Below are 144,179 nucleotides of genomic sequence, written 5' to 3'. Positions count from 1 at the left end.
AAACACCATTGTTTTTTTGTTGCTTTCTCAAATGCTGCTGGGGTCCCATTACTACATATATAGGTTTTTCTTTCTTTAGTTAATTGCTCTAGTCTGATTATTGTTTTAGTATTATAATCTATGTAACAACATTTTATGAGTTAAGACCAAATTAAATTACATGTATTAGGCCTATAAAGAAGTAATTTGGATAGAGTAGTTAGAATTTTAAAAGGGATAGGAAAACTAGAAAAAGGAGAAAATAGTAGAAGCTTTTGTGTTTCAGAGTTTGAGGATAGTTGATAAGTGGGGTGGAAGTGGATATATAGCAAGTGGGACTAAAGCCGTAAAGTTGAGAGCCCAATACAGCAAGGATTGCATACTGTAGGGTCTGGAACCTTTGAGGCAAAGTCTCTCTCTCTCTCTCTCTCTCTCTCACTCTCCAAAAGGAAAAAGAAATATTCTATGAGGTCCACGTTTGATGCATCCATTTTTTAACTCTTCTACGTCATGCACTTAACGTTGGCATCTCTGTTCTGATGTTGGTATTGACGTTTTAACAGAGCTTTGCACTGGATAAATGGACCGGCAAGAAATGTTATATGATAGGGGCGAGAAAGCTTTCTATTGCATGGGGAGATGATCCCCACTACTGGAGGTGGATATCTCTCTCTGAATCAAGGTCTCTCTCTCTCTCTCTCTCTCTCTCTCTCTCTCTCTCCACTGAAACACACAGACATAAGCTAACATGCATCTGACACATACAGGTTCCCTAAGGTGGCAGAGCTCGTGCATGCATGTTGGCTCAAAATCCATGGAAAGATCCAGACACGGATGCTGTCCCCAGAAACAACTTATGTAGCTAAATTTGTGTACAAGTTTGCGGAGGAGGTTTTCGGTTTTGACTACCAACCAATAGACGTCTCAGTGGAATTAGTGGGAGGAGGAGGAGGAGGAGAGGGTGGTGGCGCCGGTAAAGTGCAGACTGCGTACTTGGATCCAAGTGACCGGCAGAATGCGCAGTTGGGGATGCTGAACAATGAGGGGTTATTCCGGCGGACGCTGAGGTTAAGCACCTCAATTAGGCCGCCGACGCCTGTAAGGTTGCCGCAGGAGATGTTGGAGGGTCAGCACCCTCAAGAGCGAGGCGACGGGTGGCTGGAGGTGGAGATGGGAGAGTTTTACACCGGCCGGGAAGAGGATGGGGAGGTGCAACTGAGTGTCATGGAGGTGAAATCCGGCCATTGGAAGTATGGCCTCATCATCCAAGGCATAGAGCTCAAGCCTAAGGAGGAGGCCAAAGCGACCAAGTATGTGTAAAATGTTTGAAACATTTTCTCACTGTAAATTATACAGAGATAACGTGTAACAGGAATACGTGCATGTATTCTTCTATCTGCACAAGCAAAACTAACTAAACAGATTATTCTTTTGCAATTGAACTAGTTTTAATTTTTTTTTTTTTTAAATTGGATTTCAGCTTCAAAAGGGAGCAAAGAATGAAAGAACAATGTCTGAGCTTATGGAATTCCTGTAAATAAATTTTCAATTTCTCGGTGTTTCAGTCCATCTTTGTACTTAGAGTCCTTTGAAGAGCCCAAAGTCAATCCGCTAAAACTGTGTTTGATGTCCAATGCAACAAATATTCTACGTACTTGTACTTTTGTACCTTTTTTCTGCGGAGAAAAGAACATTCAAGCACAGAGAGCTCCAAACAGTTGCGAAGTGCTCTTGAATCCAGAACCGGATAAACATTTTGCACCTGATTCAATTTTGTATCCGTTTGTCTTTTATCAGGGTAAAATACCAAAACCGCCCTTGAAGTTTTTCACAATCATAAAAATCTTTCATAGTTTCACTTTAGCAAAAACCTCCCTAGATTTTTAAAGAATTAGACAAAAAACCTCCCTTCCGTCAATGACCAAGATGAATAAAGTTAAATCGATTAATCATTTTTTCTAAACCTATTTTACCCCTATCAGCATGTTATCCCCTTTTCCTCTCCTGTCGATCTCTTTCTTCTTCAATTGGCCATACCTTCGAAACTATGTAGTCCTCCACTTTCAACATCCAAGGTTCATGTCTGAACTCGACATCCAGATCCCTACAACCTTCCATCCCTTTATAGAGGCAAATGCTGAGGACTCGGGGGCAAAGGAGTATGTGCATGTGCATATACAACAGAGAAATGGTTGGAAAATCCTAACAGTGCAAGGTTTGAAGAAGGAATTCAATTACTTCAAAATACTCAAGGATCTAAAGAAGGAATTTTGCTGCAATGGTACTATTGTCCAGGACCCAAAGGTAGGCCAAGTTATTCAACTTCAAGGTGATTAATAGAAGAATTGTGAAGAAGGAACATATCGACATTCATGGTTTTTGAGCAACAACAGACCAGTCCCTGCATTACCATACTTTACGCATGTTAGTAAAGAACTCCATTGTCCGAAGAGGAGGGATGCAACATTGATTTCACCAATCCAAACCCATTATTTATCTCTCTTTTCTTCTTCTCCCTCATCACTGTCCCTACACAGCATCAAACCGCCCCCACATAGCCCGAATCTCCACTGCGAATACAACACCACTGTCGGAACCACGATGGTTGCCATTCCCAACCAAGCATCGTCTAAAGAAGAAGACATGCCTCAAATTTGCACTTAGATCGATGGTGATGACCGTTGGCCAAATTCAAATGCCAAACAGAGAGAGAGAGAGAGGTCATGTTATGTTATGAGTTATGATCATTTTTCAATCTTCATTGCAGTTTGCAGGACAACTGATGGTTAACCTGCAACCTCCGCTTTTCCAGTATAGTAGTGTATGGTCCCTCGAATCTCAATGAAAGATTCATCAAATTCCATGTTCTATTCAGTTGGAATACGACTGGATTAATTTCATGTTCGCGGGGTTCATAGAGAGAGTTGGATTAATTTCATGCATTGGAATACACCACCGAACCGCCCCCATAGAGAGGTGGTTCCGATGGCAGTTCAATGTGTTGTGTACGGACGGTGAGGAGGGAGGAGAAGAAAAGGGAGCTGAATAATGGGTTTGGATTGGTGAAATCAATGTTGTCATCCTATTCTTCGGACGGTGTAATTCAAGGGTAAAGAGATCGACGGGAGAGGAAAGAGTATAACATGTCAGCAAGGGTATTATTTCAGGGTCCGGATATAGTATGCACACTAGGTAAGCACAATGAGTGAGCACCTAATAGCTGTGTGACACCTGTCCCAGTGAATGTGCTTTTCATCTAAACGTTTTTCTTCTATTAGAATTAATAAATAAAAAACGGAAAAAGGGGAAATCATAGAGGAGAAGAGACGTACCTAAATCAAAATTTTGGCCTAAGAACGATGTTGCAAGAGGCTTTTAATCCGATCCGATTTGGGATTTTTAGCACTCGATTGGTGATGATTTTCTTGGATTTCAGTCGGGATAGCCACCAATTCAAACAACAGAGTTCACAATACAGGAGCTCGATTGATGATTAGAATGACGGAGCAACGACAGTGGGGTGATAAGAAGGAAAGTTAGGAAAGTAAACGGTTCCGGAAGAGGTTAGGTTTTTGTTCAAATCGAATGGGGAATTTGAGAAGGATTGCATCACCGTAAGTCATCTATTCTTGTCGATGGGGAACAACGAACATGGAGAACTATGACTATGGATTGTGGAAGGAGGAAAAGGAAAGAAAAAAGAAAAGATAAGAGAAGAAAAGAATGAGGGAAAGAGATGGAGAGGATGAGAGAAGAGGGATCACTAGGGAGAAGCTCAAGGCGGCCGTTGCTGTTTCGCCTTCAGAGGGAGAAGACAATGAACAGTAGAAGAAAAAAAATAAAATAATAGATAATTCCTGTCTAACGGAAGAAAAACATTTAGATAAAAAGCACATTAGCTGGGACACTGGGACAGGTGTCACACAACTATTAGGTGCTCACTCATTGTGCTTACCTAACATGCCTACTACATTCGAACCCATTATTTCAATAAAAATAGATGCAAACTAATTTGCAAAAGGGTAAAATAGGTATTTGAAAAAATGTTTCTTCGGTTTAGTGTTTTCCGTCTTGGACATTAATGGAAGCTAGGGAGTTTTTTTTTTTATTATTTCTTTAAAATTCTAGGGGAGGTTTTTACTAAAATAAAACTATAGGGGAGATTTTTATGATTGCCAGAAACTCCAGATAGGTTTTCGTAGTTTACCCCATTTATAATATGATTTGTACTTTTACGTGATGCAAAATTTATACTTTATCTCAATTGCAGACCCTGGTGTGTAGTGCAAATTTTATATGGCAAAAACTGATGCAAAATTTGCATCACCTCTGAGTTCCCTCCTACATCAATTTTCTCTAGTATAAAGTTGGAATATTAGTATAAAGTTGGAAGATGGAACCACATCATTTTACATTTTTACTTCCTATTTTAACTCTTACAAACAAGTCAAGTAAAATAAAATCAAATATGAAGCAAAAGCAAAACCAGAGAGTTTGCATTCAACTTATTTGCACTCCCATGCATTTACACCAATACTGCAAACAAATCGAGCCCCAGAAACTGTTTTGGAAATACGTATATAGGGATTTTATCACACCATGATTAACAAAAAAAAAAAAAAAAGAACAGAATGGCATTTCTCATGCTAGCAGTTATTATTAGGATATGCATTTTCATTTTCTTTCATGTGCCTCTACTAATAAAAAATAAAGGCAAATCAAACCTACATTTGGATCCATAAGAAATATGTTGGTATAAAAATTGTAAAAGAAAACTAATTTATATAAAAAATTATTTTTCTCAAATAACTTCATAATATTTGGTTGAAATTCGATACAAGCTCAAAAAATGAGATCATGGACTAAACTACTAGATTTCAGGGTAATCTGGAGAGATTATGAAACCAAGGGTTTTTAGGATGTAATTAGGTTTTTGTAAATAGACAATTATATCCGATAGGATTTTAGAAACTAAACAAATTAAAGAACCCAAAATCTCATCCAAGAGTCAGAATAAAATGATTTACTTCAGAATATTTTGTTCTCAGTATCCACCACCACATTCAAATCATTCATAGTATATATAAGTGCAATTAAACTTTAAAATTGATAATTCTTAGGCTTCAAAGAAATTGATAATTATATTCTTTCCCCACTAAGTTGCATTCACTAATATTGGCTGTATGTTAAATCTAAATCTCAACCAATCACATTAAAATTTACTAATTAAATTTTTATTGGTTCACAAAGTATACTTCATGGTTTAAAAATATGTATTTGACATCACATTCAACCAATCACGTTATTGCATTATAGATTTTGTTACATATTTTTATATCAATTTAAATGCACAACACCCAAAACAAATACAACATTCGCATTATAGGTTATGACTTTCTTATTATAGCCACTCAATTAGATGTGATCCCCCACTGTTTTTTCCCACTTATTATGATGCAAAAGTCTTAGTACAGCCTTAAAGATTTCTGTTCTTTCCTAAGTCTTTGTATTCAATAAACTAGTATATAGAGTTATGTGTTATCACCACCTTTAATCCAACATAGTATATGTTGCCTAATTTTACTCACAGCTCAGTGGAGCTTCAAAAAGCTGGAACATGTGGACAAAGCAAAAGGCACTGGACAGTGATTTAGGGGCTCTTTCACCTTGAGAATGAGCCTTTTAGGCACAATATAGAATCAATTTCAAAGCTGTCAGTGACTCAGGCAGCACCAAAGACGGACTTTGATGATTCAGAAAGACAAAATACTTGGGCACTTTTCCACAATATCTTTCTTTCTATCTATGACTTGCCAAAGTTTGGTTGGTACAGAAGATGAGCTTGTAAATTAAAATATGTTTATGGGTCTCACACACATTTTCTAATTTGGCTTCTTTCCCACTTAACCTTTTATGGACTCACACGACACGAGAGTTAGAAACAATGATTCGCCCTTAGCCACTAAGGCTGTGTTTGCTTTGAAGGAAAAAATAGGAAAAGGAAAGGAAAGATAGGGAAACATTTAGAAAACTTGTATTGGGTTTCCTTACCTTTCCTTTCCTTTGCCCACATTTTCCTTCAACCCAAACATAGCCTAAGGAATAATAAGGACTCTTCTTTATCCATCTTTTGCTCTCTTTTTCATATAAAGAGATCCTCAGAATAAAGGAGAAAAAAAAAAAAGAGAAATTCCTTAGGAGAGAAGAAATTGGTGCTCTCTTCACATCTATAAAAGATGTCGACGACCACCAGTACAACCAGCAGAAAGAGAGAGAGTGTGAGTGCTGGCTGTAAGGTGAAGAAGATTGAGAGTGTATTTTAAAGGTATTTTTCTCTTAACAACTCTCGGTAGTCAGACTATAAGGCTCAGTTTGGAAAGAGTACAAATGCAAATATGTACATCGTTAATACATACAAAATAATATAAATTATAAGGTTTTGCACTCTACATATTTGCATTTGTACTCCTTCCAAACTCAACCTAAGGAGGTCATCTCCTGATCTGTGTCTCCTGTGAGTGTATGTATGTTTCTCTTCTTCTCCAACCAGCAGCCTATAGATCTACTTGACACTGATTATTTGGTAAATCTCCTTTCATGGGTTTCTTCCTACTAGAGAAGAAAAATCTATTCAGGGACCTCACCTGCTTACCCCTTAAGCTTTTAGGTTGAACAACTTTTTGAGAGGGTATCAAGCATGTTTGATCAAATGGTTTAGTGTTTGATCTATTTGCTTCAATTATAATTAATTAAGTTTCAATAAACAAGGAACAAGGTATGGGTGTGTGTGTGCTTATCCACACTTCAAGCTTGATGCGCTTTCGAGTGTTAGAGAATAAAAACCTATTTAACCCTATTCACAGGCTGGGGGTGCTTTGATTGTCCAAATACCATGTCTTTCCTGCATCATAAATTTTCCCTATTTGGTAAATCTATGGTCTTTTCCATATTTCTTTCGGTCTATATAGCTTGATCGATTGATTTGTTCGTGGAGGCAGTTTTGCCATGAGCAATATACATGTTGCTTTCCTAGAGAGTTCAGCTTCAATCAGGGCAAACTCTGTTCCGGCAGCGTTTACTGCCTTGCATTGAGAATATCTCCATATTTATATGCTTTATATCATGGGAAGATATTCCTAATGCAAGTTTGGGAAAAGCTGTTAGAACGGTATGGGCATAGATTTGCCCTCACTGAAGCCGGTCTCTTCTCTAGAATGCCGCTTGTATTCCATTAATGAATAGGTTTTCTAAGCTCTGCATGTGTTTGTCCCACTTTACAGGACACCCCATAATGCTGGTTGGGAGAATGAAGGCTTTAGGCTTCACAATATTTTGTATTATAATCTCTAACAACTTCATTTTATCGGTTCAGATCTATTAATTTCGAAATTATCTAATCAATTAATAAACTCAAGGGCCCATAATAGAAAAAATTCAGCCAAAATTATTCTTCAAAAACCCAATAAAGGGTTTCTAATGATGCTTGTATAAAAGCACATATTATGCACACACATAGAACATTTATGACTTGTAAGTATTAACTATATATAATAGGGAAATTGTCTAAGGGCATGTTTGTTTGCTCTAACGTCTGACATCTGAAAATGCAATAATTATATTAAGAGGTATATTGGTATTGGTGAATATTTTTTATCAGAATTCTGAATGCAGAGAATGTTGTTTTGAATTCTGAAAAATGCCAAATGGCCAATTTAACCCCATATAAGAGAATTTTTGTTTGTCTATATAATTCAATAAAGAAACAATATTAAAAATTATTATAAAGTGTCGGTAGGAGTAGTGCTGATGTGGAACACATGCAGTTGGGAGGGAGTCCGAGAAATAGTGACAATAGGTCAAGTCAGGCAATGGAAGCTAATCATGATTCCACCAAACCAAAAATTTTGGCTCGGTTTTTCAGTTTTTTGTTATTTTGGTTTTATAAAATTTTAGTTTCAGTTTTCAAGTTTGGAAAGTTGGATAACTGAAAAAAACTAAATTAACTAAACTTTATTATTATTATTATTATTATTATTATTATTATTATTATTATTATTATTACTATTATTATTATTATATATACATATAATACATATATAATATCTATAATATATAAGAAAATACATATAATGATGAAATTTGATTTTAACCGAAAATCAAGCTAAAAATTCCAGTTTTGGTTTGATTTTTCATTTAATTTTTTTTCTTATTTGGTTCAATTTTTAACTGAATAAACCATTTGCTCACCCCTAACTTACTTACGTAAGCAAGGAGGATTTTGCAGTAGTTGAGGAAAGCGAGTGATACATATAGGCTGGTGGCTATCAATGCCTCTTTCATTTGTGTTTGGATTTCCTACCCACAAGGACCCTACCCATGCTTACCCACACATCACTGAAGCTGCACATTGAGAACATCTCCCGTATCTACATATTAACATTCATGTGGAGATGTTCCCAATGTATAATTATAATGTCCTGTGGGTAGGTGTGGGCAGGATTCTTGTGGGTAAGAGATTCTAATTGCTTTCATTTCAACAATAAATGTTCGAGAAGCATGTCAAAATCTTATTTAGGATGGGTCTCTCATAGGATCAAGTGGATTACTGGGTCTAAGCCCCTAGCGACCAAGGAGACAATTTGAGGAGGATTTGGAGCATTTTGATTTGGGCCTTCTTAAAACCCTAGGAAATTAGGATTATGAAGGCAAGGTTCATCTAGAAATCCATTAGGTCATCCGAGGGGAGAATGTGCAAGAGAGTGAGGTTGTGATAGAAGAGCCAATGGTGTCAGCTAGTGGAGGAGGGGGATATGAATCAATGAATGGGGAGACTCAAGCAGGAGCTGTGAATCTGTGATCATTATTCTGCTCAAGAACACCTTAATAGTCTCTTAACCTAGGAGGGTTGTGGGACTTGCAGGTATGTTCTAAAGCCTTGAAACTATAAGACAAGGGTATGTTATCTATCTTTGCTTGGAATTTTTGGGGTGCTAGTAGAAATATTTTTATGCAAAATATGGTAAATAGAGAAAAACATAACCTTCCAATTTCATTTGTTTATCTAAAATAAAACTTATGCATTCTAAAACGGTTTCCGGTTAAAATATCGAAATGTTGTTTTGATCGGTACTGAAGAATTTTCTAGGGTCTAGCTCTTTTTTGGAAAAATAATATTGTAAAAGATATCCTAGTTGCCCCCCCCCCCCAAAAAAAAAAAAAAGATTTATTTGGTGGTAGTTAAATCATATCCAATTGATTAAGAATGACTACTTTCTTGTGTCTATGTTGAACTTGATAAAACACTAAATAGAGGTTTTTGGGGCTAATTTTATAGAAGTATTGCATTATCTCAACCTTATTGGTTGGCCTTGTCCATTTGTTGGTGATTTCAATTATGATCATTTTGTTGGTGCTGATATTGATTTTTGTTTGATCATGGTGTGCATAATTCTTTGTTAGATAAGACTATTAGACAATTTGTTCAAGACCTACAACTCTCAAAAGTTAATTTAGGCAAAGGGTGTGACTACACCTAGACTAAGGCTCGATTTGGAAAGAGTACAAATGCAAATATGTACAGTGCAAATACATATAAAATAATACAAAATATAAGGTTTTGCACTCTATATATTTGCATTTGTACTCCTTCCAAACTGAGCCTTTGGGCAAAGGGAGGTGGGTAAAGTATATAAGAAGTTAAATTAATTAAAGCTGTTGTGGGAGCATGTTGGGGATTGGATTAGAAAACACTAAAAGTCTTAATAAATAGTTCATCGATTTACAAGCCCACCCCTTTTTAGGCATTTTCAAAGTTGGTTACTTGAAGAAGTATGTGAGGATTATTAAGGCCTCGTTTGGTGCGTCTTTCTGTGCAGTCTTTCGACTGTTTATAGACCGGGAAGACTGCACCACGGTCTTTTTCCATTTGGTTCATAACAAATCTAACCGCCAAAAGTCGATGTGCCTAAAAGACATGAGAAGTCCATTTTGATATGATTTTAGGAAGATCCAATTGGAGATTTTTGTGTCTTTCTCGCTTTATTCTCATGCGGGAAGACACAGAAAGATGCATGATAGTCAAACTAGCTTTGGGCTACTCAGATCTTCATGCAAAAGCTCAATGCATCTTTTAACTGTCAGAACTACTAGAAGATCTTCCCAAAAAGGCTTGCCAAATGGCCCCTACGATCAATAAGGTACAAATTTCCTAGGTTTTGCTAGTTTTCACAATAAGTGAAAAGTGAAATTTGAGAAAAATAGACCTAAAAAGGTGGAGAAAAGAGACTTTTGGGGAAATGGACCAAAGATTAAAGTAGGTTAATAAACAATTACTAGAATTGGGTTCGTGAAACCTAAATTGGGAAGAGCAAACGTTATCCAAAGACCTTGAATATTTGTAGAGGAAATTACTATTACAAGAAATAAATTGGATGCGGAGATCTAGACAATGTTGGGTCAAGGAAGGGGATCATTTCACCACTTTGTAAATTTCAGGAGACACAGAAACCAGATTTCTTGGGTCAACGATAAAAATGGAGAGTGGATTGATGATCCAAACTATAGTTCAAACCTTTGTGAAAACTTTTGAGGAACAATTTCAATCTCGAAGAAAATCGAGTTTTAAAGGAATTTTAGGATTATTTGACTTTTCCATTTCAAACTTGAACAATGAAGGATTGATAGTTGTTCGTTCTTTAGAGGACATTGGAGAAGTAATTTTGTCTTAGGAGCTTTAAAAACTCTTGGATCTAATGGTGTCTCAACTTTAGTTTATCAAAAATTTTGGACTGTTATAGGATAGGATATTTACGAATTTATGGTGGAGTTTTTAGGAATAAACAATTCTTGGGGAGAATTAGTCATACTTTTATAACTTTGATTCCAAAGGTAAAAAATCCTAGTCAAGTTTCACATTTTAAGCCAATTAGTTTATGCAATGTTCTTTATAAAATTATTACTAAACTCTTGGCCAATAGATTAAAGCCCCTATTACATAAATGTATCTCTCCCTTTCATGGAGTCTTCACTTTTGTGAGACAACTACAAGATAATGTAGTTGTAGTGTCAACACCCAATTTTTGCTTGTTCCCTTCATCCTACCTCTTTGTACTCTCCTTTTTAACCATAAAATCTTGGAAACACAACCAAATAAAATTGAGACTTTTAAAGCCAAAATTCCCTTTTTTGACACAATCCATTAAGCAAATAAAAACCTTGAGATCAATATCAACATCCAATCAGATATGATCCACAGATTTAGGAAATTATAACTTAGTTCATCACACTAACTTTCTTTCTAACGCCCCCGATCTACGTGATATTCAAACTCCAACTCACCAAAATCAGATTCAAGACATCCATTACCTTAAGGTCATTAGGATACAATCAATTAGTGAATCCCACTACAAATCTATGATGATCAACAATAAAAAAATGCCAAAATTCCATTCTGACAACCATGCATGACTAGAGTTAGAAAACCAAGTTTAACCATTTCCTTCTCATATCAGAACCATCCACTTGACTCTGACCTTAATCTGTGCCTATCCACCAAATTTCATTCAAAACTCCTCTGTTTGACCCACCATCAAGCCTAGATCCTATTCAACAAATCTCATTGGTTAGAACTTATCATCTATTATAACAACCTTATTTGACCAATCAGACCTCACCACTATGTTCGAAGACCTAAAAAAACATCGACACATCAAATTTTATGACCAAACTCTTCCATTTGACTATTAAAAATGTGATATTTCATTTTGAGCCTTCTTATTAATTGATAAACCATTGGCTGAAACCTGGACCCAAACTAAATCTATAAATCAACACCTCTAATCAAAGATCCATCACTTCCATCAGAGTCAGGGAATTCAAAAGTGCCTACCTACCAACTTCTATTCCCAAATCCCCAATTTGACCTTTCATCAAGCAAAGATTCTATCAACAAAGACTTGATAATATCACCTCAAATCAATTCTGGATAAAGTTGGGAGTATTTTCACTAGATTTTGTTGGAAGCAATCCTTTTCCTTAGTCATTTTGTTGGAAATTGAGCATGAGCAACTCTTGTATTGGGCTACTATAGCAGCTTGGAGAGAGGGGTGTCTAACACCTTCCCTCTCCCTATCCTTAGAATCCTAAATCTCTCGGTTGTATGCATTTTCCCATGGAGAAAGAAGCCACTATCAAAGCAAATAAATCAAATTTCAAATATGAAAACGAGGGCCCATTTCCTCTAAAAAATGGGTGACAATTCCATCTTTTTGATCTGGCCATGAGCTTCCCAGAGCTTACATGTAACTTAGGAATTATGCTAGTTTATGAAGATCAGGAAATTAGGGAATGGGTTTACAGTAATTAAACTAGACATTTCTAAAGCCTATGATTCCCTAGAGTGAGATTAACTATTGTGAATTATGAAATCTTTGAATTTTTTTTTTAGGAATGGTGCTAGTTAATTTGGTTTTGCACTTTCTTAGTCTCTTTTTCAATTGTTATTAATGGTGTGCCTAAGAGTACTTTAAAGCTTCTACAAGAATCAAGCATGTGGACCTAATTTCCCCATACCTCTTTGAATTGGAATGGGGGGATTCTCTAGGATAATTGCTCGGGCTAATGACCAAGGGAAGTTATTGAGGATTAGGGTTAGTAGACAAGCCCCTAGCTACTATTTCTCATCTTCTATGTGCTAATGATGTAATTGCTTTCGATAAGGCAAATAGAGAGGAGGCTTGGGATTTTAAGGAACTTCTGGGTCAGTTTCAACTCCTTTCTGGATTACAAGTGAATTTCTAAAAATCAAGTATTTATTTTAATAAAAGGACCCTTGCTAAAAGAGCCCAAATGATCACAAGGCAGCTAAGAATGTTGGGCCTAGATTACAAGTCTAAATATCTTAGTATCCCTTTATAGGGAAAAGAGAGAAATGGATGGAAAGCTTCTCTTATGCTAGAAAAAGGTCATTATTTAATCTGTACTTCAATCTATTCTAACTTACTACATGAGTGATCAAATTTTCTAAGACAATACTAGAGGAAATGGAAGGGGTTCAAAGAAAGTTATGGTGGAATGAAAAGAAATGGAGAAGGAAATGAAATGGGCTATCTAAAGTAACATCTATAAATTAAAAGAGGCAGGTGAGCATGGGCTAGGATGTATGAACTTATTAAATATCCTAGGTTTAATAAGCATGGGCTCATACATTGATACTTCAATCTATTTTAATAAGCATGGGCTTGGATGTATGAGCATGGGCTCATACATAATGCATGGCTTGTGCGATTTGTTGCAATGTGTTTCGTTGACTAGTGATACGGAACTCCTTAATTAAAGCATATCCTAGGTTTTCAATACCATTGCTTTATTAAGCCAAGACGGCACTGTGTAAGCCTTCCAAGATGGAGTTCAGATCTGCACCCCACAACGTTCCACAACACATTCCCGCTGTGTGTTGATAATATCTTTCGATAATAATAGTAGAAATGATGATATATATATTTGGTTCTGTTTTTGTTTGCAGACTAAATATTTATTGACGGTGCCATATAGACGCTCTATCAGCAAATGCCTCATCAATTGCATTTATATCTATTAAACCTTGCAAAAGTAAACTTGATTTTTGTGTGTTTTGCCCATTTTATGAAGCTTCCTAAAATAGATAAACATTTATGGATATTTTGCTGACGTGGTATCTAATGACACCTATGTATCATAAAGACCAATAACATCTCCACCCCACAGCGAGCCACCCCATCATGCCCCACATCACATCCCGTTATATATTGGGAATATCTCCTGGTAATAATACCAATCTCAATGATGCCATCAGCAGAACATATTCCTAATACATGACGGGATATGCTGTAGGGCATGGTGGGGTGGCTCCATCATGGAATGAGATGTGAACTCCATAAATTCCCTCGTTAATTGCTTTTGTCAGTTTTGTAATCATACAAATATAAAATGTTACACTCAGAATATATTCCCAATAACGAATGTGCTGGACGTTGTGGGGCGCAGACGTTGTGGGACGAAACCGATCTCGTCGACAACAAAATTCAGCGCGTTCATGGGTGTGGTAAAAGTGTAAAAATGTAATAATTTTCCGAGCAGTTTAGTAATTTTAACCCCACCACTGATCCTTATTCCTTAACATCGAAGATTTCTTCTATTCCTGTTCCACTGTTATCCCATATATACAGAGCCAACAAATGGCGGACAATCAAAATTCAGAAGACGAGGCGAGAGAGAGAGAGAGAGGATAGAATGGAAGAAGGGAGTAGCAGCACAACAGTGGGTTTCTACGCCTTGCCGGAGGGTTGCATTTCGAATATCATTTCGCTCACGTCTCCACAGGATGCGTGCCGATCGTTGGTGGTCTCATCAGAGTTTCGATCGGCGGCAGATTCAGATGCCGTGTGGGAGAGATTTCTGCCGTCTGATTATCGAGATATCCTTTCAAGATCAGTCTCTGCAGTGGATTTCCCATCGAAGAAAGACCTCTATTTTCACCTCTGCGATCACCCCATCCTCATCGACGACGGCCAAAAGGTAAACCCCTTTTCGACTTCTTCGCTCCATGGTGAATACCAATCGCCAAACCACCTGAAATTTTTTCGCTTCTTTGTCTTTGGTTGATTTTGCGTATTTATCAGATTCGCACCGCGTGGAGAACACGCGATTTTCTGATATCTCCCCCTTCCTAATTCCAGTAATTCAAACTGAAATTTTACTTGGAACAGAGTTTCGCATTGGAAAGACGCAGTGGGAAGAAATGCTTTATGATTGCAGCCAGTGAGCTTTCCATTGTATGGGGTTCTACTCCCCAGTATTGGGCCTGGAGTTTCCACCCTGAATCCAGGTATCAATTCTCTCTCTCTCTCTCTCTCTCTCTCTCTCTCTCTCTCTCTCTGCTATGAGGCTATGAATATATATGTGAAATCTGAGTTTCAAATGGAATTTGCAGGTTCTCAGAGGTGGCTGAACTCTTGGAAGTTTGCTGGCTTGAAGTCCATGGCAAGATAGAGACAACAATGCTGTCCCTGAGAACAATTTACGGAGCTTACCTAGTTTTCAAGCTGGCGGAGAATAGAAGAGGCCTTGACATTCTCCCAGCAGAGCTGTCCGTGAGGTTTGCTGGAACTGAGGGCGGAGACGTCCGCAGTGTGTATCTGGATCCTCAATCTCCTCGCCAGCCGTATCATGGAAATAGAATGACTTTCAGCCAGCTACTCCGCCGTAGGTTCAGCCTGTTGCGACCGCCCATGTTGGAGGGTCGACAGGAGGCACAGTACCCGCAGGAGAGAGAAGATGGATGGCTGGAAATAGAGATGGGTGAGTTCTTTAACGACAGAGGAGAAGATGGGGAAGTGGAGATGAATCTCATGGAGGTGAAGGGTGGTCACTGGAAGTGTGGTCTTATTATCCAAGGAATTGAGATTAGGCCTAAACAGATTAAATAAATAAACTATATGTGCTTTTCTTTTGCTCTGATCTGTATTATATACATATACCTTTTCATTCCAAATCCAATGAATGTTACATATGGGAATTGAACAATTATTGTTTTGACAGAATCAATGTAAAACTTAGCTATATCATGTGTTTAAACAGAGTAAATAAACAAATAATATGTGCTTTCTTTTGCTCTTCTCTACTCTGTATATACTATATATCTTTTCATTCTAATGAATGTTACAGAGGGAATTGAACAAATATGTTTTGACATAATCAATGTAAATCTCAGCTATATCATGTGTGCTTGTTTTCCTTGTTCTTGATCCATTTGTGTTCTGTCGATTAAAAAATTTCCTCAAAGATTGAACGCATTAGATTGCAAGCCTGAAATCCATAAAATAGACAATGTTGATTTTTTTTTTTCATTTTAATTTTCGGGGTATCCTCTAATTTCTTGCTTGTTCCAGGAAAAAATGAATTGCTTCACCAATCATTGCCTTATTGGTCCCTGTCTCATTCCAGCAAAAATGATATATAGGTCCAGATTGGAAAAGGAATTAGCCATAGCTTGCTCATCCAAAAAAGAAAACAATAGTCACACCTTACTTCGTGTTTTCTCGTAGCAAAGAAAATACAGGGATGAGTATTAGCATATGAGGGTAACTTTTGGGCCCTAATATTAATAAAAGTAATATATTTAAAAAAATTCAAAATTAGGTTAATTTTTTAAAAATGATATTAAGGGTAAAATCACTATTTATCTTCTTCTTACAGTGGCGGTTGGCATTCCAAGGTGCCGCTTTTAGTATTCCCGGCCTCTTCACGCTGTCATCATTCCGTGGAGTAGCTACTCGAGAACCCCAGCGGTTTCTTGCCCGTCCCTGCTATGGACCGACCAATGCGACATATGGATATTTGAGCTGCTGCCCCCAACTTCATTTCCCCGCTACTGAACCCTTTTTTGGCGACGGGATGCCCTCTCGGAAGACCTCGGTGGAGGAACTACCTCTGGGCAGACCTGCGCCTACGCACCAACCCAGTTCTGCCTTTGCCGATTCTCCCTCATTCGGCGGACAATCTCCTTCTCGCTTGCCATCTCCACACTTGCACCACAAAATCGTAACAATAAACACAAGATCAAAAAAAGAAAAAGTAATGGTTCAACAAGTATACCGAAGCGACAAAAAGAACAGACTGACCACCCTACGCATCAACTCGGCGAGCATCAACATCTTAGAGTATGTCTATCTCATGAGTCATGCTTAGGCCGACGTCTCCTCCCAGGTGAGCACAGACCACTAAGGCTACGACACTTTGGTCCTCGGCAGCTGCAACACAAATGGGAAGGGGAGGCCCCCGGGACAATGCACGAAGAAGAAAGTCTCCTTCCAATGCTTCACAGAAGAGGGGGCCCCGACCAACAGCTTGATATTCTTCCTAGTCAAGAAATAATAGTAGCCCTATTGGTGATGTTTCAATTGAAGGAGGAAGCTCACCATACATAGGGTCAACTCGATGTCACAGACCGCATAATAAGACATAAGGCCAACCAAAAATTTAAAGGAGTTCGGCATCAGCTGCACTGGCAATACTCGGTACCACCCAAACACCCCGACAATCCCTTCATTCAGAGGAAATCTCCGCACGGCTTCTAAATTGTTCTCATACACGCATATCTCACCTGGTCGAGCATCCGTTGGCATTTCACCGGGCTGCGGACACCTCATCCCGAACTCCTCGGGGATGTCATACATAGCTTGGATTCTAGCCATATTCCCGGGGGTCAAAATGTAGGGGGTGGTCCCAAACCGGTGGCCAACCCGCAACGGACGCTCTACTTCTACCCTAGAGAGACCAACCTCAACCTCCTCAACCTCGGCAGCCTCAAAATCCCCAACCTCAGACTCATGATCAGAGCCACTAGAACTCGAAGAGGAACCAGAGGAGGAAGAAGAACGGGAAGATGGGGAAGACATCTTACCAGACTTGAAGCCGCGAAACCAAAAAACAAAAGCCAAGCAATGCAACAACCCTTCGCCAAGCTAATTAAGCAATCCCTCTCGCAAATGGCAAAAGAGAAATGCCCATCCACCCCTTCTTATAACCCTCAAGAGCGTGAATCGGAGCCAGATCGACGATGGGGATCAAGCGCTGCACTGACGAAGCTCGGGAACACCAATCAATGCGATTGTCACCACACACGCAAGGCCTCGGGAACTGAAGAGACAATCTTGACAAGCAACAATAGGGATATTAATTGCCCTGGTTTGCCCTAAAGCACCGGTCCAACCAACGCCGCGGATGCCCGAGGTCTACCTAGGACCACCGGTCGAATCAGCCTCTTAGGTCTTCTTAGGATGCCCAGCAGTGAACGCCGACCAAAGGAGGTCGCACTATGCCTCAACCGGGAACTCCACTCTTTGACTTTGGAACTGGGGGAGTGGTGTTCGGATTTTGAAATTTCAAGAACGAATTCCTCAGCCAAAGAACAAAGAGCCCTTCCTCGACGTAGCATTGCCGAGCATCTGAGAGGCCTCGACTTCGGAGCTCGGCACCTTCCTCGGCACAACATTGTCGCATCATAGAGGTTCTGACTTCGGAGTGCGGCACCTTCCTCGGCCCAGCATTGTCGAGCATCATAGAGGTCTCGACTTCGGAGCATGGCACCTTCCTCGGCGTAGCATTGCCGAGCATCAAAGAGGCCCTGACTTCGAAGCTTAACTTCACCTCAGCAACTAGCTGAGCTAAACGACCATGCAGCATTTCAGCCGAGGAACGAAGAGCCCTTCCTCGGCACAACACCACCAAGCATCAGGAAGATCTAGACCATGAAGGAACTCAACACCTCAGTGCCCTGCCGGGCTAAATGACCGCACAACACCTTGGCTCCAGAACTGGGGGAGTGGTGTTTGGATTCCGAAGTTAGGATTCTTGGAGTTCTGCAGCTAACGATTGAAGGACTCCACGACCACAACCCACATTGCGTGGACCCCAAATTCTGGCAAGCACCGAGGAACACCAAGTAGACCAGACGCTCAACCAAACTTCAACTAGACTTCAACTTGGAGTTCCTCAGCCAAGGAACAAAGCGTCCTGTTGCGTTACACCTCAGTCGAACACTTCATTCCTCGGCTTCAAAACTGAGGGAGTGGTGTTCAGGTCATGGCTGAGCTGGTCCTAAGAGACACGTGGCTGTCCAGCCATCGCCCGGTCATCCTGGCTACGTTGGCATAGCTTGGCCTCGACCAGGCTATGCTATTACTGTGGCCCCCATCTTATCCTCTCAACCACGTTAGCTATACATCACACGGATAAGCACAACTACAGATAAGAGGAGAGAGGAAGACAACTCCGCCGGGGAATAGGGCTCTATCCCAAGGACCTCGGTAGTTAACCTCATCCCGGCAACCCCGAAAGCCCAATCCAACTAGGACACGAATCTTCAGCTATAAAGATGTAACTCCTCGAGCTTTTGCACTATAAAGAGTAACACCCATACTGTTACTCTGCTTGGACCAACACCCTTATTGCTCGGCCCGACCATCCACTACCTTCTACTAACTTGAGCATCGGAGTGCCTACCCAGGGTTAACTCCTCGAGCTTTTTACTTCCCTTTCTTGATCACAGATCTTAAAGTGCGGCCTCGTCCTTCCACCTCGGCACCGCCCTGTTGGCAAGGATTATTTGACTGCCTTCCTCGGTTCGTGCACTACCTCGGATCGAGCACATCAAGTACAAAAAAATCAGAATTTTTGGAAAAAATACAAGCTAAGTCTTCAAATTCAAAACAACATTCTCCAAGGATTTCCATATAACACAACCATTTGAAGCAATTCTCCTAAGAAATTTGCTTTGCTCTTAATCTCCTTAGGTCTCTTAATCTCCAAGGATTGTCAGAAACAACATTCTCCAAGCAATTCTCCTAATCTCCTTGGGTTTCTTAAAAATTTGCTAGGCTCTATTTGAAAATAATGCAAATATAAATATGCACAAGAGTATAATTCATAAAAAAAAATGCACAAGGGTATAAATACAAATATGTAGAGTGCAAATCTTGTATTTTGTAATTCTAAACCTTATATTTGCACTATTCCCAAAGGCTTAGTTTGGAAGGAGTACAAATACAAATATCTAGTGCAAAACCTTGTATTTTGTATGTATTTGTAATGTCTATATTTGTATTTGCACTCTTTCCAAATTAAGCTTAATGGTAGAATGAGGGTATTTAGGGGATTGTGTGAGAAAATTTACGGAGTGCTTATAATGAGTAGGCCACCTCATCTAGACCCCTTGCATGTGAGGTAAAGTCTCAATGCCAAGAAGAAATTAGCTACTCCACTTGGAGAAGAGCTGGGCTAAAACCATAAAATTATGGCCTTTGATCCTACTTTATGACACTTCATTGAATTCAAGGTGGGGAGCCGCTTCAATACATAAAAGGTTCTGATTCATGGTTTTAGCCCTATTTTAATACTCGATTTTTGCTCAATCCCCTCTCTGACCCACTCCTCACACTCCAAATGCCTTATCAGACTTCACCAATCTCTCCAGAGCATGTCAAAACCCTAAAAGACCAAATTTCAACTCAAACAATCCTAAATTCACTATTAAAACTACAAGATTCCCTTTTGACGGCCATGAATGCACCCCATCACGACACTTATCACATGATTAGACTCCATCATATGAAACATGAAACAAAACCCATAAACATCTAATTACACCAAATTTCAGCCATAAATTCCTTGATTTGGCCATCTACCCATCAAAGATTCAACTTTAACGAACCAGATGCTATGATTAAAACCCACGATCCAAATCTCACCCTTAAATTCCTTGATTTTGCCATCTACCCATCAAAGATTCCATTTTCATGAACCAGACACTACAATTAAAACCCATAATCCAACACTGCCAAACCCATCAAAACCTCCATCAACCCCCTGATCCATGACCCATCAAATTTTAATCCCTAAAATTCTCATTTTACCCTATCATCTGAAGAGATTCCAAATTAAGTCCCCTTATTGGCCGAAATGCCCATAACCTAGATTCTTATGATTCAAACACCTTTAAATCCAGCAAACACTCTCATTAGACTCCAAATATCCTAAGATAACCTCCTATCAAATTACAAACCCAAAACCCTCATTTGCCCCTTCATTTGAAAAGATTCCGATTCAGGTCCTCTCAATACCTCTCCTAAGACCCCCAAACCCTACCAATGCCTTCCTAAAACTCTTGTTTACCACCCATCAAATTTTAGCCCTCGAAATATCCATTTTACCTCTCCATCATACAAAGATTTCATTCTAAGCCTTTTCATTGGTCAGACCACCCGTACCTCAAATTCCCTCGATTTGAACACATTTGAACCGATCAAATCTTTTCAATTCATCCAAGACATTCAAAAACCAATCCTACAAAATTTCAACTCAAACCTAAACCTTGAAATCCCTCGATCCAAAGACATCTGAATCAATCAAATCCTATAAATTTTCAATAAAAATTCCTCAGTTTACCCCTCCATCGAATAAAGATCCCATTTTGAACTTTTTTTCGTTAGTCGAAATGCTCATACCTCAAATTCCGTTGATCCAAGCACCGTTAGGCCAATTTGACCTCACCAATCAATCCAAAATGTCCAAAAACCCTACCCTATCAAATTTTATGCAAAAATAACCCTGTTTACCCCTTTTAATCTATCTAACCAAAATACCCCTAAACTTTACAAAATTATGAAATTTCCCTTTTACCCTAATATAAAACCCAATACGAGCTATTTTATGAAGAAACTTCATTGTTTCCCTTTTCATTCAAACCGAAGCACCACAGCCATTACAACTCTGACTAGTGGTGGTGCATCTCCAAAACATTCCCACCCCTAACCATTTCCTTTCTATCCTCCTTCATTGTGAGTCCAATCGGCCACTATTTGTCCAACTCATCCTTATCTCTCACGCACTCACAACTGTTATTGTTCACCATTTTCTTAGGCGAGAACAAAGTAGCTCATGATGGTGGTTTTATTCCTCCACTAGAAGATGCCATCGAAGATGTAGTTAGAGAGAGAGAATGCGAAAATACGACTTTTGTGTAGTGATCCCACAGATGATGCCAATTGATGATGCATGACCTGATGCTCCCTACTGGAAGACATCTTGAGTAGGTCGCCTAGCTGAACTGAAAAGGAAGAGATCAGAGTGTCTGGGTTGCTTTACCAGGGTGGGCACTTCGATGCTGAAGACAGCGAAGAGTTTTGAGAGAACTAAAAAGCATGAGAGCTAGAGAGCTAAATCGCGCATACCTTTTCTATGAATGGGGATGCCTTTATATAGGCTAATTGTCGTAAGGCTCATGAAGGCATCCAAGATCTCTGGCCCATCTGGTTCAGAGGTGGTTTCATGCCCAGAGATGGACTCTGCATAAGTGGGTAGTGTCTATCTCGTCGCATCTGAAGTGGGCAGGATGATAACCGGCTCTTCTGACATGGCGTTGTGATCCCGGGGAAGTCGGGAATGAAAACTCGCTCGTGGAGGTTACCCGACACATCTGGTAGGTTGCTAGCTGAACTTGGGTCAGGTCGGTGGAAGTAGGTTACCTCTTACGCTGACTTGATGTTTTGCCGAGCCATTCGTAGTCCAGCCTTTAAAGAGGTTTCAAGGTCGTTAAGGCGGGAGCAAGGTATACGAGCTGCTCCTGCGAGTTACTTACATAATGCTAAGATGTCATCTAACTGTTTTAAGGTGCCACACGTCATCATGTTATTAGGGGGCCAAATTTCGCCTCATCAATTTGGCGTAGGAGGAGGCTGGGCAAAACATCAACTAGAATCAGCAGCCTGGAGACCAGAACCAAAATCAAGTATCTGACCCACCTCGTCGTCACAATGACATGATCTAGGTTCCGGCCATGGAATCAACACGAGTTATGGCATCTGAGGCCACCAGCTCCACTAAGGAGTCCCGAAGAAGGTGTCGTAGACATATACGCTGCAATGTGGGGAGGATCTGCCTCGCTTCGAATGACGAGGAGGTAGAAAACAAAGAAGAGGAGGTAAGCTAGATCACCACCTCGTCAGCTTAGCTGGTGATCCGTGCTTTTTCACTGACCGCAGAATCCTCATGGCCCCGCAGGCTAATGTAGCTACACGGGGCTTAATGTAGCTACACAGAATAACTGACTGGTCGATCATCTCGACAACTTCCAGGCCATAATAAAGCTACACAGGGCCAACGATGCAAGCCACTACATTGCCTTCTTTTTAACCCTCCAATGCACAACTCGGATGTGGTATTCGGGATTGGCCACAGATTCGATTAAAAGTTGGAGCCAGTTTGTTGACATCTTCACCACCCATTTCACAACAAGCAAGCGGAGCTCGAAGTCGGTAACCTGTCTACTGAACATGGTCCTACAACTTGATGATAAGTTCAATCAGTTCAACCAGGAGCGACTTCAAATACCCAACTTGACTCGGTCATACAGCTCACCGCGGCAGTCAATGGCGTTCGACATCCTGACTTGTGCTAGGAGGTTGAGTTGAACCCTCCAGCCTCTATGGAGGAATTCCTCAACTAGGTCACTAAGTTCACAAACCCAAAAAGTTGCTCGGGTCTCAAGTAGAGCTGAGTGGTAAACGAAAGAGATAGAAGTAAGAGTTTGTGAGCAGCGAGCAAACGAAGGAGAGTAAGTCACCGAGGTACAACAGGTCCCCTCCTAGACGGTGTAGCAGGTCGCCACAAAGAAGCATGTCCCCTTACAAAGGCAGCAAGTCCTTAAGCCGGTGTTCTCGCACCCCTCCCATCCAAAACTGCAAGTACACTGCATTGAATGCAAAGAGGGGAGAAATCTTGATGCAAATAAAACAGGCAAGTACGTCAGAGGGCCACCCAGGATGAGAGGAGACCCTACCAATAGGAACCCGAACAAGTACTGCCACTTTTACCGGTACATCAACCATGATACAAAAAACTATCATAATCTCAAGGACGAGATCGAGAAGCTGGTCCGTCGAGGTTACCTAAAGTAGTTCATCAAGTAGGAAGATCACCACTGACCAGCCAACCAGCCCAAAGACTTACCGCAGTCGAGTAGGGATCAGACCAAGGACCCACCTCCTTGAGACCCACTACCAAGAGAGTGGTCCACTCGTGGTGTGACCAACATGATCACGAGTGGGTCCATTGTGATAGGATGCAGCACCTTAGTTGGAAAGAATTCAGTCTAGGAGCTCATGCATGAGGACGAGAATCAGCCTAAGCGCTCTCGTGTGGAGGAAGTAATCAACTTCATTAAAGATGACGCTCGTGGGATTCATTATCCGCATGATGACACCCTCAAGTTCAAGTTAGTGATAAATGACTTCGAGGCAAAGCAGATTCTGGTCGACTCTAGCAGCTTGATGGATATCATATTCCTAGAGACGCTCGAGTGAATGGAGCTAGAGAGGAAGGACTTGCCACCAAACCAAGTGCGACCTTTAGGCTTAATAAGAGTGCCAATAACAACAAACTTGCCACCGAACCAAGTGCACTTTGACCACAACTTCCTAGTGGTCATGACTCCCTCACCCTACAATGCCATCTTGGGCCAATCGATCTTGCACTCACTCAGACCCGTGGTGTCAACCTATCATCTATCGATGAAGCTCCTGACAAACTTTGGAGTGGGAGTGGTGCAAGGAGATCAACTCAAGTCACGGAAGTGTTATGTGGCCCGACTCAAAGGCAAAGGAAAGCAAGCCACCGATGTCAACTTAAAGCCACCCTCAAAGAATGGCGATGAGAGATCTCGCCCTATGGAGGATACCATCTTGGTGTCAGTCTTGGATACCGACTCCACGAAGATGGTGGAGATTGGAGCTTGCCTTATGAAACCACTATGCTCTGAACTGATAAGTTTTTTAATTAATAATTTGATGTTTTTTCTTGGTCGGCAGTAGAAATTTCTGGAATAGACCCCTCTATCATAACTCATAGGTTGAATGTCGACCCTTTAGTTAGACCATCCGGTAGAGGAAAAGGAACATTGCTTATAGTGGACGAGGAGGTAGGGAAGCTCCTTGTAGCAGACTTTCGTTAGAGAGGTCCAATACCCGAGTTGGATTGCAAACCTAGTACTCGTTAAGAAGGCCAACGACAAGTGGCACATGTCCGTCGACTATACCGACTTCAATAGAGCCTGCCAAAAGGATAACTCCCCACTCCCTATGATAAACTGCCTAGTAGACATGACCTCAAGATTCGAGTTGTTGAGCTTCACGGACGCCTACTCCGGATACAATCAAATCCAGATGGATCTAGCTGACTAGGAAAAAACTACTTTTATAATTAAAACGGGCTTGTACTATTATAAAGTTATGCCCTTTGGTTTAAAAAATGTTGGTGTGACCTACCAACTCCTTGTAAACAAAGAGTGCCAGCTCGTGTTTGACGAGTTGAAAAGATACTTAAATTCACCACCCTTGCTCACTAGGCCAGAGCCCGGAGACGAGCTAAAGCTCTACCTCTTAGCAAGTGTCAAGGCAGTCAGCTCAGTTTTAATTCGTTAGGTGGACAGGGTGCAACAACCTGTCTACTACGTAAGTAAAGTCCTGCATGCCACCAAGACGAGGTATCCAAATATCAAAAAGCTAGCCTTCTCGTTGGTTCTAGCAGCCTATAAACTATGCCCTTACTTTCAAGCACATACCATTGTGGTCCTGAACAATTGACCCCTAAGACAATTCCTTCAGAAGCCCGAGGTCTTGGGAAGGTTAACCAAATGGGCAGTTGAGCTCAGTGAGTATGACATCCGGTTTGAACCACGCCCAACGATCAAGGCCCAAGTCCTGGTAGACTTCATTGCCGAATACATATTAAGCATGCCAACCCCTAAAGTAGTCGAGCCCCCAGAGGCATCTACCAGTGTGACACCCAACCCGGATTGGGATGATGATACCTGGATCCTCCATGTGGACGGCTCATTCAACTAGTGTGGAAGCAGAGCTGGGAAAATCCTCTATGGACCTAGTGAGGTTAAGCTAGAGTACGCTCTTTGATTTGCGGTTCGAGCTTCGAACAATGAAGCTAAGTTTGAGGCGCTGATAGCCAAGCTATTGCTAGCAAAGAAGGCTGGCGCAAAACATCTCGTGGTGTGTAGCAACTCTCAACTAGTGGTGAACCAAGTGAATGGGTAGTATAAGGCTCGGGATCCCGCCATGTTGGCCTACCTGGCCAAAGTTAGAGAGCTCCTGTCTGACTTCCACTATTGGTACATCCAACAAGTTCCGAGGTTCGAGAACATCGAGGCCGATGCGCTCTCGAAGTTGGCCGGTGCAATGGACATTACAAAGAGAGCGGTCTACATTGAAGACCTGCCACGATCTAGATTGTGACTACCTACGCTATGCTAAACGACCCGATTGTTGACCCGAGCTGGATCGACCCGATTGTTGACTACCTACGCTAAACGACCGTACTAACAGAATACAACGCAAATCGGAGGGTAGAGCGGAAGTCAACTCGCTATGTTATCATTGGCATGTAGTTGTATCGCAGGTCATTTAAGTTCCCCTACTTGCACTACTTGCGACCAACAGAAGTGAACTAGGTGCTATAAGAGATCCATAAAAGTCTCTACGAAGGACACCTGTGGGGCATTGCACTGGCCTAAAAAGTACTAAGACAAGGCTACTATTGGACCACAATGAATCTGGACGTAGTGGAGTTAGTTCAAAAGTGCAATAAATGTTAGGGGTACGCTAACATACTACATCATCCCACCACCAACCTGGGGTACCTCACTAGCTCATGGCCATTTGCATAGTGTGTATAGATATCCTCGGTCCCTTCCCACCTATGACCTGGTAGAGAAGGTTCTTGGTGGATTATTTTACTAAGTGGGTGGAAGTCGAGCCATTGGTATCAATTACAGCTCGCAATGCCCAAAATTTCTTTTAGATGAACATCGTCTACAGATTTAGACTCCCTAAGGTGTTGGTATCAGACAATGGAAAGTTGTTCAAAGACATCAAATTCCAGAACTGGTGTATCGAGATGGGAATTCAACAGAACTTCACCTCTGTGCCAAAGGGAATTGCAAACGATTTCATTTTGATGACTAAACAAGATTTAGTTAATCAAGGAATTACTCAAGATTGAAATTGCACTTTGTGCCAAAGGGAATTGGAATCATTATTTCATCTTCTCATTGAGTGTCCTTTTTTCGTGGGCCATTTGCTTTGCTAGCAGCTAGTCTGATGTCTTTAGGAGAGCCATAGGATTCTCTTCTCTCCAACAATTCCTTGATTACTTATTTTCTAATGTGGTGATTGCTCCTGTTTTGGATGATATCTTAAGTTGGAGGCTTGGTGTTATAACTGGAAAGAGAGAAATGAGAAAATAAATCCCTCCCTTGTTATAATTCCTAGGAAAATTCAAAGAGCCTTGTTTGATAATTCTAGTGTTATTAGAATGTTATACTGTAATTCTTTCATGAGACAGTCTAGTTTGGAGGGTTTTGTTGATTCATATTGCAAAATCTTCCTTTGTGAACCGTGATGAGGGTGTTTTAAATGATAATTTAGGTTGTTTTTGGTTGTTGTGTTCTGAATAGTGATAACTCTTTAATTTTGGCTATATAAATAGGTATAATTTGTGTAAGTAGGCCCTTGGAAGTTGAATTAGGGGCTATTTTAAGAGGGATGATCTTGGTAGCTATGAGGGGATGGGACAATAAATATTTTTGTGTATTTAGGTTGTTTTTGGTTTGAAAAAAAATGTGGGGAAAGGAAGGGAATGGTAGGGAAACCCAGTGTTTTCAACTTGCCGTTGACCCAATTGGTTGAACTGCTCAAACCGTCACTAGATCAAGATGCCAGGTCCAGTTTAAATAAAACCTAGAGAGGGTAAAAAAACCCATTGACTTAGTCAAAACCTGTTTGACTCGTACAGTTAGAGTAACCAATTCGACCTAATGACAAGGTTTCGGGTTGCATACCAAGTGTGTATGCAAACTTCATGAGGCCATAACTTTGCACTCCAGTGTCCAATTAAGGTGATTTTTTTTTTATTTATTTTTGGTAACTTTTGAGATCTATGCATCTCAAGGTCCGTAGGCACCTAGTGCCATTAGCCTCAAGTTGCATTTTTTAATATTTTTTTTACAAATAAAAACTTAAAATTGAATTAAACAATATAAATTAAATATAAAATATTTCATATTATATATATATGTGTGTGTGTGGAGGGGGTGCATATGTATAAACATGTATTTTATCAATAATAATGTATAATTATTATTTGAATTTCTATATGGCTAATGTGGCACAGTCTAACTTGTTTGACTCAGCTGGTCGAATCGGTGACCCTCGACCTAGAGGCATAAGTGGTTCGGCCTCCAAGTTGGTTTTTAAAACACTAGGGAAACCTATACAAGATATGTTAAGGTTTCCTTGACTTTCCCTTCCTTTCCTTACGTTTTCTTCCAAATCAAACACAACCTTAGATTTAGTCCTCACAAAACCATCCTCACAAGTCACATCGTTCTCACACCCTTTTGCAGCCATGTGCATTGGGAATATCTCCAGATTTGTATTTTTTTATTCTTTTTTGGTAATTGTTCCCGTGTATTTTTTATTCATGGGAAGATATTTCCAATGCACAACTACAATGGGTTATAAGAACAGTTTTATGGAATTCAGATGGACTACCCAGAAAGAGGGCACCCCAAAAACAGCCCATAGTCACATCGGTCCATGCATTTGGATCATCTATCATATTTAGGGCAAATCTATATATATAATATAGAGAGGAAAGAAGGGAGGTGAGGGTCCTCTCACCACAGATCTTATGCTATCTCCTCCTCCTCTCCTTTCTCACACATGTGCACATTTATTTTTATATTAAATCATTAAAAACCTCATGGGTCTTTATTGTCTCTAATAAAATCCATATTTACTCTCTAATAAATCTCTCCCTCTCCTTAATGGTCAATGCTTGTAACATTTCTCCTCCCAATTAAATCCTTATTTTCCTCTTAAATATCCCTTAATCCCTTTTGACTCTTTCTAATAAAGTAGAGTGTAAATTAGATGGATCAGGTTAGATTAAGAATCAATCTAAATATAAACTTTAGCTTGGACCCAAATTTGCCCATCAATACATAGGGTGAACCAATCTAAACAAATCATTGCTCATATCTTTGAATTACCAGGTTTTTTCCTCTATTTTGCTCCTTTCCTTGGGTTCAAGTTTTTTCCTTTGTTTTTATTAATTTAATTTAATGTAGATTTGTTTAATGGATTGTTCTGGTTCAATAATAAAATATAGTAAGAACTAAATGTGAGTTTTTGGTTTTCTTTATTAGTTCAATTTTGGAATTGTATTTTTAACTTGATTATTAGTTTCATGCTAAGCACATTTTTTGGCTTTATAAGACTACACAATGGGAGGTAACCCATTGCCCCAACCCAAATCTCTACTATAACTAACTAGATAAGGTTTCATTACCAATTGGTTTATATGCTTCTCAGAACATGTAAAATATATAAAAATAAAAGTTTGAAGCTCAATAACTAAAAGGAAAAATTTTTTTTTACTATTTTACACAAAAAATATAAATACACCTGTCTTTCAAATTCAGTTTTGTGATTATTGCCTCAACGAAACCGATCTCGTCGACAACAAAAGTCAGCACGTTCATGGGTGTGGTAAAAGTGTAAAAATATTCTGAGCAGTTTAGTAATTTTAACCCCACCGCTGATCCTTATTCCTTAACATTGAAGATTTCTTCTATTCCTGTTCCACTGTTATCCCTATATACAGAGCCAACAAATGGTGGACAATCAAAATTCAGAAGACGAGGCGAGAGAGAGAGAGAGAGAGAGAATAGAATGGAAGAAGAGAGTAGCAGCACAACAGTGGGTTTCTACGCCTTGCCAGAGGGATGCATTTCGAATATCATTTCGCTCACGTCTCCACAGGATGCGTGCCGATCGTTGGTGGTCTCATCAGAGTTTCGATCGGCGGCAGATTCAGATGCCGTGTGGGAGAGATTTCTGCCGTCTGATTATCGAGATATCCTTTCAAGATCAGTCTCTGCAGTGGATTTCCCATCGAAGAAAGACCTCTATTTTCACCTCTGCGATCACCCCATCCTCATCGACGACGGCCAAAAGGTAAACCCCTTTTCGACTTCTCCGTTCCATGGTGAATACCAATCGCCAAATCACCTGAAAAATTTTCGCTTCTTTGTCTTTGGTTGATTTTGCGTATTGATCTGATTCGCACCGCGTGGGGAGCACGCGAGTTTCTGATATCTAATTCGAGTAATTCAAACTGAAATTTTACTTGGAACAGAGTTTCGCATTGGAAAGACGCAGTGGGAAGAAATGCTTTATGATTGCAGCCAATGAGCTTTTCATTGTATGGAGTTCTACTCCCCAGTATTGGACCTGGATATCCCACCCTGAATCCAGGTATCAATTCTCTCTCTCTCTCTCTCTCTCTCTCTCTCTCTCTCTCTCTCTCTCTCTCTCTGCTATGAGGCTATGAATATATGTGTAAAATCTGAGTTTCAAATGGAATTTGCAGGTTCTCAGAGGTTGCTGAACTCTTGAACGTTTGCTGGCTTGAAATCCATGGCAAGATAGAGACAAGAATGCTGTCCCCGAGAACAATTTACGGAGCTTACCTAGTTTTCAAGCTGGCGGAGAATAGAAGAGGCCTTGACATTCTCCCAGCAGAGCTGTCCGTGAGGTTTGCTGGAACTGAGGGCGGAGACATCCGCAGTGTGTATCTGGATCCTCAATCGCCTCGCCAGCGACCGCCCATGTTTCCGCCACCCATGTTGGAGGGTCGACAGGAGGCACAGTACCCGCAGGAGAGAGAAGATGGATGGCTGGAAATAGAGATGGGTGAGTTCTTTAACGACAGAGGAGAAGATGGGGAAGTGGAGATGAATCTCATGCAGGTGAAGGGTGGTCAATGGAAACGTGGTCTTATTATCCAAGGAATTGAGATTAGGCCTAAACAGATTTAAATAAACAAACAATATGTTCTTTTCTTTTGCTCTGATCTGTATTATATACATATACCTTTTCATTCCAAATCCAATGAATGTTACGTTGCATATGGGAATTGAACAATTATTGTTTTGACATAATCAATGTAAAACTTAGCTATTATCATGTGTTTTAAACAGAGTAAATAAACATATAATATGTGCTTTCTTTTGCTCTTCTCTACTCTGTATATACTTTATATCTTTTCATTCTAATGAATATTACAGAGGGGAATTGAACAAATATGTTTTGACAGAATCAATGTAAATCTCAGCTATATCATGTGTGCTTGTTTTCCTTGTTCTTGATCCATTTGTGTTCTGTGGATTCAAAAATTTCCTCAAAGATTGAACACATTGGATTGCAAGCCTGAAATCCATAAAATAGACAATGTTGATTTTTTTTTTCATTTTAATTTTCGGGGTATCCTCCAAATTCTTGCTCGTTCCAGGCAAAAATGAATTGCTTCACCAATCATTGCCTTATTGGTCCCTGTCTCATTCCAGCAAAAATGATATATAGGTCCAGATTGGAAAAGGAATTAGCCATAGCTTGCTCATCCAAAAAAGAAAAGAATAGTCACACCTTGCTTCCGAGTTTTCTCGTAGCGAACAAAACACACGGATGAATATTAGCATATAAGGGCAACTTTTGGGCCCTAATATATTTAAAAGATTTTCAAAATTAGGTTAAGTTTTTTAAAATAATCACGGTTCAACTAAGGTAAAATCACTGTTCATTCCCGGCCTCCTCAGTTATATACGCTATCATCATTCCGTTGCTCGGGAACCTCAGGGGTCTCTAGCCCGTCTTTGCTACGGACCGACCAATGCAGCATATAGATATCCGAGTTGCTGCCCCCAATTTCATTTTCCCATTGTTGAACCCTTTTTTGGCGACGGGACGTCATCTCGGAAGGACTCGGTGGAGGGACTACCTCTGGGCAGACCTGCGCCTATGCACCAACCTGGTTCTGCCTTTGCCGATTCTCCCTCATTCGGCAATCTCCTTTTCGCTTGCCATCGCCACACCTGCACCACGGAATCGTAACAATAAGCACAAGATCAAAAAAAGAAAAAGTAAGGGTTCGATAAGTATATCGAAGCGACAAAAAGAACAGACTAGCCACCCTGTGCATCAACCTAGTGAGAATCAACATCTCAGAGCATGTGTATGCTGTTACATCTATCTCATGAATCATGTTTAGGGCCGACCTCTCCTCCTAGGTGAGCACAGACGTTTGAGGCTACGACACTCTCGTCCTCGACACGAAGAAGAAAGTCTCCTTCCAATGCTTCACAGAAGAGGGGCCCCCGACCAACATCTTAATATTCTTCCTAGTCAAAAAGTAATAGTAGCCCTGCTGATGATGTTTCAATTGAAAGAGGAAGGTCATCATACCCAGGGTCAACTTGATGTCATGGACCACACAGTAAGACATAAGGCCGAACAAAAATCTAAAGGAGTTTGGCATCAGCTGCACCGGAAATACTCGGTACCACCCAAACACCTCGGCAATCCCTTCATTCAGAGGAAACCTCAGCTCGACTTCCAAACTGTCCTCGTACACACATATCTCACCTGGTCGAGCATCCGTTGGCATCTCTCCATGCTGCAGACACCTCATCCCGAACTCCTCGAGGATGTCATACATAGCTCGGATCCGAGCCATATTCTCAGGGGTCAAAACATAGGGGATGGTCCGAAACCGGTGACCAGCCCGCAAGGGGTCACCTCAAAGGCATGACTAAAAAGAGGGAAAAAGACTCACCAGCTTTTTGGGAAACAGAAATCGACCTCACCTGACCAGAATTGGGAAACAAAAATTGACCTCGCTTGATCGGATTTAGCCCACCGAACTGATTGTGACCTCCTAGCAGAATTCGCCTCCAATCACTCACCTCACTCTCGCCAGAAATCTCAGAACAGTACGAATGGGACCCCTACAGGGACCCCCCTATTTATAGCCATGGGTGCGGAAAATGAACAGATGAGGAGACATGATGACAAATCAATGGTTGAGAAGGTCACACAACTCATGGGAAAATTTGAATTTTAAAATTTGTGCACCCAACTTGCATGTCCAATTTAAAATTTGAATTTTGAATTTGCCACGAGCTAGTCCACCCTCGAGCCAAACCACCTCCGAACCAGATGGGTCGGAGATCTCGGATGCGCTTCGTGAGCCTCAAAGCAGATAGCCTATATAAAGGCACCCCCATTCACAGAAAAGGTACATGTGATTTAACTCTCACAGATCTCTAGCTTTTTCACTTTTTAGCTCTCTCAAAATTCTTCGCTGACTTAAACATCAGAGTGCCCACTCCAAGTAAAACAACTCGGACACTTAGATTTCTTTCTTTGCAACTCAACTAGATGACCTACTCAGTTTGGCATTCAAACTGTCTGCCAACATAGAACACCAGATCGCGCATCATGAGTACTATCCCTATTAATTCTTGTATTTATCTTCCTGATGTCAACGTCTAATTTCTCTTTTGATACTATTCAAATAAGTAGTAAGAATCAAGTTGATACGAATCAAATAAGAATCAAGTTGATTAACTGTTTTGTCATTTGTGTTTGGAATGAATAAACCGTTTAGTCATCTTATTTTAGCATGAACGAATTAGCATTTTGTTTTGTTTTTTTCTTTTTCTTAAGAATGCTTGTTCCGTATTGTCAATATATCTTGCCTTAAAATGTTGGATAAATTTCATCTCATGGCAAATGCAGCCTTAATCTCAGATGACTCTCCATTTCATTAATTTCCACCACTTTGCGTCCTATACTATTAAATAGTTTTCTATTAAACTAATAGCTTTCACTTTGATTCACGTGCATAATCTTCTCTTTAACTCATAGACTTCTCATGATGCATTATCATATAGGCTTCAATTTTGAGTTGTTTTTTTCTTTTTATCTTTGTTTTTTTTTTTAATCTTTTCGGTTTGTTTGTTTGATTATGATAATGCTTAACTTTAGAATCCTCATTTTAGGAAGTTAGACATTCAATTTTTCAATATCATTAAATAGTCTTCATTTTATCAATTTTAATATTTTCTATCAAGCTTTCTTTACTTCTGATCATTAGATGTTTGTCCTAACATCTCTTTTACATTGTTTCATACCATATCATTCTTAGGTCTTTAAACATCTTGCGCCTCGGTTCAATTGTTCCCTTTAAATTTTATATCTACACGACCCTCTCTTCATTATCGAATGATGCCATTTGGTAGTTTGCTACCCCATGTGGGTCCCACTTAATTGACTATGGGGGAGAGGTGACTAATTCCTTTCCTTTCCCATCCAAGTCTTAAAAACTCAAGAGTCCCATCACTCCCAATTCATTTAAAATGATGAGTGGCAAATCCAAATCAGTCCAAGTGAACTGTTTTCTTATGCTCATACCATACGTTACTCCAAATGGAGTAGTTGATTTTTGAGCACTCAATGCCTTGACTGATGTGGTGCTGCCTATAAGCATTGAGTCATTTTTCTTTACTTGGTGCATCTTCGATATCTTTGTTTAATCCTGTTGTCTCCTTCAAATTTGCTTAATTTTGTTTTGGATTCCAATTTCTCTACTTTCTATTTTCATACAATATTAAGAAATTTTTTCCTTACATTTCTTTTGCTTTTCTTTTCTTTTCATGTGTTTCACTTGAAAATCTTTTAGAATGAGATTGCTTCCTAGCTACTCTACTCTATTTGTTAGACAATGTATGCCCTTGGCTTCAATCATATTGATGTACACAAATATTTACGAATAATATAAATACATTATAGTTTTATGATCATATTTAGTATGTTTATGTGAATTACTCCTTAAATTGAACACTTACGATACTCATGTTAGTTTATAATGTTTTTAGTCGTTGGATGGACTTTAGAAGTTTATCTTGACAAAACTGACAACCATATACTATCAAATTGGGGGAACAGTTTGTCTCAGCTGATAGACTTAGACCCTAAGCATAGGTAGAGTTATGCCTTGGACCTTGGAGATAAATGGGCAAACCTAGAAAGTTGCACTTAAACCCTGATTTAATTATGATATTGCACTAGATTTTGGACCGAACTATCTTTGATGTACCAACCAGTGAGATCCATCAAGAGTCAAATATTTGAGTATGTTGGGTCAATTTAAAAAAATTACTTAAATGAATGATCATAGTAATAGAATTATCTCCTTTGTCAAACAAAATTAATATTAGGGTTTACATTCTCTTATAAAAACATAAAATGTCGATAGTAGATTTCAATTGTATTTAAAATTTGATTATGAAAATATACTTATATGTTATATTACTATTTTATAAAAATGTTTTAATATTGGAATCCATTCGAGTAAAGTGTGTGACACTGCATTTTATAGTTAGGGAATAGGTCATTTCCTGTGAACAGTGTTTTTATAATTATGGGCCGAGAGGTTAGATGTAAGAGACTATTTTAGAGCTAATTACATGATGAGCTTCATCTTACATAAGTCAATTGCCCCTTCATAGGGCGCTTGAATCCAATGATCATTTATATCTAAATGTTGGGCTCAACACCTTGAATAGTGAATTTGGCTTAGCCTCTTCTAGAGGTGGGGCCGAACACTTATAGACTTGTGTGAAACCTTTGTGAATCCCACTCCATACAATGTTCAGGCCTACATGGTCTTATAGTGTATAGAAAAGTGAGTCATTAAAGAAAATGGGCCTTAGTCCCATTACTAATATGACTAGTTAAGTTGTAATGTGACATAGGGCAAATATGGGTCATGGATATAGGTATGGAGCACCCATTCTTCTAATAATATAGAGTTTATCCAAGGATAAATCGTAATCCAAATTTGGTTTGAATTCAACTAGAGGTAGAATTAAGAGAGTGCTTTATATAACGGAAGAGAGGGATGGACAAACCATTAGGGGTATAAATGGTATCTGAGTATCCGAATTTATATAAGAGTATTATCGAGACAATTAAAGATACAAAATCCTTTTTAGAAAAATGACAAAAAAGCAAATAACAATATAACAATCAGTTGATTAACAATCTTTTCATCATCTAAGTTTTATTTTGCAAATTTGAGGAATAGTGAAAGACAAACTCGATATTTCATTTCACTTGGGATACTTTAAGACAATATGTAAATAATAAGGAAATTAGTCAATTAATAAATAATGATAGATTAAGAAATTTGTCCATTGATTTATTACCATGACCCTACTATTTCTATTAATTTATCCATTCTCTTGTTTCTATAGCCTATTTTTGTTGTACTTTCTGATTAGGCTAGCCTCTGTTTAATTTTCTGTTTTTAGTGAATTTCACTGTGGCATGGCTGAACTCACTATCATTAATTTAGGCTCACTGCATTTTTTTTTGTTCTTTTTTATGTATTATTGTTTGGCCATTCGGAACAGATTATTTTATTTTTCATGAAAATTCCATGTAACTTGAACTTTGGGTGTAGTGTCAAATTATACCTAAACTTTCAAAAATGTTAAATTGGTCCGTACCATTAATCAATTATCAATTATCTATTAAAAATGTCAACACTATCCTTCAAAACAAGATATTGTTCATTATTTTCTACACCTTCAAAACAAGATATTGTTCATTATTTTCTACCTTGAGATTAAATCGATTATCTTCAAAGAAAAAGAGAAAAAAAACATGAAATATGATAGAAGGAAAAAGCAAGAACGTATTTCAAATCTAAAGATAGAAGACAATAAACAGTGTCATCTTTTGAAAAATAGTTTTGACATTTTCAACAGATAATGACAATCGATTAACGGCAGCAGCCAACTTGACACTTTTTGAAAGTTTAGGTACTGCAGTGACACATTTGAAAGTTCAAAGTACTAACTTGACACAACCTCCAAAGTTCAGTTACTAAAGTGAAATTTCCCCTTTATTTTTATATACACTAGTACTGAATAATTGAAAGAAATAAAAAATGAAGAAAATTAATAGCAAATAAGAGAGGACATTTAACCTTATTAATCTACACGTGCTCTGATACTAACGTGGCATCCTACAACTGGGAGAGCAAGAATTTGTGCAAGACGTGAAGGGCCTCATTGAGATAAGAGTATCATCAATGTCAACTTTATGCCATCCAGTTTGGCAATTTAAGGTAAATCCACTTTTGACTTGTGTACAACTTGTAGGAAAAACAAAGGGAAATCATCAATGCGTAATTGGCATTTGGCTGGTAATGCAACCAAGAAATTATACTTTCATTTGTGAAGACAACACCATTCCTTTCAGTTATGTTTCATATAGCCAACATAAAAACAGGAAATAAGAATTAAACCAAAATTAGCTAATAAGAGAGCCATCTTAAAAGTAACTCGAGCCAGCATATGACTCAATGCTACGAAGGAGAAATTCAAAGCATGAGACTCCTGTATGTTTGCCTGTTCAAAGAGAGATCTCTATGTTTTTCCTATGGTTGTTTATAGGGAGGAAATCCTATCATCTAACGCCTCTCTTGTTCAATCCACAAGATCCAACATATGACTACAGGAACCAGCTTCCAAAGAATCAGCCGTCTCTTACTAAGAGCCTTAACACCACAAAGCTGCAATGAGAGTCAAGATCTTTTGCAAGGGGCATGTTCACACAAAATAATTCAATTCCATCCAGATAAAGAAAAATGGCAATGTAAGGAGCATAATAAAATAAAATGGGTTTCACAATTCAGTAAGAATAATTCTATAAATGATACTATAAAATGTTTTCAAGAAAGGAATCATGATACGAAACAAACAATTTCTTATGTTCATCAAACTGTTAGTATACAACCATGAGACCACACATCTCCTGCAACTTTGATTTTAATCTCAACACCATTGTATTTCTTTCACTAAATCACTCCACCATACAATGGCAAGTGAGAGAATATTTTATGCAGCCAAAGTTTGACTACAGTGGTCTAAAAAGAGTCGCATGGACAAAAAAGAAAATAAATGATAAACCTTACCAATGATGCAGTTCAGGAGAGATTTCATAGCATAATAGTGTAAGGCTTCCAAAAATCGAGAAAAGGTGGAAAATCAATTACAAAATAAAAGAAAAGGTTAATCCATTGCTAGGTGGCTTAGTATGAGGGCACTTATTTCTTCACTTATTCCCTAGATGTGTTTTTAGCCCATCTCTTCCCCATTAGATATTCTCTCTTTGGCCTTCCTCTAATGGGAGAAAAAGAAATTTATTTATTTGGGGATATGGAGGAAATAGAAGTGTATTTAATGGAAAGTTCAAGTGTCCTAGAAGACTATGCTCACAGGTTGGGGGTTATATAATGTGGCCTGCATCCTAGTAGAGTTCCTCCCAACCCCAGATTTCGTAAAAATCCCGTCTTTGCTCATGGTGTTGACAGACTTAACAGACACTTTGGTAGCAACTTTGGAGAGCTTTGGACATTTTTGAAGATGAAAATAACACAACCACCTTTTTAATCAATCCAAAAGCTAAAAATAAAACACCACAATTTAGAAAATAAAGCACCCAAGGACTTGGAAAATAAAGCTGGAATTTAGAGGTCTAATCATAATCAACCCAGAAACTGAAAATATAACTCAACAACTCAGAAAATAAAGCATATAACAACTCTAAAAATACAACCCAAATTCAAAGAATGCCAAATTATGGTCTAAGCTCAAAATAGATGCTTACTTGCATGGTCAAATTATGGTCTAAGATCATAAGAGTATATTTACTCAATAGTTCAGAACCATTGCTTAACAATGTTTTAAGTAAAGAATATGAAACATCCAAATATATAAAAGAATGCTTAGAAGCCTTAAACAATGTGTCATCAGAAACCAAACATCCAAATATATAAACACTAAGTAAAGAATTCCACACATCAAGCAGTGCTTACGAGTAAAGAGTTTTAAGTTTCATATCATTAATGATTAATTCCAAGAAAAGAATTCAAGGAAGATCTATGGATCTTTTCTTCCCTCTAATACCTCTCATAGAAGTTAGACTTAGCCACTAAAGTTGAATAGTCTTAGTACACTTGATCACAAAAGCCCCATGTTACACAAAGCAACTGAAAATAACAACTTCTCATCAATATGTCAACTGGTCTAAATAATACAAGTAGCAACGAAGGAGAATACAGGTATAGAATGCAAGATGATGTGGTTCCCCACTTCCCCCTTTATACCAAGAGGCTTGGAGTATGTAATACCTGTAGGATGTTGTCCCAAATCATGAAGACTCAACATATAGGAGATTGGCCAATTAGTTGAAGTGCTACACAAGATTCAACAACAAATTCCTATTCCAAACACAACAGAAGAGAAAAAAAAAGAGCTTGAACATTGGACAGATCTGTTGTATTCATTTCCAAGGTCAAAAATTTAATTTTTACTAAGGTATTGATGCTGATAGGACCAAAACAACAATGATCCAAGAATTGTTCAAAAGATTGTTTCATGGATAAATGATGGATAAAATTTGACATGACTGGACAGCAATTTTTAGGAAATTGGGTTCAATTTTAATTCTATGGTGGTCTCACTTAAATAATCCAGACTATTGAATATTGAAACTGGATTAACCACCAGCCTAAATATCATGTTCAAACTTAAACTTTTTTTGAAGTCAAGCTTGTTTGAGATTAATCAAAGCATATATTGGGCTCAGAGTGGGTTAGTTGTACCTTTAGAACCAACTTGAAATTGGAATGACCATAGCCTTATCCATTGAAAACAATAAAGGAAAGTGGAAAGGCTCACCTTAATATTAATAATTCACTAGAAATGCAAAATCTTCAACCTCACATAGCAACTATCTTAAATATGCAAGATGCAATTAAGGCTTGACAGATTTGCTCTTCATCCAAAAACCTGCACAGTGTTAAAAAAGTAAAAATAAATAAGAAAGAAAAGTAGCATTTGTAGCACAACTTCAACCATTAGATAAATAAGAAAAACAATGAAGCAAATTACATAAATAAGAAAAGATCCAATACAATTTGTAAGATGCTGTCATCATTAATCACTAGATTATCCAAAATTACACCAAAAAAGAAACAGATGCATTCCATATTGCCATCACACTTGGATTATGCAGGCAAAAGAGATGTTCAAATGAGGAGCAAGGGCGTAGAAAGTCCTTGGGTATGCTTCCCTAGCTATCTGACCTGGTTTGACTAACAAATAGAATAAGTGAGAAAACATAGTAAAATTGAAAGGCTAAACAGGTTACAAAAAATGAATTCCTTTCTTTTTGTGTTATTTTTAAAGAAATAATTGTTTCCTTTCCCCTCTTTAGAGTCTGCTGCTAGTGATAGCAGATATAGAGAAAATAAGAAAAAAAAAAGCTATAAAGAAAGATAAAATAAAGAACATGAGGAATAAAACCTACCCACCCCTCATCTGTTGGCGTTGATCAGTGGTTTATGATGAGAAAGAGGGCTACATTTATCTCTAATGCAAGAAATAGATAGTTGAAGAAATGACGAGGAACAAAAACATGTCAGGGAACAAGAAGGGTGACCTCCCTCGGTTCCCTAGATATTGCGATAATGGCATAAGCTTCGACAGGGCAAGAAGCATTAAGCCTCAACCAAGCATCAATGCAGCAGAGGTGAAAGAAATGTCGACAATCGGGCATCATCCTCAACATCTCTCTATCTGAATTTTTTGTAAAAGATCAGCGTTAAAGTTCTTTTTTATTATTTTCAGTCTGCTAAAAAATAGTTCTAATTATTAAAGTTTTTTTTCTTCTTCTTTCAACAAAAGAAAGATGGAAAGAGAAATCATGTCAAAGTAAAAAAATTACCCTAATGCATGCCTAGATTTAATGGTTGTGATGATATGGGTATGCAATGGATCCCGTTTCAAGCAACCCCGCTATGTCTTCAATCATCTTTCCTTGAGAGTGAAGCTCGCTCACCATTCTATCCTACAAACATTAACAGAGCAAGAACAATTAGTCTATGTTTCTCTCTGTTTTATTATTAAAGTATGAACAAAGAAAACCATAGAAAAGGAAAAGGAACAAAGAATGCCTTCCATTCACCCCCAACCACCCCCCCCCCCTTAAAAAAGAAGAAAAATCCCTCTTTGAAAGAAATAGAAGGTAAGGTGTGGAGATCTGATTCAACACTTCATTAGTCCTTCAACAAAAATGTTGAGGGAAAGAAATAGCAAAATCAAAGAAATAAATACTTTGAAACCCAGAAACACAGAACTGGTAATGGGAAATCACAAGAGTAGTAGAAAAAGATATGCACCACAAGAGCGTTCCAAGGCATGGTGGGCAAGCTGATCGAACAACTGGGTTGCACCCATCTCGTCAGAGAATCTCCAGATGCTGCCCAGGAAAACACGAGACACTTCCTATGAAAAAACCAGGTGAAGATGCCATCGTGAGCTCTTTGCATGCCAGATGCTCCCTAGAAAACACATCGTCTAACCGGCACCACTGAAATGATCAGACACATCGTCAAGCGTCCAAGACAAAGAAAAAATAGGCAAAAACTTTAGATCCCAATGAAGGCCTTGTAGCCGAACCAAATCGCTTGGACACATGCAATGAAAAAAATATAAAAAAGTATGAATACGTGAAAAAGCGTGAATTTGAATCTACAATGAAAGAATAGTAAGATTCCGTTAGACCACCCCTTTCGCTTTAATATATATACTAGCGGGGGGGAACAAAAAACAGACTGAACTATTTGGTTCTTTTAATAAAGTAACAGAATACTTTGTACTTAGATGGAATTAAATTCAATTCGAAGTTCTTGATTTGTTCCATAAAATCAAGTTTGAAGTGTAAGAGGGGCAACACAGAAAAAATGTTAAAATAGATTTTGAACCATTTTAAGCAACACTTTCCATATCAGAAAATGGTGAAGTTCAAGTACTCGGTTTGAAGAGTCTAAGTTTGAAATGTTAGATGTGATTACCCTTGAAAACCCATCATATAGATAGCTAACACTGTTTGAATATCTATAATTGTACATGCAATTAACATTGTAAGAAAATACACCCATATGTAAAGTACAAATTTACACCAAATACAAATTCTAATCCCTTCTATATGCATTCCCTGTGTGAAGCACAGGTTCAACCTCCACAAGAGCAAGATGTTATCAGACCCTGGTATCTATAACTATCTAGGCTATTCCTCCTAAACAATCAAGTCATTGTTAGTAACTATCCAAAGTACAACAATAAGCAACTGTATATATGAATAATTCAAATTTTTTATAGGTCCTAGGAAAAAAATGCATTCATTGTAGAAATCCATGATGTATAAGGTTGACATTTGTAATAATGAACCTTATCCATTTTATATGTACATAAACCTTACATATGTCATTACTCGTCTATGATTGTACTTGTTAAACAACCAAGTTAACCATTTCATTGGGTAGAAATCAATAGGTTGGTATCCTTTCCAATTTTCTTAGCAAAAACCTATGCAAAGAAGATTATGGCTGATAATAAAGTGTAAGATTTTCCTACACAATCACTTTATGCTAAAATGAAAGCCATAGAAAGAAAAATACAAATAAAGTTCATAACCCAAGAAGATCAACTAATCAAGAGATATAAGAAATACTGGAATATAGTAAAAAATTTATGGGGAGACACCACATAACACAATAAATGCCATTAGTCCTTACGAAAAATATAAATAAATGAATTTTTAATGCCTTTGAGGAGTCTAATGTTGCTAGAGGATCTTATATGAGTATGTACCTTTATTAACTAACTGTTGAAGCTTGTCTTTTTCTTCCATCAAAATTGTTCACCCTTGAATCCCAAAGGTGGGTATCAAGAGTCAAGACTATTATTCTAATTTGGGAAAAAAACATAGTAGAATTCTCTGTTTCCTTTTGCAGTTTAGATTATAGAAAATTAAGTAGAATCTCATTCTCATATTTGAATTGAACAGTTAATCATTAAAATATTATGAAAATTAAGTTAAGAAAACACAACTCTTATCGCTATTGCTTTACCCAAGATGTGCTCAAATACTTAATGAGTTTTTTTTTTTTTTTTGATAATTTGTGCTCAAATGCTCAATGAGTATGTTAGTTTACAATTGTGCTACACCCTAACTGGTTCGATAGAAACACCTCTAAACTCTCCCTTACAATGCCATCTTCTCTCCTTGGCAACAACGGTTTAATTTGAGATTATTAGCTCACTATGTCTTACTTGTCAGTTATAAGTCTTGAAATACATTTATGAGATTCAAAATTTGAATCAAAAATAGAAATTGAATATAAAACAGTATCTTTAGGCTCCCAAACATGTCATGGAAACCACAAATACAATAGTACAAATTACAAAACCAGCATTCATGTATCAAAGCACAATTATTGAGCCCTATCTTATTTGAGATGTAAATATACAAAGGCACATGTATCATATAAACAAATAAAACAATGTTTTTTCAGGAGATATCAAATGTGAGTGCAATTTTAAGATTTATTGCAAAACAATCAACAATGATCGTTTTGCAATAAATCAGGATCTTCTGCCACGCAAAACACATTTGTTAAACTATATGTTATTAGAATAAAAAACATTTTTTTGTTACATGACTTCAGTATAGAACGGGCGAAAAAGCCAATATGGAGATTTTTTGCACCGTATCAAATCAGGAATGTGACCATGATTCTGCATTTGCACTCTTTCAACTGGAGTCAGAACTTGCTCCTAATGACTTTCTGAGAAAATTTGTTAGAATATATATTTGTCTTCTTAATAATTTTGAAAATAAAATGCTCAATTTTTTTATCAATGAAAATAAAATGTTTAATTGCAATTCCTTGAAGCCTCCAAATATGAACAATCCAGAATCCCAATATAGAGATGAATTATCATTGTGAGAGAAGAACATCAGTTCTATGTTTTCTACATGTTTTAAGGATAGTTTAATGTTAATTTCATTTATTTGGGGTAATGATACGACTTCCTCTGCATATTTGCAGATTATCTAAGACAAACCTTTTAATCATAGAGATAAAAGTAACTCATAATTTTGAAGCCAGGACAAAACCTTTTTACCTGCACAAGTTTTTTGCATGCACATGCTGAAGCTAAGATCTTCCTCATTTCTCTCAACGTTGTGTCTCCTCCTTCCAATGAGTTGTACCATTGATCCTGGGCCTTCTGGTTGTGAACCATAATTTCTAATACCAATTCGTTGTGCGAACCCAGCCCAAAGCACATTTGACCTAGACGTTATAACTTACAACAAATGCAGGGAAACCAGCAGCAAACTGGTTCATGCTATCCATCTGATCAGAGTTCACAGGACCTCACTACTCATCCATTCAATGTGAGAGAGAGAGGGAGAGAGATTCGTTTATGCTCCAGTCTCCACGTTTAACTCTTGGATTGCGGTTTTTTCTTTTCTGCAACAAAAATTTCAGGGCTATGATTCGATGTTTACATTTGCAAAATTTTTATTATGAAAAAAGGTATACAATATATATATACCAGAAAAGTCCAAAAAAAAATGTCGAATACTTCAGTACCATTTGTCTCTTAACTGTACTATGACCATTAACCATCCTTCGCACGTGCCACTCCTTGAAAAGCCATGTCACGTTATGATGATGGTGCAGACCAGGAAGATGATTCCCATCTGATGGTAGTCATGATATGGAGAAAGAAAAAAGCAGAGTTTTTAGTCTGAGTAGGTTTTGTCGTATTCATCTTTAATAGCTTATCCTACGCCTACTGATAGGTCCCAGTCAAAGCTAGAGTGATAGAGTATTCTTCTTAGGGTGAGAATAAGACCACAAGATTTTATTAACTTCCAACTGCCCCATCCATGTGGTTGGATGGTGTTTAAATACAAAAATTTTTAACTACCTACCACTGAGATAGCCTCAAAGTAAGGGATTAGCCTTCTAATTACATGGCCGATCCCTATGCCATCTCATAATAACTTAACAAGAATAACAACTAACCTATTTGGCCGATTCTCATGCCATGACAAACTAACAATCAACAACTTAGCAACCTAACTTCTTGACCGATTCTTGTGGCTAGCACCCTGACCTCCTTGACCGATTCCTGTTCTACTGGGCCGTTGCATGGGCCATGCATGATGAGCTGGATTGCATGGGCCATGCATGAAGGCTTTTAGTCTATGTACTTTGGGTTGCGCGTAGGCACCCTGTTCGACCTTCACGGCCCATCATTGCCCCCATCTTGCAGATGGACCTTGTCCTCAAGGTCCAGATTTATGTATTTCTCGCGCAGCTCTTGAGAATTCTCCCATGTGGCATCTTCGTTGGGAAGGTTCTTCCAGTGGACGAGGCTTTCTTCCACGAAGGTGGATCCTTTCTTCACCCAGCGGGTATCCAGAATGGTTGCCGGTTCTGTGAAAAGTTCTCCATCCTCGTTTATGGGCGGTAACTCGATGCTAGTGGCAGTGGTTTCGCCCACCTGTCTTTTGAGTAGGGAAATGTGAAAAACTAGGTGGATGCGCAAGCCCTCAGGAAGTCAAAGTTTATAGGCCACCTTGTCGATTCGTTCTTCAATTTGGTATGGTCCATAAATAGCGACTGGCCAGCTTGTGATAGGCTCGCCCATGAATAGTCTTCTGTCAGTACGGGTGGAGTTTGAGAAAGACCAGATCGCCCACTTGGAATTCCACATCTCTTCTTTTGGAGTTAGCCATTTGGGTCATGCGGTTAATTGTTGCATGTAGGTTTATTTTGAGTTGCTGCAAAATGGCATCTCGAGAGAGCATGACTTGATCCACCTCTTCTATCGGGGATGTTCCACCTTGGTAGTTTGGAATACGAGGTGGTGGTCTTCCATAAAGGGCTTGAAAGGGCGTCATTACGATAGAGGAATGGTAGGTGGTGTTATACCGAAATTCTGCCCTTGGGAGGAAGGAGCTCCACTTCCGAGGTTGCTGGAAAACAAAGCAACAAAGATACTGCTCTAGACAATGATTGACCACTTTAGACTACCCATCAGTTTGGGGGTGATAGGCGGAGCTCATGTGCAATTTGGTACCGGACATCTTGAAGAATTCCCGCCAAAAGTGGCTGACGAAGATAGGATCTCTGTCACTAACGATCGTCTTTGGCATACTGTGGAGTTTCACAATTCCTTCTACAAACCTTTCAGCTACTAATTTCGCCGTATAGGGGTGTGGTAAGGTCAAGAAATGAGCTGATTTAGTGAGATGGTCTACTACCACGAAAATAGTGGTTCTGCCCTTGGAGGGTGGTAGACCTTCTATAAAGTCCATGGTAATGTCGTCCCATACTTGGCAGGGAACGAGTAATGGTTGTAGCAGTCCTGTAAGGGATAAAGTGTCTGCCTTATTTTTTTGACAAATGACGCAAGAGGCTATGTATTGCTGAATATCTTTATACATGGAGGGCCAATAGAACTGTTGTGCCATATGCTTGTATGTTCTTAGTACCCCCGAGTACCCCCGAGGTGGGACCGAGGAGGGATCACGACCCAGTTTTTGTAACATACCAGTCCATTCTTCCATGTGTAGGGAACTCCAAGACTCTCCGTTACAAGCTTGCCGACGTGGATCATGTAGGGGTGAGTGCTAGCTTCTTTCTTGATGGTGTCCCAAAGAGATGTTCGAGGAATATAGAGAGTATTAAGGCTAGGACTGCCTAGTACTCTAGATAGAGCATCTGCAACTGCGTTTTCCCGTCCAGACTTGTAAATGATCTCATAGTCGTACCCGAGCAGTTTGGACATCCATTTCTGTTGTTCTGGTGTCCCAATGCGTTGCTCCAAGAGATACTTGAGGTTGCGTTGATCGGTTTGGACGTAGAATTTTCGACCCAACAAGTAAGGTCACCATGTCCGTATTGCCTGAACAATGGCGAGCATCTCTTTGGCATAGGTGGACCAAGTTTGTCTGTTGACGCCCAGAGCTCGGCTCATGAATGCTATGGGTCGTCCCTGTTGCGCCAATACTGCTCCAATACCTGCCCCGGACGCATCCGACTCGATGATAAAAGGCTCATCAAAATTAAGCATTGCTAGTGTGGGGGTCGTGGTCATTGCTTTCTTTAAGGCTGTAAATGCCTCTTGTGCTTCGGTGGTCCAACGAAATTCACCCTTTTTGAGAAGAGTAGTGAGGAGTCGAGCTATGATCCCATAGTTGCGGACGAACTTCCTATAATATCCTGTAAGGCCTAAGAAGCCGCGCAAGTCAGTAATATGAGTGGGTTGAGGCCATTTAAGCATAGCTTCAATTTTCCCTTGGTCTACATTGACCCCTTGGGAAGTGACAATGTGACCCAGATACTCCACCTCTGGCTGGACGAATATACATTTACTAAACTTGATAAAAAATTGGTGATGCCTTAAAACCTCAAAAGTTGTTCTAACATGTTCAAGATGCATGCTCCAGTTGGGACTATAAATAAGAATATCATCAAAGAAAACTAGCACAAACTTTCGTAGATAGGGGCGGAAGATAATTCATAATAGCCTGAAAGGTGGAAGGTGCATTACACAGGCCAAAGGGCATAACCAATACTCATAGTGACCATTGTGTGTGCGAAATGTCGTTTTATGAATGTTCCCGTGGGTGGATCCGTACCTGATGGTATTCGGATCACAAATCAAGTTTAGTAAAGAAAGAGGCTCCATGTAGTTCATCTAGCATATCGTCAACCGTTGGAATAGGAAATCGATCCTTAATGGTCATGGCATTGAGTGCCCGGTAATCGGTACAGAAACGCCAAGTCCCATCCTTCTTTTTAACTAGCAAGACAAGGGAAGAAAAGGGACTTGTGCTAGATCGTATTAGCCCCAACCATAACAAGTCTTGTATTTGTTTTTCTATTTCAACTTTTTGGAAATAGGCATGCCTATACGGGCGGACATTGACGGGTTTCGTTCCTTCTTTGAGATTGATGTGGTGGTCGATCTCTCTCCGCGGTGGTAGTTGTGTGGGCTCTTAGTAGAGAGATCTTTAAATTCGGTCAATAGTTGCTACATATCCGGGTGTAGTTGTGGTGATACATCTTTCGTGACTACTTGGAGACAGATGGTAAATAGCGAATGTCCCTGCTTAATCCCCTTTGAGAGTGCTTTGAAGGATGCAGGCTGAATTGGTTGGTTATCGACCCCCTTCAACAGCCGGTGTTGGTTGGCCCAAGAAAACTCCATCGTCTTTTTCTTCCAATCACACGCCACTGTGCCCAATTGCTTGAGCTAATGGATTCCTAGTACCATGTCCAACCCAATCAGTAGTAAAGAATAAAGTGTTAAGGTGAACGGGATACCTTGTAGTAAGACTTGCACATTTTCGAATCTTCCTCGGCACTTAAGGGGTTCGCCATTGGCTACTTTGACATTGAAGGGCTCGGTAGTGCAGCAGTTTGACTATTCGGTCGTTGATGAAGTTATGGGTGGATCCACTATCGATAAGAACAATCAGTTCGTGGGATCCTACCTTGGCCGTGACACGCATGGTTCTAGTCGTCGACCATCCCGTAAGGGCATGGAGTGATATTTCAGGCTCCTTGCACGGGTCGGTGAATCTTTGTTCGTCATCCACTGGTTCATCGCCGGTACAGTCTCCAACGAGTAGTAGCAACTGCGACTCCTTGCATTTGTGTTCGGGCCCAAATTTCTCGTCGCAGTTGAAACATAGACCTTGAACACGCCTCCTCTGCATTTCTGTCCAAGAAAGACGTTTCAATGGTGGAGTCGTCTTCGTCTTTGTCGGGAAAGAGTCGCCGATGGTTCTGGTGGCTGAACGCAGAGTCTTCTCATGACGACGCAGCTGTTCATCCTTCATTCGCGCCAAGCTAATGGCTTCCTTCAAGGATTTCGGTTTGAACATCTGAATTCCGTCGACTATGTCCATTTTGAGACCTCCCATGAATGTGCCCACCAACACCTTTTGGGTCCATTCGTGCACCCTATTGCCCAATCTTTCGAACTCCTTCTGATATTCCCGTGGAGACCCCGTTTGTCGTATTTTTTATAACAACTCATCGAAGTCTTCGCAGTCAGTTGGGCCAAAACGAGGCCAAAGCTCTTCTACAAAAATCTTCCATGTTACCTCCTTTCCGTCTTCGTGATAGGCCCGACGTAACCATTGCCACCATTGGTTTGCCTCCCCTTCCAAATGGAATGAGGCGAGCGATACTTTTTGTGGTTCCTCGGTGTGCTGGTACTTGAAGAACTGGTCAACACGGGCGAACCATTCGGTTGGGTCATCACCAGAATACTTGGGAAACTCAAGCTTGGCTAATTTCGAGGAGAACATGGGTCATCCTCCTGTGTTGTCACGAGAAGGTCCGGGGGAGGACTGTCCACTACGACCATTAGCATGGCTCAGAGATGGTTCCTGCCGAGTCAACAAGGCTTCGGATATCCTACTAATAGCTGCCTCGAGTTGGTGTAACTTGTCATTAACACCTAACTTGAGCCTGCTCAAATTTGCTTGGAGTCCCCCGAGCCCAGCTTCCAAACTCTATTCTTTCTTTGTTAGTGGCCATGGTGCCTAGCTCTGATAACAATGATAGGTCCCAGTCAAAGCTAGAGTGATAGAGTATTCTGCTTAGGGTGAGAATAAGACCACAAGATTTTATTAACTTCCAACTGCCCCATCCATGTGATTGGATGGTGTTTAAATACAAAAAGTTTTAACTACCTACCACTGAGATAGCCTCAACGTAAGGGATTAGCCTTCTAACTACATGGCCGATCCCTATGCCATCTTATAATAACAAGTTAACAAGAATAACAACTAACCTATTTGGCCGATTCTCATGCCATGACAAACTAACAATCAACAACTTAACAACCTAACTTGTTCGATTCTTGTGGCTAGCACCCTGACCTCCTTGATCGATTCCTGCTCTACAGGGCCGTTGCATAGGCCATGCATGATGAGCTGGATTGCATGGGCCATGGATGAAGGCTTTTAGTCTATGTACTTTGGGTTGCGCGTAGGCACCCTGTTCTACCTTCGCGGCCCATCACCTACCGCACTCGAGCTCTCTTTATTGTTGTATCTGCAACCCGAACCACAAGGAAGAAGAGAAAATAAAACCAAAATGGGGAGTTATGCAACCATAACTTCCACCCTCTTCTTCTTGTCCAACTATCTATCTGTTCTGTGTTTTTTTTCATTCTCTTTTATCGATTTTGGATTTCTTGACTGGTGACGGACTGACGGTATTGTGTCTTGTTTCAGGAAGAGATGAAACCGGAGGAGAAGAAAGTAGAAGATCAGAAGAAAGGAGAAGAATGGAAGAAAACAGAACAAGAGAAGAAGGAAGAAGCCAAGCCCGATAAACCAAGTGGGGAGAAGGAGGAGAAGAAAACAGAGGAATCCAAGGATTCCAAGGGTTCAGAAGAAGCCAAGGAGAAGGAGCCCCCTCCTCCACCAGAAGAAGTCGTTCTTAGAGTCTACATGCATTGCGAGGGGTGCGCTAAGAAGGTCAAGAGAAGCTTGAGGGAGAGTTTAAGAGATCCATTTTGATTTTGTTTTGCTCTGTGAGAGGTTATTGAATGTGGGTCTCACCCTTTTATTTTTGTGAAGTTTTTTTCCAGACAGAGAGAGGAGAGAGGAGAAGACTTCACTCACTGTTCGAGTCTTCGAGGAGAGAGGGAGCATTACCCAAGAGAGTTCGAGAGACCCGAGGGCACTGCTGCTGCTGCTGAGACCCAAGAAGCTTAAGCAGGTCGGAGTCCGAGGGATTAAAGTTAAGGAACCGGGAAGAGGAAGAGGATGACGATGGAGAAGATGATGACGACGATGACGATGAGAAGCGACGACAGAAACAAGAAACCCTAGATGACAGGAACAACGCACGGAAGATGAGATTAAAAAATGAACAGAAGAAATAAGTGTATGTGAAGAAAAATCAAGAAAAGAGAAAAGAAATACCTGCGCGAAAGAGAAACAGAGCGAGGAAGCGATGGGCTTGAAGAGCAGATCGGTCGTTCAATGGACCACATATCTTCCATTGAAGGCCTTCTCATGCCGCAAACCGCTACCGGAAGAGACCAGTGAAGAAGAAGAAGAAAAGAGAGAGGGAGAAATAGAGTGGCCTTCTCTTGCCGCACACCTTCTGTCATCTAGTATGAGCGGAAAATTGACTTCAGTTCTGACATCAGGAGAGAGAGAACGCGGGGTGAGGACTGAGGAGAGAAGTGGAGAAATAGAGTGACACGTATAGAAAGAGAGGCAGAGATGAGAGGGAGAGCGGGAGGACAGAGGAAAAAGTAGACACGCGTTATGCATGCAAAATGGAGGGAGAGAGAAATGATTTTAAAGAACTTGTCTGAAATCAGGAGAGAGAAAGAACGCGAGGTAAGCACTGAGAGAAGTGGAGTAATGGAGTTACACGCGTTATCCCTCATTCACTGTTTACACGTGAATTCATTGATATAATGCTAACTAGACTAAAACAGTAAGATTCCGTTTTGTCAAAGGGAGAACGATCCTTTCGCTTTATAGAAGTTTAGAGCTTCACATGATAATCATTTTTTATTACCCTCTCTCTTCCTTTTAAAACCTCAGTGATTTGACTGACATGATAAAAAAAACATATATTTCTCACTTCGGAAAAATCAAAACTCAGTAGGTCAAGAAAACCTGCCTATCAATTAACCTAATGGCTAGATCGTTCAGCCCTTGTTCAACCATCCGTTTCTGGTCTGTGTATTCACGGCAAGTTTCTAAATCAAACCCAAATTTGGAATTGATTCTTTGCAGTTATGCATTGACAGAATTGAGATTTTCTCCTTACATACCGCTTTTCACACTCACCTCACAGTGACATCTCATCATCTCCATGAATAAAATAATAATTTATAAATATGAGAAATATTCTACATGCTGTGAGTCCATGTAAAAAGTGCTCTATGAGAAATAGATTTAGACTCACATTGGCAAAAGGCTGTGAGGATGGTGTCATTTGATCGTTTCCTATCAGGGTGGCATCAGTAAATTGCCTCTCCAAAAAAAAAAAAAAACCCACATTTGCTACAATACTGTCCTACACTTGCGCTGAAACAAGTAAATCAAAACCTTTGATTCCTCGTCATGGCCCCATCTTCAATCAAATGAATTGACTCCTTGGTGGGGTCATGCAGATGTAATACATGTAAGGCCATGATTTTCTGTTTTAATCCTGTGCTACAACAGGAAAGATCAGATCTGCGCTCCTCAGAGAAGCGTGCCTCATATCAACCTCACGGTGTATGCCAGCTGTGCATTAAAAACATCTCCAATAAATGATGTAATCATTTTTGGGAAGATGTTCCCGATGCACAAATGCGATGCACTGTGATGATGTTGTGAGGCGCGCTGTGTAAGTAGCAGATTAGATCTCACACCAGCACAGTAGCAAAAGTGAACTCAATCAAACCAATGACGTGTTTTTTATTTTTTCCATTCTATCTATATATCGATAGTTTATAGCCGCCCAAGGTCTTGTCGTTTAACAACCATTCTAAGCCACAGACGACATAGTCCAACTTCAATTTTCTGACCAAAATTTGAAGAAGAGCCTGCGACAAAGCCTTCAATTTGATATATATGAAGGGAAATCTTGGTGACAAAAAAAGAGAGGAAGAGTAACGAGAGCCAAAAATGGAGGAAGAGAGTAGTGGTTCTGATACCAGGGTGGATTTCTACGCGTTGCCAGAGGGTTGCATCTCCCACATCATTTCACTCACGTCTCCTAGAGATGCATGCCGATCGTCCGCTGTCTCGTTGGTCTTCCGATCAGTTGCAGAGTCAGACGTCGTCTGGGAGAGGTTTCTGCCGTCCGACTACAAGGAGATACTCTCTAGATCGGACTCTCCGCTCCTCTTCTCATCCAAAAAACACCTCTTTTTCCATCTCTGCCATCATCCCATTCTCATCGACAACGGCAACAAGGTAACCAACCAGGAAAAATAAAAAAGAAAAACTAGTGTTTTGGGTTTGGGGTTGATTAGAACCAACAAAAAGTGCTGTTAATCCATAGTTCTGAGTAAAAGCATGAATGATGAAACAGAGTTTTGCACTGGACAGATGCAGTGGAAAGAAATCTTTCATGATAGCAGCAAGAGAGCTTTCAATCGTATGGGGAGACGTTCCCCAGTACTGGAGGTGGAGATCTCTCCCTAATTCCAGGTCTCTCTCTCTCTCTCTCTCTGTAAATTCTTCTATTTATGGTAGAAATAGATGGATATAAGAGGTGAATTTGACAAAAGCAGGTTCTCGGAGGTGGCTGAGCTCTTGAATGTGCGATGGCTCGAAATCCATGGCAGAATGGAGAGACGAATGTTGTCTACTGCAACAAATTATGTGGCTTATCTCGTGCTCAAGTTTGTGGAGGGCGGACGCGGGCTTGACACTCAGCCGGCAGAGGCATCGGTGAGGTTCGTCGGAGGTGGGGGCGCTTGTAATGGTCCGCGCAACGTGTTTCTGAAACCCAACACATACGGGCAGCAAGAGCGGCTCGGATATCTCCGCAACATAACCCAACTTGTGTCCCGGTTGTTGCAGATAGCAGAGGGACAGTTCCCCCGGGAGCGAGAAGATGGTTGGATGGAGATTCAGATGGATGAGTTCTTTAATGGCCCGGGAGAAGATGGAGAGGTGGAGATGAGTCTAATGGAGGTGAAAGGAGGTCACTGGAAGTCCGGCATCATCATCCAAGGAATTGAACTCAGGCCCAAGCAGAGTAAATAAACCAGTGTGGTGTGCCTTTGTCACACAGATAGCTTTACTGATTACATGTGAACCTTCTAAACATTTTAAACTTTCAATGATGCTTCTGTAATGTAAACTGACAGATTGGGATTACGTTTAAGTGTGAATCAGTGTAAAAATTTCTAATATGTACTTGATTGTCCAAACAAGACAGTAAGAAATGATTTAAGCATTAATAATTCAACTGGGAGGAGTAGCCCTTGGGTTAGAGACATGTAAGTTTGGACAGCCTCTTGAAAATCAATCAGTAGTTCGTTCTCGGAAAATCTTATGTCTAAAGTCTGAAACATGAGATCGGCTTCTATCAGGGCACATCTGTGCCCACACCATTTTAATAGCCTCATTAGAAATATCACTTCATGAAATAAAGCCCACAAGTATGGAGATATTCTCAATGCGAATCAGTAAAAGCTGCCCGAATGGGCTTTGCCCCGACTGAAACCAATTCCTGAAACATCTAACATCCTGTGTTTTTACTGTACCAAGCAAGTAGATGATCATTAGGAATCATATGCTGTAACCTGATTACCTTGAAATGGGTATGTACAACCGTATCTTAATAGAAGTGCTAGTCGGTTAAAGGTGGAATAGGCATCTGGGTCAAGTCAACAAAATAAGATAAAACCTAAGCAATGCAAACATGATTTCATGCTTTTGAGTCGGAGACAATATCGCAGATTGAGCTGGGCTACCTATGAGTGAACACGGCCCACAGTGAATACTAGCATGTTCAATCGCGATAGGTAATCCATCCCCGTGTACATGATTTTATCTCCAGCCAATCCACTTTTCATATATTAGGGCATGGACAGGCCGAGACCGGATCTACTCTTCACATAGGGCGGCTCACACGCGCTTCACACACATCCTACCATGCATTGGGAACATCTCCCGTGCTTGTAAGTTATTTTTCACAGGAGATGTTCCCAATACACAGTGGATGTGCATGTGAGGCACCCAAGTGTGAGGAGCAGATCCTGTGGTTGAGATTTCCAAAGGTGGAAGGAAAAAGCCAAATCTGATCTGCCTGGAAGGGAGAAAGAAAAGTGGCAGGACCCCGCAAGGGGCTGCACTGCATATTCTTCAGACGGATTAGGCAGCCATAATTCCCTTGATTTCTTCTAGCGAAGGAGAAAGGAACAAGGTCTAAGGGAGTGTGTCTAAAGAGAAAACTATCACTGAGGAAGGAGAGGATTCAAGGGCCCTCCATCCGATATTTGGCCCGTCTTTTGTGCTCAAAATACCTATACTACCCAATTTGAAATAAGCATTTTTTTCACCAACACTAAACTGCTTATTTAATAAGCCCTTATTGATAGTCTGTTTAGAAACAATAAGCACTTCCAAACACCCCCTAATAGTTCATGTTGTGTATACTAACAAGAGAAAAAGAAATTGCAGCATAAATAAACATTAAAACTTTATCCAATTGTATAAAGTTAAGTTGCATCTTTTATATAAGTTTGTTGAACTATTTACATCGTTTGACTCCATTCTCCTAAAGAGCAAAACAAAATACAAGAACCATTTTTGGAAAAATGAAAAATGAAAGACTACAATGTAAAAACAATATCAAATTTTATCCATCCTGTATCCCAGCTATATGGTCATGGAATGGATGGATTAGATACAAGATGTAAATGGTATCTATTTTTCCAAATTCCAAATTAATCTAAGTAAGGGTGATCAAAAATTGATTCGTTTATAATTGAATTGAATATGGATCCACCATTAATTTAATTAGGGAATTTATCTAAAACTCACCATAACTTTTTAGCATTTCATATCACAATTAGTGATCATTCACAAAGTTGTCTTGTAAGCAATTAAGTAATGTATATGACCAAAATACACCCAACGGTGAATGAATTAATTTTTGGTGGTTTTGTTGATAACATGAACGTGATATGAAACGATAGAGGAAAAAGAAGGCGAATGGGTGTAAAATCATAATTTTCATGGATGGTTTATAGTTCGAAGTGCTTACAAGCCCTGTTAAAGAGTGGTCATTGCAAGCATGAACCAGGGCTTACCAGTACTGAAGTTCACATTATGGAGCTCCAGTGGAGATAAACTCTATTGTTTTGGTTATAAGTTGCAGCAGCATTGAAATAGAGGACCATTTGTCTTGGTGATGTTCGTTTACAACAACTGAATCTTTTGGATCCATTATTTAGGTTTGTGAGGCTCTTGGAGTGGACAAATTTTGGTTAATGTATGATCAATGGATGTTAATCAATAGGATGTGTAGACGTAATGAAGACAAGCATGACAAGTACTTTTTAGACTGCAGATTTGTGGTAAGCTAGTAACCATTATTGTATGGAGGGCTTGGAACTGAGGGCCTGTTCATTTCCTCTTAACTCTTATCTCTTAGGAGAAATCTTTAAACTTTAAGAGAAAAATGATTGTTCATTTCTTCTTATCTCTTATCTCTTAAAGTGCAATCATACAAATTTTTGTTTTCCAATGATACCCCCAAAAAGACAAACAAAACTCTCATGTATGGGGTCAAAATAGATATTTGACAACTTTCAGAATTCATAATTTAGAACAACATTCTCTACACTTAGAGTTCAAAGGAAAGAAAAATTCAGCAATACCAATATACCTCTTAATGTCATTATTGCACTTTCAGATGTTAGACATCAAAGCAAACGAATAGACCTTGAGTTACCTCTAAAGGATGGTAACCAAAGCCAGCAAAGGTTATTGAGTATGAGATTATTTTAATGGTATTCAGTCACTTTTAACGACTTTAAATTGCTACAAGCAAATGGCTTCTATCAAGCACAGATTGGTGGGAACTATGAAACAATTCACAGATACATGGATTGGTGCAAGAAGATTGAATTTCAGTCGAGCACAAGGGCTCTCAATCTCTTGGCAAGGGTCCTTAGTGGGTTTCAAGGAAAATCAATTCTTGATGATTGTTCCTGGCTGTGAATGAATTCTGGGTTGTTATTTTTAATTCTTTAGGGTTTTCAGCATAAAAAAGGGTTTTTTTATGGTTGCTTTCTTGAAGTCTTTACTTGTTAGTGTTCTATATAGAATGGAAAAGGCTAGAAGTGAGCTGAAGACTCAAGGGGAAGGACTTTTAGGGACTGGTAGCATGACTAAAAATTATTTTCAAGTTACCACTATTAGGTTTAATAGAACCAATTGCACAAAATGGGCCCAAACAATAATGATGGCTAATGGAGGTAGAGGTAAATTAGGCTATGTCTCTGGGGACACAAAGAAACCAACCAAGGATGACACATTACATCCCAAATGGGTTCAAGAGAATTTAGTGATGACTTAGATATGCAATTCTATACAACCTCACATCAGTCGAAACTACTTATGGGCAAAAACAACTAAGGAGATTTGGGGCAACATGAAAGAGACATACTCCCAACCCCTTAATGTTGCTAGGGCTTATAAGTTGAAGTGTGAAATGAAGCAAGGGAATAATCTCAGTTTACTTTACTACTCTGAAATCCCTATGGCATGAAATTGATCACTTGGAAACAATTGAGTAGGAAAGTCAAAGGGATGCAACAACATATAGAAAATTGATTGAAACAAATAGAGTGTTTGAGTTCCTAGCTGGTCCGAATTTAAATTTTGATATTGTAAGACAACAACTACTTACTAGGGAAAGTGTGACACTATTTCAAGCATACTCATTGGTACACAGTTAAGAGAGTAGGAGAAAAGTTATGTTATAGTTTCAGCCTATGGGGTCAACCTTAATAGCAAAAAAATCTAAGGTTGGAGGGGTGAATGAAAGGGAAATGAAGAAATGAGATAAAAGAGACAATTTTTGTGATCATTGTAACAAGCCAAAACATACAAGGGACACTTGTTGGAAGTTGCATCCCCACCTGATGCTAGTAAGACTCAGAAGCAAGAAGGGAAATTCTAATGTAGTAGTTAATACAAACAGTGCATCCACTTCCAGCACAAGGACCACATCCTTAGATGCCTTATCTATTGTTCGGGCTGCCTTGACACAATTGGAGAATGAAGTTGGTATTTCTAAATCCACATCTCAACCATCAGCTACTACATCTGCTACTCCCACTTCAACTTTTGCTCACTCAGGTATAAGAGCTACAGCATATCATACATCAGCCCTAAGTAACACTATACCTTTTTGGGTAATAGATTCAAGTGCTTATGACCAGTTTATCCACTTTGTTTATCACCTATTGTCTATCCTATGGCAAAGACAAAGTAAATATTGTTGATGGTTCCTTTGTGCCTATTTCTGACAAGGGAGACATTAGACTGTTTGATGCCTGTCCTCAGTATTGCATGTCCTTAAACTTAGTTCTAATTTGCTTTCAGTGAGTAGTATTATTAAGAACCAAAACTGCTCAATGACGTTTTTCCCTTATTGTTGTGTTTTTCAGGATCTAAAAACGAGGAAGGCGATTGGGATTGGTCATGAGATGAATAGAATTTATTTGCTTGAGCATCCATAGGGGAAGGAGAATGAAGTTGGGAGGTTATTTGTTTCTAAATCTTTGAGTCAGATTATGCTTTGGCATAACCGATTAGGTCATTTGTCTTTTAGGTCATTGAAGAGTCTGTTTCCTAATTTGTTTGAGTCAATCTAAGTGTCTAACTTGAGGTGTAAAAGCTATGAATTTGCAAAACATTGTAGATCAACTTATTCTTTGAGCAATAAAAGAAGCAATTTTCCTTTTGAAATTGTGCATATAGACATTTGGGGACCATATCATATTTTTGCTATGGGGGGTTCAGATACTTCTTATTGTTTGTTGATGATTATACTTGCTTCTCGTGGGTTTACCTTATGCACTCTCGAGATGAGGTCCTCTCTCTGACCCAGGTTTTCCATCAAATGGTATTGGCCCAATTTGGAATTAGGATCAAAATTCTCAGATCCGATAATGCCAATAGTACTTTGCAAAATCCTTAGCCTCATATCTCCTAGATCATGGAGTCATTCATTAGAGCATTTGTCCCCGTATACCTCAGTAGAATGGAGTAGACATACAAAATTCCTTCACGGGTTTTAGATATGAAAACACCATTCATCCTCCTATATTCAAACAATGATATATTCGCTATTCCCCTTAAAACTTTTGAGTGCACTTGTTTTGTTCAAACCCTTGGACCTCGTCGCTCCAAATTTGATCCCAAAGTTGTCAAATGTTTTTTCTTTGGGTATACACAAAATCAAAAGGGGTATTGCTATCATGAGCCTATTTCGGGAGGCGTTTTATGTCTATGGATGTTACATTCTTTGAGGATGTGCCCTATTATCATAGGATTTCTTCTCAGGGGGAGAGTAGTGAGAAAGCAATTTCATCCCCAAAAATTCCATTACCTATTCCAGTCATTGAGGGGGAGTGCCATGAAGAGGGTTGTTAGAAGTGTAGGGAATTAGGAGTGTATCACGCGCAATGGAAGCAGGTTGATTCCTGTCCTCAACAGTCCAAGCAGATCTCAACATCTTCTACAACTCCATATCTAGGCACTACTTCCACTATTGAGCCCACTGTTACAGATGCTTTATCTAACACTATTAAGCTTCGGCCTTCTCCTTTAGATGACCTTAATCTCCCAATTGCAATTCGTAAAGGGAAGTGTTGTTGTACATCATCCAGTTCTCATTGTATCTCCTAGTTTCTTTCTTATGATTGTCTCTCAAAATCCTATAGATCTTTCTTGGCATCGATTGCTACTATTCTTATTCGCAAAACAGTGCAAGAATCCCTATTGATACATGAGTAGAAGGAAGTAATGAAAGTAGAAATGGATGATCTTGTTAAAAATAATACATGGAAGCTAGTTGACCAGCTCGAGAAGAAGAAACATGTTGGGTGCAGATGGGTGTTTACAGTGAAATATAATGTTGATGGTTCTATAGAGAAATATAAGGCCATATTGGTTGCAAAGGGATTCACACAAACTTATAGCATAAACTATTTAAAAACCTTTGCACCAGTTGCCAAGATGAACGCTATTGGAGTCCTATTATCAATTGCTGCAAATTTCTCATGGTCACTGTTTCAGATGAATGTCAAAAATGCACTTCTCAATGGAGATTTGTAGGAGGAGGTACATGGAGTTACCCCTGGTTTTATAGTACAGAAGCAGGAAAGAAGGTGTACCAACTAAAGAAGGCTTTATATGGGCTAAAGCAATCTCCAAGAACCTAGTTTGAAAGGTTTAAACTGGCTTTGAAAAGGTTTGGTTATATGCACGCTCAATTAGATCGCACTTTCTTCTTCAAAAAGACAAACTCCTCATTGACTTCACTTGTTGTCTATGTAGACGACATTGTAGTGACAGAAAGTGATATTAGTGACATTGACTCTCTTAAACAATATCTTCACTAGGAATTTGAAGTGAAGAACTTGAGGGAATTGCATTATTTCTTGGGAAAGTATTGCTTAAGAAAGTATGTTCTTGACTTTCTTTGAAGTGATATTGTACTGACATTAACTTTCTTTGCCTCTCAAAGAAAGTATGTTCTTTACTTATTTGAAGAAACTGAAAAGTTAGGAGTAAAACCTGTTGACACACCCATCGAGTTGAACCGTCAAATAAGTGCAGAAGGTGGAAAACCTCTTGAACAAAGCTATGTATCAAAAGTTGGTTGAGAACATTCTTTATCTTTTCCTAACACGTCCAGATATTTTGTATGTTGTCAGTGTTGTTAGCCAGTACATGCATTCTCTTAAGACCACCCACCTTCTTGTGGTGGAAATGATACCCGCTTACTTGAAGAGGTGCCCGGGAAAAGGCATACTCTTCAAAAATAGTGGTCACATGAAGATAGAGGTATGTATAGATGCTGATTGGGCTAGATGTATTGATGATAGGAAATCTACCTCTGGGTGTTGTGCATTTCTAAGGGAAAACCATATTTCCTGGAGAAGCAAGAAACAAAATGTTATTACTCGCTCCAATGCTGAAGCTAAATATAGGTCAATAGCCAACGGTGTTGCAAAAGTGTTATGGTTTAGATCTTTACTTGATGAGTTGGGGGTTGAATATGAAAAACTTCTAATTGTGTATTACGATAATCAAACTGCCACTAACATTGCCTACAAACCAATACATGACAGGACTAAACATATTAAGTTGGACAAACATTTTATCCAAAAGCGAGTTGTATCTCAAGAAGTGTGTCTTCTCTATATTGCCTCAGATATACAGCTAGCTAATATCTTCACTAAAACAGTCACAAAAATCAAATTGGAAACGGATTTACGCAAGTTCAGAATGACGAATTTCTACTCCCAACTTGAGAGAGAGTGTAGAGATAGTTGATAGGTTGTTGGTGTGTATGGTCCCACACTTTATTTTTGTGTTTATTTCTTTATGTTACCTCATGACAGCTATAATAGTTGGGCCAATTGGGCCATATTTATTTGTTTTTGTTTTCTTATGAAGTTAGTAGGGGTATAAGGGAAATTCTACCTTTTGTTAAGTTACAAGTATAAATAAGAATTAATGGGGTGACTAGAATTAACTAACTACACCATTTCTCTTCTTCTCTCTTTTCTCTGCACCCTTTCTCTTTCTTTTCTCTTCTTCTCTCTTTTCTCTTATTCTCTTCGTTTCTAGGTTAATCTTTCTTTTCTTTCTTCTTTTTCTCTGAATCACATCAGAAAACAGATTTTTCTTTGTTTCTTTTATTCAAGTATCCCATTTAATTAAAACTTACATGTTATAATCAAAATTTAAAGTCCAACCATGATTATTTCAAATATTTGTTTCATGTTAATTAAAATTTCAACCAATACATTAAACACATCACATGATTTATTTACTTTTTATTGGTTCGCATTACAAGTGTACTTCCACATTTCACAAAGTGTGTTTAAGACTTTAACATCAAAGATGCCATTATAACATATTGATTTATAACTGGTTCATTTGCATTTGGAGTTATGCTGCTACAATTTCCATAGAATGCACCGAAGGCTAATGCCTAAATTTTATATTTATCTATTTGTAAAGCTAATCTAAATGTTGTGTTTTTACTAAATAAGTTGGTTCAAGTTTCATTTATTAATAATATGTAATATTTTGATCATTTATTTTTAGTTTATTAATACTATTCAATATCAAAATTGCAATCCAAATTCGATTGGTATTTGATAAAAGAAACAATGGATAAAATTCCATTTGAATCCAAATATAAACAAAACCAAATTTAGATATTCAATTTGACCCATTTGCAGCAAAATTGCAATCCAAATTCGATTGGTATTTGATAAAAGAAACAATGGATAAAATTCCATTTGAATCCAAATATAAACAAAACCAAATTTAGATATTCAATTTGACCCATTTGCAGCCCTATGGATACAAGACCTGAACTTAAGACTTTTTTTCCTTTTTTCTCCATAAAGTGGCTACTCTAACTCTAAACCAGTATTCTCTGGTTTGTCAATCCGAGATTTCTCCATTACACCAAGCAAGGTTCCAAATATCGACATGGGCCAATACACTGGTAGGGCATATAGGCCTGTGTTGATACATTTTTATTAGTTTTACTTATTTTTTTCCAAAACCGGTTCAGAGAGATCGACTTAAGGCCCGGCTACCCTTTGAATAGATGGCTGACCCGATACAACCCCTAGAGGGGTGTATCAGTAAGCATCAGCATGATACATATCGGCCGATACGTATCAATACTTTGAACCTTGACACCAAGGAATGGTTGGTGTTGTCGTTACATCAAACAAGTCCCCACCAATCTACGTACATTAGTTAACTATTTTATTCTAATTATATTGCAATTTTTTAATTTCATTTTATAAACAATTATATACATCAAAATTCATATAAAATAAAATTTTAAGATTTTTTCAACTTGTCTCTTTTGTTTATTTTCAATCTTTCATTATTTTTCCATTTTTTTTAAAATAAGCCTCTCATGGCCTGATCTGGCCCAAAGCTCAGCCCACAACCCATGCCATGGGTCATACCGGGGCTGACCTTTGATGTATCCCAGAGGAGGCAAGCACAACCTGCCAAAGCACGGGCAACCCACAAAGCCATGTGCCAGCCCGGCATGATCCGATTTACAACTCTAGCCACCATTTTGTTTATAAGATTTTTTTTTCTTTTGCTTCAAGATTTTTTACTTCGTTAGAAATGTATATTAGTTCATTATTGAACTGAGCATTTTTTTTGGTAATGAATTGAGCAGTTCAGATACACAAAAGTGCCACCTTTACAGAAAGAAAGCAATGACCGAATAGATAAGAACCATAAGATGTAGTATAACTTCTTTCATTGGTGTTGGGTCTTTCTCCTCATCTTAGGCCATCATCCTTTTGCCAGAAACCTCATTTTCCATTTCTTTCAAATGATTTTCGCCATTTACATTTACATGAAAAAATGGAGGCCCCATAAAAGGGACCACACGTATGAATCCAAACCCCAACAGCACCATATGGCAGCAAAGCCTATTTTTAAGGGTCTTGATTAACCACCTGGATTTGCCATGACATCCCTATGCATCTTAAATTTACTTGAGTTGCAACTGGAAAAACCTGGTTGAAATAAATGGGATATGATAGCAACCATGGAGCTTTCCATTGCCAAGTGAACATTTGACAAAACATATGCTGTACTGGATTACTAGGAAATGAACATGTATGCTCAGATCTGAATTGCAGATCAGATATGGAGGCACATACCCATATTAAAAAAAGGAAGTAATTACCCAAGTATGGGGTCCTTGTTAGTAGGATCTCCATTAGTGCTGGTGATTGTTGACTCAGATGAAGATGATGAAACTTCAGGAGTCACATCACTGACTGCAGGTGTTTCTGCGGCAGGTTTGACAATAAGCCCTTGTGTTTCCATTGCTTCGCGTGCTGCCTTCTCCTTTGCTCGTTTGGCTCTTTCGATCACATCCTCCTATGTTAACCACGAAAAAGGACAAACATAATAAGTGTACATAGCATGAAAATATACTAGGATGCAGGTCTTCGCTTTGCAGATTATTAATTACCTGTATTTTTTCAAGGTTAAACATAATAATATAAGCATGAAGTAACCAAGATGGCATTAAAAATGCAGTAGCAAGTTAGCAACTCATCAGTCAAAGCTGAGTTCTACCTGGAATTCTTGTACTTGCTTTTTCTGCTCAGCTTGTAACCTGCCAACTGCACTCAACAATTCACCAACTGTAGATTCTATACGCTCATTAAGTACTTCTGCCAGAGCCTTGCCCAGGAAAAAGGCATCTAAAATGCTCCTGCTCTCATTTTCATCTGCAAGATCCAATCTCACTTTTTCAAATAAACATCGAAGGAAGTAATAATATATAATGCTAAACACTAGTGTATTTAAGTTTATCTGTACTGATAATATGAGATCAACCGTATTAATCTATATAAAAAATGGAATGGTAAACCCATTGAAGATTATGAATACCAACATAAACAGTTTCCTCTCCCTGTCAGTTGTCTCTTTATTGGATATTTATATTGTTTCCCTTTCTTTAAAAAAGATAAGCATAGATGCAACACATGGTAGCCATCTATGATGAAACAAGAACAAGAAAACCATATAATGTGAAAAGACAAAAAAAAAAAGGAAGTAATAGAACTATAGAAAGGTAGAATAAAAAAAAGAGTTCATAGTGCACAATCAACTTTAAAACAAATCTTAGAAGTGTTCCTCTTATTTCACCAATTTTTGTAATTGTGCTTAGGGGTATCTATTGACCGGTTTTGGTTTGGATCCAATCCGATCCAAACCTTATCAAATCGGATTTGGACGGTCCATTATAATTATTGGATTGGGCCAATCCAAAATAAATTGGTCCATATTCGGTTTGAATTGGACCTAAACCAAATTTCCAATAATCCGATCATGAGGCCAAACCCTTATCCAATTTGAAATCAATCAAAGCCAGCATAAAATCATTTTTATGAAAGTGCTTTTACGAAAGCATTTTTAAAAACACTTTTACAAAAGCACTTTTATAAAAGTAATTTTATGAAAATTATTTTTACGAAAATACACTTATAAAAATACTTTTACTAAAGAATTTTTACAAAAGTGCTTTTACGAAAGCACTTTAATAAAAGCACTTTTACAAAAGCACTTCTACTAAAGTACTTTTATAAAAGTACTTTTACGAAAGCATTTTTACAAAAGCACTTTTACGAAAGCACTTTTATGGAAGTACTTTTACAAAAGGACTTTTATGAAAGTACTTTTATAAAAGCACTGTAAAATTACTTTTACAAAAGCACTTTTATAAGTCTACGAAAGTACTTATCTAAAAGTGCTTTTACAAAAGCACTTTTACGAAATACTTTCAATAAAGTGCTTTTGTAAAAGCACTTCTATGAAAATACTTTTATCAAAATACTTTTACAAAAGTTTTTTTCCAATGTCAAAAGTACTTTTATCTAATTTTTTATATTTCATTCGGTTTGGATTGGATCCAATCCAATCTATTTACATTTTAATGGATTGGATTGGTTTTGGTTTGTATTGGATTTGGACTGGATTGGGTCCAGTCCATTTGTAAGTGGACTCACATTGGACTGGGTCGGGTTGGACCAAATCCAGTCCAATTGACACCTCTAATTGTGCTCAAGTCCCATGTGGTAATGAGACAACCTGAGAATCCTTCTAATATGAACAGCAGCCAGTTATATCCAATACTGGACCCCCAAATCTCATCTCTTAGTCCTATGGTCATTTTAAACCATGTAATCCGGTACACATAGTACTGCAGGAGGGAAGATGTTTCAAAATGAAAGAAATAGAAGATCTCAAGGAAATGTCAAACTCCAAAAATGAATTGGTAGTACCAAAAGGAGAAGCCTGCAAGAAGTTAATGGCTTTCACATGACAGAACTTGAAAACTGGAAAATAAATTCATCTTATAAGTTCACACTCATTCCTCATATATAGTTATATAGTTATATAGTTATATAGTTAATAGTCACAAGAAAGCTGATGTAGTTTGATAAAAGCTATTGAGAAGATACATAACAAGAAAGATATGTAGTATTTTCCATAGCCTTATTAGTGCTTCCAATTTAAAGAAATTCAACACCAAAGCATCACTCCAAGGCCTCAGGTTTTAAGAGATTTTTCCCATTATCCTAAGTCCTAACGGAATACAGAAAATCATTTTACTACAAAGCCACACTTTTTTTTTCCCTTTTTGTATCACATTTTATGTAAGACAAATACCTTAAATTGTGGTAAATATCACATGCATGGAAATGTTAAGTAATCTCTTAAGTTATAACCTCATTAATAGTGCTGTAGTAACTCTTTACAGTTACAAGAATTTTTTTTCATCAGTCTTATGCATACAAAGATTGTTTTGTAAAGTAGGTAAAATCATCACCAAGAACAAAGTTTTCCCGGAAGAAGGCCAATAGCTCCGATAACATATTTTTTATACGATGCACTACTCATTACCCTTTTTTGAAAAGAATTTGACAACATTTACTATATTGTGGATATGATGAATTTCGTTGAGACTTGGTGAAATTGGATGAAGGTATGTGTAATGACTATGGAATTCACAATTCTCATAAATGGATCATCCACAGGATTCTTTAAAAGCTCAAGGGGAATTAGACCAGTGTTTTAAAAGGCATGGGAGGTGAAGGCACCCCGAAAATGCCCGGAGGTGTATGCCAGAGACATTGATGCCTCTAAGGCGTACGCCTTTGGCATGAGGTGTGCTAGAGGCATACACCTCATGTGCTGCGCCTCATGGACACCTCATACAAAAAACAAAAAAAAACAAAAAATGAAAAAAAAAGAAAGAAAAAGGAAAGAAAAGAAAAGGGAAGGGAAAGGAAAAGAAAAAAGAAAAAAAATAAGATCCTCCTTAATATAAAAGATCATCATCATCATCCATGCCTTACCCCAACTATATGGGGATAAGGCATGGATGATATTTATTAATAAAAAAAGAAAGATGAGATCCTCCTTCCTCTTCTTCCTCTCCCTCCTCCTCCTTCCTCCTCATCCCCCTCCTCTTAAGGAGGCTTACGCCTCTTACGTTTGCCTCCATGTAGTGGAATGCCTCATGTCACGCCTCCATGTTTTAAAACATGATAGGGTGATCTGTTGTCCTCTCTTGACAAACAAAGGAATTGACGAAGGCTTTATTAAAGGTTTTCCAGTAGGGAGACAAGGAAGGTTTCACTTTTGTGGTTTGCAAATGACATGTTATTTTTTGTGTTAGCAGCGTCAGGCAAAAGTATCATACATGTTGGAGTGCATCCAAATAAATGAGTTAGCCTCAATGTTAGGGTACAGAAAAGGCATACTCCACTCAAGATATGTGGATCTCCCACTTGATGCTAGTTGCATCTTAAAATTGCTATAGGATCCAGTAACAGAGTGCTTTGAAAACAGACTAGCCGCTTGGAAGACAAAATACATTTCCAAATAAGCTAAACTATCATTACCAAATATGTTGTCTGATAGGAAGTCATGGACCAGCACAGAAGTACCCCATTAGCACCTAGGGCCCAATCCCAGCTACCTCATGCTTCAGGCATTAAAGCCAACAGCTTAGTGGGAGTATCTCACATAGCACATCTTATCAAGTTTGTACACACCAGGAGGCCATATCAGCATAACTCACTTGACCTCCCCATGTGCTTGTAATTGGTGTAATGGAAGATTGATATGATGAGATATAAACATCTCAAAAATATCTGAGCTACCTTTTTCCCTTCTCATCTCCATTCTTCTCCCTTCTTGCTGTATTCATTCTCCAAGAAGCTCATATGATCAGACTTCAGGGTTTATCAATTTTCAATTGTTATCAAAGTCAACAATCCAGAATGTCCAACACTAAAGACAGCATAGTGGATGAGCAAGTGGATCAGCTTGAAGTACAACTTCCCAAGCTAGATGGGGATTTGAAGGAAATGAAGGAAACTTTCTCTGTGTTCATCTCTCAGTTCAACAAAAGCTCAATGCGATCGAACAAGGAAGGCAATCGAGAAGGTTCCAGTGGGAATAGCCATCGACAGATGGGAACTCCATCTGTGCAAGCAGTGAAGATCAACTTCCCAATCTTCTCAGGTGAGGATCATATACCCTGGATTTACAAAGTTGAGCAATCCTTTCAATTTCATGACATCCCTACTTCTCAGAGGATCCAAATTGCCTCGATTCACTTAGATAGGGAAACCAGCCTATGGTACCAATGGTACAAAAGGTCTCATCCTCAACTAACCTGAAATTATTTTACCAGAACTCTCAAAGTTCGCTTCTGCCCTTCTAGGTTTCAAGACTTCAACAAACCGCTTGTCAAATTATGCTAAATTGGGACTGTAAGAGAATATCAAAACCAATTTGAGAGACTGGCTTCTAGGATTCATGGATGGCCGGAGAGAGCATTAACGGGGTGTTTTGTAGGGGGCCTTGGAGAGGATATCAGACTAGAGATGAAAACTATGTAATCATCAACAGTAATGGCTGTTGTGGGTTTGGCCTGACTATTTGAAGAAAAGATTGAGAGATACAAGAAGGTGAATCGGTCCCTAGCACCACTCATTAAGAACCCCCTTAAGCCACCACTTAGACTAGAACATGGGTCAATCCTTAAGGCCCCTCCAACACGGGTTGAATTGGGCATACCCAAGACACCAAACCAGGTCCTAGTCCACATTAAGAAACTCTCATGGGCCAAGATGCAAGCCCATGGAGATAAGGGGTTGTGTTATAATTGTGAGGAAAATTTCGCTCTCGGACACTGTTGCAAGGCCCAACAGCTATTTCTTTTACACACCCGAGGAAGTTAAAGCGAAACCAAGGAGGCTAAAGATTCCCCAGTGGACCCCACTGATACAGTGCTCAAGAAACATATGAGGTTTCACATGCCTTACTGGGGTTAGGACCCCTCAGACTATGAAGATGATGGGCTCACTCATGGGCCAAGAGGTTGTGATATTGATTGACAGTGGAAGTTCATTGAACTTCATTACCACCCAGTTAATCAATCAAATGGGAATGGTGGTAAATCAATAGTTCCCTTTGCAATCCATGTGGCTAACAGACATAAAATCATGTCTGATGGAGTTTGTAAAATGGTTGGGTTGTGGATACACTGTTGTTCGTTCTATATAGATCCACACCCTCTAGAGTTCTTCAGGATTGATATTATCTTGACTCGTGTATCCCATGGCTCCACCAAGTGGGCCCCATCAGCTCAAGAGATTGGAACCAAAAGCTACCACTATGAATCTCCTAAGGCCATATTGAATCATGCCAAGCCTATGGTATTTCCACTTTCATGCATCTAGGCCTCATGGGCCAAGGTCCAATTCTGACTAAAAAATACAATGGAAAAGAAATCACTGAACTACAAACAGAGCTTCAGCAACTCTTGAGGGAGTTTTCAGATGTCTTTCAGGAGCCCAAATCCTTGTCATCAGAGTGGTCTCACGAGCATAATATAATACTCCAACCCAGAGCAGCTCCCACCAATGTGGGGCATTCCTATTACCCATATTACCAAAGAATGGAGATTGAGAAAATGGTGAAGGACCTATTGGAAAAAGAATTTTATCCAATCAAGTAGCAGCCCCTTTTCTTCTCCCGTTCTTGTTAAGAAGGATGGATCATGGCAATTTTATGTTGATTATCGTGCTTTAAATCAGATCACTGTGAATGATAGATTTCCCATCCCTCTTATTGAGTTGTTTGAGGTATAGAGACTAAAATTCAGTCTCTACATGATGAGCTGGGCAAAGCTATATTCTTCTCTAAACTAAATTTACGATCAGGTTATCACCAGATACCTGTGCACCTACATGATACTCACAAAATGACATTTAGACCCAAGATGGTCAGTATGAATTTTTGGTTATGTCCTTTGAGCTTACCAATGCTCCTTCAACCTTCCAACTACTTAAAAATGATGTCTTCAAACCGTATTTGTGCCGTTTTATCTTGGTATCCTTTGATGACATTTTTGTCTATAGTTAGTTCATCATGGCAGGGACACAAGGAGCATCTATGTAGCACTTTGACTCTTCTCCGGGAACATCAGCTTTTTGTCAAGCCCAACAAATGTTCCTTTGGCCAAGCCAAGGTCCATTACTTGGCCCATATTATATCAAGTGGCAAGGTCTATACTGATCCAGAGGAAATAAGTTCAAGTTGTATGGCAGAATGGACCCATCCCACTTCACAGAAGTCCTTACAAGGATTCTTGGGCCTGACCAGTTATTACCAGCAATTCATCTAAGGTTATGGCATCTTGGCAGCTCCTTTAACTCAATTACTGAAGAAGAATGCATTTAAATGGGATGAAAAGGCAATAACAAGTGTTTCAGTCCCTCAAACAAGCAGTGACATCTCCACCCACTTTGATTCTACCCGACTTCTCCAAGGAATTTATTGTTGAAACAGATGCAGTGAATCATGGAGTTGATGCTGTGTTGATGTAAGGAGGACAACCTATAGCCTATTTCAACAAGGCCTTATCTCCACAGGCCCAGTCTAAATCTACTTATGAAAAGGAATTAATGGCTATAGTCCTAACCATCCAAAAACGGTGGGCTTATCTCTTGGGCTGGAAGTTTACGGTCTGCACAGACCATAGGAGCATCCACCACCTTTTCGACCAGCGTGTACTCAGCCCAGAGCAGCAATGTTGGGCTTTTAAGTTATTGGACTATGACTTTCACATAGAATATAAACACAGTCCAGCCAATACAGTAAGTTGATATGCTTTCTCAGGCTGGGGAGCTGCACCCATCAGGAGTTTCCAGGCCTAAGTATCCACTCTTGGATCAGATAAAGGTCGAGGCCCAACAAGATTCAACTCTCATTTAGATCTGTTCCAAGTGGAAGCTTAATCCAGCATCTGTTCCAGGGTATGCAGTTGTTGATTCCACCTTATTTTACAAAGGACAGCTAGTGGTTGCCAACCCCTCAGCCCATTATGATGACTTACTTCAGATATTTCATGATTCAGTGGTTGGAGGTCATTTTGGGGTCTTACATACCTATAAATGTCTATCCATGCATTACTATTGGAAGGGGATGAAGTCCATGATCAAAAGAATATGTTGCCAAATGTCCTACTTGCCAACTACAAAAATACAGTACACAGGTTCCAATTGGTTTGCTTCAACGGTTCAGCCATTACCTATTCCAAACAACATTTGGGATGATAATAACAATGGATTTCCTTATTCAACTACGTAAGTCTCAGGGAAAATCAGTAATACTGGTGGCAGTTGACAGGTTGAGCAAGTATGCTCATTTTGTGGCTTTCCCGCATCCATACACAACAACCAATGTGGCTAAGGCTTATGTTAAGGAGATAGTCAAGTTACATGGAACACCTAGCTCCATACTCACTAATAGAGACCCCCTATTCATGACTCACTTTTGGGAGGCTTATTTTCAAGCCCAAGGAGTTTGGATGCTGCACATGACTAGCTATCATCCACAAACAGATGGGCAATCTGAAGTCGTCAATCATTGTCTAGAGACCTACTTATGTCGCTTTATCGGGGGCAAACCCAAGCAATGGGCCCAATGGCTTCCATGGGCTGAGTTCTGGTATGACACCTCTTACCAAGTCCCAGAAGGTACTACCTTTAAAATTCTCTAGGGGTGTGATCCTCCTACCGTGTTGCCCTATGAAAGGGCTCTACTGCGGTTGCTTAAGTGGAAGATTAGTTGTCTACTCAAGATGAAATGCTCAGGAACCTCAAATTACACTTATAAAAGGCCTAACAATGAATGAAGCTTTCATATGACCAGAAGCACAAAGAGTTGGAGTTTCAGATTGGGGATCTGGTTTACCTTAAACTCCAACCCTACTTGCAGACTTCATTGTCTCAGCTTGCCTGGAAAAAGTTGGCACCTTATTACTTTGGACCATTCAAGGTGATTGAAAGAGTGGGCCAGGTTGAATACAGATTGGATCTCCTTGCTAAATCCAAATTACACCCGGTATTTCATGTTAGGCTGCTAAAACCATGCATCTCTCCATCAGCTAATCTGCCAAAGTCAGCAACACTTTACCAGTGTTCAGAGGAAGGTGCACTCATCTTGGAACCTCAGTCCGTCAGTGGTTTCAGGTGGATCAAGTCTGGAGCAAAACAAGTTAAGCAAGCTCTTGTTAGATGGAAGAGCCTAGCTGTGGAAGATGCAATATGGGAAGACATTTTGAAGCTGCAGTACAAATTCCTTGACTTCAACCTTGAGGACAAGGTTGTTTCCAAAGAGGGTGGAGCTGATAGGAACATGGACCAGCACAGCAGTCCCCCATTGGCATATAGGGCCCAAGCCCAGCCATCTCTTCAGGCATTAAAGCTAACAGATCAGTGGAAGTATCTCATATAGCACAGCCTATCAAGTTTGTATACACGAGGAGGCCACATCAGCATAACTAGCTCGACCTCCCCATGTGCTTGTAATTGGCGTGATGAAAGCCTGATATGATGAGATATAAATAGCTCATGAGAGACCCTAAAAAACAGAAGGAATATCTGAATCACCTTTTTCCCTTCTCATCTCCATTCTTCTCCCTTCTCTCTGTACCATCGGAGAAGCTCATATGGTTGGAGTTTATATTGTCATTGTTTGGTAAATTTTATAAACAAGATCACAACAAGCCCCCAAGGAACGAACCCCTGGCCATGCCAAAGATAATACAACACAACAAGGCTATAACTCCCACAGGCTTAGAACTCAGCAACAATGCCAAGTTATGTTGCTGAAATCACTTAGCAGCTGAGACCCAAAATTCCAGATTTCTGAAAGAAAAGGAAATTAGTTCCTCCATATCCTTTGAGGTCTGGTGGAACAGCCTTCTATTTTTTTCAGCCCACACAGTAATTATCACAGCAGCTGGGATAGTAACCCAGACACAGCTTGCAAGATTTGAGAGGCCATGAAGGTTCCAGCCCCACAATAGATCCATGATAGTACTAGGCATGACCAGAAAACCCCCACAGCAGAAAGGTAGTGCCACCAGAAACAGGATGCAACAGGACAGTGGATGAAGAGATGATTTGTGTATTCAGACCCCTGCCCACAAAGAATACAACTCTGATCATAAATCTGCACCCCCCCCCTTCTGATCAGATTTGCCTTAGACAGACACCTGTCTAGGCTGCTGCCCACACCAAAGCAATGATTTTTGAAGGCGAGAAAGGGTTCCAAATCCTGGAAGCAGGGACTGAGCCAGAATTGCATTCAGACAACTTGAGAGCAAAGGAAAAATAGAACTGTGGAGGTCTCGAATTTAAGAAGAGAAGAGCCTACTAGTCCTGGTGAAGCACCACTTTCTCCACTTCTAGGAAACATGTCGGTGCAACCAGTTCAAACCTAAAGCGAGGATAAACAGTCTGGGAAACTTGTTAACTCTGCTGATCCAAGTGGAGAACCACAGGAGGGACAGAAGAAGGACATTGTTGAGGTGTTTTCTAATAAGAAAGAGGACCAAGAAGGTTCTGAAACCAGGGAGGCCTGTGAAAGAACAGAATAGGGAGTATCTAACACCCCTCTTCCCCTTCTAATTCTGCTGGATTGGCTTCTTACTCTGATCAGCTGTTGATTTCTTACTCAATTCCTATGCCCATTTAGATTTCCCATGGGGTTCCCAACATGTATCTCTAGTGCGTCTGGTCAGATTAAATAAGTCCTCTAAAATAGATGTAAATTTGGAAAAAATTAGAGAGAAAAGAGGAAAAAAAGAAGAGAACAGCAGTACAAGAGAAAGAAGATGGAGAAAAGAGGAGGAAGAAGAGTTTGAATCTCTTCCCTCCCTTCTCTAATCCTTTTTACTAAACTTCAGTCTTAACATAATTACAAGTATACCCTTAAGTGGGCGGCTAGCTAGGCAGTAACATAAAGAGAACTAGAAAAAAGAAATAACAGGCCCATTAAGATAGGCCCATTAGCAACAAATAAATAAAAACAAAATACAAAAATAGATACTAGGGCCCATTCAGCCCAATCTCTTTACACTCCCCCTCAAACTGAGCATAGATGTCAATCATGCCCAGCTTGCTTATATAGTGTGTCAACTTCCCTTTTGGAACTACCTTGGTCAAAATATCAGCCAACTGTTCTTCAGAGGTGATGAATGGCAAATAATCTTCTTCTGAGGAAACTCTTTCCCGTATAAAATGTCCATCAACCTCAATATGCTTAGTTCTATCATGTTGAACAGGATTATATGCAATATTGATAGCTGCTTGGTTGTCACAGTAGAGCATCATTGGCTTCTCATAGTCAACCCCCAATTCTTCTAAAAGGGATCGTAGCCACAGTAATTCTGACACACCATGTGCCATTGCCCTGTATTCTGCTTCAACCAAGGATCTGGCAACCAGAGACTGTTTCGTACTCCTCCATGAAACAATGTTCCCCGCCACCAAAGCACAATAACCCGAGGTGGATCTCCTATCATCAGTACATCCTGCCCAATCAGCATCAGTGAATGCTTCCAACTTCATATGTTCATGTTTGGCAAATAGAATACCTTTCAAGTAGCACAGAACTCATTCTGCAACAGCTAAATGAGTATCTCTGGGAGAATGCATAAATTGACTAATAACACTCACTGCATAGGAAATGTCCAACCAAGTCATGCAAAGATATAACAACTTCCCAAGCAATCTCTTAAACACTCCCCTATCAAATAAAAGTTCACCATCTGTAATAGAAAGCTTATGATTGGGAACAATAGGAGTGGAGGCTGATTTAGCACCAAGTTTACCAGTCTCAACAAGGAGGTCAAGAACATATTTGCGCTGAGAAATGAAGATACCATCCTTAGATCTATAAACTTTAATGCCCAAAAAGTATCGAAGATCTCCTAAATCCTTGATCTCAAATTCGGAGTTAAGAAATCTTTTGAGTTTACTAACCTCTTGGGTGTCATTACCATAAACTATCAAAAAGGTCACCAGAGAGACTTCTTTTCAAGAACAGGGTATGATCAGATTGAGTTTGTGTGTAACCAAAGAAGACAAGAGCAGCCCTGAACCTCTCGAACCAAGCCCGAGAAGACTGTTTGAGACCATAAATGGATTTCTGCAGTTTACACACCTTCCCCTGCATTTCCTTTCCATACACCCCCGGAAGCAAAGACATATAGACCTCTTCATATAGATCTCCATTCAAGAAGGCATTTTTAACATCAAACTGGTGGAGAGGCCAATCAAAAGTAGCAGCTAGAGATAACAAAACCCGGACTGATGTCATCTTAGCCACAGGGGCAAATGTCTCAAGATAGCCAATACCATACATCTAAGTGTAGCCTTTAGCAACCAGCCTGGCCTTAATACCCATTTACAACCCACTAGTTCCTTCCCTTCAGGCAAGTCAACAATATCCCACGTATGGTTCTTATGCAAAGCATCTAGTTTAGACATCATAGCATCTCTCCATTCAGGTTTAGATAAGGCTTCTGGTACAGACCTAGGTATCACATGGGAAGAAATAGAAGCAAGAAAAGAGTAGTAGGTGTTTGGAGATACAATGGGTTGTACACTTCAGCTTGCCCTTGCGGAGAGCAATAGGAAGATCAAGATCTGGGAAAGAAGTAGATGAGTCAGAGGAAGGCTGACCTGTTACCTCAATGATGGGAGGAGCAAGAGGCTCTTCTGTAAGAGTGGAAACAACTTGCCCATGTCTGAATCTGTGCCTTTGGTACCACCTTTGGAGAACAGGATGAAGAGGAATTACAGGAGGATGAGGTGGAGGAGGAGGAACAAGAATATTGGAGGTAGGTCCAATGGGAGAAGTGGACACCTCATGAGATGACTCAAAAGGAACAGGAAGAGGAACCACTGGAGACAAAGTAAAGGGTTCCTCAAATTTCTCCCCCCCCCCCAGGAGGAATACTAAAGAAAGGAGTCGACTCAACAAATGTGACATCCCGAGATACAAAGCGGGTGCCACTAACTGGATCAAAACAGCAATATCCCTTTTGTGTGGAGGCATATCCCAGAAAAACACATTTACGAGCCCTAGGTTCAAATTTGTGCCTTGGATGGCTGTAAACATGCACATAGCAAATGCACCCAAAAACACGAAGAGGAAGAGAGAAGAGATCCTCATCCGGAAAGAGAAGGCTAAAGGAGGTTTTGAAGTTAAGAACTGGGGAAGGCATACGGTTAATCAAGAAGGTAGCAGTAAGGACAGCATCTCCCCAAAGTTTTATAGAAACATGGGATGTAAAAAGGAGGGATCTGGCAACTTCAACCACATGTTGGTTCTTCCTTTCCGCCAGTCCATTCTGTTGTGGAGTGTAGGAATAAAAACTTTGATGAATAACCCCAAAAGTTTCAAGATAGGTTGAGAGGTTTTTCTCAAAATACTCCTTAGCATTATCAGAACAGAATATTTTGATCTAGGTGTTAAATTAGGTGAGAATGAGTTCATGAAATTTTTGCACAATAGTTGGTACTTCATCCCTGGATTTCATGAGATAAATCCAAGTGTAACAAGAGTAATCATCAATAAAAAGGACAAAGTACCTGTAACCCCCCATAGTAGGCAAATGGCATGGCCCCCACATATCAGAGTGAACAATATGAAAAGGAAAAATAGATCTTTTATTGCTTACTGAATAAGATTGTCTACAATGCTTTGCCAGTTCACACGACTCACAATGAAGACTTGTTAAAGACACTCCCTTAAACATATCTAGAAATAAATGACTCAAAGCAGAAAAAGACAAATGACCAAACCGAAAGTGACATAACATGGCTTTGTCAACAGACTTTGATAAGACTAACTCCAAGGCAACTCCATGAGGTGGACCAAGAGCTTATCAGGTGTGTCCAACAAGTATATTATGTTCGCCTCATGGCCACTCCCAATCATCCTCTGAGACTGTAGGTCCTAAAAAATGCAATGAGTGGGAAAGAAGGTTATGCTAAAGTTCATGGATTTAGTTAAGCTACTAACAGATAAAAAATTTATATTAAGTTTAGGGACATGAAGGACAGATGATAAATAAAGGGTGTCAGAGGTCTTTATATCCCATTTTCCATAAATGGGAGCAAGAGACCCATCAGTAAGGGATATTTTCTCTTTACCAGAAAAAATATGGTATGAACAGAAAATGTTAGACAAGCTGGTCATATGGTCTGATGTACCAGAAATAATGATCCAAGGGATTTTATGATTACCTGAAACTGAAGCATGGTTTGCAGAAGCACGAATACCTGAGTGAGCAAAAGTTGATGATGATGATGTGTTGCCTGAAGAGTGAGATGTAGAAACAGTAGCCTCCAAGTGATTTAACAACCTTCCATACTTTTCAAATTCTGCCTTCATTGCTGCCAACTGTTCAATGGTGGACTTCTCTTCACTCTCCTTACTTCCTCCTTCAGGTACTGTGGCAACATTAACTATCTTAGCTTTCCTGTTTGACTGCCCTTCTTAAAATTGTTGTTATCCTTAAATCGATCAAGTAGAAGATCATGATGAAGCTTCCAGCAAGTGTCCTTCATATGCCTCGGTTTCTTGCAATATTCACATACCTGCTCCTTCTTAGTTGGACCTGTTAAGATGTGCCAAATAGGGGTAGTTTAGTCTTCTTCTGTTTATTAAGTAACTTGCTTATGTGGCAGTGTTATTAGAGTTACTCTTCTCCACACTTAAGTAAGGGCATTTCTATCTTTGTAAACAATTAGAATCTAATATAGATTAAGGGGGTCGACTGGATGGGTTAACCATCAGATTTTCGACATACCCTTCTTCTTCCTCTTCCTGTTCAGAGCCATGCTCCTGACCTAAGTCAGTTGGTAAAGCACCTCAGCATTGTTCGTGACTCTTCACCTTCGTTTCTGGTCAGTCGATGGAGAGAACTGGTTCGCCCTTGGTCAGAAACATTACAGCTTGTCTCTCTACTGCGCATAACCTTCTTCAACAAGGAAAGTGACTTCAGTAGTGAATGGTTGATTGATATTCTCAAAGGAAGGTCGATTTGCTCTTCTTCTAGTGTTACTTATATTTCTGGGTAGAAACCCTACAAGAAGCTGTTAGTATTGAGTAGAACCTAGAGAACTAGGTTCATTGTTGCCCTAGGAAGGGTTGTGTGTGCAGTATCCGAATGGTGTAGGGCTGCTGTAAGTTGTTGAATGGTGTTAGGGATGCTGCAAGTGGCCGAGTGGTGTAAGGTAGAATGCAGTGAACTTGCCGAACTCCTTGTGGTTGTGTAATGCCCTCTTAAGTGTGTTAAACAAGTCTGAACTAGGTGCAGCAGATTTGGCTGTGTTGTGGTGCTTGAGTGGTTGTAAGAGGGCCTCTACTTGTGATTAGTGAATGGTAAACTGATGCTTAAGTGGGACGTAAGTGTGTGAAGTCAGCAGTAGTGTGAATAAGAACAAGTGTGTGAAGTCAACAGTGGTGTTTAGAGGCTGCAATAGGTGCTGAAATATCAAACTGTGAACAACATCAATCAGCTTGTAGCTGAGAAGTAAAGTTAGAGACAACTGTGAAAGAGTACAATGGCAGTAATAGGAGATGGCTACAATGATCAGAAACCTAGTGTAATAATTTCCTCCGACTACCTAGGGGTACAAATGACCTCAATTAAGCTAAATGGGGAGAAATATGTTCCATGGGCTAAATCGGTGGAAGTTTTTCTCAAGGCAAAGAAGAAAGTAAAGAATGTTAGAGATGAGAAGCCACCGGTTGACTCTCCAGGGTTTGATGATTGGGAACAAGAAGATGCTCAAATCATGACTTGGCTGTGGAATAGTATGGAACCCAAAATCAGTGCCAACTTCATGTTCCTTGATACGGCTAAGGATATATGGGAGCATGCTAAGAAGCTATATTCTAGACAAGATAACACAACAAGAGTATATCAAATGTATCAGGAGTACTTTGATTTACAACAAGGAACCAAAACACTAGAAGAGTACTATGCCTGCATGAAGAATATAAGGAATGAACTCAATGTCTATCATCCCCTTACTCCAGATATTCAAGTTCAGCAACAGCAAAGGGAGCAGCTAGATGTTACAAGATTTTTAGTGGGGCTGAAGTCGGAATATGAACCAGTTAGAGCTCAAATATTGGGGGGCTCTACTCTTCCTACACTTGAGAAAGTATTCTCAAGACTTCGTAGAATCTCTTTGGGCCAGACAGAGAACCCCACACAGTATGATAGATCAGCACTTGTGACAGCTAGAGGTGGTGGACATAGTACAAGAGGGGGAGGTCATTCCAGAGGGGGCCGTGGCAATTCCATGATTGGTCGGGGTGGCCGTGACTCAGGGGGAGGCTGTGGCAGAGGAAAAAATAACTCTACAAGGAAGTGTACTCATTGTGGTAGGGATAGACACATAGTGAATTTCTGTTATGACCTACATGGCCCTCCCTCTAAATGGGCTAATCATGATGTAGCAGGCGAGGTTGCTATTAGTGATAGTAAACTGTAAGACCTAACACCTCCCACATCTACATCTACTTCTAGGAGGGAGATGGTGAGTGTTCCACGTGATGAGTATGAACGGTTCCTTCAAACTACTTCACAGCATACCACTGCCACATATGCCCAATCAGGTATCGCTTGCATGTCATCTAAAACTCCTTCCTGGATTATTGACTCTGGAGCCTCGGATCATATGACCGGGACTCCAAGTGTGTTCTCTTCTCTTTCTGAAACCTCCACATCACAAACTGTTACACTTGCCAATGGGTCCTCATCTCCCATCTGTGGTGTTGGTAATGTTGACTTGGCTTCTGTCCCCTTATCATCTGTTTTATACGTACCTAAGTTTCCATTCAATCTTATGTCTGTTAGTAAAATAACCAAAGCTCTTAACTGTTCTGTTACCTTCTTTGCTTCCACTTGTGTTTTTCAGGATCTCAAGACGGGGAAGAAGATTGGTGGGGGGCATGAAACTGGTGGATTGTATTACCTTGACGGTGGTGGATCTTCAATTGCACTTCAGACTTCCCTTACTCCTCCACAATGGCATTGCCGACTGGGACATCCATCTCTCAAGGTTCTCAAAATGTTGGTTCCATCATTGAGTCAGTTGTCAGTTTTACAATGTGAGTCATGTCAGTTTGGTAAACACCATCGTGTGTCCTTCAGTCCAAGAGTTGAGAGTTGTATGTTGAGTCCTTTTTCTTTGGTTCATTCAGATGTTTGGGGTCCAATCAAAATAGAGTCTTATAATGGGTACAAGTATTTTGTCTCCTTTATTGATGATTGTTCAAGAATGACATAGATTTACTTAATGAAAGAAAGAAGTGAATTATTTTCCATTTTTCAAAAATTCCATGCTGAAATATGCACACAATTTGGTGTTCCAATCAAAGTTCTCCGTTCAGATAATGGTCGTGAATACTTTCTTACTGCATTTCAACAGTATTTAGAACAGCATGGCATTATTCATCAGACCTCGTGTGCTTTCACCCCTCAACAAAATGGGGTGGTTGAACGGAAGAATCGTCATCTTCTTGAAATTGCTCGGTCTATGCTTCACCACATGCATGTTCCTAAACGGTTTTGGAGTGATGTTGTACTCACTGCATGTTTTCTCATTAATCGGATGCCCTCTTTTATTCTTCATGGTCGGTCCCCCTTCACCTTGTTTCCCACTTTATCTCCGTTTCCATTAACTCCTCGTGTCTTTGGTTGTGTGCTTTGTTCATAATCTGAGTCCTGGAATAGACAAGCTAGATGCACGCTCAATTAAATGTGTCTTTCTTGGCTACTCTCGGACTCAAAAAGGGTACAAGTGTTATAATCCCATTGCCCGAAAGTGCTATGTCTGCCCTGATGTCACCTTTTTTGAGTCTGTCCCCTTCTTCTCCAGTCATGAAGCACCCTTGTCCTCACCCTTGCCTCCTCTTCCTCTTCCTGTCAATGATTCAGTTCCAGAGGTTGTTGTTGGAGTAGACTCATCTCCTCATCCAGTGCAGGTCACCACTGAACGACCACCGATCCGACAAGTGTATACACGTCGAACGACACCGGCCCCTCCTCCTGCTTCTACCTCATCTGCGGATCCTCTCATGGCTCCTATTGCTGAAACTTCAGGTCTTGACCTACCCATTGCCTTACGGAAAGGTAAACGTAGTTCTACACTTCATCCCATCTCCAATTTTGTTTCATTATCTCGTCTTTCTGCCTCACATCGCCAGTTTGTTTCACTTTTGTCTTCTATTTCCCTACCTAACAATGTTCAAGAAGCTCTTAGTTCACCTGGATGGCGGCGGGCAATAGAGGAGGAACTTTCTGCTCTCCAACATACTCAAACGTGGGAACTTACTACTCTCCCACCTGGGAAGCATGCTGTGGGCTGTAAATGGGTGTATACTGTGAAATACTTGCCAGATGGTAGTGTGGAGCGTCTGAATGCCAGACTTGTTGCTAAAGGTTACTCACAGTTGTATGGTGTGAACTACATGGAGACATTCTCTCTGGTGGCTAAAATTGGTTCCGTTCGTATCCTAATTTCCTTGGCAGTTATGTATGATTGGCCTCTCCTTCAACTTGACATAAAGAATGCCTTCCTCCATGGTGATTTAGTGGAGGAGGTATATATGGAGCAACCACCTGGGTTTGTTGTTCAGGGGGAGGGTGGTAAAGTGTGCAGGCTGAAGAAAGCAATTTATGGGTTGAAGCAATCTCCACGTGCTTGGTTTGGAAAGTTCAGCGAAGTGGTGAAGAGTTTTGGAATGAAGCAATGCCAGGTTGATCACTCAGTGTTCAGCTATGACTCAGAAGCTGGGAAGATTTTATTAGTGGTCTATGTGGATGATATTGTCATCACTGATAGTGATAAATTGGGGATTGGCGAACTAAAGGTATTTCTACAAAATCATTATCAAATAAAGGACCTTGGAACATTAAAGTATTTTTTGGGAATAGAGGTTGCCAGGTCAAAACAAGGTGTGAATCTGTGCCAAAGGAAATATGTCATTGATCTATTGGAAGAAACAGGACTGTTAGGTGCAAAACCGACTGAGACCCCTATGGAACCAAATGTTAAGTTGAGCAATGATACAGGAGAAGTATTTGAAGATTAAAGTATTTCTTGGGAATAGAGGTTGCCAGGTCAAAACAAGGTGTGAATCTATGCTAAAGGAAATATGTCCTTGATCTATTGGAAGAAACAGGACTGTTAGGTGCAAAACCGACTGAGACCCCTATGGAACCAAATGTTAAGTTGAGTAGTGATACAGGAGAAGTATTTGAAGATCCTAGAAGGTATAGACGACTAGTGGTAAAGCTGAACTATCTGACTATCACGAGACCCGACATCTCCTTTGCAGTCAGTGTGGTGAACCAATTCATGCAGAATCCTCGTATACCTCACTGGGATGCAGTCCTTAGAATTGTGAGGCATCTGAAAGGAGCTCCAGGCCGTGGGCTATTGTATAAACCAGGAGGAAAACTTGAAGTAGTTGGGTATACAGAAGCAGACTGGGTAGGCTCAGTGAGTGACAGAAGATCTACTACAGGCTATTGCACATTTCTGGGATGAAATCTCGTGACATGGAAGAGTAAAAAGCAGACGGTTGCAGCCAGAAGCAGTGTTGAAGCTGAATATAGGGCCATGGCTCACACTACATGTGAATTAGTGTGGCTGAGGAATCTCCTACAAGAAATTGGGTTTCACATGGATAAACCTATGAAATTGTACTGTGACAACCAAGTTGCACTACATATCTCATCCAATCCTATCTTTCATGAGAGAACAAAGCACATAGAGGTTGATTGCCACTTTGTGAGAGAGAAGGTTCTTGCCAGAGAGATAAATACAAAACATGTGGGCTCTAATGACCAGTGGGCAGATTTGTTTACAAAAGCTCTAAGCTCAGGGAAAGTGAACTATCTATGTAACAAGCTGGGATTATATGACATATATTCTCCAGCTTGAGGGGGAGTGTTAAGATGTGCCGAATAGGGGTAGTTTAGTCTTCTTCTGTTTATTAAGTAACTTGCTTATGTGGCAGTGTTATTAGAGTTACTCTGCCCCACACTTAAGTAAGGGCATTTCTGTCTTTGTAAACATTATTAGAATCTAATATAGATTAAGGGGGTCGACTGGATGGGTTAACCATTAGATTTTCAACAGACCCTTCCTGTTCGGACTACTGTAGCAGCAGTCGAAACAGGACCCTTCGGCTTTATTCCAGCATGTGCAAAGTGTTTCGTAGGTGGACTCTATAATTGAACTTGCTGCCTACTCTCCTCACTACTCACCATAGCATATGCTTGAGCAAGAGTATTCTCATCTTTGGCCAGAATATTTTGCCTAATAATGTCAAACTCAGGGTTGAGTCCAGTAAGAAATTCAAAAACCATGTTTCTTTCCACCAACTTCCTAAACATTTCTGCATCATTCTTACTCTCCCATACAATTATCTTCATAACATCGATTTCCTGCCATAAGGATTTCAGTATAGAGTAGTACATTGTCACACTCTTCCCCCCTATCTTAGGTTCTTCACATCACTTTTTAACTTGTTGACTCTAGCCACATTCAACTCTTGTGAATAAGTTTCAGTAACACTGTCCCAAATCTCTTTGGCCGAGGACATCCAAAGATAGTGTTGACTTATATGAGGCTGCATAGAGTTGACTAACCATCCTATGACAGTATAGTTCTCCTGCATCCATTTCTCAAATTCAGGGTCTGTCTCTTAGGGTTTCAATTTACTGCCTATGAAGTACCCTAATTTTCCTCTGCTACAGACATAAATTCTTATAGACTGTGCCCAAGCAAGATAATTTGTCCCATCTAGCTTAATTGTGGTCACACCAATCAAAACGGAATCAACCAAGCCAAGCCCAGAAATCGATGCCTGCTTGAACTCACTTCCGTATTGCTCCATTAATCAAATGAAAATAAAAAAACCAGAAATTTGATCTTTATAAACTTACTTGAAGTCAAACCAGTACCCAGATGCTTGAAAACTAGGGTTTTACTACGTCCGGCTATTGGGGAGAAAGAGAGATGATACAGCCGCTCCTACCAAAGCTTCCCAATCTCTTCCAAACCTGAACGGCCCTCTTTTAGAAGTCAAAAGACACCTCCCAAGCACAGAGCGCCACACCCAAAGCTTCGCTTTTACCTGTAACTTCGAAAATCTCTAGTCGGCTAGGGTTTTGGGCAGAAACAGTACAGCACCACTTCTTGGCAATATCCGGCCAGATTTAAACTCTCCAAACCCTCTACCAACTAGGCAAAAGATCCTCTGAGGATCCCTCCTTACACCTGTACGGAGGTGTAACTCGACATGGTTAAAAAAAAAACCTATTCAGTCTCAACACACAACTTAGGATCCCTCATTACACCAAAAAACAAATCCTAACACCACACCAAATAAGCAGTCCACATACACACTTCGGTTTAGACACAAACTGAGCACAAATAGCACCAATTTCCAAACAAAAAGCAAGTTCAGATTGATTTCAGACCTGTACGGAGTTAACAGTTCCAACCTACCAATCTTCCAGAATGTCTAAGTGCATTAACCATCAGGAGAGATCCTTAAAAAATTGTAGTCACACCAAAACTGGGAAATAACAGATCATCCGTGACCTACAGTCATCCCTTTCACAGGTACAGGATCACACGATCCAAGAAAAAAAGGTCTAAACCTCACAATTTTCTCACAACATTCAGCAGACCAGATTCATTGAGTTTTCTCTTGGTACACGACCAAGAAAAGAGAGAAAAAAAACATGAAGGCTTGTACCAGTCGTAGGTCAGTGTTTTTGTTCTCAGTCTGGAGAAGACAGCAAGTTGAAGTGGGAAGACTTTGTTCGATCTGCCGTCACATCCAGTAGACCCACTCTGATACCATCTTAACAGAAGAGGAACAGCTGAAAGTAAGGGGGAGGAGGAAAGAGAGGAAGAAGGGTGAAGGTAGAAGAGAAGAAAAATGATTCGCAAGCAATAATAATCTCTGGCAGCACCAGAATATATTAATATTTATGGGGCAACCATAAATAAAAAGGGAAAAGATCCTTGTGCCCCTGCTGTAACTAAAGTACAATAACAGCCATAACATAATTACTTTAAACAGACCAAACAGACCCTAACTAGGCGAAATAAGAAAAAAGAAATGAAGTAAACTATTTCAACAAATAGTATACTTGGTACTTTTATTCCTCTCTTTCTGCATAACCCTGCAAATGGTAGAAAACTGTCCTCAAGACCCAAAACCTCAACCTTTAACAATTTATATACACTTTACTAAACCCAGTAGTAATTTGAAGTAGTCCAACCTCCAACTCCAAGAGGTCAGATGTGTATCAGAGTTTCCAGGATAAAACAAACCTCATTCGGCCTGCAGCTGAAAAAATCTTAAGGAATAGTAGTCCTCTTAAATAACCTTTTTAATACAAGTCCCCCAAGGAAACTACACTTTGCATTGCCATAACAAGTTAAGTCATGGATGTATGTAACATCTATAACATAAACCCCATGATTTTCCACTGCAGTGAACTGTAAAGATGATAACCAGTCAAAAAGTCTCTTATGCAGCCAAACCACACCTTTCTTAGAATCTGCCATGATACCAAGGTTCAAGTATCCATATTCTCAAAACACATATTTTGTATATTGCGAATTTCAATGAACCAAAACTCTATTATTTTAATTTTTGGTTCTGATCTTTTGTCAGAGGATATGTCACATTTATTATCATTTAAAACTCTTAAAACCTACCAAATCTTAATACTTTGTGTATTGGTGACCCTGAAAAACGATATGTATCATACGATACGCGCTGATATTTTCAATATTCTGAGCCTTGCCCTATCCCAACTATATGGGGTCAGCTACATGAATGATGAATCCTGTTTTACCTCTCTGTTCTATTTAAAACCATGTCCACTGTTAAATTATTAGTGCTTAAATCATTTGTTACTACTTCTACCCATGTCCTTTTTGGTCTAACCCTAGCTCTTCTAGCCCCTTCCACTTGCAACAAATCACTTCTTCTAATTGGAGCTGTTGGTGGTCTTCTATGCACATGACCAAACCATCTTAGCCTACTCTCTCTCATTTTATCACTTATTGGAGCTACTCCTAGGTTTCTACCATTGTTTTAAAAGGCATGGGAGGCGTACACCTGGAGGTACGCCTCCAGGCGAGGCACTCCCAAAACGCCCTGAGGCGTATGCCAGAGGCGCTAACACCTCTGAGGCGTACGCCTCTTGCGCTTTTTTCATGAGGCGTGCATGCGCCTCATGTACATATGATATAAAAAGACAGAAAAAAAAAAGAAAAAAGAAAAAAAAATGAAGAAAAGGAAAGGAAAAGAAAAAAAAAAGGGAAGGTAAAGAAAAAGAAAGAGAAGAAAAAAAGAGAAAAGGAAAGAAAAGGAAAGAAAAGGGAAGGGAAGAAAAGATAAGGGGAAAGAAAGTGGTTTTCCCCCTGCCTCCGCTTCAACAAGACCCCCCCTTTCAACTAATGCTATGCATCTTTATTCTTCTTAATATAAAAGATTTTTATTAAAAATAAAGAAAAAATGAGATCCCCCTTCCTCTTCATCCTCATCCTAACCCCCCTCCTCTTAAGGAGGCTTACGCCTCCTTGTGTTCGGGAGGCTTATGCCTCTTGCATTCTGAACTATGCCTCATGCCTCTAGGTAGTGGAACTCCTCACGTCACACCTCCACGTTCTAAAACATTGGTTTCTACTAACGGCTTCATTCTTTATCCTATCCTTTCTAGTTTTTCCACTCATCCATCTTAGCAATCATTCTGAAACTTTGATGATACTAGCAAAAAATTTTCTATGGTCCTCCATGGCTTCCTCCAGCAATAGATCCCAACCACCACATCCTTTGACACCCTCACCATAACTTTTGCTATGCTAAAATCAGTGACCTCTCCAAGAGAGTTTAACTAAATAAAATCGTTTTCCCTCTGACCAATAGCAATAGCTTCATAATCTTCCTCAGATGATTCTGAACCCATTAACTGTGTGATTAGTGAAACTATAAAAAAAGCAATAATAATTCGCACAACATATTTTCACAATTAAGAAAGAAATTATCAAATGCCAACACCATAACGACAATCCAAGAGAAGCAGAGGTTAACCAATTCAATATTAACCCATAAAACCAAATTATCATGGTAAAACACAAATTTGAGGTATCAGGTTTCAAAGAAATCCCTTAAGAAGTAAAAGGCTTTCCTGAATGAAATCATCTCAACGTTTGAATTAAGAAGGGCCATAAAGAGATTAGATTAAAAAATAAACAGAAGTAATAATTGACATGATATATTTTCACAATTAAGACAGAAATTATCAAATGCCAAGATTATAATGATAATCCAATTCCAACAGAAGGCTTATCTATCCAAACAGTACCCGAACCAGAACCCCCAGGTCTGCCGCTGCTGTTGCTGCACTGTACCTGGAGCTTTGAAGACCCTCCAGTGAGTCTAATGTTTGTTAGTTTGTTGTCTGAGAGATAACGGCGACGTTGGCAAGATAGATAATGAACAGAAAAAGTAGGTGGAAAACAGAAACAGCTGGTTTTGAGTTTCAATTGAGGAGGAGATATGGAGGGATAAGCCGAAATCCCATTCATTCTCCCTCACTTCCTCTCTCTCTCTCTCTCTCTCTCTCGCAGGGGACCAAAAGATTGGGCGGGTCGGCGGGATTTCTTGGTATGATTGACAAGAAAAATGTTCTCGACCGCTTAGTTGCAGAACTTTCGGAATTCAACTTCAACCATGTGGAGGTCACGTGGAAGCCAAACCATCGTCCAAAGGAATGGAAAGAACGAACATGTCCAGATGCCTTGTGAGATATTTTGAATAGGAGAAATTATAGGGAGTTAGCCTGTAATTTGGAGGTAGCGATTTTTAGAAGGGTCAATTGCTAAAACGTCCCCTTAAGTTTCTCTCCTAATATTTAATAATTACCATAACCTCTCCTAAACTTTCAAAAATAGTTGCAAATAGATTCATCTATAAGCATAAATGTTTATTTACTAATTTTTCTCTTCATATGAACCGTTGTTTTAAACGCTTTCCAATTTATTTATTTTCAGAAATTTGCCCTTTTCACATCAATCGCTTAAAGGTAAACTCACAACTAAAAATTCTTTTTTTTTTTGTTCATAAGGTTTGTATTTTTTTTTCTATAAAAATGGTTCTCAATAATTATTGTATGGGTATTTTGGACATTTTTATGCCTCTTATTAGAAGATTCTAACATAGGGGTCTACTCGCAATTATATCAAAAAATTCAAGGGAGGTGCTTGTAATTACCAAATTTTATGGAAGGTTTTAGCAACAATCAAAAACTTTAGAGAAGGTTTCAGCTAGACCTATTCGTGGGCCAAGCCGGGTTAGGTCGGGCTTTGTCTTTTATTGATAGAATATACTCAGGCCCGAGCCCAAGCTCAACTCGACCATCAGGCTTAGGCCTCGAGCCCAAGCCCAACCTTTATATAAAGCCCAAAGCCCAAGTCTAAAGTCTGGCTAGAAAATTGGAAAAAGATTTGGTTTCTTTTTTTATTCAATAAACAATTGCTTTATTTATATTAAAAGACCTTAAAACCTAAAAAATAATGAAAGATCTCACTATTAATTGAAAAAAGAGAAGAGTAATAAAGAAAAAATTTATTATATAAAATATATTTTTATTATATTACACATTATCAAGTTGACCTCAAGCTCGGGCAGGGCTTCTATGAGAAAGCCCGAGCCCGAACTTGCGGACTTGAAGTCCTGTCCAAACCTGACTTAGATTGGGTTGGCCCACCGGGCTACCTAGCCCATGAAGAGGTCTAGTTTCAACAATTTACCCTACTCAAAAAGGAATAAGGATCAATAATGCAATAGTTGTTCAACATGTTGTGGAACCCATATAACTCTCCAAGTATATAATAAAATATACAAAACCTACAACATACCATTTAATTTCTCACTATGGGTCCATGTATTTTATCACTAACATGGGGCATTACCATTGGTTCCACAGCCTGTTGAACGGTTATTATGTTCAGCTAATACAAACCTCAACTTTCATTTGTGACAAGAAGGTCAGTTTAGAATTTAAAATCAACACTCAAGTCTAAAGTCCGATTATTGATATTATGTTGAGTATTAAATTTATCGAAATGTTCATGGAGTAGTTCATAAATCGTTGCATTGTTTCTTCATTAATTCAATTACAAGAAAGAAAATAGGAAAGAAGGGTTAAGAACTAGGATTTTAGATATTCAATGTACAAAAGAGTCTCATGAAATATGCAAAGGGACATTTGTAATTTTTGAATGTTTCAGAAGGCACATGACATCACGTACTCCAATAACTAACAAAATGCTAATGGTTGGATTTGAGTGTTGATATATGCAAGTGAAAGTTGATGCCCTAATGTAGACTGCAAGACCATGGACCACAAGGCAAAGGACAAGGTTGGAGTGAAATCGCCACCAAGTTGTAAGATTGCACCCTTAACTTTGATCTCATCATCATGTCAAAACCTCGTGAGTGACAAAGCGTGCATAGTTTATGTGGACCTGATCTTATGTTGTTAGCATGATTTAGGTTAGACCTATTCATGGATCAGGCCGAGTTTGTCTATGTGTTAATAGAAAACATTCAAGTCCGAGCTCGAGCCCGGTTCGACCATCGGGCCTAGGTCTTGAGCCTAAGTTTGGCCCTTATATAAAGTTCGAAGCTTGGGCTCAAGACCAAACCCAGCCAGAAATTTAAAAATAGATTTTTCTTTTTTATTCAATAAAATTTATTTATATTAAAAGTCCTCAAAACTCAAAAATAATAAAAGATCTCATTATTACTTGAAAAAAGAGAAGAGAAACAAATAAAAAATAATATATATAATTAAATAAAATATATTTTTTATTATAATATATATATATATATATTATAAAGTCGGGCTCAAGCCAGGCTTTTGTGAGAAACCCGAGCCTGAGTCCACGGGCCTAAAATAATGTTCAAGCTTGATTTAGAACAGGTCGGGTCAGGCCAGCCCGTCAGGCTACCCAACCCATGAACAAGTCTAATTTCGATTGAGTAGTCACCTACCTCACACATTCAAATTGGTATTCAAACACCTTTTCCTTGCTAATTTCCTTTATTAGCTACTACTTGTCTATTCACTTTAATCACATTTTTGCTTATCTATTTTGGTGCAATGTTTTGGGCACCAAAATTATAAACCTTTTCTCTTAGCCTTATATAAGCAAAGCTAAGCCTTGTAATAGACAACTTTTTGGTTAAATTGAACCGAGCTATTACCTTTTTCCCTTAGGCATCTTCTTCCTCTTCTCTCTTGTTGAACTTATTTTTGAGCCACAAAGACCCCAAAATTCCTACAATCATCTACTTGAGTAAAGGTTAAGATCATTGCTTCTATGAGTTACAAAACAGAGAGGTTGTTATTATTTTGTTGCTTCAGTCATCAACTGTTGCAACTTTTCTTGCTGTCACTGGTTATTCTTTGTGAGTCTTCCTTTATTAGAAAATATTAGCCACACCGTGCCCTTAAGTAGGGGTAGCTTTGAGTCAAGTCAAGCCGAATATCTAGTTATCTAAGCTTTCCTCAACATAAAAACATCAGGCTTAAGTCCGGGCTTGATTTCAATTTGAGCTAGAGACATGAGCTCAAATTTGGCTCGACTTAAAAGCTTATATGTTCGAGGTCATACATATAAAAAATTATTTGTTATTATATATAAAAATTAAAAATATTATATATAATATAAGGTCACTTAGGCCCATAAGTCTTACGAGCTAAGCTTTATTAGGCTTGAGCTCAGCTACTAGTAAACGAGCCTACATGCTCAAGTTCAACTTGAAGATTGGTTTAAACCAATCCAAATCAAGCTTTTAAGTGGCATTGGAAATAGGGGTTGTTTCACTTATGTTGGACCCCATTGAGCAAGGGAATGCCTTGTGTGGAGTGGTTGGCACCTACAATTAAGCAATTCAATCCACACTATATCGTGGACGTGGATTGAACAAGGCGTATCGGTATCGGTAGCGGGTCATACTAGCACAGGATACGCTACGACTGTAAATGTATCCTTCCAGTCATGCATATTAGTTCGATCGGTACGCCACCATATTGGTGTGTATCGTGCAGTATTGGCCGATACGGTCCAACACATCAATACAGAAGCATATCAAACCTTTGTTTGACAACTTCAATATAAAAAATGCGACTAGCACAACTTGAATCCAAGACCACAACTCGCCTAGCGTCGAATAATAATCCATCTTTAGCCACTCAGACAACATATCTTTCATGGTAATAAATGGAATATATTAACTTTTATTACTCAATATTACATAAAATCCCAACAACCAACATACACGTATCTTCAACAACTCCAATTACAAATTAAAAAGAATAATATTTAAAATTAATATTTTATAAACTAATAGAATAAATAATCTACCAAATCCACATTTATATCAAAAAGTTGATTTTTAATTTAAAAAATTTATAAAATATTAATAATAGAATAATTATTTTAATACTTAAAATTTACTAATTTTCGCATGATATATATCTCAAAATTTTTATAAATTAATAATTAATATTTTAATTTTCTATAAATAACCATGTATTTATCATTTACAAAAATAAAAATATTTAAAAATGTAATATAAATTGAATCTATCAAATCCACTAATATATATTTATATTAAAAAATAATTTTTGTACTTTAGAATTTTATAAAAATAAAAATATTATTAATGAAATAATTATTGTAGTAATTAAAATTTGTGAATTTTCATATAATATATCTTTAAAATTTAAATAGATTTGATATATTTTAAGTTAAGATTATATATTTTTATAAATTATCAGTTAATTCTGATTTGCATTTTATAATAACATATTTATTGTTTACAAAAATGAAAATATTGTTTACCAAAATTTTGAGAATTAATTTTTAGTTAACATTTTTGTTAATGTTAAAAATTATAAGTAGTAAAATAGAAAAAATGATATAATAATTGAAATATAATAGTGGTGTATGTTTTGTGCCTTGGATTTTAATATAAAATAAGATAGTAATGGATTTGTGCATGTATTAATTTGTAAAAATCTATATAGTATGTTTCTTGGAATCTTGATTAATGCATATCAATAAAATTGTATGATATCTACACATTCTTTTATATTAATTGTAATATATTTCTTTATATATACTGTCAAAATATACAATTCTTATATATGTATACATTATTTGTAGCTATTTTGACATTAAACCTATTGTTAGTAATATATTTATGAAATTAATATTCATTTTCCTAGTGTATCCAAGTGTTTCCATGTTTTTCGTCTATATCCATGCATTTCCAAAGCATATCCATATCTGTATCCGTACCCATGTTATTTGATACGGTACTCGATACCAGTTCTTTAATCCTTGCATCCACACCATAGTACAAAATGCTTTGATAAAGTGTGTTATGGTTCATGTCACAATAATGCCTAGTAGATTGAAATGCTCCATGCTTTATTGATCCACAATACCAAACACCCCTTGTTGCACAAGCAACTTAATCCAAGAAGGAGGTGGATTGGGTTCTATATATTTCCTCCCCAACTATTGCCTCCTCAAAATAAATATCAATGCAAGAATAATTGAGAACAATAATATGAAGTGTAGAATATACAAAAATAACAAGATTGATATTGAATATCAACAAGATATATCAAGAACAAATGAAAAATAACAAAGAGTACATACAAAATTTGTAGATGTTTAGCTAAATTCAAACTACGTCCTCTCTAAACACAACACTTGATAGTTTCCACTATATCAGCTAGACTTTCGGGTACAAGCAAAACATTTACACCAATTGGACTTCCGAGTGCCAACAAGACCTTTCACCATATAGACTTGTGGGTGCTATCCCAACCTTGTAGTGTTCAATCACAAAATACTCTACAGCTCTCAACTAGAAAACCACTAGCTAATCAAGTACAAGTGTATCAATGATAAACAATATAATGGTTCTTCCAAGCTTATATGCAAATACTAACTAAACTATTATGCAAGAGAATGCAGTAAAGTATATGGACTATAACACTTGAAGAGATTCAAGTTTCTTTAGTAAGAATTGAGCACAAATGGATTTTTAGCTTTTTCTCACAAAGATGAAACTCTTTTTTGCTCATAATCTCATTATTCCCTTTTTCTCTCTTACTTCTTATTCTCTTTCTTAGATAGAACTTTTGTACAATGCACTTCCTTACAAATTTTTGCTCAAATTCATGCATAAATAGCATGAATCAAAGTTAGCTCCTAATATCAATGAACTAATCCCAACCATCCATGTACTTGGATTTGAATTAATTTGAGCCATCCAAATAATTCAGTCCAAGAATTTATGATATCAAAGTGGTCTCTTGAAATTATTTAATTACTCATGACTAGGGGTGGCAATGAGTCGAGCTTTTCACGAGCTGCTCAAGCTCGACTCATGAAAAGCTTGGCTCGGTTTTATCCGAGCTCAAGCTCTAGCTCTAGCTCAAGCCCAATTCAGTGGCTCAATTATTAAACGAGCCGAGCTCAAGCCTACTAGAGCTTGGCTCGTGAGGCTCGCGAGTTGGCTCGAATATATATATATATATATATATATATATATATATATATATATATATATATATATATATATATATATAAAATAAAATTATAGAAAATAATATATATGTATATATAATAAAATATTATAATTATTAATTATTATAGTTCTTAATTTTTTAAATATAAAATAAAAAAATATTTATAATTTTTATTTTTATAAAATATTTTTATAATAAAATATTTTTGTAAAATATAAAATGAGCCAAGCCGAGCTCGAGCCTTGTAGAATAGTCTCGAGCTGAGTTTGAGCTTGGTACTATTTGGCTCAGCTCAAATCGAATCCACCCCTACTCATGACCACCATAATAAGTTCCTCCTTAAGTATATTGATTAAAACTATCTTCCTCAATCCAATAATTTCATAATGAGGGAGAAATTGAGGAAGATGTCACCTATAAAATTAAAGAAGGATGGGAAAATTGGAGAAGTGCATCAAAAGTCTTATGTGAAAAGAAAATACAACATAGATTAAAAGGAAAAAAAATCTATAAAACAATTGTAATGCCAATTATGTATAGATAAGTGGGCAATCAAGAAACATGTCCAAAACAATGAGTGTAGTAGAAATATGTATGATAGGATGGATGAGTAAAAAACTAGAAAGGCTAGGGTTAGAAAAGATATCATTTATAGGAACCTAAGAGTAGATCCAGCAAGTAGTAAAATAAGAGAAAGTAAACTGAGATGGTTTGGTTACATGCTTAGAGGTAAGAAGAGCTAGGGGCATACAAAAATGGAATGGCAAAACAAGATTCATGTAGCTAGTCCCATATAGTTGGGATAACGCTAAGATGATGATGGTCTAAGTAAGTTCAAATATCTCAATTGACCTTAGCCCTTCAATTAATGTATTAAAATTTCTAAAAACATTAAATAAAATAGAATACCAAAAATAACATAAATTTATAATAAAAACATCCAATGATGCATCAACCTAATTTTGGAATACATTAGATTATGGCTAAACATTGGTACATTATATAGATTGATGTATTAGATAGTGTACACCCTTAGCTCCTATTAGTTTGATGTACATAAACATTTATCAATAAATAAATGAAGTACATTAATGTTTTATGTTGAAATTGTTGTGTTTTTGTGAATTACTCCTTAAACTGGACATTTATGAGACTAGTATTATTTTAGAATGTTTTTAGCCATTGGATAGATTTTAGTAGTTTACCTTGACAAGACTGGCACTAGTGTATTTTGTACAACTAGTTGGTGTTTAGAAGAAACATTGAATTTGAACTAATTTTCAGTTATGCCCTATACCTTAGAGATAAATGAGCAAAACTAGAAAGTTGCACTTAATCACAGACTTTACTATGATACTGTACTATGTTTTGAATTAAATTGTCTTTGATATGCCAACCAATGCGATCCATTAGGGGTCAAATATCTGGGTATGTTAGGGCTGTTTAGGAAATTACTTAAGAGGGTAGGGATGCCAACGAGGTGGGTTTGACATGGTTTGCCTCAACCCTAACCTAACCCTCCAAGACCTCAACTCAAACCCTGACCCGCCTTAAAAATACATAATTTATGAACCCAACCCGACCCTATAGGACCTAACTTGATACCAATCTGACCTGACCCATAGCATTTCAATTGTATATTTTAACACGTTTTGAAGACCTAAAATCCAATAGTTTAAATTAGGAAATTGTTTTATAGATTTTAAGGTGTCACTTTTCCCATTTAAAAAAAAAAGAAAATCAAAACAAACATGTAAATAAATCTTAAACTTTAAAGCTATAGAGTTGGAAGTCAAAAAGTTACAAGAATACATTGTATATATGTAAGGTATCATGAATCGACAGGGCAAGTCAGTCAAAACCCAAACCCGATCCGAACTCAACTTGGGTTGAAGAATCAAAACCGTAACATAACCTTAAAGCCAAATATGCTGACTCATTGACATTCCTATGAGTGGGTGGTCATAGTGATAGAATCGACAGATAAAGTGAATATTAGGATTTACACTTTCTCTAATGGAAACCTAAACTATCAATAGTGGATTTCAATTGTATTTGAAATTTGATTTGCAAAATGTATTTATATGTTATATTGTTATTTTTCGAAAAATGTTTATAAAAGGTTTTAATCCTAAGATCCATCTAAGCAGAGAATGTGATACTACATTTTGCAATAGGGGAAGATGTCATTCCTTGTAAATAGTGTTTTGATGATTATAGGCCGAGAGGTTAGGTGTAAGAGACAATTATAGGGTTGATTACCTATTGGGCTTCATTTACATAAGTACATTGTCTTTGGATCTTCATAGGATGGTCAAATCCAACAATCATTTATGTGTAATGTTGGGCCCAAACTGAGTCCAAGTTGATTGGGTTAAGGGTTTATTGCCCTTGAGTAGTGAATTCAGCCTAATATCTTCTCTAGGTGGGGTTGAACCCTTATGGATTTGTGTAAGAATTTTGTGGGTCCCATGCTATACAATATTCAGGCCTAACATGGCCATACAACACCTTGGGATGTGAGCCGTTAAAAAAATAGGCCTAAGGCTCGTTACTAATGTGATTAGTTAAGTGATCACATGCATGTGATTTGGATCGAAAATGGGTATGGATCTAGGTATGGAGCATCCAACCTCTTAAGAACATAATGCTTATCTAATTAGAGATAAAGTATTGATCCAAATCTGATTTGGATCAGCTCCTAATAGGATTAGGAGAGTGCTCTATATAAGGGACTAAGAGGGGAGGAATAATTCACTTTATTCTCTCCATCATCTTGCTCTCTTATCTTCTCCCTTGCTTCCCACAAAACCTAATTCAAATCAACTATGTTAGGGGCTGATCCTCATCGGTTTTCTAATGTGTTTTTGAAAGAAAAACATTAGAGGATACTAGGTTCACACATCCATGTTGATCCAAGCAAGTTGGGAATTGGTTTTGCTGAAATAGTGTTGTTGAATCTACTTTGTACACAACTGTGCCATCTTCAGTTGGAGGCTGATTTTGGATTTGATATTGGGCGTGAATTACCACTCTGGAGCTGTACACTATGGTTTCTGTATCAGGTATAATCAGTTTTAATTTGGATTTCAAATCTAATTTGGTCCAATGCAAGATTGACCTCAAAATTTAATTTCTGATTTCAAAATCACTAGGAAACTAGTTCCTGATTTGGTTAAAAATTTTAAAAAATCCAGCCAACCACTGGATTTGGTTTAGTCATGTCTAATTTGACTTATAACCCTTCCAATAGGATGATATTAGTCTATTAATCTATGAGTGCTTTAACAACGTAGATTTTTTAGTCAATTTGCTACATTATTTGTATGGCCTTGATTTGTTGAAATCTTGGTATACTTGAATCGTTAAGATTAATTCATTGATATTAAGAAACCATTTGTTGGCTTAGAACTTTTGATTTTTTTTTATGATAAAGGGTAAGAAGATTAATCTGATACATCAGTTGGATGGGATAGATTAAATGAAATCTTGGTATAATATATCCCTTTTAGATTGGGATAAAATTTTCATACACCATTTGGATGGTGAGATTCATTAACTGATTTCAAAAGGCCTTTTTAATGGTCTAGATCTTAGGTTTTACTTAAAACGTAGATTTATTAGATATTTTCCTGAATTACTTGTATGGTTGAGATTAGATGAAATCATGATAAATCACTTAGATGGATTGGATTAGATGAAATTTTGATTAACCATTTGGCTAGTTAGGATTCATCACATGATTTCAGGAGGCACATTTGATTGTCCATATCTTAGATTTTACTTGACACATTACTTTATGTGGCTTAGATTTTTTTAGATATTTTCATATGCATCATTTGTATGCTGAGAATAACTGAAACCTTTGTACCTTACTTGGATGGTTTAGATGAATTCATCAATTTGGATGAGCTAGATTAGATAAATTCTAGGCAAATGATTTGGATGATTGAGATTGATTGATTTAGGGTATTTTGATGCCCGAATTTCAGATGTTATTTGATACTTCATTTTATGTGGTTGTATTTTATAGAATTTTTTAAAGTTACTTGAATGATTGGGATTAGTGAAAATCTCGGTTATTCAAACATATAGATAACGAATAGACAATTTTTTATTTCATATTCATATTCATTGTTAACATTATCAGAGTGGGTTTTGGGGTGGGGGGAATTTGATGCAAAACATATTGTTGGAAGGGTTAGAAATAAGATTGGACATGGTTGAACCAGATCTAGTGGCTAGTCAAATTTTTAAAAATTTTCTACCTCAACCTGGAACCAGTTTCCTAGTGATTTTAAAATATGAAATTTCGTAATTGATCTTGCATGACCAGATTTGACACTCAAATTAATTTTTGATTATATGAAGTCCATAAATACAACTCCCAAAGTAGTAGTTCACACCCAATGCCATACCTAAATTGGCCTCCTATTGAAGACGACGCAATAGTGAAGTAAAGACGATTCAGCAACCCATCCTTTTGTAAAAAAAAAAAAAAAAGACCTTTCAACTTCCTTAGGATTGATGCAGAAATGTGTGTCTTCTGAAAACTAATGTTTTTCTACAAAAACTTAGTTAGCAACTAAAGGAAATCAGTCTCTACTAGGACTGGTTTGAACTAAGGTTTTTGGGAAACAAAGGGAGAGAGAGAGAGAGAGCTATTAATAGCTTAGTTCGACCCTTCCTTCCCTTCCCTTATATAAAGCATTCTCCCAGTCCTACTAGGAGCTAAATTCAAATCAGATTTGGACCAGGGTTTATCCTTATTAGATAACTCTATCTTATTAGAAAAATGGGTGCTCCATACCCATACTCATAACCCAAAGTCGCCCTATGTCAAGTTGTCATGTACATACTTAACTAATCATATTAGTAATGGGCCTTAGGCTCATTTTCTTTAATGACTCACTTTCTTATGCATTGCAAAGCCATATAGGTCTGAACATTGTAGGGTGTGGGATCTACAAAGGTCTCATACAAATCCACAAGGATTCGATCTTACCCCATCAAGAGGTTAGGCTAAATTCAACTTGGGCTCAGTTTGGGCCCAACATCTAAACATAAATGATTCTTGGATTCGGTCACCCTTTGAAGATCCAAGGATAATGTATTTGTGCAAGATGAAGCCCATCGGGTAATCAACCTTCTAATGTTCTCTTACACTTAACCTTCGGTCCATAATCATCAAAACATTGCTTACAAGTAGACCTATTCATGGGTTGGGCTCGGGCCTGGCTTTTGCCAAATTTTGAATGGGCTCGACCCAAAGCCCAGCCAGTGAACAAGTCTATTTGCAAGGAAGGACCTCTTCCCTTACTCAGGTGATTTCCTGAATTGCCCCAATATGTCAATTATTTGACCCTTGATGGATCAAGGGTAGAAGATAAATTCATTTTATATTTTTTTTAGAGAGTAGAGGGAGCTTTTAGTTCAACCTTTTTGGTGGTTTTGAGTTCATGGCCCAATTAGATTCAAGGTCTAGTTTGTGAAGGGCCTAAGTACATACAGTTCTGGTTTGTGTCTTTGGCCTTAGGAGAAGGGAATTAAGTGTTCCTAGGTAGGTAACGTTCCCTTCCTTTTCATTTAGATTGGTTTGCTTTAGGGAGCTTTTGGTCTCTTTCCATTTTCATGCCCCTATTGAAAGGCATAGATCATGAACCTAGAAAAGGGGTTGGCTTATAGTTGCTACTTTGTTAGTTCAATCATTTGCATTCGATCTTCTTGCTCATGCATCATTATAGGGTGATAGTTTGATTGTCCTTTTTTAATATGTCAAATTAATATGCTCATGCATCATTTGGGCCAATAATTTATTTCTTATCTTTCCTGTTGCTTACCTTATAACATGCCATGCAGAATTGCATTTAAGCATGTAGATTGGGATTTAATATTTTCTAAGGACCAATAAGGAATGCAATGTTCTATTTCCCTAGACTTTTCTAGTGGGTTTTGAGCAATGACTGAGGCACCCCCCACTTTATTTTATAAGTTTGTTACTTATTTGCATTAAACCTATTTTAAGGCATGAGGGAATGAAATAGAGTTTGGGGCTTTGGCTCTAGATGGGTGTGGTGTCTAATCCCTTCTACACTTGTATCTTAATCCCTTACCTAGGATGGTAAGATCTAATTGCTTTCAAGTCACTTAAAGAATTTTAAGATTTCTTAAACTAATGTTTTCAAAATTTCCTTACTTTCCATCTCTTTTTTTTTTCTAATTTTTGTGTAAAAATTAGGTGACAACTCCTAACACACCCCAACCACAACCCCACTTCGTTGTGGCCCCATGCCCATGGGCTATCCACCACAACCTGGTCCATTTGTAGCAGACCAGGTCAAGTTGGACCAATATTCAGTCCATTAACTGCCCTAATTGTAAAGCCAAGGCATGAATCAACATTATATGGTAAAGAGATGTACCTTAGCTTTGGTTTTATTACTTCTCAACTTAATTGGTTGGCTTATCATTCTTTGTGCCATATTGGCTAAGAAGTTGTTGCCCAATTACTTTTGTTATACTTGTGCAAACACTCGATCTCCAATCTTTCTTCCATTAACATATGAAAAGTAGTCCTCAAAATTAATTTGTATATTCATCTTTTTTATTTGAGAAAATCTATGATGCGGAAAAGATATGGTATGAAAAGAGTTTTGACCAATCAAAATCCACCCATGAATTTTGATAAATAACACCTGATTGGCTATCACGTTTATGATTCCATTTGACTGGTCAAAAGTTTTTCAGATATTATATCTTTTCCATATCATAGGCGAACCCTTTTTATTTAGGTTGTTAATGATTAAATTAAAATCCCCTTCATGCAAATTTTTGGCTTCACTTTCTTTCATTGGTATATGTTTTTCCTTGTTGCCTATGCTTTTAATTACTACATTGACTAATTGTGTTGATGCCTAGCAGCCTATGCACCTATGTTGGTTTGTATGTCCATCTTTACATTGATGCGTCAAAGTTTATTTTCAACCGATTTTGTCTAAGTCGGTTTAACCCATATTTGGTTTTTTCCTTTACAATTTTGTTTGTTGGCTTCATACTTTTCCTTTTTCATCTTATATTGAGGTCTTTTACTCTAACAAACTCTTTCTACATTAGGTTGTGTTTGTTTATGCTGGTTCGATTTTGCATACATTTGTTCATGGTGAAAAAATTTTTCATAACTCAAGGAAAATATGTACATAGTAGACATTTACCCCAAAAATGACAACAAAGTTTACAATGATTAATTTCTCTGGTGATGTAGCAAAAATAAATCAATTCCAGTCTCATTAGTTTGTTCATACCCAACATCCAGCATGTATATTTGGTGATTCTAAACAATGTTTTCAAAATCGATCCAAAGTCTGAACCGCTTTTCCCATTGGATCTTGGGTCAGTGGTTCAACCATCCAGGTGTGTGTGGGTGGGTGTAATGTTTTGTGTATAATCATATACACAAGCATCTTTGTGTATTACTTATGTGTATGTATACAAAAAATTTGTATAAATCAATTGGAACAACAAACACAAAAAAGGAACAGATGGATCGTTAAACTTAAAAAGATGATATTTTCAATATATATAGAAATACTTTTCTACCGAAAGAAATACAATCATATGAAGTTACAAACACCGAAAATGAACCAATCAATAATCTATCTATACTATTTTAAAAAGCAAGAATAGCTTCAAGAATATTTTTAGAATTTTCTAAGGACAAAATTTACCCCTCTATATTTAAATTTATTGATAAAAAATGAGGGCAAATAGGGTAATTGGTTCTTGATATTAAATGAGTTGAAAAGAGGTAATATAAAGATATTCAATGCATTTAATTCTCTCTCATTAAATCCAATATTTAAGTTATTAACTTGCATTCATGTTTGTTGAATCATATATTTAAGTTATTTTTATTTCTTCTCATCATTAAGTTATATTAATTAAATTCGTACTTAATAAATTAATAATTTCAATAACATAAAAGCTTATACTTTTTAAATTTATACAACAAAAACAGTGTTTTCATCTAGGTGGTGGTAAGAAATTAAATCATTTTGGGTCAAATGGGTTAATCCATGTTGCCACGATTAAATAACAAAACTAAAAAATAGATAAAATCAAAAAATCAAAAATTAAAAAAAATTGGGAACATTTTTAACATACATATTAAACAATAATAAGTATGATAAATAAGAAATATTTTTATTAATGATGGAAATGAAATGTAAAATTTAAAATCAATTGGAAATAAAAATATTTTCCTATTCTCTCTCATTAAATCCTATATTTAAGATATCTTTTTCTCATCATTAAATTCTTGTAACTAAATCCACAATATTAATTTTAATAGCATAAAAATAAATATTTTGAAAAGTAATTTGAAAGCAAAACCATTTTCTTCTCTCCCAGTGGTGGACAAGCAACTCGACCATTTGGGGGTCAAATGGATTAATAAATAATACCATAATTAAATAATAAAAAATTAAAATAAATAACTATGAAATGTAAGAAGAATTTTTATTAATGATGAAAATGGAATGTCAATTTCAAAATCTACCTAGAAATGAAATGATGTCATAGTCAAATAATAAAATTTTTAATAATAGAAAATTCAAAGAATCACAAAAATAAAATAAAAAGATAGAGAAAATTTTGGGCACATATCTAATGTTATATATTTATAAAAATAAAATATTGGGTGCATCTCTAATATTGTGCATTCATTATATTGAACAAAAATAAGTTTTATACATAAGAAATACAATATTTTATCAATGATGGAAATGTAATACAAAATTTAATTTCAACCTAGAAATCAAACAATTTTTTATTTTTAGATGGTGGGTTAGTGGTTTGAGTCAAATGATACCATAGACAAACAAAAATTAAGTGTAATAAGCAAAAAACATTTTATATAATGTAAATGAAATATATAATTTAAAGGGAAAATTATAGTCAAAGCCGATTATACATTTAAAATTATGATGCAGATTGGTCCAAAAACCAACAAAACTTTGACAACTAGGTCTACATTTCAAATTATAAACCCCCATGTCATCGGAAGCTTATGTGGTTGTTGCTAGCATGGGACTTTTAGTCCATGTTGGATACAGCAAAAAACCTATACCAAAAATAGGTTTTCAATTTCTCTCCCATTCCCTCCCTTCTCTCTCTCTCTCATAGTCATCTCTTGATCTCCCGCTCTCTCCTGTCTTTCCCACTCTCTCAGCTTCAGTCTGTAGCTAAATCAAAAACCTCTCTCCTCTCTCTCTATTGTTCTCCCTCAATCTTTCTCATTCTTCTCCACACTCTCCCTCTTGTTCAATATCTCATTCTCCCTCAATCTCTATCATTCTCCAATTGGTGTAATGATCTCATTATTACTTGAAAAAAGAGAAGAAAAATAAAGAAAAAATGTATTATATATGTTTTTTAATATATAAAATATATTTTTATTATATAATACATTATCAAGCCAGGCTCGGGCTCAGGTTGGGCTTTTTTGAGAAATCCCGAGCTTGGCCAAAAAAAAGTCGGGCCTAGTATTTTAAACCGAGCCCGTGGGCTTGAAATCTTGTCCATGCCCGACTTAGATCGGGTCAGGCCAGGTTGGTCCGTTGGGCTACCCGGCCCATGAACATGTGTACGTAAGAGTCCCACATTGGCAACAACCACATAAGTTTTTGATGACATGGCAAGGGTTTTTATAATTTGAAATGTAGAGCCAATTGTCAGAGTTTTGTTGGTTTATGGACCAACTTGTAGCCTACTTTTAAATGTATAGCTGGCTCCAACTATAACTTTCCTCAATTTAAAACTAATCCAAAAGAAAAGCTATTTTATTATCCAAACGGTGGGTCAGTGGTCCAACTTTTCAAAGAAATTAAATCCATGATGTCATAATTGAATAATAAATATTTAAATTTATTTTTAATCATATTGTTAGTTTTGTTAATTTCCAATTTCTGTGTTGACTGTATATCTAAAATTCAAGTAATTAATATGAAGAAAAAATTCTCACGTGCAACGCATATACTTAATTACTAGTAAAATAAAATGATAAATGCAAAATAAAATTCAAGTGATCCAACGCATGTATTGAAAGTATGAACAGAATTTTATTTTTAAACCTTTAATAAGAATGACTGATTCACCCAAAGACAAACAGGATGATAGCATGCCAGCATTGCAGATCGGAATCGTCATTACAAACTTAAAACAATGAGTGAATGGCAGCCCAAAACTGATTCATTCTCTTTGCTTCTCAGCTCAAGTATTCAAACCCTAAGTCCTTAAAAAAATATTAAAACTAAAGGAGAAATACGGGTAGGGTATCGAAAAAAGAAAAGAGGGTTGGGGCTTGGGAATCAAGATACATCATTTCATCCACAATTTTAAAAATTTCAAACCAAAAACTTGTAAAAAAATCTAGTCCACCAATTCAATTGCCTGGGTCAACAAGTCTTTGACTAAGTCAACAGTTTTTTAAGAAAGAACGGCTTTTAGGGAAACCTGAACCGAAAATTTGACTGGGTTATGGTTCGAATGGTTCGGTTGACTAGGTTAATGACGGGTTGAAAACATTGATTCTAAATATAGATCTATCAATTAGAATAAGTTATAAACAGAGCCAGTGACATATCATCAATTAATTTCTTTCTACAGATCTTTGGATCTATTACTTTCCTTTTATTGTTTGAATCTAGAATTCTACAAGTGTTATCTTTGTTTGGTTTATTTTGTTTTTTTGTTTTTTTGCTATTTTTGAATTCTAGCATAGAACCAGATTTTGATAGAACTTAAAAAATAATGTTTTCAATCTGTCATTGACCTGACCAGTTCAACTGTTCAAACCGCCAGCCTGCCAAGATTCTGGGTCTAGTTTAGTAAAACATGAAAAATGGTCAAAACCATCTAACCCAGACAGTTGGACCGTTGACCCGTTTGACCCAATGGCTGGGTCACGAATTGCACACTAACTATGTATGCAAATTTTGGGAGGCCATAACTTTGCGCTCTGATGTCCGATTGAGGTGATCTTTTTTTTTTATTATTCTAGGTATTTTTTCAAGATCTATGCGTCCTAAGGTTCCATAGGCACCTTGCCCCATTATTTTCACTAAAAACTATTTTTTGGCCTCAAATAGCAATTTTTAATATTTTTTATAAATAAAAATACATGCCTATACATACCTATAAACACACACACACACACACACACACACACACACACACACATATATATATATATATATATATATGTATGTATGTATGTATTTACATATTGTTGACATGGTACGGTCTGACCCATTTGACCCAGATGGTTGAACCAGCAACTGTCAACCTATAGGCAAAACAATTCGGCCCCAGGATCAGTATTGTTTAAAATTGGGTTTTTAAGTTGAAATTTAAGATCATATTGGAAATTTCAATCAATTCTAGCATAGAACCAGATTTTTTAGGGCCCATTTGGTACATATTTTTGGGAAGATCTTTTGGTAGCTCCGACAGTCAAAAGGCACATTGAGCTTTTGCATGAACACCTGGGGAACCCGAATCACATCTTTCTATGCGTTTTTCCGTGCGAGAATAAAACGCGAAAGATGCGAAAAGTTTTATTTGGAGCTTCCGGAAATCAACCCAAAATGGGCTTTTTGCGTCTTTTCAGCATTTTGTCTTTTGGCGATTAGATCTTCCATGCACAAAACGAAAATGGATCGAAAATCGGTCTGCCTGGCTTGTAAACAGCTGAAATACCGTGTGAAAAGATGCACCAAATGGACCCTTAATTCTTCCTATTTCTTTTCAGGGGACTTCTAACTTTGGGTAGTTGTATGGAAAGAGTGAATTTTAGCCTTGTAATAGGTTATTTGGATGCAGATTTGAAGGAAGTAGAATTAATAGAAAAAGCACTAGTGATGCTTGTCAATTTCTGGGCTCATCCTTAGGCTGTGTTTGGTTTGTAGGAAAAGGTAGGGAAGGAGGGGAAACCTGTACAAACCTGCATCTGAGTTAGATACAGGTTTCCCTTCATTTTCCTTCAAACCAAACACATCCTTAGTGTCTTGAATGTATAAGAAACAAACCTTAGTGGCATTATCCACTGTCGAGGCTGAATAAATAGTTGTAGGAAGTTGTAAAATCCAAATTCTTTGGATGAAGCAAACACATGAAGATTATGGGTAAACATTTGCTAATATCCCAGTGAATTGTGATAATACAAGTTAAATGTATATACCTTTCTAAAAATCCAGTTTAGCACTCAAGAACAAAACACATTGAAATAAAACATCACTTTATAAGGGATCACAAGTAAAGAGGGGATATTGAACTTATATTTATTGATTCAAAGAACCAACTAGGGAATATTTTTACTAAACCCCTAGGTGATGAACAATTTAGTTACATAAGAAGGGAACTGGGCATTATTGAAACAATAAGTTAGACAAAAACATTTAAATGCAAAAACCAAGCTATTTTACTCTTGAAGTGGTTAATTAAGAGTTTACTCATTAATTTGCACCAAATTAAAAGATAATGAACAATGTCTTCTTATGAAGGGTAGTTTTGACTTTATCACCAGAGAACTAACAGTCAGTTAATGGGAAGGACCAACTTGACACTTTTTAAAAGTTTAGGTACTGCAGTGACACATTTGAAAGCTCGGGTACTAATTTGACACTACCCCCAAAGTTCAGGGTACTAAGTGGAATTTTCCCTATATTTTATGTTATACTTAGTTATTAATCAAAATAATAAAAACTTATGTACTAATAATGTATTTATCTAATAATACTTTCATTATTTTTTTTTGAATTAATTCACGTAATTAGTTTAATTATCATAACTAAAAATATGAAATAATTTTAATTGTTTAATCTGAAACAATCAATATAATTTTACTTTATCTCAATTTATTGAAATTAGCTTATTAAAAAATAAGGATGAATTATTTAAACCACCACTAAGTTTTGATTCGTATAGGAAATATCCTTCAAGTGTCAAATAATTAAATATGCAAATACATCTCTTCCATTTAATTTCAATAAATAGAGATCTTGAAATTACAACAATTTAACTTAATTAACCTAATTTATTTAACTAAGATAGTTTATTTAATTAGATGAAATAACTTGGTTATCTTATATAGGTTAACTTATTATCAATTACTCGATGTACATAGCTTCATTTAGCTAATGTATTTATCTCATGCATTACAGGAGGCCCTATTAGTATAACATTAAATAAATTTATAGATTTCAAATGTTAGGATTGGCTTGAGCCTAGCCACTAGCCAGAGAGGTATAATTGGGACTATGAACAAATGGATCAAATTTGGGTATTGTATAATCCAAATACTTCATAAGGATTGAAGTGATTTGTATTCGATTCATTTATTGGATATTCAATTCAACATATAAAATTTGTATAAATTTGTATAAATATAAAACAAATATATATATTATAAAAATAATTTGGATTAGTTGAACGTAAAGGTTGTATAGTGGGTGATAGGGATGGCATTTCTTCAATCTTAAACGGCCAAGATGGGGTAGGAACGGGAAAAAAATATTTTTCCCAAATCAGTGATGGGCCAGGGTTGAGAATTATATTTAAAATGCCCCAAATACAATGGTAAATAATTAAAATACCCCTAAGTTTAATATTAATTTCTACTAATTTTTCCCAAATTCCTAAAACCTTAAGATCCCATAACCCCATTTCAAAAATAGCCTCAAATTCCTATAATGCTATTTCTAAAATATTCCCTAATTTTGATGTATTTTTAAGTGGTTGCCTCAAGACAAAAAAAATTCAAGGATTCCCCATCCCCAATAAGAAGAAGGTGCCCTGCTCCAAATCCACCTTACCACTGAGGATGGGGCAAGGATAGGGTGAGGGATTTTGGCTACATGTCGAAGATGGGAAGGGGGTGCCCCGCCCCGTTGCCATTCCTAGCTGTGAAACCAATGATAAGTTGATAGCACCCCATGTCAGTTATAAAATTCTTGGGGCCTGCAGTGAGAGGATGAGTGGTTATGGGCCCATGTATTTTATGACTGGTGTGAGGCATTACCATTGGTTCTACAGCCCACTGAACAATTATTGCATTCAGCCAATCCTTATCTCATATAAAATTAAAAAAAAAAAAAGTTTATCTAAATCCCAATTCCCACTTAATTCTAAAGAGTTTTGATACTAAAAATAATTAGATTGGATCAAGCAATATCCAGATTGCGTCCAATTAATAAATGGATCATATTTTCATATCCAATTAGATCCGATTATGGCTAAGCCAATATTCGAATCCAGTGTAAGCAAATTGGATTAAATCCAATCCATTTGCAACCCTAGGATGCAAGACTGCAAGCCATGCCAGATAGATTGGGTGAGGTAAATCCTAATGCTAAAATTCCAACACACTAAGGGGGTGTTTGGTACAGTGGCATTGTATTGTCATTGCGTTTTGAATTTATCAATATAAATTTGTGAAAAAAATATATTGCCACATCACAGTGTCATTTTAATTAAAAAATGCATGTGAAAAGCATCAAATTTGATGTCTTATGTTGAAATAGTAATTGTATTCATCAACTCAAAACATTTTATGTAGAAAAATCTTTTTTAGACAAATTTGTATCGATCAACCCTAACATCAAATTCGATTGAGTTCTCTCCTCTCCTCGGCTGGGTACGGATTTGCTCAATTTCATATACGGATTGCTCCATTGTGGTTGGATTGGGCTGGGTTGGGCTGCCCACGTCTCAATCAAAAGTTAAACTTTGATATATTTTTGTTTCAAATTTTGTTTGACTGTAGTACAAATGAAATAAATTAACATAAGAAGCAGAGTAAATTAAGATAAGAAGCAGAATAAAGTAATACTCAAAATAAAATTAAACAAAAATTTGCATTTTTTTTTTCATTTACACTCCTATACATTTGTACTAGTGCAAATAAAATTGCATTGCAACCAATGGCAACCTTAGACTTAGTGTAAAAAAAGTATAAATACAAATATATACAATACAAAACCTTATATTTTGTGTTACTATACTTGTATTTGCACAGTACATATTTGCTTTTGAACTCTTCCCATTTTCCCAAACTGCAAATATGTACAGGTTTATAAATACCACATACAAAATTTTTGCACTCTACATATTTCTATTTACACTTCTCCTATACTAAAAAGAGAAGAAACAACATAATTTGAAGGACAAGCTACATATCATACACTGTTTCAAAACTTACTGAGTTGATCAACAGTGATTGAACTCTGACACTGAAGCCCTTTACTGAGATTGAAATGTATTACAGCTTGTTGAGTTCAGAAGTGATTGATAATTGTTATAGCCCTATATTAATTAGATCCAAACTAAGGCTCCAGAATTGTACATACACATGCAGAGCTGAATCTCAAAAGAAATTCAATTGTCTCTGTCAAGGCGTTGCATGCATCCATGCCCTTATCTGTGAAGGATCTTTGGTCACTTTTCTCAGACAGAGAAGCACATACGCCACAATCCCGCACACAAACCCAAGCGCTGCACTAGATCCAACCAGTGAAACCGAGGTGCACACAAGCATCACGAATGACTCCTCCTTAGAATCCATGTCCCTGGAAGCCATGGCCAGCTCAATCCCAGCAAACAGAAGCAGAACCCCCAGCAAACCCACAGGAAACTGAGTCAACACCTTCACCAAAGAGGTCCCCAGCGCGAGACCCAACACCAACTTGGCCGCCCCCAGAATCGCCACGCACCCTCCGCTCCTTCCGCCAAACTTATACTGCCCCGCGAGTCCTCCGGCGCCATGGCAGCACGGCATGGCCCCGAACCAGCACCCCACCAAGTTCATCAACCCCACACTTACCGACACTGAAGTCGCCGAGAAGTCCTTCCCCGGAAAAAGATCCGACGACATCTTACAAACTGCGATTACCGAATTCAGCACCGAAAGTGGTAATTGAGGGACTGTGCCCTTGATGAATCCTTGCTTCCAGGCATGCCTAGACATCTTCACCACATGTATACCAGAAGGCCCCAAGCCAATCTCCTTCAGCATTCTAGGCCTCCTTATGATGGCCAAGACCACACCCAACAGAAAAACAATCATGGCTGAGGGTAGAGACACCAGAGCTCTCCAAAACCGTCTCCTTGGAGCTGGTGGCCTTGATTCACCAGGCAACTCGCCTCCAACTTCATCTTCTTCCTTGTCCTCACCTGCACCACTAACAATCACAATAAAGCAAGCACAGACAAGAGCCAAAACAAGGCCATCTAATCCGAACCAGGGTCTATTCCCAGTAGACTTCCCCTTGGAAAGTTGTTGAACGTTTCGAATGTACTTTACTGCAGCGAAGGCAAACGACAGACCCTGTGAGAGCTGAATTCCTCGAACAACAGGCAAGGGGATGAGCTTGTACACGAGTCCCATCAACCCCGTGATTCCCAATAAGAAGAGTACCGCCGATGTGCAAATTCCGGCAGCCATGACCTCCGGGATACCAAACTCTGGACCATCGGAAATTGCAACAGCCGCGATGGACTTCATGGGTTGAACTGGCATAGGAACGCCATAGATGGCACCTGTGATAATGTTGTAGATACCAGTGAAGAGAAGCGTTACACCAAGGTTAAGGTCCTTGGCTAGTGTCAAGGCCATAACTATAGGAATGTATGTTCCCAAGTCTCCCATGGCTCCATTCAGTTCCGACCATTTCGAGCTTCGGAAAGCAAGGTTCTCCTTCACCTTGGCCAGAACATTTGTGGGAAAATTAGATCTGAGGGCGTTGCAGCTGGTCGCCGAGTAGTGGTTTTGGTCCTCCATGTTGCATGAACAACATTGCAGGGTGTGGAAGAACTCAAGGTGGGTTTTTATATCCAGAGAATCTCAACCAAAAAAAGAACTAAAAAATGAGCCACTGGTTTTTCTTTTTTTTTTTTAATTTATTAATATTGTATAATATAAATATATATATGCAATTGCAATCTAAATTAAATTCGATTAAAAATAACGAAACCAAATTTGAATCTAATTATATTCCATTTGAGCAAATCCATTTGCAGCCCTAGTATCAGGGCTGGAATGGTGTAATGTGCCACCCTCAGCCACCACTTCTCTGTTTCAAGAAGACCCTTGGGCCCCATATGGGTCCCAGAGGAAGGAGAAAAAAGAGGGCAATCAACAATCAATGGTAGAGATTTTTCTCTTCTTTTTGTATCTATTAGGAGTTATTAAATCATGCTGATTTTTTTGCATAAAAAATCCATTTAAGTAGGACGCATTGAGCAGGTTTTGGTGTGAAAACATTAATGTCCTTGACTTGTGTAAATGTTGGCTAGTGAGAATTCAATGTTTTCTTGTATTCTCTTCCAATTGACTTAGAAAAAGTTTGAGTAATTGGGTCAGGAATTGCAGCAGAGGACATAGAAAGGGGAAGGAGACGTCAATACTTTTTTGTTGGTCTTCTTCTGCTACCCTACTTCATTCTTTCACTTGGCCCACATGAATTCATATTATTTGGGAAAGAACAATTGATTGGTTATGTTTGGTTTTAATACCGTCTTGTTGGGAATTTGGGTTATTGTCAATTTTTAATGGGAAAGAACAATTGATTTTAATTTAAAACAACACTGACACACTTTTAGGTTATGTTTGGTTTGAACAATTAATTGGTTCCCGTCTTTTCCTTCTTTTCCCTACCTTTTCCTTCAAACCAAATATAGCCTCAATAAATCTTTTAATGTCTGTTCTTCAATAGTAACCACCAACCTATATATAGAGAGAAATCAAAGATCTAACTTTATATTTAAATCCTGACAAGACAATTTTTCCATGAGGAGATATTGTTTGCTCTTAAGACCAAGGTTCAAAATTTTGTTACGGCCCTCAGCCCATATGTATCGTATCTTTGAGGTTCCAACATGGGAAATGGTATCAAATCCTTAGTACCATTTTTTTTCGTCATGTCAGAAATGTATCGTGCCCATATCAGTAGCATTTTGGTGAGTATTGGCCTATTTCGTTGTTGTATCATCCGATATGCTACCAATACAATGTGATTTTACTGTTGCAGAAAACGGAAAAAAAAATTATTCGAAAGAAGGCTTCTAAATCCATTTCAGAAGCCCTTTTTCTTCCCTAAACCCTCTAGAAACCTTTATACCATTCCTAGAGATTGAAATCTAGCCAAAATTCACCAAAACAGCCACAAATTTGCAAGATCCAACAGTTTTTCATGATTGTTAAAAAATAAGCAAAAATATGTATGTTTTTTTCATTTTTTTACAATCTCAGCCAATGCTTTTGTGTCTTTTTAGTTTGGATTCTTAGAAACATCTTTGTGTATGTTGATATGCTATTCTTGTGCAAAAAATCCCACTTATTTTGCTCTTATATGTAGATCTTTGTGAATATTTGAAAATTTTCTAGAATATTAAAAATCTGAACGAAATGAAAATTTTAGGTTTTTCGTATGATCTACCTCTAAAAATTGATTATTCTGTAGACCTATGGATGATCTACCATGTCCATAGATAAATTGAAATTTCTACTAAATAATTTATTTTTTTATTTTTTTTATTTTCAAAATAGTATATAGATAATTTCTTCGATTTTATGTGATCTAACCCTATAGGTTGAGTATGTTGTAGAGCTAAGACTGACATCAATATATTGAAATATCATGTGAAATTTTTAATTTGTTTTTTACTTGTTATTTTTAGACTATAAATAATTATTTATTTCTCTAATTTTTTGCTATGATTTAAATTCTAATAATAAATATTTACAATAAATATATGGATGATCTATTATGTCCATAAACCCATTTAATTTTTTTGTTACATATTTACTTTTTAAATTTTATTTTAATTTTTAGAATAAAACATTCAAAATAATTATTTGAATAAAAATAAATAATTATTTAGTTCTTAGAATGAAATATGCAAAATAAGTATTTCATCTATCATGTCCATAAATCCATTCAATTTTTATGTTACATATTTACTTTTTTATTTTAATTTAATTTTTAGAATAAAACATGCAAAATAATTATTTGAATAAAAATAAATAAGGATCTCGAGTTCAGCTTTGCAAGGAAGGGTAACGTTAGAGGCCCCGAGTGAAGACCCAAGGCGGGGGCTTCGATAATCAAGTCAACAAGAAGGTACAAGGTGGACGAGGTCTAAGGTGCAAACACACAGACGAGGTCACATCAAGAAATCTCAAGAGTGAGCTAGAGAGCTAGAGCGTTCGATCCTTTTCTTGGAGGGGGTTGCCTCCTATTTATACTTGAGGCTGCCAAGGGGCAGGTGACCTCGAACGGCCTGGATGCAGTTCATACCAAGGGAACGATCATTTGGGAGTGCCAGGTGAGGGCACACGATTGGTTCTACGATGCCAGCCAAGCCCAACCTAGCATGTGCTCTGATTGGTCTAACACAAGGTGTTGACTTTGACTCTGCCTGTGACCCTATAATTCCGCTTTGTGCCTCTCTGCCCGACGCGTGTAAGCTCATCATTGGCCCAGCTGAATGCGCCTACATCATTTTCCCCCCACTCCGAAGGCCAAGGCGGGGATTTGAGATAGAGGGGCATCGACTTCGATCGAATGGAGTGCATTGTCTCGTACTAGGAGGTGTTGGTGGACCTATGTGCATCGTGGCCTACGATGGCGTCAGTATGCCTTTGAACTGCGAGGATGGCTAAGGCTCATGTAGGGCCTCGGCTCAGTTGCACCTACAAAGGGGGGGGGGGGGGGGGCTTGGCTTTGGCTCCGAGTTTCTCGTGGCGCAAGGTGGGCAAAAGGGAGGTTTTCCCCCCAATCTTTTGAGTGTTGGGTGTGTCTCGCAAGGCCTCGGCTTTGGTTGAGGGTGCCGAGGAGGAAGCGCAAAGGTGCCCGAGCTGGTGACTTGGTTGCTTTGTGAGGGAGTCTTTATGCGGTGCCATGAGTCGTGAAGGAAGTGGTTCCCGGAGCCGAATTCGGATCATGCTGGTCACAAGTCCCCAAATCGGTGAGTTGGGGGTCGAGCCCTCTACAGGTTGTTGAGACGTCACCATAGGGAAGATGGGATGTGGGTGAGCCAGACCACGCTTCTACTGAGTTAGCACGACTGGGCTGACTAGTGAATCGCGATGAGAAGTTGCTTTGGTTCGCCCGCGTCGTTTTGTCTACCCGAGTTTCCTAGTGTCTTTTCTTCCAAGACTAGGTTCACTAGTATCTTTTCTTGCAAGAGTTTCTCGCTTCCCTAGAGCCCTCGGTTTCAATTGCTCGCCTTCATCTCTATCATCCTCATCTTCTTCGTGTTGTTTTGTACTGATTCTTTTCTCTTGTAGAGATGCTCGTGGATGCCAAGAGGCTGCTACTAGAGAGCGCCTTGACCAGGAAGAAGGGCCAGGCAGAGAGCACCTCGGGGGGGGAGGGGGGGGGAGACTCCACGGAGAGTGGTCGTGGTGTCGCTCGCGAAGAGGCCTACGCGCAAGGACAGCCCAGCCGAGGGCGGTGTGCCGAGGAAGGGGGCTCCTGTTGCTCTAAAGAGGCCTCCTACGAAGGGGCCCACCACTGGGCCCTCATCTATTCCTCCCTCTGCTTCCGAGCCTGCCGAGGGGGTTGTGCTTGAACTATCTCTTTCGCCCAAAGTGAGGTGTCCACGAGGGGGACTCCATTGATACTGAGGGCATTGGCAGGGCCCTCGTCAAGGGGATGGTCCCTCCAGGGACCGCTTGGATATGATGCAGATGGACCCCCTTGTCATCATCGACGAGGGGATGGACTTCTTGTCCAAGGTGAGTTACCTTCTCTTTTTCACATGATGCTTGCTAGATTTTACTAGCTTTACTGATGGTGTGCTTGGTGCAAGTCTGTCATCACTATGTCGGCCTCAGTGACCACATTAGCCTCCTTCTCAAGTGTGCGACTCAACTTGAGAAGAAGCATGGTTTTCAAAATGAACTGAAAAAATCAGGAACCGGTCACCTGACCGGTTCCGTTTTTCCCCAAAACGATTGATTTTGGTCAACAAACTATTGAACCAGCCAATTATCCGTTTGAACGGTTTTGACCATTTTTTTATTTTTTTATTTTTTATCAGAACGGAATGGTCGGACCGTTCAAACCGATAACTGGGCCCTTGACCGGTTCGGTTTTAAAAACCATGAGAAGAAGAATAAACAACTTCAAGTGGGGGTGGCTTCAGCGGAGAGCAGCTAAGACGAGACCCTCGCACTACAAAAGGAGAAGCTACTCCTATAGACGTTGGAGGATGACTTAAGGGCCAAGAAGGCTCTTATCGCCAGGGCCGAGGACCATTTGAGGAGGTCCGAGGAGGACAGGACTCGCCTCGATGGGGTTGCTCTCGAAGCCTAGAGGGAGGCCGCAGGCACCATGGCTTGGGCAGCAGAGGTTGAGGCCACGGTAGCAAAGTTCGGGGCAAAATACCGAGACACTGTCGCTATTTGGCAGCAGACCCTGGAGTACCAGCAGTGCCTGGCGCACTATGGATCCACAACCTACTTGGAGGAGATTAACAACACCAAGAAGGCCCTTTTGAAGATGGCGCCAGACTTACCCATTGACCAGTTGCAGGTGCTCCCTGACTTTCTTGCCCCCGAGGACAAGGCCGAGGTTGCAAACGCAGGCATCGAGGATCTTGCCATTCCTCCAACCGAGGGGGAGGCCTAGCTGACTTCAGTTCTCCTTGTTTTTGTCTCTGTTATAAATGTGCTTGGCCTTGAAGGACAAAGATTTTGTAAGTTGAATTGTAAAGTGAAATGAGCACTTTTCATATACTTTGTGTCTTTGTCTTTCTTTTCTTCTTCATCTTTCTCTTTTTTTTTTTTACCAAGGGGCCCATGCCCCTTCCCTTTAAAAGGTCACAAGTAGACAAAAAATAAACTGAAGTGGCTCGTTACTTAGACGCTCGCTTTAGGAAGTTAGAGAGCGTGACCAAGGCGGAGCTATGCCTCCAAGGTGTAACTCGCCTGACACACTTATTCCCTTAGGCGAGGCCGAGGTGGACCACCGAGGTGATCGGGGTCACATGCCGAGGTGAACCATCGGGCCAATTGGGGTTACTATCCTCTTTCCCTTGTTGTGCTATCGTGGAGCTGAGTTGGCCACCTGTTGTTGAGGCTTGGGGCGAGTTGTGTGATACCTTAACCGACCTGGCTCGTTTTTTCTTGGTGAGGTGCTTTAGTCTGTCGTTCGTTATAGGCCGGGTGCGTTGATCGTGGCTTGCAGCTTCTATGAGAGGAGGGTGGCAGACGTAAAGTTGCAGGCATCCAAGGTGATGCTGCCTCGAGCTGAGGGGTGCACACCCATTGTGAGACGAACAGAGAGAGAGATACCGACTCCTATCGACAGACGTAATGATGCTTTGAGGCGAGCTACAACAAGCATCTGTGGTGAAGATGTTCTAAGCTGAGGTGATGTCACCGGCGAGCAAGAGCCACCGAAGTGTGGTAACCATCCAAGGTGAATCTACTCCAAGCCGAGGTGGTGATGTGTAGCCGGTGTCCATAGTGAGGGTGCCCTGAAATGAGGGGGCGAGGTCACCAAAGAGGAGGGCGCGATCTTAGCGAAGGTGGGGATGGTGTCCAAGCTGATGGAGTGAGGTGAGCTTTGGTGGTCATCGTCAATCCAAGCTACCGAAGAGGCCACCAAGTTGTGTATCTTGTGCCTTTTTGTGGTTGCATTTCTTGTGTAGGGGTCGATGCCCCCTTCCGAGAGGTCGCAAGTAGCAAAAATTCATTGCTCAATAACCCATCTACTTAATCGCCCAGGTGGATAAGGCTGAGGCCTAGCTTCATCTCCGAAAACACGAGACCCCTTCCTTAGCGAGGAGAGGGAGGCACACGCCATGGCTGTCCTAGCTACCCACCCTATGGGGGATAGGGTGCGTGAACCTACGCACGGATGGGGATGCTTAGAGCTCGGCCAGCACTGTAGACCGCCTTGGTCTCAATGAGGTGGTGTTGTCCCCTTCAGCATGTCTGTTCTGCCATGAATTGAGTTGAGTGGTGGGCCGATGACAGTTCTTGAGGCTGGATGAGGACCCGCTTTTTGGAGGGCCTCTCTGAGGCCGAAGCTAAAATCAAAAGCCGACTCATCAGCTGCGGCTGAGGTCCAATAGATTCCCTATCATAAGGGATAAGTAGGCATGTGACCTCCAGTGGGTCATATGCCTTGGGCTGACGTCTGGTCCGGGTGTGTAACCTTGGAAAGGTTGTATACCGCAGCCAGGCAATCAAGCCAAGTGAGGGACCTGGCGACTAGGCGCATGACCTCCCAGGGTCGTGTGCCTTGGACCAAGGTCCAGTATGAGCGTGTAACCTTGGCCAAGGTTGTATATGTTGAGGGTTTGAAGCGAGGTAAGAGAAACTTGCTTTATTACAAAATGTGTACATGATCAGATGAAGTTGAGCTCTTGTGGTTACATAGTTCGGCCTGCAGGCACAACCGAGGCTAAAACATTGGTGATGACTAATTGCAATCGTTGCTACTGGGGCAAGGTGATGAGGTCGGTGCCAACATACTGCTTCAAATACTCGCGATAGATGAGCAACTCAATCTCATCTTGGAGGTCATAGTAATCCTCGGTGTCGTGGCCGGCGTCGCAATGAAACGTGCAATATTTTGTTGGGTCACCCTCCTTAGGGTTCCTCTTTCTCTTCGTAGGCCACTTCACATACTCCTCCCCTCCTACTTGCATGAGGATTTGTGTTCGGCTTCCTGTTGGTGTCCTCGTCGCGGCTATCTTCATGGCGATGGTCACCATGGTAGAGGTCAGCCTCTCCACCTCGAGTCTCACCGACTGAGGCTTCCTCAACAGTGATGTACTTTTGTGCCTTCTTCAAATATTCTACCTTGGTTTTGGGCGGTGTCCTAGCGATAGAGCACTTGAGGGCCAACCCGGGGAGGAGGCCTTGACCATGGGGTCAAGGTCATAGACCTCGAGTTCTGCTTTCTTGAAGTGAACGATATAGGACCTCAGGCTCTCGTCGTGTCATTGTCGAATGGCCATGAGTGAGACAACGCTCTTCTAGCATCATTGACTGCTGATGAAGCAGGCAAGGAAGATGTTGGCGAACTGGTCCCAAGAGCTGATAGAGCAAGGCGGAAGCCCAGAGAACCAACGTCGAGCTACCCCCTTGAGGGTCGCCTAGAAAGCTCGGCACATCAATGCGTTGGATTACTCGTACAGGAGCATGAGTGCCTAGAAGATCTCTAGGTGTTGGTCTTGGTCCAAGTTGCCTTTGTAAGTCTCCAGTATGGGAGCTTTAAAATGTTGTGGAAGAGGCTCCAATGTGATGGCGGCGGTGAAGGCGTCCATCCTGGTGGAGGGATATTGTCTTACCGAGGTGTCACCTTGGCTCTCCTTGACTTGCCGAAGTTCGTCCTTCACCACATCAAGTTGTGCATGTATGTCGGTGAACTGCTAGTCAATGGGTACCTCAACTTTGTCCCGTTCTCCTTGGCGGTGGGATGGTTCGACTGTGTCTCGGTTCCTTTTGGCCCGTCTGTCGTCGAGGTAGCCTTGAAGGTCTGAGGTGCGAGGTGGTGGCGGCATTTCTTGTCGGTAGCGGTGTCCTTGGCTTCGGTTTCGGTTGCAAGACCGCACTAATTTGTTCTCCTTTCGGCTAGGAGGTCTTGTGTGCCGAGTGGGCTGGCTTGCACGTCGGTTGCTACCAGATTCGGAGGGCTCGGCCCAGTGGGAGTCGGCAGAGCCGAGGGCTAGCAGGTTCGTAGACTCACATTGCCCCGTTGGCCCAATGCCCGCGCGGGATGACCACCCTGAGGGCGGCCTCCTGCCTAGGGACACACCTCGACACGCCAGGCGAGGTGGTCCAATCAGTCTAGGACTGCTTGGAATTGCTCGTTAGTAACCAGTTTCTGGGGATTCTTGGTGTTTCGTACCATGTTTATTGGAGCTTAGGGATGTTCTTGATTGCAAGTTAGATCAAAGGAAGTCTTAGTGATGTTCCCACAGACGGCGTCAATTGTTGATGCTCGGATTGGCCGAGGTCAACAATGTCAATTCACTCCTAAGCCCGAGGGGATCCAAGGTGCTAGAAGTCAAGGATTGGCGTAATCGAGGAGCGGAGTCCGAAATGGGGTTGATCCTAGATCCGAGGTAGATAAGGATCCCGAGTTCAACTCTGCAAGGAAGGGTAACGTCAGAGGCCCCGGGTGAAGAACCGAGGCAAGGGCTCCGACGGTTAAGTCAGCAAAAAGGTACGAGGTGGACAAGGTCTAAGGTGCGAACACCCAGATGAGGTCACAGCAAGAAATCTCGAGAGTGAGCTAGAGAGCCAGAGTGTTCGATCCTTTACTTGAAGGGGCGCCTTCTATTTATACTTGAGGCCTCCAGGGGTAGGTGACCTTGGACGGCTTGGATGCAATCCGTACCGAGGGCACGATCATTTGGGAGCGCCAGGTGAGGGCACGCGATTGGCTCCATGAGGCCTGCCAAACCTAGCCTAGTGTGCGCCCTGATTGGTCCAACGCGAGGTGCTGACTTCAATTCTGCCCGCAACCCGATTGATTCTGCTCTGCGCTTCACCGCCTGACACATGTAGGCTCGCCATTGGCCCAGCCAAATGCACCTACATCAGTACCCAAATCATTTGCACTATCATACTTTTGCATCAGTGCAAATTTTTGCACTGCAACCGAAATGGTCCTAAGTTCTACGGGGATGACGCAGTAAAGAAAGTTCTACCAACTTACCAAGTAGTAACTGGTGGAATTGAGAAGACGCGACCCGCTCTCTTGTATGCTTCACCAAATGTCCCCATGACATGAAAACCAACAACCATGCAAGAAATCTGAGAGGAAATGCTTATGAGGACTCGGATTGGCAATACAATGAACTCTACTTTAACATTTCCCTTTCCCCTTGAGACTTCTACTAGTGACTTAGACATGGATTTATAGTGAACAATATGTAATTCCGACTCCCTCCAGATTTAGGGGTCATTTGGGAGGACTTCAGCTCTGATTGCGCTCCATTGACCTCTCAAAGGAGCACTTAACAGGAATGAAACCAAAAGGTAAACTGCTCTAAGTGAGCGTAGATCTGGTTCCAATAAATTGCCCCAGCAAGCCACCACAGCAGCCATACATTGGGAACATCTCACCATGAACAAGGGAGGTGTTTCCGATGTGCAGTTGTAGTGGCTTGTTGGGACCAGATCCGAACTCGCTCTACTAGGGCATAAAGAATACCATACAACCAACTGAACCAAGCCTTGGGAGCTCTGACCATGAGTTTTCTCCTCACCCCTAATTTACGTTTGTATGCAGGTATCCTTTCCTTCGTTTGCATATTTCACTCCTTTCTGATATCATCTAACGAACAATATCTGTTAAGCAGAATGCCCTAAGAACCGCGAGGATAGCTTGGAGAGACCATTCATGCATTTATCAAAGCTGTAGTGGATTTTGGTCTCATGGTCTGTCGCTCTTCTCACCAGCTTGGATGACTTATTTGAAAGGAGGTTTACAAAAATTTCAACAGATTACCGGTGGACTGGCTAGTTGGTGTATTAGTTGGTTTATTCGGGTGTTGATGTAGAATCGAATCCCGCAAACAGTCCTTTGGAGAAAAAAAAGGGATAAGGGAAAATTATCAATAGTGCATGGCACCAAATACCAAAACAAACCTGATTTGACAGTTTGCGCTGAATCCTGATTTCTCCTCACCCCGTCACGAGTCTCCCGACAATGCTTTATTCATGCCTTGGGCACATTTTCCCACGATAAAAAATATTTCTAATGCAATGAGTCCAGATCACCTGTCAATAAAATTCGTTCTAACGCCCTACCAATGCCTGGCACTGTACATCTCACCATAAAACTTGTTTTGTTGGTAGGTGATCCTTGTTGTGAAGACTAATTTTACGAGGAAATCTGTTAAGTGATAACTTGTGCATAAATTTCCAAGCCTGGTACATCCATCCTTTTGAACATGGTTTTCAAAAATAAATCGGTTAGGGGTCTGGTTATCGGTTTGAATGGTCCGACCATTCAATCCTAATGATCAACCTGTTCTGAAAAAAAAATTAAAAAATTAGAAAACAGTCAAACCGTTTGAACAGTTAACCGGCTACCGATTCAGCAGTTTGCTGACAAAAGCGATTTTAGAAGAAAACGAAACCAGTCAGATGACCGGTTCCTGGTTTTTCTGGTCTGACCGTTTGGTCTGGTCTGGTTTTGAAAACAGTGCTTTTGAACGTGCTTCCAATTCCATTCTCGTTATGCTGATGACTTCAGAAGCGCCATCGTAAAGATTTGAGGGGCAACTGGTGTGATCTATCCTTTGCGTTTGATCATTTTGGGCACGAAAAGATCACTTTTGACTCTTCTTCTGATGAATAGAACGACAGACAATGTGGTTCCGTCCGCCCTTTAACCATGTAGAATCCTGGCTCTTGAGAATTATTTGAGTTAAGTTTTCCCCCTTCAGCTCCATTTGTTTCAGGCTGAAGAGTTGAGTTACAATTCCACCCCTTTTTACAATGAAAACTTTGTTTCCATTAACATTTACATCAACACAATGGTTGAACCTAAAATATTTCAGACTGAAAAATTTTACGGAGAAACAAACGCAGCCCTTGCAATAAGGAATACCAAAAAAACAAAGGTCATTTAAGGAAAAATGGAGGAAAAAAATAAAAAGATTTGACACTCAAGTAGATCTGATTTTTCAACATAAACATGATAAATGGCAAGCAAGAAGAAACCTCACAATCAAAATTTCTCTTTTTATTCTGATTTTATCCAAATGAAATGACCAAATATACCAATATAACTATTACATTTTTTATATAGATTTTTCCAATGGCCACTCCTGCACTTAATGTATCATGAAATGAATAAAATACCCATAATATTACTTGGAATTGTTTCTATATATATTAATCCCCTGTTCCTTGGTCCACCTACGAGTTCCTAAAGGCTAAAGAATTATCGAACCAGTCAGCACAGCCCGTTCAACAGCACAGAACCAAGGGACGATCTTACAAATAACAAACAAAACAGAAATATCATGCTCACTTAGAAGATAATACCGGAAAGCACATAGGTTGAAGGCTACAAGTATCTACAAATCCAAACTCTAGAGCCGATGTTCTTGTCACAATTAGACAAGCCGATTGATGCCGCTTTGAACTAGTCAAGCTTGACATTAGAATATAGGAGAGTGTCCCTCGTGAGAGGCATATTGAGAAGAAAGTGTACCTGCATATAAATAAAATCATCCAACAAACAATGAAAATGTCAGTCCTTTTGATCCAGAATATGATCTATCTAATGATGAAAACAAGAACAATAAATGTTATTGATAAAAAAAAAAAAAAAAAAAAAAGATAACAAGAACAATTAGTGACAAGTCGCAGGGATGCAACTTGCAAGACATGATATCGAATACCCTCCTCCCTCTTGGTCATAACATAAAGACATTGTAAGCTTTACATAAGAGGGAGCATCATAGTCTATGAAGAGGGAATATCTGAAAGGCTCACTAGGCTTATTCTCCAACACAGACGAAATCTCATACCAGATAAATAAATAAATGAAATATACCAGCAACCACAACTCTTCATTATGCACACAGTTTCCAATAAAATTGAAGCCAATATTCCACCAAATGAGAAAAACCAAAGGACACCATAAATCACGTTAGAGTTATCTACCTCCACTCTATATCCCTTGAGATCAGAATTTTCAACCTCAAAAACCCATCAAGGAATTGCAAAGGCAAACAGCATAAGGCTAGGCACAATCCACATCTCTGACTTCGTAAATCACAACAGAGATGGCAGGCCTATTCTCCAAATTGGCCCATAATAATATAGCAGAAATATATAAAGCATACAACCAACCAAATCTCTTCATAATGCAGTCTCACAGAGCTTCCAAAATAGACTGAAGCCAATGTTCTGACATAGTACATCAAGTCAGAGTTATCCACCTCCAAATATACCCCTTTAGATCAGAATTGTCAGCCTCAGAAAAAATGGGGGAAAAAACACCACCTAGGAAGTGCAAATGCAAAGAGTGTCAAGTCATAAGTGAGGCTAGCACAATCCACATCTGACTTTATAACAGACACAAGTAGAGGTTTCAATGGTCAACTTGAATCACATTTTAAGGGAGGGAAACCAGGTGGCTGACCTTCTGGCAGTCTTGAGCATAGTTGTCAAGGCGACGCCTAGGCGACAAGGCGCCCTTGGAGGCTCGCCTCGCCCAGTCACCTAGCAGTTTTGTATACTGTCTTATAAAATACTTTTATATTGTTACTTTTTTTAGATTATAATTATAAAATAGACATCAGTAAACAAAAATATTCACTTTTTGTGTTTATAAACTAATTTCTTTTTATTATTTTCTTATTTTTTAGGATTTAATCAACACAAACATCGCTAACTGCAGTTCAAATACTACCTAGGATATGTATTTTTCACTTAAAAAAATCCATCGCCTAGGCGACTAGGCGACAAGGCAGCCCCTTGTCACCTAGCCTTGCCTTGGCGCCTTGAAAACTATGGCCTTGAGCCACACAGACCAACCCATGAGAGAAAACAATGCTAGACGGCTCCCCCGCCCACATGCGTAAACATTTCCTTATGTAACCCTCACCACCATCCCAGAAAAGAATGAATGAAAAAATTTCACATCTATGCCAGGATTTGAACTGCAGTTTCTCCAAATCAGTAGGTAAGTTTCACGAAATCATCCAATAAAATTAAAACCCACATTTCATTCTTCTATCATAACTCAGTCACTTGCATTCCACCCATATGCTCTCATTGAGACACAAACCTGCACAACCCCAACCAGCCATCCAATAAAAACTGACACCGACTAGAAGAAGTTGGACAAAACTGAATCAAAAACTTCCCAAATGGGAGGACCACCCACTCCCTGGCAATAGAGCATCCTAAACAGCTCTAAATTTTCCTCTCCTGCCTCTGGTACGTTTTTTTTGAAAAGGTAAAAAAAAAGATTATAAAATCAATTCCTACTGGTACTTTACCCCCCACCTTTACCTTTCCCACCTGCTCCAAAAATGAATTTCAATTTCTACCTCCTCTTCTCTGACCTCTATATTTGACTTAGTTGCCCCTTCCTCATGAAACAAATGCTCTTTGCCCTCCTAATGCTTTTTGCCGATGTAATAAAATCAAATCAAATAAAAAAAATGAAATCCTTAGCCCCATTCTGTCCAAACCAAGGAAGGCCAAGCCAACCTTCTTATCTACCTTCAGTGTGGTTAATAACCACTAATAAAGTGGCTCTGTCCTTGGTCTCACATCTATCACTTCATCCAACATCTATGATGACCCTAAGACTTCAACTTTCTCAACCAGCTCTCTCCATCTTCGAGTGAGAACATAAAACCCATGAATCAACTTTGTGTGGGGTGGAAGAAAGGAAAGAATTCATGGAAGATGAAATCAAGATTTTTAATATTCTTAAACCAATGGCAATTTTGTAATTCCTGAGTGATTTGGATTTTGGTATGTTTGAGCTTTTTATGTCAATTTTAGTTTCTACTTTGTTTGTATTTTTTATTGGAAACGTAACTTTCATTGAAACATTATATTAAGTGGTACAACTGTCAACCACCCACAAAAAGTGTTGACCCCTTGGTTTATCTCATTGTCTACAACACAGCCCAAAGAGAATTTCCCTAAGGCTCCCTGCTTTGCCAGAGTATCAGCTAGACCCTTGGCTGACCTCCTGGACCACTTGAAGATTGCCCCCACTTACCTTGCTAAGCAGAAAATTTCCCTCATTGGCTGTCTATAATTCCAGGCCCCCAGGCTGTTTGTTTGCATCCAGCCTAATAGTAATTTAGCTCAAGTGTTTTCAGCGAGTGTATAATCTTGATAGTTATGATGTCAATCACTTGCTCCATGGATCTTTTAGTCCCTTGAAAAATTCTGTTATTTCTTTCTTCCCAAATAGACCAGAGGATAGTTGCTCTTGTGGCTCCCCTTTTTTACTTTTACTTTGTTAGTATCTTAGGAATAACATTAGTTAACTTAAAGGATCAAATTAGTTCAAAGAGTTTCATTTGTGAGTTTTAGAATTTTGAAAAGATAAAATCAAGTCGCTTTCTTTCATCATATTATCAAGAGTCAATTTTTCTATTTTACAGGATTTTAGTATCACGAGTTAGGCTATTTAGCTATCTATCCAACAAGACCAAGATCAATTCAACATGTTTCAAGTGAGTTATAACAATCTACTTCTGAGTCCTAGTTTTAACAGGATTTAAGGCTTTCTATTTCTTTGGGTCACTCTTGGAATTGTTCTCGTGTAATTTATTTTTATTAGGATCAGTATAGGATATCCAGAGTTGTTTTAGGAGTTGAGAATCCTTATTTAAGTGTCCATAAGGGTAAATGGGATTGTTTTAATTCTAATGCAATTAGGAGTCTATTCTAGTTGAGTTGAGTCACTAAAGGGAGATACAAACCCTTATATTTAATATAGAAATAGAGTCATTTAAATTGGATTTTTTTGAAGAATCAGAATAAAAGATTTCAATAAAATAAAGGGAGAATGACCAATCAGCCCAGATCAGAATTTTATAGCCCCAAAGTACAAGGGAGCTGGAATTCAGAATTCTGCATCGGGTGTATCCGTACTTCTCCGTAAAATAAAGAGTCATACAACCCGAGAGTGTTAAAATAACACCAAGGATTTGCCAACCTCCCTCTCTACCAGCTTGTCAATTTCAACAACACCATTTCGGACCAGATCTGAATCCTGGACTATCCCCCCTCCGACCTCCCCCTCTTCCTGTATTTCCCCTCTCTTCCCCTCCAAACACCCTTCTCGTCCTTCATCCCTTACTTCCACTCCTTCTGCCCCCTGAGAAGAATCAGCAACTCTCTCCTTTCTGTTGTATACCTTTTCTTTTCTCATTCCCTCCTAACTCCCCAAATAGCCTTTTTTTGACCCCCAGGAGATTCTGCCTCTTCCACAAGCTCCTTTCCTTGTCCCTCCTTCAACCTATGTTCAAACCTTCGACCAACATCCGAGACAAGGTTGCTTATCTCTTGGTTGATCCACTTGTCACTAAACTCAAAAGCACCATCAGTAGCTTCTTCCCTGTCCTTTGTAAAACAAATCAGTGGGTCCGAGGTCCTATCTTCTTCCCCTGCTGAGAAATGTGTCGGAGCCAAGGAAACTATGGTCACCCATTGGGAAACGTCAGGCTTTGACTTCCCCCGACAAAACTCAGTCCTTAGCCTTCCTTCCTCTCCTAACTTCAGACCCCGGCCGTTAGCCTCACGGCAAGCTCCCTTCTCTTCGGACGATGAAGCAACTCAGGTGGCACTTGAAGCTCTTTCAAGGTCCTATTTCCTCTCCTTCGCTGAAACTCCACCTTCTTTTTGCCTACTCCATATTTAGCAACCATCCAAATCCAAACATCCGTTTGGTCCTAACCTTTTGAAATACCTTTCAAGAAACCCCTCTTAAACTACCTTTTACCAATAATGCCCCCTTCCCCCCTCCTATGGGCCCCACCTATAGGAGATTCGAAGTTAATTCCTCCTGCCACGCGTGTCCCTCTAACTTCCCCTTCTACCATGTGCAAACCAAGCTCCCCCTCCGCCATCTGTCCTTCCCTGTTTAAATCTGAACCTTTCTCTCCATCTAAGATTCCATTACTGCCCTTCCCATCATCCACCTCACAATCGTCTTCCTCCAACCAACTGTTCATCTTCCTTTCCTAGAAACTGTTCCCCTGAGACCCAAGGCGACATCCTTCTTAGTCTCTTCATTTCCCTCTTTCCGATTATTCCCTTGGATCGATGAAAAAAAGTGCCATCCTCTCTCTCTATAACTAATCTCAGATTGTATTTCTCCCCAGCAAAAGCAACTCTATCTCTTGCGGTGAGACCCTTCTGTTCTTTTGTGCATCGAATATGGGAATTCTTTTGTACTCTCTTTGGCTATGCAGGTGGGTTCCTTCTCAAGATGTGGCAAGACTCTTCAACCATGGTTTGAAAGAAAAGAGGGATGGTAGGCAGCAATTTGCTAGGTAACATGGGAAGAGAGGAACAACAGAATTTTCTTGGAAAAAAGTATAAAAATAAAGGAAGTGATTGATAGTATCAAGGGGAAAGTAGCCCATTGGGTAAAACCCTTGGACTGCTTTCAAGTCTTTTCAGTCGCAGATATTCTAAGAACATGGTCCGAAGTAACACAATCTTCGAGAGTAAGAGATAAAGTAAGGCTGAAGTGGAAACCACCTGAAGTCAATAAAGTAAAGCTGAATTTTGATGGGTGCTCATATGGAAATCCAGGCATCTCAGGATTCAGGAATAGGAGTATTAAGAAACTCTGACAGGAGGATATTGGGTATGTTCTCAGGACCGATTGGCAACATGCAGACATGTTGAAGTGGAAGGGGACTCAAAAACAGTAATTTCATGGGCAATAAATAGCAGTCACACCCATGGACGTTTAAACATGTGATTAGGGAAATGGAGAAGATTGCAAAGGAGGTTGAGGCTGAATTTAAATGGGTCTGAAGAAGTGCAAATGAGCTAGCTGATGGATTCCAAAATAGGGGGCATTGAGACCGCATATTTTGGGCTACACTGTAATGAGGGGTGAATAGAGTGATTAAAGGAGATAAACAGTCCCATCATCAAGTTGTATAAACTGCTTACAATCTGAATTTTAATAAAAATACATATTTACTGATAAAAAAAAAAAAAAGCAACTCTATCTCTTTCGGTAAGTTTGAGACGTCACACACTTCTACCAACAATCTAGCAGAGTCCAACTTATTCCAAGTCCTATTCCTATCGTCAAATTTGAGACAACCACCACAAGCTTTTCCAATTTCTTCAAATGTAGTGATGCTCCAGGCTTGTAGTGGGATCCCATAAACTCCAACCCACACAGCTCTTCTCCTCCTCCCTTCTTCTCCCAACACCCCTACCGCCGGGAACCACCACCCAAGCCAAAGGTCCAAATCCCTCTGTTTATGGGATTCCTCTTCTAACACCTTCTCCACCCACTCTCTCCTGTAGATCATTAAGAGAAATAGGCCACCATTTAGCCGTCTGACTCTCATGATCCTCTCTTCTCCCCACTCCAACCTCACCCATGCTTCAACCTTCTCAATGTCCAGCTCTGTGCCAACGAACCTACCCACTAGACTTGCCTTCAACATCGATAACCTCTCTTCCATTCTACCAATCTTCTCTACCTCCACGCGAATGCTCTTCATCTCCATTGCATAGGGCTTCGTCTCGGCTCTTACCCAATGGAATAAAAAGGTTTTTCTAGAGTCAGCTGTGGGTAAGAGTGATCTTTTTTCTCTCTTTGCTCCCTTTTCTTAATCTCTAAAATTGCAATATTTCTCTTCTCCATTTCATATATGAATCATTTTCTTTCATAAACTATATCCTTAATTCCCCTTCTTTACCCATCAGATAAACCCTAGAAGGCCCTTTCTTCTTCCCATCCTATGTTAAAGCTCTTTAATCTGCACATTGCCCACTACCATGAACCAGACCCAACCAGATGGCATGAACCCTAATCTTAAAGTGGAACCATCTGAAGGTCAAAACTTAGATATTCCTAACTCCTGCTAACCGTGACAACTGCCAATTCCTCTATCACCAACTTGATTGACAAGACCATTTAGGTCCCCATTTTCTAGCCCATGAACAAATCCTCCTCATTCCTTGAGATTCTGCCCCCACATAATCCAACCAGAGGTTGCCTAGATGCATAACAGGTTCTATGAGGTAAAATAACTAAAAGAAATGGTCTAAATAAGAAAGAAGAAACAAATAAAACAAATGTCTTCTGGATTTCTTAATCCTCTGTTGTGCCAATCAATAAGAATAAATATTTAGTATCATTTTTTTTGGGTATGGGTGTCATTAAATAAGGATTAAGGAAACATTTATCTGTAGTTCATATGATTACATGTGCTTCTGCATGAGAGTTGCATTTAAAAGAACCAGGTTCTTTCTTTTCTTCTCTCTATTTCCTTTCTTTCCCATTTCATCAGTAGATACAACTACCATGGATCACATACAGCAATCTTTAGGCATACTCGCCAAAAATTTCTCAATCCTAAATGCACAGGACTATTGTTTAGAGATTTCATGAATATCTCGGAGTCTGTTGTAAATAAAATAAGAATGCAAGTTGACAAGTCATTTGAGCATGACAACCAGATTAATGTTTATTCTCACCCCAAGCAAGGTAGATATGAGGAGAATGATTCCTGTTATCCAAGCAAGACTCCATCTAACCAGCTGCACCTCAGAAGTGGTGGTAGAATTAGTTGAGCCTGCCACTTCCTTCAACAACCGAGAAGAAGACTGAGAAGTAAATTTCACATTCAACAGTGAACTGGACTCTGGATCATATTTTCCACCGAAGGAGAAGACTCCAACAATTTGACCTGGCCAAGAGATACAAACCACCGATTTTTAAGATGGAAAAGAAAGCTAAGTTAGCAAGAAAAAACCCATGCATAACAAGAAAGTCAAGAATGTTTTATGTTAATAGCTAAAAACAATTATAATAAATCCTTGAGAGAGAGAAAAAGAATGATGCATCAATGGAGTATAACCAGCTTCACAAGGCCCTATGTACCCAAGTAAAAGGGGGCATCAGTGTTGATTGGTTTATTTCATATGATGAACTATTAAAAGATCTATAAAACAAATTTACGTTTATAAAAGATTCTGTCCTTTGATCCAGAAACATTGCATGGTTCATCCTTATAATGTCTTTACACACTGGGGATAAACATAATGGTTTTTTCTTTTTTTTGAAAAATCAAAAGAGCAACTATATTGTCTTCAAGAATGCTTTAGTTTCTCTCATTCAGCAGGAATCCAGCATAGAAAAGGAGGTGTAAGTTCCAAAAGATGTAGCTTTATAGGCCAAAAGAGTGAGCAAGAAAGGTTGTCAGGTAATCCTTCGCATTCCCACCAGAAGAGTAAGCCACAAAAGTGCAATGAACCGATAGGTGGTAAGTCATCTGTCAGCCAATTAAAATTGCATATAAATAATGTGTCTTTTTAATTTTCCCTCTTTTGAGATAAATTCATACACAGAGTGATAAATCCTCCATTGGAACCAAATTATTAAGGGTGTCAATTGGATTGGATTTGGTCCAATCCAATCCAGTCCAATATGAGTCCATTAATCCAATCCAATGAACATTTTGGACCATTTTGGACGTCCAATCTGTTCAAATTTGTTTTAATGTAGATTGTTTTATAAATATTTTAATTTAGATTAATTCTAAACCAAACCTGGTCCATTGACATCTATACTCTTATCTTCTATGAATGGACCAGATATTGACTCAATCCAACCCAATCCAATATAAATTCATTACAGATGGACCATGTCCAATCCAATCCAATAAATACTTTGGACCATTAAGTATGGACTGGTCTAATTCAATATGTCTTGTTGGATGGGTGCAATCCAAAATTGACACCCCTACAAATTATCATCGGCTAAGGATTTATTAATATATGATGTCCAGATGGGGAAAAGACAATTTTGCAGGATGGAGATTTCCGAATTATTGCATTAAAAATGGACCCCCTTCTGCCACAAGGGAGAAGTCAAGTCATAATGAGTCCCCCATATCACTATTCTACTCAATAAAGCCTTATCCACTATATGGAGCCAACTACATTTTTATTGTTTTATATGGAGTCGGCCACATGAACCCTATTTTGCCATCCCACTATCAAGGGCCACATCCATTGTTAATGATATCCCCCAAATCATTTTTCACTACCCCACCCATGTCCCTTTTGGCCTAACTGTAGGCCCTAGGTTATCTAGATTCTAGACCATTCATCTTGCAATATAGTAAGTGATCTTCCAATGCACAGGCCCAAACCTTCTTATAACATACTTTCCCACATTTTATCACGAATTGAGGCTATTCTTAGATTCCCACAGAAAAGCTAACTTATAATCCTACCCATTCTGGTTTTACCACTCACCTATCTCAACATTCACATCTCTGCCAATACTTGTTTCTTTGTTGACTATTAAACACTCTTCCCCAATATCTGCACCCTAATAATACATTTATTGTTTGCTTAATTTGATATGGAGCTTATAGAGCCAATGGTTCTCCTAGGATAAGATTGATCTCTAGTGTCTAGAGGGTTTAGGCAACACCACATTCATAATTGACTAGGCAAATAATGGATAAGACGCTAATAGGATTGTCTTGAGGGGGTAGGGATGGCTGTATTTATGGGACCATATTCCAAGCACATATTGAGTACACGGATACAATTTATGCCTTGGAATTCCACTTTGTCTACAAACAAGGAAGCTATAAGTAAAGCAACTATGAACCTCATAGAGTTCAATCCTGGCTAAAGATGAATTTGAGTGGCATGCTTCACACTTGAAAGTCAAATAGGAAATCGTATTTCCAGTGATGGAGGGTGAAAACACATAATAAACTACCTGTGATGGTTAATAATCTAAGGTAGTGAAGCAATAGCTTATCAAGGCAACGATCAATAGCTTGTCCAAGAGGATGAGTGGTCAGACTACTGAGACATGGCCCAAACACCTTTAATTTGCAAAATGGGATTATTTTATCAGCAAAACAGAAAAACAATTCATTCATTAATTTCTTGAAATAAAAAGATTACAACAAGGAGTTGTGAAAGTCTGAAACAACCCAATACAAAGCATACACACCCACCACCCTATTACAATTGTGCCCAATACATTTGTTGTTTGTGAACTCCTTGCCACTTGAAGCATCAAATCTAATTTTTAAATTGCCAAACCACCCCCTCACCATTTCTCAGCCACCCCATTACTATCTTCGAGTCCCCTTTAATAACCAATCTTGCAATTCCCATTTCTTTAGCTTTCTATACACCAAAAAATGCTGCCAAAATTTCTGCCTTTACTGAATCACCTTGCTCTATTGGACCTGAAAGCAAAGAACATATATTACCACCCTCATCTCTTATGAACCCGCTCCCCCCCCCTTCCTGAGGGACCACGATTGCCCAAACTATTGCCATCAAAGTTTAATTTCATCCAACCACCAATTGGGGGCGATCAAACCTCAAGGATTTACTGTAAAGTCTGAGAAAAGCTTCAATGTTGTCACCCAATGTGCAAATCTTAGGGCTATGATCTCAAAAACTGTCCCCTTACTCTTCTCCTTCTCCCTAAAAATTCTTGTTGGGAGATGGAGAAGAATGTTGCATGGAGCAAAAAAGCTCAAGGGACATCAACTAATTTTCCTGTAAAAGAATCAATGGCACTATATAAGGAAAAGCATCAAATAACTATGTGCCAACAGTTGTAGTAATACAGATGATGAAAGCATTATCAAAAATAATTGTGCCTAAATGATGCCCACTAATATGTTAGGACACTTAAAGGAGCCAGCCCAACATTGGCCAAGTTTTGAGATCTATTGTAGAAATATTTGGCAAAAAAGCTACTTGGAAGAAGAGGAGGCTCATTTCCTTGGGTAGAAGATTACCATCATTAAATCTGCAAAAACCTCCCCATCCATTCTTTAGTTTTATAGGGTCTAGCAATGCACTAAAGAGAAAGAAACTAAAGTAGAGCAACTTTGGTGCGACATTGGGGCATAAAAGGCATTTGACCTTTGTATGATGTCTGTAATGATTCAAATAGCTTGCTTAGTGTAGTGAAGAAGAGCTCAAGTCCTTGCTGAGTGATGCCATCAGGTCCATATTGTTCTTGCAATGCCTGCACCATATTAAAGGAACTCATCAAATGATGAGTATATGCATCATAGAGTAGAGATTAACATGGAAAATATGAATTGGACAAATAGACAACAAAAGTATTTACCTAACCACCAATCAAATACTTGTGTTATACATTTGGAACTCAGATTACATATTCTCTCTGAAACTGTCTTAAGTAATCATAGGCGTGTGCAAATTATGTACTTTCTTATGAGATTTACTATTTTACTAAACACATTTTTCCATTTTAAGCAGTTATTAGTTAGCTTAGGAGTTTTAGTTTTTTTCGTAGGGACTTATCTGTTTTACTTCTGAATATGACCCCATCCCTACATCTTCAATCATCTAACCGGATTATTTCCATCATGGCCAATCTATGCTTTTACTAGATATTACATTTTGATTTTTTATGAGTAGTAGGATATCTTACATGATGGTTTGACGAAGAACCCTTATTTTACACCTTACATCTGATCTAGCAAGCACAGCTTACATCTTGTACTTGATAAAATGGTAAATTAGTTGTTTCCTACATCTCACGGTGATAGAAATCGATCAGCATCCTTGAAGACTTATTCTATAAAGAAGACCTTACAACAGGTCCTGATATGGCATAGTGGTGGTACTTGGAATTTGGACTGAATTGGACACCAAGGGTATTTTTTTTTACAACTTTTCTGTAGGGTCCAATAAAAGGGTTTGATTGTCTATTTATACTTTTATAGTTTGTTTATGTTTAAGATTTCATAGTCATTGCATAAGTAGGACTAGAGTTATTGAGTCTTCTTTGAATTGAAATAGGATATGACAGCCTAGTTTGAGACTTACTAGAATTATTGAGTCTAACAGTTTGACTCCTATGACTATTATGAGTCTATCAGTTTGACTCCTAGGATTATTATGAGTTTAGAGTCTATAAATATGTATGGACGTTGTACACAAAGATCAATGAAGTTCATTAGAGTTTTCTTCAGCTTATGCTAATTATGGTGAGTGATTCCCATACCATAAAGTGATTCGAGGCACCCCGTTAGTGATTCCAGGTATTTTCTATCTTCTTTCTATTCCTATTTTCTTTCTTGTTCCTTCGAGAAGCCATTACAGCCATCAACAACCACAAATTTCTGATCAAAGAAGACCATTCAACATTCTCTAAGGACTAGAATTGAGCTTGTCCTACATCGCATGGTCACACCTTATTTGAAGACCTTTGAGCATTAGAACTAGTACCGTTTATGTTTCTATGAGATTTATATGCATATCCATGCCAATATTGATTTATTGTATCCAAGTGGATACATGATGCTCATCTTAAAATTAGCTCATGTATTGATACTCGGTTACTTGATACTAACTAATTTGAAATAATTTCAAGAAAGCCTCATTGAGTTCAATGTAGTTGTATTGCAATGATAGACACCTCTTTTTATCAGCAACAGAATTTACTTTCATAAATTGAGAAAAAAAATTTTGGCAAATTAAAACATTACATTTGATGCTGGAGAACAATCCAACAACCCGTTCATTTGTAACTCATATTACAATTTTGCCCAAAACAACTGTTTCCTATAAACTCCTTGCTTTGCTAGGACATCAGCCAATCCATTTGCAATGATAGACACCTTGATGTAGGCCCAGCCCAAAATGCCTACACCTTTTTAGGAGAAAAGGTAGGGTTCTGCCAGAGTAGTTGTAATTTGTAAATTGTCAACCAGTAAGGAACAAAAACTTCCAACAGAGGCTTATATAGGACTGAAAGGCAAGTGTTAAGGGAGCTCTGAAAATTTTCAAATATTTACCAAATACACGTAATTGCAAGGTTGTAGACTTACAGTTACAGTGATAGGTATTTTCTTTTCTACCGGTATAGATATGGAAGAGAAAAGAATTCATCAGTCATCACCTTAATGGCAGTGAAACAACCTGTCATTAATTCCGCTGGACTATGCATACTTCCAGAAAAATCTTCATGCATCTCCATTGCCCATCTAACATTATGGATCAGAGAAAGAAGGCTCATGATAAATTCCCTATCTGCATTCTGAAGAATAGATGCAAACCACTAATTAAACCTCCACATATAAGATACTAGGTTTTGCTGAATAGCCTTGTGTTTTCCAGTAAAAAATTAAGTACACATTAATAAAGGACAAGGATGCAGGGCCTAAGGAAGACCTTTGACATATGAAGTTTCAAAGAGGATACAGTGGTCAATGGAACAGACAGTTCCCCATTCGATGTCTCAAAGGCATCACTAAGATATGATCCACCCAACCACGATGCCTAATAAACAACAAATACATCCATGGTCAAATATATGAACATGATAAAAAGATGCTAAGAAGTTATCAATGTCAAGTCGTTAACATGAAAAAGAAAATGGTAGGATATATGACTAACAAGATCATGGAGTTCTTTGTCAGTGCAAGCTGCATCACAGTCAAAACCCAAGGGTTCATCCAGTGAGACTACAGAAACATCATTTTCATCTGCAGGAAAAAAAAAACATAAGAATTATTAAAAAAAATCTCAACAAATCCTTTACATTTTAGCAAGAAAATGCTTGGTGTAGCATAATAGCATGTAGCCAAGTCACTGACAAAGGTTAGGTCAGCATTCAAACTATCTCTCCTAAGACCCCAGATAGCAGGGACCAACACTGGCTAATGGCCTTTTATGAAGCCAAATTACATAAATCAGCCAGTCAAGAAGACATCCTTAAGTGTTGGAGTACCTGGAAGTTGGATATCAGCATTACTTGAATCAATAAGAACCTTGCTCCTAAAGACACTGCCAATTTGGACATTATCCAGGTAATCAACCAATTGCTGTGAATCTGCAAACAATGAAACACTTTAGTGAATGGTTCACAAAATCCTGACAACTTAAGGCAGGTAGATCTGGTGGAAGTTAATGGATCAAATTCAGCAACCTTCTATTCCTTTGATTTCCAGCATTAGAACAGCACGAGGCCTATCAAATGGATTGGGCAGAAGAACCTCATTCAACTGCAAATACAGAAAGCATTAGTAAGCATCACAAGTTTGTAATATCAATATGATAATACCTAACTAAATATACCTCGAATTAGTGATAACTCATCTGACCTTGGATGAACTATCTGCTGAAAGAGAAGGTGGTGGTGCAAAACCGAGCAATACTGACACGGCAGCACCAACATCAGAGAGCACCATCGAATCACTCTATGACAAAAGAATGGATTATCAATCAATTACAAAAGGTAGTTTGCAGTATAAAATGCAGAGATGCACAATATAATTCTATTGTCTATTATTAATAATGATGTCTGGTCTTCATCAAGGTTTAGAAATTAAGTATCCCACCATCCCTCCCTCACAATCATATCATTTTTAATAAAAAATCAAAACCGAAAATTTGTTCATCCCGAATATCCCAGCAGCAAAGCAAAAAAAAAAAAAAAAAAAAAAAAAAAAAAAAAAAAAAAAAAAAACTACATAACAAATAAATAAATTACCTCAGCGGCAACATCTGAAGAACGAGAGCGAATAAACCGATGACCAGGGCTATCGAGGAATAAGATCGAACCAGTCCTGCTCTCGGCCTAGATCGAAATCCAATAGAGACAAACAAGATAAGTCGCAGATCTAATATCAATTTCGTGGATATTTCGAATAAGCCAATAGAAAGAAAAAGCAATACTCAAGTAGATGAATTAGCAGAGATTTCCATAAAAAATAAGCAAATTTTTTAGCTCAAGAAGGAAATTGAGTACAAACCCTAATCTGCACGCAGAGAAAGGACAGCAAAATCAGCACGCGGAGGTCCATTGCAGGACGACGAGAGCTCCAGCCTCCAGGTAGCTCTACGATAGTTTCGAATTCGTCTCTGTTCAGAATCTTCAGATACAGAATCAAGAATTTGCGGAGGACTACGAGATGGCCAGGAAGTCTTTCTTCTCGTTACTAATGTTTTCGTATTTCGTTGTGGAGTGCTGTACTGTCTTTCCGTAAGGATTTTGATTAGAGGCGACTCTTTGATGTCGGATTAGGATCTTGTTCAATATATCTACCCCACCGAATATTGCTCTGATCCCATCTGAAACCGATCCAATGATCTTCAATACGAGGGTGTTTGCTATCATAGCGCTCGGTTTCGTAAGGCTGCGTTTGGAAACGATGCAAATGAGTATGATTGTAAATACGTAGAGTATAAAACAGTTCATATAAATTATAAAGTTTGGTTAATTTTGCATTAACAAATTTATCTTCTTATTAAACACGCTTTTAGCTGTAATGGATACAAATATGAATTTCAATAAAGCATTAAATGCTTTTTTATTCAAAGGGCACTTGAATGCAAATTTATTTCTTTGTTATTGATGTACTTTTACATCTTATTATTAATGTAAATATGCATTAATGTAATGTTGCCAAATACATGCAAAAGTGAACCAGCGTGCAAATTTATCTTGAACTGGGATTTACACTCATTTACATCTCTAAATGCAGTCTAAGTGTTTCCGATTTATAAGCATTTTTCCATCTGAACAATTACCCCTTTTAACTTTCATTTGCGACAAAGACTTCCTCCAACTTTGGCTTTGCAATGAAAAATTCATCTGTTAGAGTTCTCCAAATTACCAAAAAAAAATCATCTGTTTTTTAATCAAAACAAAGGAGATTCATTCATTTATAAGTTCAATATGTGCATAGCTGTGATGATCATATGCTATGTCTTTCTGATTTTTACAAGCAAAGTAAGTTAAATTATGAGCTAGAATATTTAGGTCCCTTTTTATATGCTAAATATTTACAGCTGGAAAAGAGTCCCATATCTCCCATGGTTGATCCATCCGCATTTGGAAATGCCAAAGATTATCCAATGTACGATCCTTGATTCTTTTGATTAGGGCTTCTGCATCTGAGAATACAAACACCTTTGACACACACAGCCTTCTAGCATGATGTAGAACTTGTATGAGTCCCCACAGCTCTGCATCTTCAGCTCCAACTGCATAACATTTCCTGCCTTCTGCTGCAATTGTTTGAAAGCCATGAGTTAAGATTATGGATCCAACACCTGCTTTGCAACTAAGTGGCATAAATGAGCCATCCACAAAGATCAAGAACTGATCAGTAAAAAATTTTATAGCATATTTACATTTGGCAATAATTTTATAGCAAACATTGCAAAGACTGATGGGCCGATACTGATGTGGGCCTTCAGCAATTATGTCCTTCGAAATGAAAATAATGTTAGTGCAATTCACTTGTTTTAACAAAGACTCTGATTCAAAGAAATTAACCACCATGGAGACAACATCTTGTCCAATCTGATCTCAATATCTTTGATAAAAAAATGTTGTGAAGATTTATGTGGATTTATAAACACAATTTCTTTAATTTCTTGCTCTCTTGGTGGAGTGAGTAAAGTCTGCTTTTGTGCCTCACTTAATTTAGGCAAATTAAGATGTTCTAAAAGGCCAACTTCCAACTTCTCTTCAACATCTTCACTTAGTATATACTTTTGAAAGATTATCTTTATTTCTTGAGAGTTTGTGGTCCAATTACCGTTAGCATCCTTTACCCAACTTAAATTAAATTTCCTCTTAAATTTTGTCATATGGTGAAAATATTTAGTGTTACGATCACCCTCCCTTAGCTATAACTCCCTAGATTTTAGTCTCCACACTTGTTCACTGCAGGCCAACCAACAATCAAACTGCTTCTTGCAATTTTGCAATTCCTCCATCACAATGGGATCATCTTGTTTTGCTTGTAAATCTAAAATTTTCATTTCCAGTTCTTTCAATTTGTCTGTCGTGTCACCAAATTTGCCTTTGTTCCACCCTACAAGTACCTTTTTACACTTATAAAGCTTGGTGGTTAGCTTGAAAGATGGAGTACCTTGCACTTTTTGTTCCCATACCTCTCTTTTTATTTCCATACATTCCTTCTCTTCTGACCAGTAAAAAATGAAATTGGGATTTCCATTTACGATTTGTTTGATCCAAATGAATTAAAATTGGGTTATGATAGTTCACTCCTGCTAGCTCTCTAAGGATGCCCATAAACTAATAACTAGGAATGGCAATGGGCAGGGTACCCGTGCAAATTGCCCTACCCATTCTCAAACCTGCTGCCTATGTATCCCTGATTCCAAACCAGTCCTAAACCCATCTAACTTTTCCTCTCAATTTCCCAAACCCGTCCTAACCGAAACCTGTTAAACCCGTCCCATCCGTTAAACCCTTGGACCAAATGTTTTCTACTATAAAAAATTCTTAATGGTTATAATGTGACTTGAACCAAGATCAATTAACGATAGCGTCAAATCTCTTAACACTACTTTAAGCCACTAAGCCATCTTGCCTTTTATGTTATTTATTGAAATAAAATAGATTTTATTAACTTTTGTGTTCATCAAAACAATCAATACATGTATATGATTAATAATTCCAACTAAAAATTAAAAGAAATAATATTTAAAATTGGCATTATATAACTAAATGAAATAAACAATCTATCAAATCCAAATCTACACAAAATGATGATTTTAATCCCAAGAAATTTATACAAATAAAATATTAATAATAGAATAATTATCTTAGTACTTAAAATTTATAAGTTTATGCTTGATATATAATATAATAGGTTCATTTATAGCATCCTGGGTATTGGATATCGGATACCCTAAGGTCAAAACCCAAACCCTATAGGATTTTCTCTAAAATCTCAAACTCGTCCCAAACCCTATAGGGTTTTGATAAACGGGTCTTATTAGGGTCGGGATGGGTCGAATACCCAAAAATTCCCGTGAAATTACCATCCCTACTAATAACAGTTGTCACTTTAGTCCATGAGGAAAGTTATTAATTTGAAGATGGAATAGACATTGTGAAGTACTTATGATTTCCACTTCCAACCCTTATTTCCATCCACATATTAAGCCACCTGACAAACCTTAAGCACCCAGAACTTCAAACTCGCTATATTCGATCTTACAAAGTAGTTCTTGGGCTCTATCTTGAGACATTTTTGTTTCTGAGGTAAAACTAGATCTAGGTTTTGTTTTTTGCATAAATATTTTAGATAATCTTGTAATTTCAAATTATTGTCACCACAAATATTCCAAGCAAGGAGTTTTAACATTTTGAATAATGAACAAAACACAAACTAAAAATTAAGATTTTAGAAGATGAGCCAAGAGCCGTAAGAGTAGTTCATCTGTCAAGAGGCCTAGCCCACTTGTTCTAAAGAGTGATTTGTGGTCCATTTTATAGATGAGGGCAAAAAAGAGAGCCACTTGTTATGTGAGTATGATGCATGTTGGATACATGGCACCTGTACCCCAAATAGAGTGCATATTGTTCATCTTCCGAGTTGGCTAGAATATCTGAATCGCTTCAGCGTATAGTTGACTCGTTCATGCCTTTCTTAGTAATCACCTAGTAGTTAAGATTAGTAATAGAGAAATGCCAACTAGTGTTGACTTGTTCATGTTTTCCTCATTCACGAGCCTGAAAAGCTACTCATCCTCATACAATTGTTATTGTTGAATGAGATGAAAGTAAGCACAACTCTAGATGCGAATGTCGGGACCTACTAGCTTGAAGAAGATAGAGGCTACCAAAAATTTCTAATTGTAACTACAAGCTTGACACCGACAAATAACTTCTACTGAAACTACAAGCTTGATGCTAACCAACGACCATTATACTTTGAACATCTGAGTATGAACGTATCAAGCTTGATGCCGACAAACGGATATATAAGTGGACTACTGCACCATGAGTTTCCAAATATTGCAGTGATTTTCTCCCTCTAAAGGGTGGGAAAGATCAAGGTTGGCTTAATTGAATCATCAGTTCCTCAATATTTTTTGAACCTTGCACAAAAGTTCCCTATGAAGGGGTTCAAAATAATATATATATTCCCTATGAAGGGGTTGAAAATAATATATATATATATATATATATATATATATATATATATTTGTTAGAGTTCTCTCACTTAAAAAAAAATCTCATTCAACTATTCAAAATTTTTCAATCTCCAAAATACCATTTTCTTATTTATTGGAATAATTTATGATTCACTTAGTTTTATAAATATTATATTGTAGTCTTTGCACTTGCTCTAATACATCCTTGCAAATTTTTTGCTAGATTTAGTATTCAAATAAAATGGCAAAGGTTTCTTTCAAATGGATATAAATTTAAGGTTTTGTTTGATTTTTCTTAATTTATTCGAGGAGTGGATAATTTTAAGTATAGATGCAGGCTGGTTAGGCAGTTAAAGTGTTTTGACTTATTATAGTATATTTATAATGACAACCTATGACATCTCAGAAAAGGTTAAAGCTTTATCAAATTTCAATGTGTCACATCACCTTCATGATTTGAATCACCTTGGTGATTCAAAACTGTCAATTTTGACAATTCAAGAAACACTTCTTTTTCCAAAGTTAATCATTGTAGCAATGTTTTGTCAAAAAATAATACACCAAATTCGATCTTCTATCATTTATGTTCTAACTAATGCAGCTACCTTGTGAAAACAAAACATTTGTGAAACATTATGGTGCCAGACACAACTACAACATACTTTATTATGATTTCGTCACATGGGCCTACTCAAAAAATACTATAATGATACATCGAGAACATTTAATTATTTCAAGACCTTGGATTTGCTACCTATAAGACACTATAGCCCACATTAAAAACATTTCAGGGCAAGATCTACTACAAACAACCCTACCCACAAGACACTATAGCCACTCATTGGGAACACCTCAAGACAAGGTTCAAAGTATCAACATGATACGCCCAATACGGGGCATATCGTATCACACCTTTGGGTGTCGATACAAATATTACAAATGTTTTCACAAAAATATTTTTCATTAAATAATATATAAATTTTCACTTAAAACTAAAATTTGAAAAAAAAATAAAAAACTAAAAAAAGTGTATTGGTTAAAGTACTAATATGCCTTTACCGATACACAAATGCGTATCGATCTTGTCAAGTTGAACCACGTGTAGCACTAGTAGAAACCATTCGGTGATACAATTGTCCATCTTACCAACCCTAACAAGAAGTGTGTGACCCAGGCTCTTCCCACATGTACTGAGTTGTATAGTGCCCGAATACCATATGGTTAAACAACTTGATATCCAGTGCCATGAGGAAAAGATTCATCATTTCCTATTCAGTCCAATGAAGGACAATATCATGATTTTCTTAGTTTATAGGTAATTTCATGGTTGTTGATCTAATCGTCACACTGAACTCTCCTCTAGGGATTCCAAAAATGAGTCTTCTTGGCATGAATATATATAATATCCTCTACATGAGCCTCAAAAGTACTAACCTCATGCAAAGGGATAGTGGATGTATGAAAGGGAACTTGAGAACCTCTGACTACATAAAGTGCCACCTATTCGGATCTTGCCATTATTAGCACACTAACATCAATAGAAATAATGTCAGAAGTACGAGATAAAGGAGTGGGAGCTTGCGTCTCGGCAACACATAAAACTCTATCCCTAGTCAACTTCCGCTTCTTCACCCTAAATACTCATAAAAATAAGGCACACCATTAGATCAATAAAAATGTTAGACTAAATTAAGAAAAAAAGGGGGATAAGGAAACAAGCTTCCTTAATAACTTAAGTTCAGGCTTGTCCTCACCAGCGCAACTTTAGCCATGTAGTCCGAGACTCAACTTTGTCAAGACTATGTACTTAACCCATTCCTTAACCCATGGGTACAATAAAAAATCCACTATATGTCGAAAAATCAAACAAAACCCATGTAATGTTGTTATACAAGTAGGAATAAAACATAAACGATGATGAAAAACATGTTATGCTATGGTGCAAATGAAAATCTATTATATGTTTTAAAATCAACGAACTTATGTTATATCATGATGTAGTCAGAAATAAAATATGGACATTTACAAAAAATGAGTTATAGTGTAATTGAATTGAAAATCCATTATATTCCAAAAAATCAGCTAAAACCCACATTATGTCGTGATACAATTACAAATAAAACACAAATAATGATAAAAAGCACATTATGTCATTGTGCAATTTAAAATCCACTATATGTGTAAAAATAAGCAAAACGCATATTATTTCGTGATGTAACTAAAAATAAAACAAAAACAATGATAAAAAGCATATAATGTCATGATACAATAAAAAATCCAATATATATTAAAAAATCAACAGACCTCATGTAATACCATGATACAAATAAAAATAAAATATAAACGATGATACAAAGTACATTATTCCACAGTGTAATGAAAAATCCACCATATGTCAGAAAATCAGAAAAACCTATATTATATCATGATATAATCAATAATAAAATACAAATGATGATAAAAGTGGCATTATATTGCAATACAATAAAAAATCTATTAGATATCGAAAATTTAGTAAATCTCACCGTTGACACAAATTTTGTGTAATTGATTAATACAAAATATGAAGACAACTTACAAAAATAAATTTGTAATAAAGAAAAATAAACAAGGGAATGAACTCTCTTTAATTTTTGCTCTATGATGTAAGCAACCTCTGATTAACGATCGAATTTAATGAAGATGAGGGTCGTCAGCGTATTCCTCATACTTCTTGAAGTGTTGATGTAGATTTTATTGATTTTGGTGTTTTTTAAAATTTGATGTGATTTCTTCACTCTAGGATTCACGCTTGATTAGCTGTGAAAGATGCTTATCTAAAAAGGGCCCTTTTGTAGTGGCCTGATATTCTTTGGAGAACTTGAATCCAAGTAAGTTGTTGAGAATGATGAAACTTTTCCCTTCTTTCTTCTTTTTTGATATTGAAGTTGTTAAAGTTTATAGGAACTTATAATTGCTTGCAATCCTCAAGTGTTGGTGTGTGAAAGTTTCTTGCAATGTAATTCTCCAAATGAGGAAAATGAACCATCTTTCTTTCTAGACAAGGCTACTTATAGCCAAGGGTTAAGCCTCCCACCTTGTCCCACTTAGTTAACAAATCCCATGTGAGTGGGGTGTTGGATTAGCATTTACTCCTATACATGCACCATTATGTAGGAATTTGTGGTCTAGCCAATAGGACCACCTATTATAATAGGAGATGGGCCAGAATGGACTTAATACACTTGGATCCTTAGGCTACTAAGACATATTTATGTATGCTTGAGCCTTAGGTCCATCGTGGCCCATATTAATTTGAGAGGCTGTCATGTAAGTTAAGCTCATATATCTGGTTTAAAAATTCACATATAAACTCACATTATGTTGTGATACAATCAGAAATAAAATACAAATAATGATAAAAAAAACGTATTATACCACAATGCAATTGAAAATCCACTATATATCGAAAAATCAGCTAAAACCCACATTATGTCATGATGTAATTAAAATAAAATACAAATGATGGCAAAAAGTGTATTATGACACGATAAGATAAAAAATCCACTATATGCCAAAAAATCAACAAAACACACGTTATGACGAGACTATGTCTTGATCCGCTAGTCCTTTTTTTTGAGATTGTGCATTATCATTTAAATTACTAACGACGATATGCCACATGTTTTCAAATGACCAACCCCCTCACGTTTTACAAAAAAAATCACTTCTACTCCAGGATCTTAAATGAAATAACATCTAATATTCTCTACTTTTACCAGAAAGAAAAATAATAACTTTAATCCGAATAACTTGCATTTAATTTTGAGAGTAAAATATTGTGACACCTTAATGCTAATTAAATTTTCAAATATTGTGACATTTCGCTAATGTCATCCAATATATATTACTGTCGAGATTCATTGACATGAAATTTGAGAGTAAAATAAAAATATAATATTCCGATCGACATTTTTTGTATTTTAAAAATGTTGACCAAGTTGGTCCAAAGAACAAAAAAAAACATTTTTTCCTATCATGTCGACCAACGTATAAAATATTGTTTCATGTCTAAGTAAAAAAAAAAAGATAAATATCTAAAAAATAAAAAGCAATTCGTATAACTAATTATAATTTTTAGAGAAGCATTTATACAATCATTCAAACTTAAAAGAAACATAGAGACAAAAGGGTTTCATACAAACTTAACGAAAGAATGGAAAATAAGGGTTTTTTGTTTATATACCTGAAAACAAAAGTTAAAAAAGTTTAAAATAATAAATTTTATCATAATTGAAGCCTTCTTAGAAAAAAAATCTGGGTTTTGGGATTTTAATCAGCAACCAAAAACTTGCTTGGAAGTTCAAGACTTGAAGCAACAATAAAAAATATTAGATTCTCACAATCTCAACTCAATCATTATCAAGTATGACAATAAATACTTCTTTCAAGTTTCAACAAACCCTCTTCTAGATTTTTTGTTAGAGTAAAAAAAAAGTTTAGGGAAAAAACTTTTCGTTGGAACTTGAATTTTACTAAATATGATTTGAATTTTCATACTTTCAAGATTTTCAGTACTGTAAAATTCTGTTGTAGAGCACTTTCACAATCTCACCCAGTTTTCTCTCTCAATCTCTTGAGAGTTATGTAATGTTAAATTAAATATTCCCTCTTAAGCCAATATTAGTTTTACTGTTATATCTAATATTCT

At 38.4% G+C, this 144,179-nt stretch overlaps 8 protein-coding genes across 29 annotated transcripts in view; 4 read left to right on the top strand and 4 right to left on the bottom strand.

Moving 5' to 3' along the window:
- LOC148874803 (putative F-box protein PP2-B12) overlaps positions 1-1,543 on the top strand; it is a 2,076-nt gene extending 533 nt beyond the window's left edge. The window contains exons 2-4 of one of the 2 annotated variants that reach the window (XM_088942297.1): positions 543-637; positions 747-1,289; positions 1,460-1,543. In XM_088942297.1, coding sequence (XP_088798423.1) covers positions 543-637; positions 747-1,289; positions 1,460-1,520 — 699 coding nt within the window. In that variant the 3' untranslated portion in view covers positions 1,521-1,543. Of the gene's footprint in view, positions 1-542; positions 662-746; positions 1,290-1,459 lie in introns of both variants that reach the window. The other variant, XM_088942296.1, reaches the window with a different exon arrangement.
- Positions 1,544-14,006: 12,463 nt separating this feature from the next.
- Positions 14,007-15,633, top strand: LOC148874802 (putative F-box protein PP2-B12). Its single transcript, XM_088963747.1, has 4 exons — positions 14,007-14,075; positions 14,184-14,532; positions 14,724-14,842; positions 14,948-15,633. The coding sequence occupies exons 2-4, from the start codon at positions 14,248-14,250 to the stop codon at positions 15,441-15,443; spliced, it is 900 nt and encodes a 299-aa protein (XP_088819873.1). The 5' UTR covers positions 14,007-14,075; positions 14,184-14,247; the 3' UTR covers positions 15,444-15,633.
- Positions 15,634-29,065: 13,432 nt separating this feature from the next.
- LOC148874801 (putative F-box protein PP2-B12) lies at positions 29,066-30,664 on the top strand. The gene is made up of 3 exons (XM_088963746.1): positions 29,066-29,600; positions 29,782-29,900; positions 30,016-30,664. Exons 1-3 carry the CDS (start codon positions 29,316-29,318, stop codon positions 30,461-30,463), a joined length of 852 nt encoding a protein of 283 aa, XP_088819872.1. The 5' UTR covers positions 29,066-29,315; the 3' UTR covers positions 30,464-30,664.
- A 6,018-nt stretch (positions 30,665-36,682) lies between these two features.
- On the bottom strand, positions 36,683-50,733 carry LOC148874800 (uncharacterized). Of its 20 annotated transcripts, none has more exons than XM_088963739.1 (9): positions 50,373-50,725; positions 50,070-50,275; positions 44,002-44,111; positions 43,529-43,878; positions 40,738-41,024; positions 40,284-40,406; positions 39,871-40,135; positions 39,236-39,346; positions 36,683-37,050 (listed from the first exon to the last, which is right to left on the bottom strand). In XM_088963739.1, exons 1-4 carry the CDS (start codon positions 50,561-50,563, stop codon positions 43,798-43,800), a joined length of 588 nt encoding a protein of 195 aa, XP_088819865.1. In that variant the 5' UTR covers positions 50,564-50,725; the 3' UTR covers positions 36,683-37,050; positions 39,236-39,346; positions 39,871-40,135; positions 40,284-40,406; positions 40,738-41,024; positions 43,529-43,797. The 20 variants fall into 20 exon arrangements, 13 of the variants coding, with proteins under 13 accessions (XP_088819865.1, XP_088819867.1, XP_088819859.1 ...); XM_088963741.1 differs by having other exon boundaries at positions 39,999-40,135; XM_088963733.1 differs by having other exon boundaries at positions 39,867-40,135; positions 40,738-40,928.
- Positions 50,734-51,925: 1,192 nt separating this feature from the next.
- Positions 51,926-53,376, top strand: LOC148874799 (putative F-box protein PP2-B12). Of its 2 annotated transcripts, none has more exons than XM_088963730.1 (3): positions 51,926-52,373; positions 52,492-52,610; positions 52,694-53,376. In XM_088963730.1, exons 1-3 carry the CDS (start codon positions 52,083-52,085, stop codon positions 53,169-53,171), a joined length of 888 nt encoding a protein of 295 aa, XP_088819856.1. In that variant the 5' UTR covers positions 51,926-52,082; the 3' UTR covers positions 53,172-53,376. The 2 variants fall into 2 exon arrangements, with proteins under 2 accessions (XP_088819856.1, XP_088819857.1); XM_088963731.1 differs by having other exon boundaries at positions 51,929-52,373; positions 52,509-52,610.
- A 9,128-nt stretch (positions 53,377-62,504) lies between these two features.
- Positions 62,505-86,972, bottom strand: LOC148874798 (uncharacterized). Its single transcript, XM_088963729.1, has 3 exons — positions 86,524-86,972; positions 63,297-63,451; positions 62,505-63,095 (listed from the first exon to the last, which is right to left on the bottom strand). Exons 1-3 carry the CDS (start codon positions 86,744-86,746, stop codon positions 62,895-62,897), a joined length of 579 nt encoding a protein of 192 aa, XP_088819855.1. The 5' UTR covers positions 86,747-86,972; the 3' UTR covers positions 62,505-62,894.
- Positions 86,973-107,774: 20,802 nt separating this feature from the next.
- MOT1 (molybdate transporter 1) lies at positions 107,775-109,658 on the bottom strand. The gene has a single exon (XM_088945848.1). The coding sequence runs from the start codon at positions 109,604-109,606 to the stop codon at positions 108,218-108,220; it is 1,389 nt and encodes a 462-aa protein (XP_088801974.1). The 5' UTR covers positions 109,607-109,658; the 3' UTR covers positions 107,775-108,217.
- Positions 109,659-120,519: 10,861 nt separating this feature from the next.
- Positions 120,520-135,740, bottom strand: PMP (putative type 1 membrane protein). The gene is made up of 11 exons (XM_088963725.1): positions 135,322-135,740; positions 135,060-135,146; positions 134,671-134,766; positions 134,496-134,571; positions 134,298-134,399; positions 133,964-134,052; positions 133,739-133,846; positions 133,467-133,604; positions 131,456-131,561; positions 128,021-128,232; positions 120,520-121,019 (listed from the first exon to the last, which is right to left on the bottom strand). The coding sequence occupies exons 1-11, from the start codon at positions 135,370-135,372 to the stop codon at positions 120,951-120,953; spliced, it is 1,134 nt and encodes a 377-aa protein (XP_088819851.1). The 5' UTR covers positions 135,373-135,740; the 3' UTR covers positions 120,520-120,950.
- Between the last annotated feature and the right edge of the window lie 8,439 nt (positions 135,741-144,179).

This window comes from Nelumbo lutea, chromosome 1, assembly GCF_056320005.1.
Source record: "Nelumbo lutea isolate HS-2025 chromosome 1, American lotus-T2T, whole genome shotgun sequence".
NCBI lineage: Eukaryota > Viridiplantae > Streptophyta > Magnoliopsida > Proteales > Nelumbonaceae > Nelumbo > Nelumbo lutea.
This window is presented reverse-complemented; position numbering and strand designations above follow the sequence as displayed.

Bases quoted from the DNA above. Each gene is read 5' to 3' on its own strand.
- LOC148874800 (XM_088963734.1), bottom strand. From the start codon at position 50,563: ATGACAGAAGGTGTGCGGCAAGAGAAGGCCACTCTATTTCTCCCTCTC. The intron at 50,276-50,372 runs GTATTTCTTTTC...CCTGTCATCTAG, and splicing joins TCTGTTTCTCTTTCGCGCAG to GGTTTCTTGTTTCTGTCGTC. The intron at 44,112-50,069 runs GTGAGTGAAGTC...GACTACCATCAG, and splicing joins TCTCCTCGAAGACTCGAACA to ATGGGAATCATCTTCCTGGT.
- PMP (XM_088963725.1), bottom strand. From the start codon at position 135,372: ATGGACCTCCGCGTGCTGATTTTGCTGTCCTTTCTCTGCGTGCAGATT. The intron at 134,572-134,670 runs GTCAGATGAGTT...CTGTATTTGCAG, and splicing joins CAGCAGATAGTTCATCCAAG to TTGAATGAGGTTCTTCTGCC. The intron at 133,847-133,963 runs GTTAGTCATATA...GTTGTTTATTAG, and splicing joins ACAAAGAACTCCATGATCTT to GCATCGTGGTTGGGTGGATC.
- LOC148874801 (XM_088963746.1), top strand. From the start codon at position 29,316: ATGGAAGAAGAGAGTAGCAGCACAACAGTGGGTTTCTACGCCTTGCCA. The intron at 29,601-29,781 runs GTAAACCCCTTT...TACTTGGAACAG, and splicing joins TCATCGACGACGGCCAAAAG to AGTTTCGCATTGGAAAGACG. The intron at 29,901-30,015 runs GTATCAATTCTC...TGGAATTTGCAG, and splicing joins ATATCCCACCCTGAATCCAG to GTTCTCAGAGGTTGCTGAAC.
- LOC148874802 (XM_088963747.1), top strand. From the start codon at position 14,248: ATGGAAGAAGGGAGTAGCAGCACAACAGTGGGTTTCTACGCCTTGCCG. The intron at 14,533-14,723 runs GTAAACCCCTTT...TACTTGGAACAG, and splicing joins TCATCGACGACGGCCAAAAG to AGTTTCGCATTGGAAAGACG. The intron at 14,843-14,947 runs GTATCAATTCTC...TGGAATTTGCAG, and splicing joins AGTTTCCACCCTGAATCCAG to GTTCTCAGAGGTGGCTGAAC.
- MOT1 (XM_088945848.1), bottom strand. From the start codon at position 109,606: ATGGAGGACCAAAACCACTACTCGGCGACCAGCTGCAACGCCCTCAGA.
- LOC148874798 (XM_088963729.1), bottom strand. From the start codon at position 86,746: ATGAATGGGATTTCGGCTTATCCCTCCATATCTCCTCCTCAATTGAAA. The intron at 63,452-86,523 runs GTACTGTTTGGA...TGGATCTTGCAG, and splicing joins ACCTGGGGGTTCTGGTTCGG to ATGAAAATGAGAGCAGGAGC. The intron at 63,096-63,296 runs GTAGAACTCAGC...TGGTTAACATAG, and splicing joins AGCAAGTACAAGAATTCCAG to GAGGATGTGATCGAAAGAGC.
- LOC148874799 (XM_088963730.1), top strand. From the start codon at position 52,083: ATGGAGGAAGAGAGTAGTGGTTCTGATACCAGGGTGGATTTCTACGCG. The intron at 52,374-52,491 runs GTAACCAACCAG...ATGATGAAACAG, and splicing joins TCATCGACAACGGCAACAAG to AGTTTTGCACTGGACAGATG. The intron at 52,611-52,693 runs GTCTCTCTCTCT...TGACAAAAGCAG, and splicing joins AGATCTCTCCCTAATTCCAG to GTTCTCGGAGGTGGCTGAGC.